The 144179-nt window shown below is 38.4% G+C and overlaps 1 protein-coding gene across 2 annotated transcripts; it reads left to right on the forward strand.

The window, feature by feature from the left end:
- The first annotated feature begins 40886 nt into the window (after positions 1–40886).
- dag1 (dystroglycan 1) lies at positions 40887–111878 on the forward strand. 2 transcript variants are annotated; one of them, XM_055010441.1, is made up of 5 exons: positions 40887–41242; positions 71984–72040; positions 86168–86676; positions 104250–104711; positions 107227–111878. In XM_055010441.1, exons 3-5 carry the CDS (start codon positions 86326–86328, stop codon positions 109051–109053), a joined length of 2640 nt encoding a protein of 879 aa, XP_054866416.1. In that variant the 5' UTR covers positions 40887–41242; positions 71984–72040; positions 86168–86325; the 3' UTR covers positions 109054–111878. The 2 variants fall into 2 exon arrangements, with proteins under 2 accessions (XP_054866416.1, XP_035812632.1); XM_035956739.2 differs by lacking the exons at positions 40887–41242; positions 71984–72040 and adding an exon at positions 81836–82383.
- The last annotated feature ends 32301 nt before the right edge of the window (positions 111879–144179 follow it).

Below are 144179 nucleotides of genomic sequence, written 5' to 3' on the forward strand. Positions count from 1 at the left end.
GTGAAGCTGCAATTACTGATTTTTGTGACGTGACTTTGTAATCACGCTATAACGATCGACATCTCGGTGTAGAATTTACCGCAGGTATCGTTTACCAATCAGACGGTTATTTTCTAATTGCTCTGACAACACAAACATCAGGAAATGTAAATGAGAACTACCAAAGCGTGACTTGTGATGCTCGTTAGCAGATGGGGAGGAGGGATTTCTGCTGTTTTCTTCATGTTTCAGTTGATTTATTGGACACAGGTTCATCTTTTCTGTCTGATTATTTTCTGAAGTTCTTCTCGAGCCTCTCGGACGTCGTCCTTCGACTCATTAACTCCCAACATCTACTGTTCTGGTGGATAATTCAGCGTGTGGTCCATTTATCCGTGACGTAAATATGTGTATGTGTCATCCATGTGCATATTAATGCTAATGCGTCTATCTATAGATCGCTGAGGCTCTGCAGCGCTCATTTCCAGGACGTCCTTTCAAGTTCATCGATCTTCATCCCTATTATCAATATTTATAGGCTGCATAAGTCCCTGTATCCCTTGTGTATTAATGGTATCGTCAAGTCCTCTCTCCTTCTTGTGTCTTAGTTTGGATAACAAACGTGAAATCCTGCAGATTGGCTCAACTTTCATGCATCAGCTGCTGGTCTGTGCTTGAGAACACTTAAGTCCAGGTCTGCTCGCAATGAATGAACAGATGGGACGAGGTTTGTAGCAGCTCCATCTTTGTGGATTTGTGTGAGAGTGAAACACAAATTATAGCGAAATATGACATTTGTAGTGCAATTTTACCACCATTTACCGAAGCACAGATGAACAGTGTGCAGCAAAAGTGAGTGCAATCCTGTGCAATATCGCTAAAATGTCAAGTAATTCTAAATTTTACCACCTCTCAATAATTTATACATTAAACACTTAAGTATTTCCTCTCATGGGCAATCAATAGAAAATACTTGAGATAGACCACATTAAAAATGCTTCTAACCTGAGTCCACCTGTGGTTCTAACATGAGCTGTGAGCAGCAGAACTTTCTCTGTTCAGGACCGATGGACTGTCTGTGTCTGCACCATGGCTTGACATGGAAAAGAACTGGACAGAGGAAGTGAAAAATCTGACTGTGAGACTTCACAAAGATGGGAAAAGATCCAAGAAGATCAACTAAAAATCAGTTGCAACAGTAATCAAGAGGTATAGAAAGAGCCATAGTGTCACTAATTATGGCTGCAAGTACAGAAGGAGTCATAGTACCACTAATTATTGCTGCAGGTATAGAAGGAGTCATAGTACCACTAATTATGACTGCAGGTATAGAAGGAGTCATAGTACCACTAATCAGAGCTGTGGTGACATCGTCCTGATAGTGAGGCATGGGGTGACATACTGACCTAGAAGATGTTGATTAGTACCAATAATCAGAGCTGCACATAGGAAGAAGCCTGATGGATGTTAGAGAACATTCTTTAGTCAGATGAAGATAAATTATTTGGGCTCAGATGGAGTCCAGCATGTTGGGTATGAACCTGACCAGGACTACCACAGTGAATGCATAGTCCTGACAGTGAAGCACAGAGGTGGGAGTATGATGATATGAGGCTGCATTTGTGCAAAAGGAGTTGATGACATTTATAGATGAATCTATGTGAAAATACTGTCTGACAAGATGACTGTCAGTTTGCAGAAGCTGGAAGAAGATGATTATCCCAGTGTGAAATGAAGAAAAAAAAAGAAAAATGCGACGTGTGGCCTGACTTGAATTCAATAGAACACATGTGGGGTATTTATTATAGTAGTATTAGTATATTTAGTACATCTCTGCAGTAATTTGATATCCTTAATGCTGAGGAGGATTGATTCCATCATCAAAAATAGAGGTGAACGTGTGAAATATTGAAAAAAGGAAAGATTTTTCGTCTCTGTAATGAAAGGTGGACTGATTAGTGTTGCCTTCAGTTCCTACTGTGGGGCCTGAATTTTAAATATGCTCTAATTTTTCACCAGAATGAATGCTCCACTGTTCAGCTTAGAAATGGTCTAATTACTGCGGCCTTCAGATGGACTATTGTGTACCGTGGAAATAACAAAGCACAGACATAAAAAGGGTATCTTAGTCGGAAACCCGTTCAACAAACAAAACCCAAATTTAAATTCCAATTAATCCTCCTGCTTCATTTTCAGATTAAAATAATAGAATGTAATTTTCCATTTCTGAAGCAGCTGCTCCCAGAACAGATTTTATTAATTGTCGGGCCAAAAAAAAAAAAAAAAAAAAAGACACGCGATGCAAATATGCCATTATCGGTTATGCAGATTGCACTGATTAGCCGCTGAGATGGTGGAGAGAGGGTTAATCGTGTCTGGGTGGTTTAAATGTCAGCGCAACCTGGTGTAGATCCGTCGTCTCCTTGGCGACGTGGGCGATAGTAATGAAGCAGACGAGGTCGAGGGCGGGTTAAGAAGGGCTGCCGTTTAAATGAGGTTCCTCATCGCTTCTCGTTTTTAAAGCCGCGTTCCCGGCGGCCGGTTGTAAAAAGTTACCCGTCATGCCCTGGGCCAGCTGAGCCGGCTAATCAATTACAACCAGGTGACCAATCAGGACGCAGGTACGCCAATTAAGGCGGGACGGGGGTCCTGGGAATTCCAATTAGGAGGAACGATTTGGCTCTAATGTGGAACAGCTGCTGCCGAGCACTCTGGGTGACGGCGAGTATTCCCCCTCTGTAGGACCGGCGTGGCTGCAGCTCACACGTGCACGCTCACATGCACTCTTCCCTCCACTCGTGCACCAGCATTGTCGGAACTGGTGCACATTGTCGATGTCAATGTTTGAGTCCTTTTGGAAGAAGTTTGACCCATTTTGATCAAAGTTTGGGTCATTCTGGACACACTTTGAATCATTTTGACACCATTTTAGCCATTATAGACAACGTCTCAGTCATTTTGGACAACTTTTGAATCATTTTGACTAATGTTTGAGTTATTTTGGGCCAAGTTTGAGTCGTTTTAGAGTTTTGTGTCACTTTAGAGAAGTTTAAGTCATTGTGGATAAAGTTTTAGCCATTTTAGACAACTTTTAATCATTTTTGACATCATTTGATAGACAATAATTCATGTCATGTGCACTTCTGCAGGGTGAACACTCACGTGCATGCTCACATGCACGCTCTGTGGGATAATAATCTGGACTATTTGCTCAGAGTGCTGATGTGGAACCTCTCTGAGCTCCTCTTCAGCGGTCGTTCGTCGTCTGTTCTCCGCTTCGCTCTGCAGATTTTCTCTTTTTCAGCCGACTATTAGACCTCCGAACGACTCACCGTGCACAGTCTCGTGCACGTGACGTTTAATATTTAAAGACAGAGCCGACTGAAAAAGGTTTTATTTATCACCTCGATGACAAACATCCCTCCACGTCGAACCAGATTTGGACTCGGCTGAAGAAATGGGTTTTATTTCGTACCTTGTTTAGATTAGCGTTGAAAAAATGGTGTAAATTAGGCGTCAAAAGATATTTTTATCAATAGCAATAAGAAAACTGGTGGATAAAAAGATGGATTACATGCATCAGATGCAAAAAGTCCAAGCGAGCAGCCAGTTGTATCCTTAAAAATGATCAAAAACTACATTTATCGACTGAATAAATGGTTTAAAAAAGGATTAAAAACAGTAAAAAAATATGGTGGAATACTAAAATAGTTCAAATAGTGTTGGTTCCGTCTTGAAAATGGTGAAAAACAGACGTACGCAAGTTTCTTTACTGTGTATTTATTAGTTATTGCATATTTTATTAATATTCATTTACCTCCGAGCTGCTTTAATTATTTAATGTGGATCAAGGTCGAATCTTTGTTTTATTTTTATTCAAGTGCATGAATTATTTTTTAGTGTTTTACGTCATTTAATAAAGTTATTATCTGTGTAGCTTGATAAATATTGACATTAAACCCTTATTTTCTGCTGGTCTTAATTAATAATAGGGCACTAAAATTATCAGCTTTATTGCTCTCATGGATTTCTAGTTGATTCTGTTTGAATATCTATGATTATAGAGATAATTGGTCCTGCTGTGAACAACCATAGGGGGAGAATTTGATATGTAAATGCACTTCTTTTTAATAAAGAGTGTATTAAACATTACAAAAGCAACTACATCAATGTAAAAATGCATCATAAAGTGGCAGGAGTGTTGCACAAATGTCGACCAAACTGTCAAAAATGAATCCTGTTTTTATTTTTTAAATGTTTCGATGCAAGTTTTAAATTTAATTCTGGATAATGTCTCACAAATGTAAAATTTATGACAAAAATTCATGCACGTATTGAAAATATCGGACTATATTTATCTAAAACTCATTTTTATTTACATTAAGATGTGAAAAAAGCCCATTTTTGAACTTATTTGTACCTAATTGTTCTGTTCTAAACACAATGATTTTGTTTTATTCCTCCTTTTCAGACCATTTTTAGATATTTTATCATCTTTTATTCCTTGTTTTTTGTCCAGTTACGCCACTATTTCCTGCATTTGTGGATCGTTTGTAAATCAAAGCTGGACCTCTGATTTCTTGGTAGATCTTGGTAGAACATCTGCAGCCTAAAATTGAAGTTATTTTTGATTCTAACACAAATCAGCTGTTTCTTGAGGCCTTTACAGACTTTATCAGCTGCTCCAGAAAACCTCCATCGGTCTGATTCCTAACAGACAAAATCCAGAAACACCGATGACTTCTTGGACGTCTGTGTTTGTTTTCAGCAGTTTTTGGGTCTTTCTCAGTTGTTTTGTCTCAGTTTGCACTGATTTTAAATCCGTTTGTGTCCATTTTGCATATTTTTTGGTTGGTTTTGCGTCTCTTTGCAGCCATTTTTGATCTAGTCGTTGGTTTATGTGTCCTAGATTTGGTTTTTATCTCAGTTACCACTAAATCAGCATCTGTTTCTTCATTTTTCAACTCTTTATATTTGGTTGTGTGTATATGTGGACGATTTCCTGTTTTTTGGTGGTAATATTTTGTTATTTTGTCATGTATTTTGGCCTTTTTGAGGCGATTTTGACTCTAACTAGTGATTTTATATCTTTTCATGGTGATTTTGCATTTTTTCGTGGTGATATTTCGTCTTTTAATGTTGCAGTTGTGTGTCTTTATGGTGATTTCCTGTTTTTTGGTGGTGATATTTAGTTTTTTTGTCGTGTATTTTTTTCTTTTTGATGTGATTTTGACTCTAAGTCATGATTTTGTGTCTCTTCATGGGGATATTTTGGTCTTTATTGAGGTGTTTTTGACTCTTTGTGGTGGATTAACATCTTTTAATGATGTGTTTGTGTTTATTTTTCATCTTTTCGTGGTGATTTCCTGTTTTTTGTTGGTAATTTTATGTCTTTTGTGGTGTTTTTTTTGAGGTGATTTTTTTTCTTTGTTTAGTAATTTAGTATGTCTTTATGGTGATTTTTTGGTCTTTTTCAGGTGATTTTGACTTCTTGTGGTGATTATGCATGTTTTGATGTCGATATCGTGTCTATTGGGATTTCCTGTTTTTTGGTGGTGATTTCGTTTTTTGTTGTGTATTTTTATCTTTTTGGGAAATTTTGACTCTAAGTAGTAATTTAGTGTCTCTTTGAGGTGATTTTTTTTGGTGTTTTTGATGCGATTTTGACTCTGGTGGTTTTGCATCTTTTAATGGTGTGTTTGCATTTTTTTGTGGTGATTATTTGTTATTTAGTGGTGATATTTTGGTTTTTGTTGTGTTTTTTTCCTCTTTGAGGCAATTTTGACTGGGGTGGTTTTACGTCTTTTGAGCTGAGCAGCTGCACATATTCATATGATTTCTGTAAATATATCAGCTTGTACACTATATATGAGTATATATATAATATATAATTTACTATAATACTATAATATGATATACTACTATGAATTAAGTTAAAACTGCCTCCGTATTTGCGGCATAAACCAATAATTTCAGTAAATTAGCATCAAATTCTGTGCTTTAGCTTCAGTAAAATGTCGGTTGCTCTCATATCCAGCTAACTGGATCTACAGACTTCATCTGAAGACGTCTGTTTGGGTTAATAAATGCATCGCTGTGTTCACACCATGAGTTAGTCGCCTGTTAACCTCACACCACCGATATGTTCCATCAGGCTGCTTCCTGCTTATCTACTGCTCTGCTCACCAACACTCAGCGATAAGTCGGCCGGCCGCCTCCAAACACCTCCGATAATCAGAGGACAGATAATCCTGCAGGAGCCTTTATTAGCCGCGACACCAACAATACGACCTTTCTGTCCACAAACACGTCTCATTTAGAGGCAGCAGCTTTTATATCCGTCCTCACCGTTGTTGTTCTGAGCTGAAGCCGTGTGGGAGGAAACACTCTGATTTCAGACACAGGAGCCGTTATTACTGCAGAGTTCCTCCAGGTTTCAGCTCTGCGATGGTGGAGCGAGGCGCCGACGCTGCCGAGGCCACAGGTTCGATTCCCAGCTGAGAATCTGAGATGTAAAGATGCTGCAGAAACCTCCAGGAAACAGAGCAGCTCCTCCTTCTTCCTCCTCTTATTACACCTTTAATGCACTCTGTTTGCTAAATAATCTGTTGGAGTTTTAGGATTTGTAGCTCAAATAAGATTCTTTAAAGTGAATCATTTTTAGAACTTGTTTAAAACAACTAAAGTCTACTCAAGGTGCTTTCATTTGACATAAAGAGGAGTTTCTTTTGTGTCTTTTGCAAGATGTGATCAAAGACTTTGTAGCTACAAAAAACAAAACCACTCTGAAAAAAATGACAAAATGAGAACAAAGACCTGCAAAATGAACACGAGACACAAATATGACACATAATGACAACAAAATGGTGACAAGTGATCAAAAAGTGATGCAAAACAAACGAGAAGGCATCAACACGACCACGAAAAGATAGAAAGTGGCAACAAAGACCCGCAAAGAGAACAAAATGAGACACAAAATGACACAAATTTGAAACAAAAATGACAAAATGGTGTAAACTGATCAAAAAGTGATGCAAAAAACACCTAAAACATGACCACAAAATAACAAAATAATGACAAAGTCATGCAAAATGAACAATTTTGGATCTTTTTGTGTCTCATTTTGTTCATTTTGCATGAAGTCATTTTTTGTCAGTCTGTGGTCATGTTGTCTTGTTTTGGGTCTTTTTGCGTCACTTTTTGATCATTTTACACCATTTTGTTGTCTATGTGTCATATTTGCGTGTCATTTTGTTCATTTTGCAGGTCTTTGTTCTTATTTTCTGTTATTTTTTAGTCATGTAAACACTTTCTAGTTGGTTTTGTGTCACTTTTTGACAATTTTTTGCTAAAAACACCTGTGATCAGGTGATAGCCCTGAAATAATTTTATTAGAAGATGTCTGAACTAAAAAGATTCATGCAGACTGTTGGTGGCTTTGAATCTGGAACGTTTCCCAGCAGCTCTGAGGCTCTGAGATGTTTGCATGTAAAGTAGAAGAAAGAAACCAGAAGTGTTGGAGGCCGTTTAGTGAACCTGAAAATCAACTCTGTGTTCGTCGGTTTCCACTCGTCACTCACAGCTGGAACCATCTGACAGAATTCCTGCAGAGAAACACCAAATAAATTCTAAATAAAAGCTCCTGTTGTCGTGTTTCCAGTCGGCAGGCAGGAAGTCAAAGGTCCCATGATGCCGTTCTGCTTCTTCACGGGTCGACGGAGGGCACAAAATGGCCACCTGGGTTGTTTTTTTAATTTTTTGTTTTTAAAGGATTCTCCCATGTTATCCGGTAAACGAGTTCATTATCCGTGAAGGTGACACCGCCGAGGAGATAATCAGCTTCCATTCTCCTCTCCCGTTTCTAATCTGTCGGTTTACGGCGACACCTCCTGAACCCGGCTGACACACAATGGCCGCCTAACGAGGGCCGCTGATTGGAGAGGCTCGACGAGGAGCTGATTAGGCCTCACCTGGACCCGCAATCACAGCCAGAAACAAAACGAAGCAGCAGAGTTCTCCTCACAATTAACCAGTCCAATTAAAGGGGAGGAATAATGAAGGAATGAACTGATTATTATGTTTAAAAAAGCATAAAAAGTGGATTTATTAGGATGTAAATATGAACAGAGATTTAAAGTAGCAGCTTGTGAATATTACAGAATAATACAGACACTGTACAGAGATTTCTATATAAAATATATATAAAATAAAGTATTTTTGGTTGTTTTGTGTCACTTTTGTGTTATATTTTGGTCATGTTCCATGCCTTTGTTGTCATTTTATGTCATTTTGTGGTAATGTTGTCACATTTTAGATTATTTTACCTGTTTGTGATACTGATCCGTCACTTTTGTGTCATATTTGGGTAATTTTGTGTCTCATTTAGTTAATTTTGCATGATTTTGTTGTTACTTTGTCTTTTTTTTTTTAGTCATGTTGACAATTTCACCATGCTGAATGGATCTCAATTTTTTTTTTCTCCAACAACTTCCTCCTCTGTTCACTGTTTCTGAGCCATGCTGACTTTATTTATTCATCCAGTAGCTTTGATTTTATTTTTTTCCATATCATGATCATTTTCTAAATTTTTTTTTTTTTTCCATTTTGGCAAAATTTGAAGCCATTTTTTTCTGTCAGTTTTGGCAAGATTAATGCCGTTTTAGACGATTATTACAATTCTTTGTTGAAATCAAGTGATTTTTAATATCTTTTTCAATTATGTTGAACACATTTTTCAGCTTTGAATATGAATATTTAAATTTTTACAGCTTCTACAAATGTTTATGTTTGGATTTTATTACAGTTTTTTTTACCTGTCCATATATCAGGTGTTGGTCTTCATACTTTAATCTTCGGCAGTGACGAGTCGAAGGCCCTGGTTTTATTGTCTTGCTGACTTCCTGCTGATTACTTTTCACTTTTTTTTTGGAATGACATTTCATTATTGTCGTCTGCTGTCGTTCTTGATTCAGGCTCAATCCCATTTGGGTTTTGGGGGCGCTCCAGGAAGTGGGATTTGCAAATTAGCAGCATCTGTTAACTCAAATGAAAAAAAACACAAAGTGATTTTTCTGTTGCAAGAAACTGAGATCAGAAAAAGTCTGAATCAAAGAGTCGATTCAAGCAGCAGCAGGATTCACGTTGACGTTTGTCCAGATTTCACCCTTTAAATCCATCTTTAAATCCTCACTAAAGCAGCATCTTTCAGGTAGTGTTTACAGTCCTGTTTATGTTTCTGTGATGTGAGATTTAATTAAACACTATTAAGAGGCTACACATGTCTATTTTCTCCCGACGTGTGGATCAATATACACCACGTCGAGCTAATATATGCAGATTCCTTTGCTATTCTTAATCAATTGTGTGTGTGTGTGTGTGTGTGTGTGTGTGTGTGTGTGTGTGTTTGTGTGTGTGTGTTTGTGTGTGTGTGTGTGTTTGTGTTTGTGTGTTGACGGCAAACAGGCCTCCTACACAGGCAGAATTTAATGAGCATTGATTGATGATTATATAAATATCTGCACCGGTCGGATTTATCATGAGAGGCGACATCTTCGGCGTACGTCAATATCAGAGGAAGATGACGAGAACCGATGCGGCTATTAGCTGATCGCTAACACACAGCTGCTTCTAATTACATAATTCTATTTATTGATCCATCAGTCTGGTGTCATTTATCAATGTTTTGTATGATTATTTATCGAGGCCTCGGCAGGATTACAATCAGGATTTTTTGTTATTTCTACCTTTTTGTGGTAATGTCAGGCTTTAGGTCTTTCTGCGTCACTTTTTCATAGTTTTACATGTTTTTGTGATTGTTTTGTGTAATTTTTTTGTCTTGTTTTGTTCACTTTGCAATTCTTTTTTGCAACTTTTTGTCTTTTCATGGTCATGTTGTCACTTTTTAGTTTGCTTTGTGTCATCTTTTGATCATTTTACACTTTTTGTTGTCATGTTTTGTGGCATTTGTGATGAGAACCGATGTCGCTATTAGCTGGTCGCTAACTCGCAGCTGCTTCCAATTACATTATTCTATTTATTGATCCATCAGTCTGGTGTCATTCATCAATGTTTTATGTTATTACTATATGAGTCCTCAGCAGGATTAGAATGGGGACTTTGTGTTGTTTCTACCTTTTAGAAGGCAGAAAATGTCTCCAACGACTTTTGAGGAATCCCACATTTTCAGGCGAATGCAGAGAAATCATTCAGGTTATTGGATTTTGAAACACATCTTTTTTTTTGTAGTTTGAGAGGAATCTCTGGAGCCTCACGGGAAGCTCCAAGTCTCTCCGGTACATGATCTGCTGGCTAATAGCCGGTGGCCAGCTGCCTCCTCAAAGAAACCCGCGACAGCAGCAGGAAGCTGAACAAACCCTTTTCTGACCTGAACATGTTGAAGCTTTGACCAGCAACAGGAAGGATGTCACTGGCTGTGGGTATTTTTTTAATAATTTGACCAGAAAACACAGCTGATGTGTTTAAGTTGGATATTCCGTTGTTGTGGAAGACATCCTATCTGCTTTTACAATTTGAGCGTTTTATTTTATCTAATTTCACTTCCATGTAGATGGCTATCTATTTCTTCGAAGCACTGCCATCAGAAGAGTCTGACTTGCACTTGGGAGCCATAATGAAGGACAAAAAGTTAGTGAATGCAGCACAATCCAAGGTGGCGTACAACCGGAGAATGGAAACAAAGCTGTCTTATAGCGCCACATGACGACGTATTCATCCGCTCTGCTCACCAACTAGTTCCATGTAGCCAGTTCTGATGTAACAATGAAATGCCGTAGGTCGAGGACGTTGTAAACCGAGGACCCCCTGCATACCTAGCAACATAGACAAGCCAGAAGAAGTCGTCCGATTCATGTACTTTCATTTCCCCAGGTTTTAATCTTCAGGCTTCAGTACAAATCAACTAAACTTCTGTTTTTGGTTCTTGAAAATGTTTCACCTTCATCTCAACAGCTTCGTGTTTAGAAACAAACTCGAGATTTAGCAGAAGTCAAATCATGTCCTTGTATTTATTGTTTTTACTGACTTCATTTATTATCTGACACTGACAGACTTTTAGGTTTTGTATTGTTTTCTGTAGTGTATTCATTGCTGTGTGGTTGTTCTCTTTTTCTGTACCTGTTCAGGGACAACAGATGGTAATTAGCCGATAGCTAACTCTACGTTTAATCTTGCACTGTCCCTGCAAAAATACACAAATAAAATAAACTGAACAGGTTTCTTTAGTTCTAATTGACTCATGGGGAAGTCCACTTTGTTTATTCTCTTTAAAGAGCCAAGACTTGCATGGATGAAGGTGTGCATGGTTTAAAAACTACCTGGTGAGGAACTTCAGGACTGAATTATAAGTACCGGATAAGTGAACTGAACACAGGAGAACTTTGACTCTAGGACTTTTTATCTTGGACATCTTCCACCCTCTACTGAGTGTTCACGTTCATCATAGGAGTGAAATTTAGTTGTTCAATTACTGATTTTAAGGAACTATGCTATGTTAGATATGCAGCTCCTCTTATTTATATACTGACAGTGTACAAATGTTTTCATACACCTCAAACTTGTATGTACTTTTTGCACAATCCATTACGTTTTCATAAACGTTGAGCAATGTGCAATATTGCTACTGTTATACCATTCCTAATACACCAAATAATAATGTTTTTAGGACCGTGCAATGACGGATAAGGAGAAATGCCCAAACAGGTTCCTTGCCAGGATCATTCAAGTTCTTTAAAGTCGACTAGCATTCTTCTTGTCTGTAACGTTTCCATCAGCACCATAAAAGTTGATTTCCACCATAAGAACTTGCAGCAGGAATCAGGTGGGGCAAAAGTTTCTGAGAACGACCCCCTACTTAGGCCTTAAAGCCGTTTAGTTTCCATCAATCCAACAGCTTTAACCACAACATTGACTCTGGATGGACCAAACCAACAACAAATACAAATTACATCCAGGAACTCCAGTTTCATGAGCATGTAGGTTATTAAACAAAGGAGTTTTACGTTTGCCTCCAAGTTGAATTTGTCATTGTTGATGACGATGTTAGAGAGAAGAAGACTACTACTAAACTTCTTATTGTTCTTTTGATTTTATTGTCATCTGTGAGTTTATCCAATCAGTGTTGAGACCAAAACACTGAAGCTCCATGGATTACCATGACTGACTTAGATGACTGAGAATCTACACAGATATAATTTAAATTAGAGCTTTTCTGTAGTTTTTTGTGTGAATCTGGATTTACGTTCTGTGGTTGGTTGGAAGAAAACCTCCGAAACTACTCTCAGACGTTGGATCGAAGGCGTCTTTGTTAGTTTTTGTTAAGCTGTTTGTGTAACTGGATCTTTATTTTGGGGACTAAAGCTGCACAGTGAGTTAAAATTTGATAAAATATGAATTAAGTTGAGCCTGTGTGAAGTTTTGTTTCCCAAAACACACAAGAACGAAAGAAATATAAGATTTTTGCACATGTTCAGGTTAACTAATCATGGCTAACGCTAACAACAAAGCTAACAGGAGGCTAACAGTCAGATCTTTTTTGCTGTAGGAAGTATTTATGCAATTTTTTTTTTTCAGAAGGCCCTGCCCTCAAGTAGGTACTGGAAAGGGTTCTAACATAGCAGTTCCTGTTGTCTAAATACACAAAAATGTCGCTAGAATGGCTGCAAGTTCCTGCAGTACAAAACAGCCATTTGGCCAACAAAACAAACCTCCAATGTTCTATTTTCTAGTAGCGTATGAACGTGGAGTTGAGTCCAGTGACTATCAGTTGGTATTTTTGGTGCAATTGGAGTTGAATCCCACACCGAAATGGAAACAGGAAGTCAGAAAAGGGTTGTTCCTGTTAATGTTACTGCATTGGAAAGTTGCCTATTGTTAATCATAGTGGCATCACATTTGGTTCCTCGGGGGCCTTGAATGTCTGAGTCCAGCCAGTCATTTCAACTGAGCCTGAATCGTATGACTTTGACTGAGTCCAGGTCACCAAATCACCACTCACTGGCCGCTAATTACATTTTTACGTGTCCAGCGTTAGAATTTTCAAGGCCGACAACTGCACTGAGATGCTCCTTTCTTACACCTGCTGATGAATCCTCGTTACGTTTCCGGCCAAATGTCGTATGTCGTTGACTGTGGTTGTAAGAATCTCTGAGAACTGACCTCAGATCGAGGAAAAGAAGCGATTTCATTCCCATGTTTGCACACAGTAATCCTACAGATCACATTTCCGAGTGCAGTCTGAGGCAGATAAACACTCGCCGGTGCCAGATTACATTCTGAGCGTAACCTTGCCAGCGCTGCTGCCGATGGGAGCTGCGACTCGTCTCTCCTGTAAACAAGAGGACTTAAAAGGGATTGTGGTTATCCAGATTAGCTGTAGCCTCCCTCTCACACGGTGTGCAGCTCAGATTTAGCAACTGGTGGTGTGTTGCACACTCGCTTGATTCAGTTTATTTAATTTATCTGCCACCAAAGACTCTTAACTTTTAAACATCCCACCCTGTGATAAGGCAAACAGTGGCGATGAAGTTTAAAGGCTGAGCTCAGTTGGCTGGATGTCGTTTAGCAGCAGATTATTGAGCTGTTACAGTTGACTTTTTTTGTTATTTTCACAACAGTCTTGGTTTGGTTTTCATTCACATGTAGCCACCTAGAAATGACTTTAAAACCAGTCTGATTAGTCCAATGACGCCAAAGTGGTTTTTAAATCCAAAAATACTCTGCTGTGGAGATAAGTCCATGCAGAGCTGTGAATGTGCACTGAAACTCAAGGTATTTACTGATGATCGACTCTTTCATCTGCTGTTTGGTCACAGAATGAACAATAGTTGTGTTTATATCAATATATCTTTGAAATATTGCATTAAAAGTTCATGGAAACAACAACATTTAAACATCCCCAGTTTTGCAAAGAGAAATCGATTGTTCCTTTTATGTTTTTACTTTTCGTAGAGGCTGGAAACACTTTTTCTGAAGTGGTTTTAATGTAGCAAAGGTTTAAATCAATACTATTCAGCTGTTTCTACATCTCAAGACGAACAACGTTTGGTTTGTTTTCTTCATCTTCTTCAAGGTTTTTTAGCAGCAGGCAAACAACTGGTTTTGTTTCTGTCTTCTTCTACTTAGACATAGACTATTTGCTCCAAAGCAGTTAATAGAAAGAAGCCTAATTCAAATCTTCATTCACTTTTTTGCACCATTTGAAAAATGAATCTCAAATTTGCCTCAAATACGGAATCACAGTCTCCATGGCAACCTTTAATACATCGTTGTGTAATATGACACCGAATCTGACAATTTCCTAATCCTTTTTGGACATATATTCAATTATAAACATTACAAGGGCAATATATTTCATGTTTTACTTCACCTCTACTTTAATAATCTCTGTATAGATATGCTTATTCTGAATTTGATGCCAGCAACGCCTTTCAAAAAAGCTGGGATAGGTTTAACAAAAGACCTGGAAAGCTGAGGAATGCTCAAAAAACAATGAAGTCGATCAGTTTCAACATTATATATCTTGGTTTTTTGTTTTTTGTTTTTTTTTACACTCTACATTTGTATATAAACCGAAAAGGAATTGCAAATCATTGTATTCTTTTAGCGTCCCAACTTTTTAGGAATCAGAGTTTGTATAAAAACCCCAAACAGTACCTGATTTTCTCATTGGCTGGTTTCCCATTAAACCTAGTCATCTAGTGCAGCGATACACAGCTCCAGGTGTTCCAGATACATTAGAAACACTCTATTAAAGTCCTGCTCTGGACAATTTCAGATTCCGTGATTTCACCATGGACCTCAAACTGGTGTCAAAGTGCCCTCATGTTGAGGATCAGAGGCTAATCTCTGGACTTAACTCTTTGTCTTCAATTAGCTGTTTTAACAATGGAAAAGGTGAAACCTTTTAGTCTCTAAGTCCAAGACTAAAGAAGGCATGTCAGGGCACTAGGACACCAGGACTTCTGTCCATTTTCCTCTTTTAGATCACCAAAGCTTGTTTCATCTTTGTGTCTTTTGGCGATTAGCAAACTGCATTTTCTGGCTTTATCTGCTTGATTTATTACAATAAAATGTAAAGTGTCTGATAACGCCACCTTCTGATGACATTAATTAACCAAATTCACCTTAGTCGCATTTTCGTTTTTCTCATAACATTTTTAAAAATTTGCTTTGAATTTGTTTGACAATTTTACATACACCAGGTCTGTAACTTCCTGTCACATTCTTGAAGGTATAGGTGGAGACCTGATACTTCCTGTTGTGGATTTAACTCAGGTCTTTGTTCCTATTTGTGTTTAAGTCTGAATAAGTCATAAGTTAATTATACAAAAACAACAGAATACTTATTTATATGTTAAATATGAAGTGTTTTGTAGCTCCAAGAGGAGAAATATGAAAACGTCAACTTCCTGTATGTTGTGTATGTTCCTCGGTCAAAATCAAACCTAGTACATGTTTAATTTGCTATTGGACTGATGTAGAGTGTTTGGTTGGGTCTTGGCTGCAAAGTGGCATTTAAAGAACCTTCCGTAAAATGTATGAAGTTGATGGTTTTACTCCATAGTGGCTGCTAGAATTAGTTTTTAAGGAGGCTGCAAATATACTTGTAATAACTAGACATCAGGATGTAAAGTAAATATGTTTGACGCCCCCTCTGTTTACCCAAAGTTCTCACCTCTTCACCTTTTACCAACTTTCTGGAACTCTGAATGTATTACCAGAATGTAAATTTGTGCTTTAGGTGATGATGGCTAGTGTAATGTGATGCTGAGAATCATTTTTATGGAGTTATATGTTGTATTCTCTCTCGTGATCTGCAGATTGAAAGCAGTTTTTAAAAAAAGGTGAAGCCGCAAACCTTCATTTCAAAGTGTTGAAATTAATTTGAACAAAGATGGATTTTCGCTGCTGTTGCCTTTTCACAATTTAATAATTCATATCCTTCCCGGAGCCTTTAGCTGCTGCCGGCCAAAACTGCAGCGTTGGAAGCAATGCAATAAAAAGCAGAGAGATGGATGTGAAACCAAACACCGTAATTAGCCTGTGGACTGAAACAATGGCAGAGGCGATGGTGGCATTGTTCGCTGGGAGGCAGCTTCATGCAGAGCGGTTCAGGCTTAAGCAGTCAAGCTGCTAAATGGGGATTGGAGGGGGGGGGGTTGTAAGAGGATTGGCTGTAAGTGACCTCCAGATCACTGCTTTTGGTCTGAACTGAGCTGCAGCTACAGCAAGCCTTAGTTCACGATGAGAGACCAACACAAGTTGTAATTTTTCTCATTTCGGCAAGTTCGCAAGATGTATGTACACACTATGCTATAATGCTAATGCGCGAAGCTACAAGTCTAACATTATCTATGACTAGAATACATAGATACAGCCTACTGAACATGTATGGAACAGAGTGATCCAAGCGGCCCAGAAAGCAGTAAAACAACAACGTCAACGGGTGTTAACAGCTGTCCATGTGTCCATATGGGAGTAAAATTAAGATTTACCTTATTTAACACTTACTAGATGTTTACTCAGCTTCAAACTGAGAAGTCATCGCATTGCACGCTTAAAAGTAGAATACAAACTTTGAAAACAGCAGATAGGACCCAAAACGGCCGCCAAGTGGTGAAAGATTTCTGTTAGGTCTTCGGGTTGAAGTACTCTTTGTGTGTTTTGGGGTCCACAAGTTGTACATTTTCTCAGTTTAGCAAATTCTCATGATGTATGTACATACTATGCTATAATGCTATGCGCTATGCTACAATGCTAACAGTGGGCATGACTGGAATACATAGAACAGAGTGGTCCAAACGGGCTAGAAAATAGTAAAACAACGTCAACGGTCAAAAAAAGTGGAGTTTAAACTTCACTAGCAACAGTTTGTGAATCAGCAGCTCAACAACCAACATGGAGATCGTCTATAAACAGCAGCTAACCGGTCTGTGTTGTAGTTTTAGTAGTTTTTGTTGTAGATTTCAGTCCACCGGGTGATTCTTTGTCTGTATTGCCTCCAGTATTAAAGCAAACATGAAGCTATAAAGGAGGATCAGCCGTTTCAAATAGCTGTGTTTCTACTTTAGTATTCAGTCGGCCGTGCACACGTACGTCGTCGAGTCTGAAATAACAATGGAAGCCAACCTGAGTGTGTGTGGGCTCAGATTCCTAACGCTGTGAGGACATGAAGCCGTTTATACTCTCACACTGTGGGGAACCACTCAGTTTAAACAAGATCTGCCAACACAAACCGCTGAGTTTCAGGTTGGAGATGGGGTTTGGGTGAGTGGTCGCTATGGTTACGGTCGGTTTAAGTGTCCAGGAAATGAATGTGAGTCAATGCGGTGTCCTCAGAAGTGGAGTAAAGCGAGCGTGTGTGCATTCCTGGTGGCTCGGCGCCAATCACTCCTCACTTTGCAATTACAAGGAGCAGAGGGCTGCAGGTAATCACCATTGATCAACTCACACACACACGCACACGCACACGCACACACACACACACAGCATTGATCCGGTGTGTGTGACAGCGAATGGAGACACAATAGAGACACAAACAGACAGAGAAGCAGTGATGTTCTGAAGAATAGAAGAAACAGACGAGGTGTGGACACTAAAGTTCCAACAGCAGGCTTCTGTTTTTAGAAAATACGGTTGAAAAATGTAAAATCCGAGCTTTTGTTGGAGTTGGAAGGCTTCTGATGGGGGGAAACTGAAGGAGAAAATGGACACAAATGACACAAACAAGTCACAAAATGACCGACATAAAATGAGACACAAAACGACAGAACCTGAGACGAAAAACAACATAAAACTGACACAAAAAGACAAAAAAAACATCCAAAAACACTAGACAAAACATCAAAAGCAAGGTACAAAAAGGCACAAACCAACACAAACAAGACGCAAAAAGTCAAAAATGAGAGACAAAAATGTAAAACAAAGACACACAAAAGGACATGGACAAGCCACATAACAATGAGGCACAATATGACAGAAAGTGCGACAGATAACGAGAAACAATGTGACAAAAAAATCTGACAAAACCACACAAGCGAGACGCAAAATGACAAAAACAAGAAACATTACTAAAACACACAAAACAAATATGAGACACATAAAGTCAGAAATGTGGCACAAAATGTCAAATATGGGCAACTACATTTTAAAAAAGAGACACAAAAGGACCACACAAACCATAGAAGAAAAATGAGACACAAAAGGACATAAATAAGACACAAAACAACAGAAAGGAGAAAAAAGAAAAGAAAAATGCAAAACAAAAGAAAAATGAGACACAAAAGAGACAAAAACATCATAAAATGACAAAAATGCGACACAAAATGCCGATTGACAAAAAAATGTCAAAAACCAGAAACAGAAGAACACAAATGAGACACCAAATGTCAAAAATGAGACTCAATAGGATAAAAATGACACACAAAACAACACAAACGAGACACAAAATGACACAAAAAGAGAAAACAAACCAAAAATGAGGTACAAATGAGACAAAGCAACAAAAACAAGACTTAAAATGACACAAAATGTCAAAATTGAAACAAAAAACAATGAAATTCATACATAAAATGACAAAAACGTGACACAAAATGCAAACATTGAAACAAAGAAATGTCAAAAACCAGAAACAGAAGAACACAAACGAGACACAAAATGTCAAAAACGAGACAAAAAACTCATTCTGTCGATACACAAAGACGACTTCTACGAGTATATGCATCTTTTTATTGGTCGTCCATCAACTTGTGCTTCTATAATCACGTTGAAACGGCAATAAAAAACGTGTCCAAGTGAAGAAACGGCCTCCAGAGAAGCAGCGTGAGAACTTACTTGAGTAATTATAGCGGGTTTAATTAAATCTCTGGAAATCTTACAGATACCATCTCGTGGCGGTGAGTCACAGAAGCTGTTTCTGCGCTCTGCAGGTTGAATCATGACCAGGTTTAAGCTCCTGTTTGCTTCTGCGGAGCAACAACGGCTCATTTCGCCTCCTTACAGCAGGAAAGTCCCACTGCTAGTGTGACGGAGCTGCTGTGCAAATAATCCCTTTATTCACTGCATTCTGCCGTGCATTAAATTGAATACTTGGAGCCATCTAAAGGTTTTTCTTGTGCCAATGCATTTCTAGTAAATATTATTTGCATTAGAGAGTCATTCCGCCTCAACAGCTCAATACATTTGTTCTTCTTATTTTGATGTTTAAAACTGAAACATTGAAGTGTCCCTTAACCCTCGTGTCGTCCTGTGGGTCAAAATTGACCCATTTTAAAGTTTGAAAATGTGGAAAATTTTCACAGTGAAACCTCTGATGTCCACATTTTCAACATTTTTGTGAAACAAAACAACAAAAACACAAGGCAAATGACAACAAAAGACAAAAACCCCCCCAAGACAAAACATGACAAAAATGAGACAAAATGACAAAAACGAGACAAAGAATGACAAAAAACTAAAAAATTGACAAAAATAACAAACAGGGCAAAAATGAGACACAAAATGAAAAAAAAATCAGACAAACGACACGAAACAAAAGAGACACATTTTTGAACATTTTTTGGTGGGAAAAAGTTTTTAAAAAATGTTTCTTTAAGAACATTTACAAAAACATCAACTAAAATCCAGCGAATTTTGCTGGATTTTGGTTGATTTTTTTCTGAATGTTCTTAAAGAAAATATTACAAGTTTTACTGATATGTATGTAATCACTTTAGATATTTTTAGGATTTTTTGGGGAGATTTTTACTCATTTTTTGAAAATATTTTCAAGAATTTTCTTGCCAAATTTGGGGGATTTTTTAAAAAAAATAAAACTTTTAAGGGAAACTTTTAAGGAATTATTGGAATTTTGTTCCTGAAGGTTTTGCAAATTTTCAGAAATTTGGGGAATTTTTCAGCTGAATTTTTGGATTTTTTTCAGACATGGAACAATATTTTTTGGTGCCTGTAAATGAGGACAACAGGAGGGTTAAACAGGTGAATGGGTAAGTTGGCTTCATGAAGCTTGTTGTTCTTCTGTGCTTTCGGTGGATATTCTTATCTAAAAACACCAGCAGTGTTTAGTGCCTGCAGCGAAGCATCCAGACTGTGTTATTGTCTGTCTTCATGGTAACTGGGTCACCAGTTATTAGTTTCTATGTGAACCCGGTGCTTCAGGCTCTACGAGGCCACAAAAGGTTTTCCAAGCCTTCGATCGCAGAGTCCAGTTGTAGACCGGTGGACTGGCTGGTCAATAATCTATGAATTTATCATCTACAATGAAAATATTGACTCATGAAGTGAGTTTACCAGATTATTTTGGTTCAATAAAACCAATTTTTGCAGGAATGCAGGAATTTTGTGCTATGGAACTAATCCAAGGCCTGTTCCACTAAGAAAAGTTCAATATCTTCAATAAATTTAATAAGTTAAATATCTGACTTGAATGAAGCTAACACCTCAGTAGGGGCTACACCGGTTCATGAAAGTGTATAAACGTTAATTGAAGTTTATGGAATCAGGCTACTTTGATACAGGTCTGAGCAGTCGACATAGTATTTTTCAGTTTATTTTCTATAAACCTGAGTTTTTAAACTATGGTTTGTGACAAAATTCTCAACAGTTAAGCAAAACAGTAATACATGATGAACGTAATCACTCCAAAAAGTGAGTTTACCAAATAATTCAGGTTTATTTCAATTAGCCCTACTTATTGTTATGTTATTTTGGTTCTATTAAGCAAATTCATGCCGGAAACTAAAGCCATGAAACCAACCCAAGGCCTGTTCCACTAAGAAACGTAGGAAATCAAGTCTTATATCTGACTTGAATCAAGCTAACACATCAGTAGGGCCTAAACTGGTTCATAAAAGTGCATAAAACAAAGAAAAATTCATGTTAGCAGGCTAATTTCAGACATGAGTTAACGGACTAATCCAGGCTTATTTCAGTTAGTCTGACTTCCTGTCAGGTCATTTTGGCTCCATAAAGCCAATTCTTACTGGAAATGTAATCTAGATACAACTAATCTGGGGTCTGTTGTATAAAGCGAGCTAAGAAAAGTGGAATTTAACCTCCAATATCTGACTTAAATTAACCAAACAAACCAGTCGGGGCTAAACTGGTTCCATAAAGTTCAGACTGACTTGATAGAGGTCAAAGCATTCGAGATCACTGCATGCTATTCTTAAGTTGATTTGGTTGGTTAATGTTTTCTAATCTGAGCACATTCTCAACAATTACACAAAAAATAAAGTAAGTTTCCCAACTAATCCAAGTTTATTTAGTTAGTCTGACTTCCTGTCAGGTCATTTTAGTCCCATAAAACAGATTCATGCTCCAAACTAATGCTGGGAAAAGAACCCAAGGCCTGTTCCCTAAAGCGCACTAAGAAAAGTCTGAATTAAGTCCGACACCTGAGTGGAATGAAGCTCTGATGAGGCTGTGAAAGGTTTTTCCAAACCACCGACTGACCCTTCTTTAGTCTTAGAGTCTAGACGGGTGGATTAGTTGGTTTACAGGCTCTCGTCCCACCAAATTCTCCACAATTAAGTGGGACAACATTCAACAATAACCAAACAAGTCAGGCTTATTTAGGTAGTCTGACTTCCTGTCTGGTTTTCTTGGTTGCAATAAATCTAAGTCATGCTGGAAACTTATGGTGGGGAAGCTAATTTGGGTTCTGTTCTGGACGAAATATGGGAATTCAAGTCCAAGAAACGAAAAACTAATTAACCTGTCAGGGCTAAACTGGTTCCCTGAGTTCAAGTTTATGTAGTAATCTGATAATGGTCCAAGCAGTCGAGGTTCTTGAGCAGTATCATCAATTTATGTAGTTCTGTTTTCAGAAATCATTAAAAATATGTCTGTTGTTGTGATTTCAGCATTAAAAGATTTAATTTTCTGAGACTACGGGCTGTTTATGTAGCTGTAGAGTTCATTGAAGCTAATAATGCTAACAGACAACCTGCGGATCGATTGGTTAAAGAGTCGTAATGATTTCTTTGGTTTTCCACAGCCCTGCTCCTTTTCACTCTCATTTGTTTCTGCTTTTTACCATCTGTAAATGAATAAAAACCGACGCCATGATGCGGTGACCCGTAGCTTCCACTAAAACATCCAGTAATTAATTAAAACCGGCATCCAGAGAACTTCTCTTTCCACTCAGTTCCTTTCTCTGTTTCTGCAGATCTGAGGAAGTTTTCTGTTTAGAAAGTTGCAGCACCTCACCCCTCGGGGCTTCACCTAATTAACTTTAAACGCTAAAAGACAACACTAAATTGCAAACATTCGGCTTCATTACTGAACCCTTTCTGCCTTTTTTTAGTTGTTGTTATTAAAGCGCATCCTGTTGACTCAGTTTCAGACATTAAAAATGCAAAGTCTGTCGAATTGGCCACCTCTTAGTTCCCATTTTCTCACATTTGGCAAATCATTTCTGCTGCCAGTTTGTCTCGAGCTTTTTCATTTTCTCACAAACACGGAGAGAGTTTGGCGTCTTCAAAGCCTGAAAAAATGGAGATAAAATCAGATCTCTGCTCGACGCCACACCCCGTCAAGAATCTCACCTCATTAACTTCAGCACTTAATGACGGAGTTAAGATCAGTGACGTTATTTTCCCACAGAACTGATCAATGAGCCGCCGACTGCCGAAGCAGACGTCTTCTGTTTTCACATTCCTGCAGCCGACGGCGCCTCCAGGGCCCGATTACAGACAGGACGCTCCTCAGCTGCAGGTAAACGATGAAAGGAATCATTCCAGGAAGAGAGTTTATCAAATAATCTGGTTTTATTTCATGTAGTTTGACTTATTGTCTGGTTATTTTGGCTCCAAACTTGTGCTATGAAACTATTCTAGTGTCTGTTCCTCTAAGAAAAGTGGGAATTAAAGTCTAATATCTGATTTGAATGAAGGTAACACCTCCGTAGGGGCTAAACCGGTTCATAAAAGTGCATAAAATAAAGAACAGTTCATTTAATCAGGCTAATTTGATGCAGGTCTGAGCGGTCCAGATAATATTTTTCAGTTTATTTTCTGTAAATTTCAGTTTTTAAACTGTGGTTTCTGACAAAATTCCCAACAATTAAGCAATACAGTAGTAAATGTTGAAAGTAATCTCTCCATGAAGTGAGTTTACCAAATAATCCAGGCTTATTTCAGTTAGTTTGACTTCCTGTCAGGTTGTTTTGACTTCATCAGGCCAATTATTACTGGAAATGTAATCAAGACAGAACTAAGCTGAATTAAAGTCTAAGATCTGACTTGGATGAGGCTAACACCTCAGTAGAAGATCCAGCTTGGACGCTCCACAGATCGATGACGTGTCTTTCCATGTTCCTCAGCGACTCATTGATACCTGCAGACCCAGTATAGATCCTCACGTGTACGTTCATTATGTGCACAAATACAGAACGAGGATGAAGCAGCTTCTCTGCAGGCTGTAATTAGGTTGGGGATCTGGGAGCCTGTAGCATCTACAAACGGTTATTGATCAAGCAACAGGTGGTGAAAAAACACCAGAGTGAGTTCAGGAATGCTTCTGTTGTGTCTGGTGGGGCTTTAACCGGCGACATTTACAGCTATTGTCTCATCCGTCAAACCTCCGCTTGATCTCCGGCTCTTTAATTTGCTAATTAGATCCCTGTTTGTTTCCACAGGCCGCTATCGAGATGCTTATCTGTTTTTATAAGATGATTCCCCAGCAGGGTGTGAACACTGGAAAAAATGCCCCTATAAAAACAAGAAAGAAAAAATTATTTCAAAGAACATTTACCTTGAAATAAATGAAAAAATCTGCCAATAGAACAAGTGAAAAATGGCTTGGTAAGATTTCTTGAAATAAAATATGATATTTAGAATATTGAGATCTTAAAATTAGCTGGGAAAACTTATTTTAAGCTCTATTTTACCAGGATTGTCAAGCTTAGGTGTCTTTAAATAAGCCAGATATGCTAAAAAAAAAAATGATAGTAGTTTTTCACTCAAAAATAGATTTTTGCTTTCATGTAACCTCCTAATTTGAGATGTATTAAACTTATTTCAGGTTTTCTTATAAAATTCAACTCAAAACAAGACAATTTCAAGATTGTTTGACTTAACAAGATATTTAAGATGCATTGTCTTAACCCTCGTGTTGTCCTCATTTACAGGCACCAAGAAATATTGTTTCCTTGTCTGAAAAAATCCCAAAAATCAGCAAAAAAATTCCCTAAATTTGTGAAAATTTGCAAAACCTTCAGGAAGAAAATTCCAATAATTCCTTAAAAGTTTCCCTTAAAAGTTTTTTTTTTTTTTTTTTTAAATCCCCCAAATTTGGCCAGAAAATTCTTGTAAATTTTTTCAAAAAACAAGTAAAAATCTTCCCAAAAAATCCTACAAATATCTAAAGTAATTACATGTATATCAGCAAAACTTCTAATATTCTCTTCAAGAACATTCACATAAAAATCAAACAAAATCCAGCGAATTTCACTGGATTTTGGTTGATTTTTTTTTGTGAATGTTCTTAAGAACCTTTTTTAAAACATTTTTTTCCATCAAAAAATGTTCAAAGATTCCCCAAAAGTGTTGAAAATGTGGACATCAGAAGTTTCACTGTGAAAATATTTTTCCCCCACATTTTCAAACTTTAAAATGGGTCAGTTTTGACCTGCAGTACGACATGAGGGTTAAAACAAGTCCCTCCATCTGCTGAAATGTCTCTTGTTTAGTGAATTTATCTTAAATCCAGTGGGAAGAGACATTTTGACTGAAAATAAGACAAATAGACTTGGTAAGATTGAGAGTTTTTGCAGTGAAGTCGTGCGTCAGCGTGTTTTTCTTTTCTTTTTATTTTACAGGTCTGAGTGGTTTATTTTCAGTCTCAGAGCATTTTCAGCTTCTTTTACCTGTAAAAATACACTAAAGATACTCCCACATGCAGGTATTTGTGCTGCTGGCGTCAGTGTAAGGACACAAACTGGAATATTACAGATTCACTCAGTTGCCGACAAGCGAGGACAAGTTTACTGTTTACCGCCGTGACTCACCTGCTTCTAGGAATCCCACCTGGAAAATATGACAAAGAACACCGAGGATCTGCAGGACAAGTGCTGCAATTATAGTAACCTTTAGAGCCCATGTGGATTTTAAAATCCTCCATTAGTGTTGTTCCACAATAACTTTATAGTCTTTGATTCATTCGTAGAAATCAATGGAAGCTGAGTTTAGCGGAAGGAAATGGGCGTGAATCATTTAGTGTTTTCAGTCAAAGGAAAAAGAAAAATTAGCCATCTGCAAAGGACATTTTGAAAGGATATATATATATATATATATATATATATATATATATATATATATATATATATATATAGACAGATTTGTCCTCTTTTGGTAAACTACAGATAACTGCAGTAATCAGGGAAAACACCTTTGTTAGAATCACAGGAATAAAAATAAAACCAACAACTTAAAACATCTGGTTGGTCTTGTATAAAAGGATAAAAGAGATTGGAGGCGTTTTTTCTGCCACGGCGACCCGACAGCATTACCATGTAAGAGAGCAGCTTGAGAGTGAAATAAGAGGAATGAAAGGAGAGAAAGGACTCACTAAGTTCCAGATAAGAGCGTATTATAGCCGGTTGGAGGCAGATATGAGGGGAAGTGGTTCAGGAGGGACACCGGCTCTCCAGGAGGAGATGAGTTTCCAGCCGGTGGTAGAAGATAAGTCTGATGTTCAGCCCGGAGGTATCGGCCTCTGAAATACCGCCGCCATCTCTCAGGTCATTAAACTCATCGACAGTCCTGCAGGGCGGCGGTGGCATCATCATCATCACGGCCCGCCATTAGCTCGTCACGCAAAAAGACGTGACGGAAGGCGGTTAAATTCATTATTTTAGCTTGATGGAGATGACTAACGAGCGGCGGAGCCCAGACTTCAGAGGGAATCGGCTCCGTTTTATAGCTGCGATACCATTATTCTCCGGAAACTAATAGTCCTGAGCAGCCGTCACGCTGAAAATTACACTCAGATACTCGAAAAGTCTTTAAAACGTAGCAGCGAGCAGCATTTTTTCATGTTTTTTAAAGCTTGTAGCACACATATTTAAAAAACAAACATCTATGGTTCATTTTGAGCTACAAATTTCTAATAAACACCTAAATTTAAATGAAGTATTTGTAATATAAAGTGGTATTTGATAGCAACTTAACAATTAACTGTTTTTGTTACATTACAGAACATAAGTAAAATCACAGAAAAAAGTATTCATTTATGTATGTTGATTCATTATTTTTTATATTTATATAATGTCCACATCAAAAATCTGTATTCTTATTTTTAACAGTGATTGGACCACTTGTCACACTAATGGCAATTTGTTGTTTCACAATTTGAGTGTTTTTAAAAATATATATCAAAAAGATTTTAAAATACAATTTTTTAACATATTTTCAAATATTTTCAGCGTGATTTTCTTTTTTTTTTAACATTACTGTAATTAAACAAAACTGGGGAAATGTGTCTTTTTTAATTATTTACAATTTTTCAACCTTTATTTACATAATTTTTCTTTCAAATAAATGCATTTTTATTATTTAATTTTTAAAAATTTTATAAATTTTCCAGCAGATAAGAACAGTAGATGTGCTCGTTAATTTTATTACTTTAATGTTTGTTCTTAGAGACGCCACAGACTAAATAAATGTTTAAAATGCTGCTTTCTGCTCCAGTTTCAGAGACTTTTAGAGGCTCAGACTGAACCTTAGACCTTGAAAATATAGAACTAGTGATTTATTAATCTGGTTTTCATCTAAATAACTTCAGAATTCCCTCCTGCGGTGGAAAAGGTTCATCGATTCATCAAATCGGAGTTAACTGTTCACATTCCCAGACAGCGACTGGTCACCGGGGTCGTCGCCATAGAAACTGTTGTCAGTGACCTAAATGTGGTCCTGAAGCTGAAGACGATCTTCTGTTGATTCTGGAGGATTTTAAATCGATCCTGAATAAATCCTGAATCTGTAAACATCTCTTAAATCATTGTAATCTGGAGATTTTCTACTGGAATAATAAAAACAACCTGAGACCAGAGCAGCTGCAGACACTCACAGAATTTATGAAAATACTAAACTGGTCATTCCAGATGTTTACTTTTTCCACCAACAGCTTCTATGACATGATTTCACACATTTTGGTTGGTGATTTGTGCCTTTTTATGATGATTTTGCATCGTGAGTTTTGTGGCGATATTGCATCTTTTGTGGTATTTTTGTATTATTTTGTTTCTTTTTTATGGTGATTTTATATCTGTGTGGCGATTTTGCTTCTTTTTGTCGTGATTTTGTGTCATTTAATGGTGATTTTGCTTTTTGTGATGATTTTGCTCCTATTTGTGGTGATTTTGCTTCTTTTTGTGGTGATTTTTCTCTTTTTGTTGTGATTTTGCTTCTTTTTGTGATGATTTTGCTTCTTTTTGTGATGATTTTACTTCTTTTTGTTGTGATTTTGTCTGTTTATGTGAAAATTCCTTGTGATGATTTTGTTGTGATGAAAACTGTGGTTTTTAGCCCTGGTGCGATTGGTCAGCGTTCAGCTGGTGGGTTGGCGTCCATCACATGTTCAGTAACTTTAATATGACCCGGTTAGAGCCTGAAGCCTCTATATATATCTTTACTGTACATGTGCAGAGCGACTGACGGCGCCGAGCGTTTATTATCCAGCAGCAACACGACCCACAAAGAATAGACGTTCTGCACACAAACACAAATCAATAAAAATAACCAGCCACCAACATAAAGATCCTCACGTCCTTAGAGTCTTACATTAGCCTCCTCTGCCCCACTTCTTCCTGCCAGCGCCGGCATGAAATATTAACGAGGAGGACGACACCCTAACCCACATACTGGATGCTCCCATCTAACCGGCAGGGAAAAAAAACACTTTGGTTTGGTTTGGATGCAACACAACCCATACAGAACACACTCCTCGTCCATATATCCCCCCCAAAAAGACAAAATAAATCACAACACATGAAGGAAATCACAAGGAGAGACAACAAACAAACCTCAGGGACGCACTTAGAAATAAAAAATGACAACAGCAACCGGGAGGAGACCGGATTTAACATGATCATGCAGTCATTCTGCTTCTTTTTGTGGTGATTTTGTGTGTTTTTGTGCTGAATCTGCATCTTTTTGTGGTGATTTTGTGTGTTTTGTGGCAAGTTTGCATCCATTTTGTAGTAATTTTGTGTCTTTTTATGGTGATTTCGGGTAATTTTGTGGTAATTTCGCTTGTTTTTGTGTGTTTTGTGGCAAGTTTTTATCCATTTTGCAGAAATTTTGTGTCTTTATGGTGATTTTGTGGTGATTTTGCATCTTTATGGTGATTTTGTATCTTTCTGTGCTGATTTGGTAACTTTTTCTGGTGATTTTGCTTTGTTATGTCGTGATTTTAAATCATTTTGTGGTAATTTTGCACCTTTTGAGGTAATTTTGTGTTATTTTGTGGTAATTTTGTCTTTGTATGGTGATTCTGCATCTTTTTGGGATCATTTTGCATTCATTTTGTGCCTTTTAGTGGTAATTTTTGTCTTTCTGTGCTGATTTGGTATCTTTTTATGGTGATTTTGTGATGATTTTGCATCTTGTGGTGATTTCAGGTCATTTTGTGGTGATTTTGTGCGGTTTTTGCTTCTTTTTGTGGTGATTTTGCATTCTTTTGGAATAATTTTGTGTCTTTTTATGGTGACTTTGTGGTGGTTTTGCACATTTTTGTGGTGATTTATTGTGTTTTTGTGTAATTTTGTGTGATTTTGTGATGATTTTGTCTTTGTATGGTGATTCTGCATCTTTTTGTGGTCATTTAGTATCATTTTGTGCTGATTTGGTATCTTTTTATGGTGATTTTGTGGTGATGTTGCTTCTTTTTATGGTTATTTTGCTTTTTTTGTGTGTTTTGGGGCAAATTTGTCTCCATTTTGTAGAAATTTTGTGTCTTTAATGGTGATTTTGTATCATTTTGTGGTGATTTTGTGGTTTTTGTGGTAATTTTCTGTGATTTTTGTGGTGATTTTGTCTTTGTATGGTGATTCTGCATCTTTTTGTGATAATTTTGTGTCTTACTGTGGTGATTCTGTTTCTTTTTGTGCTGATTTTGTGCATTTTTGTGGTGACTTATCATCCATTTTGTAGTGATTTTGCACCGTTTAGTGACTGAGATCAGGCCAGCTGCACATGTTCATATAATGTCTGAAAACAGAATCATATCATTTGATGATTTCGTGTGTTTTAAAACCTAAAAATCTTCCCTAAATGCTCCCGCTGCTCTCAGTCAAAGCAGAAGCTATTTCGCTCCATCGACTTCCAAAAGCCAGAGAGTCGCCTTATCGGAGTGGCGCTTTTATCTCCCTTGTTAGATTGATGGAGTACAGTGTGAAGTTTTCCTATCACACACTCATCAGCTAATGTGACGCGCTCCGAATACCTGCCATTCAATAATCAATTTATCTCTGCAGCGATCAGCACCCGGCTTTCTCCTCCACTCCCAACAGCTGCCATTCAGCCGCATTATTACGCATTTAAAACTCCATCTTCTCTGCTCTCCCTGGGGCACAATTACAATATTTAAAATATAATAAGGCTATGTTGGCAGCACATTTTCCCAGAGAGTGGGGAGCTTCTCATTAGAGGAGTGAGAGCAGAGAGCGGTGGCGGTGGTGGTGGTGGTGGGGCAAGCAAATAGGATTTGAAGCCTAGCAAAACAGGAAGGCTCTCCGGGAGAAGGGAGTTGTCACTTTTCATTAGATACAGTCGCAGGGATGAGGCCCGGCTCGCCTGACGCCTTCCCCTGCATTCACACTGTGCAGCTACACAGATTTACCTCCTTTTTCCCCCCCTCCTCTGCTCTGTGTTGGTGTTTTTTGCATCTGTATGCCTGTGTTATTTTAACGCCACATGCCCTACATCTGTCTGCAGTGCCGCACAACCTGCCTTTGGTCTTTCAGTCTGCAGAGATGCACCAGGAGCAGCGCTTATTTGGGGGAAAATAAGTCGTTTTGTGGTGACGTTTGGAGCATCAAGGTACGAGCACACGAGTTAATTGGTAAATATCGGATTAGTGGGCTTGAAATTCAGTTTTTTGACGCCATTTTGCTGCAAATGATGCATCCTGTATGTCGTGAGGTCGCAGTTCTGCTGCAGAGTTCAACCGTGTCTGAAGGCAAAAAAGTGTTTAGCTTCTCTGAAAGGAAGTGGAGTGAAAAGCGAGAAGGAAGAGGCGGCAGCAGCTTAAATATATAGAAAACACCACATGTTTATATCAGATTTTTACTGGAACGAATTCAGGTGTTCCAATTTTTAAAAGAGGTAGGTGAAGTAGGTACGATTTTCCAAATATTAAAGAAATTGCAATGCAGAAAAACAAGCAACTGCAATGAAGTAACTGGCAAGTTTAGGGTGTGGATGTTGGGGTGGTGGACAGGCATATCAAACTCACATGGAAAATACCAGTCGACAAGAAAAAAGTTTAGAAAACACCTGAAAGGCATTTAAATTTTACACAGAATAAGAAAAGATTGCACAGCTAACTAATCATATTTTGAAGTAGGTAGAATTTTCCAAATATTACAGAAATTAGAATGAATAAACAGGCACTAAAGTGACTGTTATTAAGCGTGTGGATGTTGGGGTGGTGGACGGGTGTTTTTAGTTTCTCTGAAAGGCTGAACTTGAAGGTGGAATGAAAAAAGAGACAGGAGAAGTGGTACTAGCATAATATGTGGAAAACATTGCACATTTTCAGACTGTTTTTTACTGGAAGGCAGTAAAGTAACTGGCAAATTCATTGTGTGGATGTTGGGGTGGTGGATGGGCATATCGAACTCACAGTGAAAACACCGGTCAGAAAGTGTGGAAAGCACTGCACATTTTTAGACTGTTACTTACTGGAAGGCATTCAAGCTTCATAAAGAATAACAAAATATGGCACAACTAACCAACTGCTGTTTGAAGTGGGTGTGATGTTCCAAATATAACAGAAATTGCAGTGAAGAAACATGAAATAAAGTGACTGTAATTAATCGTGTGGATGTTGGGGTGGTGGACTGGCTTATTTAGCTCCTCTGAAAGGCCGAACTTGAAGGTACAACGAAAAGAGAGACGGGAGAAATGGTACTAGCATAAATATGTGGAAAACGCTGCATATTCTCAGGCAGTTTTTTTCTTGGAAGGTAGTAAAGTGACTAATTAGCAAAATAAGCGCGTGGATGTTGGGGTGGTAGATGGGCGTATCGAACTCACATTGAAAACACCAGTCAACAAGTCAAAAAGTTTAGAAATCTTACCACATTTTTTGACTTTTTGGACTGGAAGGCATTTAAAATTTTTGTGAAGAATAAGAAAAGATGCCACAGCGAAACAATCGTTGTTTGAAATAGGTGCGATTAGGATGACGTGGATAGCAGAAAATCCAGATTGGACATCCGGACAATCAGAAGGAACCAGTTGAGGTGGTCCAGCATCTCATCAGGATGCCTACAGCATTGTAAGTAACAAAAATTGGATTCCTCCTTAGGGTTTCAGGGCTTAGTTTTAGAGACTAGCTTGAACATCCAGAGAGTTGCTGCTCCTTTGCGTCGAAAGAAGCTAGCTAAGGTGGTTCAACATCTGATTAGGACACCCCCAAGTTTCCTCCTTGGGGTTTCAGGGTTCAAACTTAGTGATTATGGTGAGGTGCTTGGACATCCGAAGAGTTGCCGATCTTTGGTATTGAAATAAGCCAGCTGACATGGTCCAACATCTGATTAGGATTCCTTAAGGGTTGCAAGGAGCCAAAATGGGTTTCCTCCTTAAGGTTGAAGGGGTTAGTCTTATAGGTAGGGTGACATCCAGATCAGATATCTGGATTACCAAAAGGAAAGGAAAAGTTGAGGTGGTCCAACATCTGATCAGGGTGCCTTCGGGACTCCTCTTAGAGACAGGATGAGGAACTGGGACATCCAAAGAGTCGCTGCTCCTTTGCATCTTAAGGAGCCAGTTGAGGTGATCCAACATCTGGTTAGGCAGACTACAGGATTCCTCTTTGGGGTTTCTGGGTTCAGTTATGGTATAATGTGAGGAATTTGGACATCCAGAGTCGCTGCTCCTTTGCTTCTTAATGAGCCAGCTGAGGTGATCCAACGTCTGATTAGGATGCTGTCTGGCCGTCTTCCTTTAGAGGTTTTCCTGACAACTGGGAGGAGACCCTGGGGTTGACCCTCAACTCTCTGGAGGGATTATAAATCGATTCTCATCTAGGAATGCCTCAAGATCTCCTAAGAGGAACAGGAAAGTGTTGTGGAACCATGAACCAACTGGATAAGCAAAAAAAGGGATGGATGTATTTTTAACTGTACCCCAAACGCTAATCACGTATTAGTTTCCCATCCCTAGCCATACCTTATTTTATCAAGATATTTCCCCAACCATGCTGTATTCCTGAAGCTAGAGGGGCAGTACAAACAGAAAAAGACTATTTACACTGAGGACTGCAAAGAACACCATCTAAACAAAGATGAAACTGGACTTGTGTTGGTAAAATCTGTTGTTTGATGCTCTGTACATGTAGGAGTAATACAGTTCATCCCCGTCTCCTCTGGCAGGTCACAGTATTATCCTCCCTTCCTTCTCGGCTTGAATTCTTTTCCCTATTTGTCAGCCTCGATATCCACTTCTGCAGTCTCCCTCCACGGCGTCGGTTTACTCCGACTTCCCGTCTCATCGACGCCGCTGTCGTGTACCGTCATGAATATTGAAACGCCACCCCCCTCGGTAAGGCCCGGCCTGTCTCAAGACGTTAGCGGGAACGAATGCCCTCCTCCAGCAGCCGGGCTTTCTGCTCTGATGCCTGAGTGGAGCAGTGAGCGTGGAATGGGCTGGTAGTCCATTATGTTAGGTACAGCTGGAGTTCACAGGCAATCTGCTGACCCTCCTGTCAAAGCCTATAAAGCCTGAGAGCTTCAGAGGGAGGCCAGCAGATACTGGACGTCCACTTTTATCTGTGTGACCACCGCTGCTGCTGCTACAACGCTCATCCTTTACTCTAGAGTCTTTGGGTTTTTGTCTTTTTTTTTTTTTTTTTTCAAATTTCAGTCGAGAGTTCAAAGGTAAAAACTGTCAAACACCTTGTACAGATGTGGCATGATGGATACACAAACTCCAGGACGCATGGTGTGTAGGATTGTACATGAAAGTTGTCATGGACCACTGAGTTAAGATAAGTGATCCATCTCTGGAGAACATCGCAAAAAAGGACAAAAACAAATAAAAATAACATTAATAATAGATTGTGTACACCTATCACATGTATAGATAAGCCATAATGGATGTTGCACCAAGATTGTTGTGCATAATTGTACATAAATGTTATTAAAATGAAGATGATGAATGAATAAATAACTTACAAATGTACTAAAAGGTGAGAAGTTTGCACCATTTTCACAATAATAAATATTAAAAGCCAAAATATTTAAATCTTTGAGCCCCAAAACCTGGTGGGTGGGTTTGTGAGGCATGATACCTTATAAAAAGCACCCATATTACACCATTTATCAGCAAGAAACTGTAAAAGCCGAAAAATTCTGAATATTTTCATCTTTGTGACCGCACTTGAATCCTCTATGACGTGATGTACTGTTCTATCAAAAAAGAGCCAAATCTGAGCTTAAAATTGTGATATTTCATCAAAATCTGTTCATAATTCGCCAAAAAAAAGCTTTCAGTTGAACTAATTATGTGGGACTTCCAGTTTCATTGGCAAAAAGAGCCAAATCTAACCTAAAAAATTGTGGTATTTCTTCAAAAACACTTTGTCTCGTTTGAGAATGTGCCAAAAATACACCGCTTGAAGTAGATCCTGCCATTGGGTCAAATTTAAAATTGCACTGAAAGTCCTCAAAAATTCACCAAAAATAAACAGTCTATCCAGATTCTGTAAAAAACTAAAATTTCTGCACTCTTCAATACAACCAGGAAACTATTAGAGACTCAAATCTTACTAAGAGTCACAAGACAAAAACGTAGAGTTCAGTTGAATTAATTATGTGGGGCTTTCAGTTTTATCAGCAAAAACAACCAAATCCAAGCTAAAAATCACAATATTTCATCGAAAACACTTTGTCTCATTTGAACATTTGCCAAAAATAAACTGCTTGAACTGAATCTTGTCATTCTGTCAAAGCCCTAAAAAATTCACCAAAAATAAAAGTTTAGTCTATCCAGATTCTGTAAAAAACAAAAAATTCTGCGTTCCTCACCAAAACTGTGAAGCCATTAGCATCTTAACTGCCACTGAGTCACAAGTCAGAGAGTTTTCACCTGAAAGAATTGATAGTTCAGGATGTATTTCAGTATTAAAACCTATTTACCTGAATTCCTGCTCAGTAGATTTAACCCTTGATGGTTTGTTCTCCTCACTTTTGCTTTTGAGGAGGTTTAGAGGAGACACTGTTCAGCTTTCACTGCGAATGCTAACAATCCAAGTCAACCTCTATTTTTAGCCATGCTAGCAGCATGACTGTATCGATAGCTATGCGGCTCAGTCTGACTGTCTGTCTGACTGTCTGCTGGTCGGAAAACCTCATTGGTCCAGACCAAAATATCTCAGCAGTTACTGGATAAACTGCCAGGAAATAAGATACAGACATTTATAGCGTACAGACGATGAAGTGTGAAGACTTTGGCGTTTCATCATCATCTGCGTTTAGCACGAATTAACAAATGTTAGCATGCTGACATGCTAAACTAAGCACAGTTCATATCTTATCTACCCTTACTTGACCCACCACAGTAGACTTTGGATGCTTTTTCTACACATTTCATGTAGATTTCGCTTCCACTTTCATCATCTGCATGTAACTGTGGGTTTAGATGGTGCAGGAAGGCATTCCTGCGTGGTTGTTTCGGTGATAAATTACACGTTTTCCTGACAGTGCTCACACCCATCACTATTTTGTAGGGGCATCGTCACTACATCCTGGGCTGAACACCGTCCAAGACCATTGTGATTGGTTTCACGAAATTAAATCAAAACAGAACTTTTTTCTCAGTAGTGCATGATGGTGCATAATGAGGTGCAGTCAAACCATTCTTCAGGACTCTCAGCACTGTGGAGATTGATCTGGCCATGCAAGACTGGATCTACCTAAAAAATACCAGTGTGTTTTTATAGTGTGAGCCCTGTAGTGGACATAAAAGACTAACATGGTGACTTATACTACTAGTTTTGTCTTCTTGTTTTCTTTGTTGTATGTAGGCTGCTGAACATTTGAATTTCCCTCAGGATTAATAAAGTCCCGACCGACCAACCAACCGACCAACCAACCTACTTACCGACCTAACAACCGACCAACCAACCTACCTAATTACCAACCAACCTTCCAACCAAACAAACTACCAACCTAATAACCTACCAACCAACCAACCTACCAACCAACCAACCTACCAGCCTAATAACCTACCAACCAACCAACCAACCAACCAACCAACCAACCAAGCTACTTACCTACCTAACAACCGACCAACCAACCTACCTAACTACCAACCAACCTACCGACCGACTGACCAACCTACAAATCAACCTAATAACCTACCTACCAACCACCGACTTGTGACATCAACAATTGGTTTGTGGATTAAGATTTTGAAGCCTCAAGTTTGAAATTCAGTGGCTATCATTTTGTTTTTTAGAACCCAGTGATGGATCTGACTGAGAACTTAAAGACAAACCGGCAATCACGAGGTTGTGTCAACGAAATCAGATAAATGGACATTTATGTCAGATACAAGGAACCTTTGACAGACCTTTTGACTCTCAGGAAACCACATTTAGATAAACTTATGGGCCTAAAGAATGAAGAACTCTCTAACATTGTGAAATTAAACATACAGGCAGCGTAACATTTGATTCTGTACTCAGTTATCGTTGACTATTGTGAACAAATTTATCACTGTTGAACCTTAGAAAGAAGCCACAACTCAACAGTGTATGTGCTTCAAAGGTGAGCTCTGGTATTTAAACGAACAGCACAACATTTTAATTCTCATTAAAATCCTGTTTATTATGTGCAGGAAGAAGCAGAAGAAGTGTTTGTATCTTTGAGGGTTTATTTTGACCAGTGAAAATGGAGCAGATGTCAAACCAGATGTGCAGACTTAAGCTAGTTGTGGATGAATACTTTGCATATTTGTTGCAGCAAAGTCCAGATCATTTCCACTTTATCAGTAACAAGCGGAAACTTTGCCCTCCTGTTAGATTTGCTTTGCTTTTAGCTTGTTTATCTTTGTAGCTTCATTTGTCGACTCATTCCTTCTGGTTGTGCTGAAATCTGGGACCTGCAATTTACTTTTTCCAACCTGCAGCAAAGTTAAAATTACTCTCGATTCGGATTTCAACACAGTCGTCTGCAGGAGACTTTTCAGTTTCATGTTAGAAATGTCAGCGTTTGCATGTTAGCATCCGGAAGTTAGCATTTAGCTCAAGGCGTCACTGTGCAACCATGTAGTCACTAGTTTTTACAGGGTAAAGTTAGCATTTAGTTCCAAGCACTACTGTGCAGCCACGCAGACTCGCTAGCTGTAAAGCTAAATGCTAACTTTATTGATTGCTAGCAGCTAAAGTGTCACTCATTTCTGGCGTTTTTTCACCTGCACAGTTAATTTGCAGGAACATATATCTCTAGTTTTGATTTATTTTTCATAAATTACATGTTTTATTGATGTGCTCCATAAAATATCAGCCTCTTTGCATGTTGGGTTATTAATTTCAAGAGCATCTTTCATCTGTTTTTGCTAATAAATTGCACATATTCCTGCACATCCAGCCTTATGTAGCTCCACCTGCAGCATCACTCCACCTGCAGCACGTTCCACCTCCTTCCTCCCTCATCATCTCACCAACCTGAGCTGCCATCACACTCTAAGCTAACCCTCAGTCTGTCGCTCCGCCTCCCTCCAGCTGATCCAGACTCCCTGTGGCGTCGTCCGGCTCAGACTCCCTCCTGCAGAGCGTTTTTTCTCCCAGGATCGGCTCTGGAGTCGGACCGCATGAGGTGAGACCAACCGCCGAGTCAGAACACTCGATAGAACAGATTTACACCTTAGTCACGGCCGCTGCACCGTCTTCTTCTAGACTGTACACTTCTAGGATAAAAAGTATATTCAGCCGACTGTGATGGAGTATTACACCAGCTCGAGGACTTTTGTTTGTGGCCCAGAACATTCCAAAAAAGCACAAATAGACACACAAACACAATAAAGATGACAAAATAAGACGAGACGAGGCAGACTTTATTGATCCTTGAGCATGAAAAATTCACACGTTATAGCAGCAACATACAAATGAAGCTAAATAAACAAAAAGCAAAGCACAATAGAGATCAAAATAAGGCTAATAATAGACTGTGTAGACCTTTCACATGTACAGATACAACATGAATGATTGTACCCAAACATGTTGTGCATAGTTGTACATCCAACCAATTCATTATATCTGTGCAGATTCTTCAGTAGAAATTCCTCTTGTAGGTTCTTGAAGACGTTTCACCTCCCATCCAGTTAACGTTATGGTTAGCGTTGCATAAGATGTGGCTTTACCTGAGAAATTTACAAAGTAGTGACTTAAACAACAAAAATGTAGTGAGTTAGTTGATAATGACCACAATGAGTCCAGCATGTTTGGTATGAGCCTGACCTGGACTAACCACAGGGAATGTATAGTCCTGGCAGTGAAGCATGGAGGCATTTTGTGGGTCTGGGTGGTAGTTCCTTGTCACTTGTGGTTATTTTATGTCTCTTTGTGTAAGTATGAAACCCTGTAGTGTCTTTTAAGATGTGACTTTACCTGAGAAATTTCCACAGTAATGACTTAAACAACAAAAATATAGTGAAGGTATTATTAAAAGTCACTTTTCTGCCAACATGTGGGCGTAATGTGGCAAAATTTCCCATTAAAATTAGGCGTATAAATTCCATAAAGAAGCGCATGTGTGTGGACAATATTAAAGGTACTTTATGAACATCTGGGCTGGATTTGTTTGCGACCAGTTGAAACTTGAAGCCCATTTTAAATTTTCAAGAAATAATGAAATTTATCTGTCGTCTATCCACGACAGTCCCACACAAATTTGGCTTTTTTATTCTCTAAAGTTGCAGATTAAGTGGTTAGTTATTATTGACCACAAAGAGTCCAACATGTTTGGTGTGAACCTGACCAGGAAATCTTTGAACATTTTTTGGTGGAAAAAAATAAATGTTAACAAGGTTTCTTTAAGAACATTCAGAAAAAAATCAACCAAAATCCAGCGAATTTCACTGGATTTTGGTTGTTTTTTTTCTGAATGTTCTTAAAGAAAGTTTTACTGATATATATGGAATCACTTTAGATATTTTTAGGATTTTTTTGGGAAGATTTTGGCTAATTTTCTTGCCAAATTTGGGGGATTTTTTTTTTTTTTTAAATAAAACTTTTAAGAGAAACTTTTAAGGAATTATTGTAATTTTCTTCCTGAAGGTTTTTCAAATTTTCACAAATTTGAGGATTTTTTTGCTGAATTTTTGGATTTTTTTCAGACAGGGAAACAATATTTTTTGGTGCCTGTAAATGAAGACAACAGGAGGGTTAAAGCTCATCTATAACAATCATAAGAAGTGTTAGACAATCGCGCTTTCATTTATAATTCGCACCAAACTGCACATGAACACCTGCTAATTTTTTAGAAAACTGTGAAGCAAACTGCCTTGAAATTAGCTGGAACACATTGGATTTGTCGGATGAAGTGTTTGCGGTTTGGTTTTCAGGGAACGTTCAGCGGCTGATGAGCAGGTCGGCGCCTCTTCGCCTCTACTAAATCGCTGTTTGTGTTCTGGATAAATGCGAGACACCTTAAAGTACTTTGAAGAGCTCTTGTCCAAATGCAGTCCATTTAGCGTTGATCGTCAGCCGGCTTCACGTCGCCACATATTGTGTGTTCACATGTCTCTGCCCTCACAACAATCGCGTGTTAAGTGCTCTGCTCGCCGGGTGTTTTTCATTCACTGTTCGGGATCGAGTCTGAGATTTGGGCCACTGATTCCAGTCAGAACTCTGATTTCACACGGTTTTATTGTGAAGAAGTGGTTTTAAAAAAAAAACACTCCTGGTCACAAATCAAAGGTCTGTTTGTTTTCATCTGGAGGCCTGCAGCGGGAGGTTATAACCTCTTCACTGGAGACTTTCACCACACATAGAAAAGCACTATTTTATGAATTCTTAGAGCTTTTAAACCCAATCAGGCCTTTATTTCACATTGAACACATTTAAATCCACTGCAGGCGCCATCATTGTGTCCAAACAGTCAGTACGAGCTTTTAACCCAACAAAGATCCATATCTGAAAGGTTCTCTTTGTGCTGATAAAAAAATAATAAATTGCTTTTTAAAAAATGAGCTGAATAACTTGGAATTTGGTCAAAGTTCACTGTCCGGGTAGTCATTTTAGCAGGACGACCACTGCAGCCATGATTAGTGGTACTATGACTCCTTCTATACTTGCAGCCATAATTAGTGGTACTGTGACTCCTTCTATACCTTCTGATTGGTGGTACTATGACTCCTTATAGAATAGAATAGAATAGAATAGAATAGAATAGAATAGAATAGAATAGCCACTTTATTGTCAACCAGAACATACACTAATTGGTGCACATCAGACTATACTTGCAGCTTTGATTAGTGGTATTATGACTCTTTCTATACCTCCTGATTGGTGGTACTATGACTCCTATACTTGCAGCCATAATTAGTGGTACTATGACTCCTGCTATATTTGCAGCCATAATTAGGGGTACTATGACTCCTTCGATACCTCCTGATTACTGGTACTACGACTCTTTTATACTTGCAGCCATAATTAGTGGTACTATGGTTCCTTCTATACATGCAGCCGTGATCAGTGGTACTATGACTCCTACTATACCTCCTGATTAGTGGTACTATGACTCCTATACTTGCAGCCATAATTAGTGGTTTTATGACTCCTTCTATACCTGCAGCCATAATTAGTGGTACTATGACTCCTTCTATACTTGCAGCCATAATTAGTGGTACTATGACTCCTTCTGTACCTCCTGATTAGTGGTACTATGACTCCTATACTTGCAGCCATAATTAGTGGTTTTATGACTCCTTCTATACCTGCAGCCATAATTAGTGGTACTATGACTCCTTCTATACTTGCAGCCATAATTAGTGGTACTATGACTCCTTCTGTACCTCCTGATTAGTGGTACTATGACTCCTATACTTGCAGCCATAATTAGTGGTTTTATGACTCCTTCTATACCTGCAGCCATAATTAGTGGTACTATGGCTTATTGTCTATGTCATTTTTGTCAAGTCTCACAGTCAGATTTTTCAGCTCCTGTGTTCGATTATTTTCCACATGGAGCCATGATGCATACATAGACAGTCCATAGGTTCTGAACTGACCAGTAGAATCATTTTCATGCAGCTTGAGTGTTTCTCGAGACAATTTTCGGTTAAATTATAAACTGAACAAGAACAAATGTAAATGTCAAACATGTTATCCCTGATGAATGCACGTTTCCCTCGGAGCCAATCAGATCTCACTTCACCACCTATGAGAATCACGGCAGTGCTCAGGTATGGATGTCAGCCGCGCGGATCGATGGCATCATCATAACTCCATCTGAGCGAACGCGATCGATTAATCGGCGGGTGATCGGGGAGCGTGGCTGCGGGGACAGGAGAGGAGCGGGTGGGAGATGAGAAGAAGCGAGGATCCAGGAGAGTGAATGAAAGCGGTGGAGGGAGTGTAGGGGGAGGCGGTTTGGGGGAGGAGTAATTCAGAGAATGCAAGGCTGCTCCCTCCTCCTCCTCCGACTGGAGATTCATCCTTCAGCTCGGCAGCGGACATTTGCGTGGAGGACCTCGGCCGAGCGGGACGTGTGGAGCCGCGGAGGTCCGACAGCAGCAGCCTGAGAGCGGCTGCAGAGCTCCGATTATCCTCCTTTTCTATTTTCACCGCCGCAGATCCGCTTTTTTACGCACCAGGATTCTCCACTAGCTGCATCTTCTAATTCTTCTTCTGGTGTTTTTCCTCATAAAACATTTTCCACCGGAGAGTTCCACCCTCCTCTGGCTCTAACTTTGGAGGAGATCCGACACCGAGCCTATATTTGGGAGAAGGAAAGCAGGAAAACCGATCCGCCGCCACCGAGGATTTACCGACAGGATATAAACCGGAGGAGCTGACGGTCAGTTTGCTCTCTTTAAATCTCGCCTCTGTTGTTTGTGCTTTTGTTTGCTGGATCCGCGGCTTCATTTTCCGCCGCAGCTGCTGTGGAAACGCGCATTCCAACTGTCGGTCCGCGGATTGTTGTGCTTCTCAGCCCCGACGTGAAATCCGGTGCGTTCGGTGACGCATCGCCGGGTTTTGGAGACGCCGCGGCGGCGCAGCTCTCCGCGGTGACTCGGGGATATTTTTAGGTGTTATTAGCTGCTCGCTGCGTGGCTGCTCGCCCCGGCGTCCTGTCTCCTTCCCTCCTCGCCTCCTCGCCTCCTTCCTCCTCTCCTCTCCTCTCCGTTCTCCGGACAGCTGGAGCCGCACCGGGGCTCGTTCCTCCGGCCCCGACACCGAACAGGTGCATTTTACAGCCCAAACAGTCCCTCGGGGACCTCCTTAGAAAGAGTGTTTATTTTTGGCACCCCGGAGCCCCGGTGTGCTGCTGCGTCCTCTGCCCGGCCAGCGGAGCTCTCTGCTCGGCTGGAAGTTGGTTAAAGTGCCGCTGGAGGTGGACTGGGACCGGGGGCGGACCCGGAGCTCGTTAGGGGCTCCTCCGGGCTGTGATGAGCCGCAGGAGGTTTGGAGGTGACGGAGGTGAAGCTCCGGAGGCTCCGCGTCGTGATTCCGCTCACGTCCGCGGTGCCATGGAGACGTTTGACGGCTGCCGCGGTGCGTCTCCTCCGGCCGGGAAGAGTTGATCCGAGCCCCGGTGAGGAGCTCCAGAAGGAGGCAGGAGCAGCAGGAGGCAGGGTTCCAGAGAGATGGAAACATTTACAGGCTAATAAATGAGGTGATCCGAGGATTTCCATGAATATTTAGTGGGTTTTTAGAGTAAAACAAGAAGCTTGAATCATCAGCTGGTGTTTTTGGTCATTATAGTGGCGGAATTTACTATTTTCAAGCAAAGATGAAACATTTACAGCTTAAATCAGATTAAATGTGATGATTCGATGCTTTTCTTTGTCATATTTTACTCTAAACTGGATGTTTTAGGTGTTTTGGACTGTTCCATCTTCTAGTTTGAGCACTATTTTAAACCATTTTAAGTATAAATTGAACAGTTACAGGCTAATAAATGGGGTGATCTGAGGATTTCCATGAATATTTAGTGGGTTTTTAGAGTAAAACAAGAAGCAAATGACCAGCTGGTAGTTTGGTCCATTACAGTGGTGGATTTTACTGGTTTTGGTCATTTTGTGAAGGGATTTTCAAGCAAAGACCGCACATTTACGGGTTAAAACTCCTCAGATGTGATGATTTGATGCTTTTCTTTGTCATATCTAACTAAAAAGTGAGTATTTAGGGTGTTTTGGACTGTTCCATCTGGTATTTTGGGCAGTTATAGTGACTGATTTCACTATTTTCTGACATTTTATTGCCACATTTTCAAGCTTTTCTTCATCATATCTGACAGAAAACTGTGTATTTTGGAGTTTTGGTCCATTACAGTGGCTGGTTTTACTATATTTAGTAATTTTGTTGAGGAATTTTCAGGCAAAGATGGAACTTTTACTGGTTAAAACTCCTCAGATGTGATGATTTGATGCTTTTCTTTGTCATATTTTACTCAAAACTCAGTATTTTGGGTGTTTTGGGCTGTAATTTGGACAGTTATAGTGGCTGATTTCACTATTTCCATCATTTTGTGGAGGGATTTTCAAGCTAAGATTAAACATTTACAGGTTAAATCTCGTCAGATGTGATAATTTGATGCTTTTCTTTGTCAAATCTGACTGAAATCTGGATATTTAATGTGTTTTTGAGAGGAAAATAAGCAGTTTGAATGACCAGCTGGTATTTTGGGCGGTTATAGTGGCTGCTTTTACTATTTTCTGACACTTTATTGATATATTTTCAAGCAAAGATCAAACATTTACAGATTGAAGCTCCTCAGATGTGATGATTTCACCATTATCTGCCATTCAGAAATTAAATATTTGGTGCTTGTCTTGGTCATATCCAAATTAAAATGGATTATATTATAGTTTTGGACGGTACAACAAGCTCTTTGATGGATAATCATGGAGTTTGGGAAGTTATTGTGGCAGTTTTTACTATTTTCTGTCATTTTATTGATGTATTTACAAGCACAGATTGGGCATTTGCAGGTTATCAGGTTAAATCTCCTCAAACGTGATGATTTGATGCTTTTTTTGGTCACATTTTACTCAAAAATGAATATTTAGTGTGTTTTCGACTGTTATATCTTTTATTTTGGCCTATTAAAGAGCCTGATTTCACTATTTTCTGCCATTTTATTGGCATATTTTCAATTAAAAACTAAATATTTGGTGCTTGTCTTGGTCATATCCAACTGAAAACTGATTATTGTGTAGTTTTGGATGGTAAAACAAACTCTTCGATGCTTATATCTTGTATTTTGGGCAGTTACTGTGGCTGTTTTCTCTATTTTGTTGCCACATTTTCAAAGATTGCATATTTACAGGTTAAAGCTCCTCAAACGAGATGATTTGATGCTTTTCTTTGTCACATCTGATTGAAAACTGAATATTTTGGGTGTTTTGAACTTTAAAACACGCTATTTGATGCATCATCTTGTGATTTGGTGAAGAATACTGGACTATTTTCATGATTTTTCTACTGAAAACTGGATTTTTTGGCTTCTGAGGTGTAAAACAATCTTTCCGAATCTGTCATCCTGTAATTTGTGGCTGTTTTCACTATTTTGGAACCTTTTATGGCCCAATTATTAAATTAGAGACTAAACATTTACAAGCTGAAGTTCATAACAGGCTACTTTAACACGCCATGCTGTAATTTGAGGAATTATAGCGACTCTTTTACCATTTTATTGACATGTTTTCAATCAGTAACTGAACATTTAGAGGTTGAACCTGCTCAGAAGTCATGATTTGATGCTTTTCTTGGTCATATTTGACTTAAAACTAAATATTTTTGCCTCCTGAACTGTTAAACAAGCAATTTAAATGCGTCATCTTGTACTCTTGGGGGAAAAACAGGACATTTTCACTGTTTTCTTATATTTTATTGACAGATTTTCAATCAGAAACTAAACATTTACAGGTTAAAGCGCTTCAGATGTGCTGATTTGATGCTTTTCTTTGTCGTATTTGACTTAAAAATGAAATATTTTAGGGTTTTTGACTGATTCGTCTTGTAATTTTAGCAGTTATAGCAGCTGTTTTCACTTTTTCTGGGAATTTATTGTCAACTTTTCAAGCAGAGACTGGACAAAACAATTATTTTGAGCTTTAGAGGACCTTTTTTACACCATTTACACCAGAATAGTCATGTCATTCTGGTTTTCTCTGTTAAATGTGACTCAGAATTGGATGTTTTCCTGTTCTTAACTGTTAAAGAAGCCATTTGAATGCAGCATCTTGACATTTTTAAGCAGCAGCAAGAACTTTCTGCTATTTTCTGACTGTTTATTGACACATTTTCTATCAAAAACTCATCATTTTCCAGTCAAAGCTCCACAGATGTGATGATTTTGATGCTTTTCTTTGTCACAAACTGAATATTTTGGGGTTCTCGCCTGTAATTGAAGCTATTTTAATGCCTCATCTTGTTATTTGGGGATTTTAGTGGCTGTTTTCTTCTAATTTAAAACACAAGCGTTGGTCTCCTCCAATAAAAACCCTAAAAGCTGGTGTAAAATTACTCCTATAGATGCAGAAATACAGGAGCTGCAACAAATAGTTGATTAGTTAGCACAGAGTTTGATGATCAGTCAGTTTGAATGCTTAAATGTGAATATTTTTCTGTCATTTTTGGCCTTTAGAGGACCTTTATTCACCATTTTCTGACCAAACAGCTAATCCATTAACCCAGAAAATAATCAATATTTGCAGCTTTTTTGGAGACAAGGCACAAATTGGTGCTTACCAATTCGATTAGTTGGTATTTAATTTGATAATCAGTCCAAATTCTGTGATTGCAGCTCCATAAATGTGAATATTGTTCTGGTTTCTTTCTTCCTCAACAACACATTTTCAGCTTTTTTCACCATTTTCTGACATTTTCACATTGTCGTGCTGCTGGAGCTTTTCCAAGCTTCTCGTGGCGTTTCTTAGCTGAAGCCGAGCTGGAAGCTTGGGGTCACGGTTCTTCAGGTTCCAGAGGTGTTTTCTGTAAATGTCATCGGCCCCACAGATAAATTAAAGGACTGTGCCGCTGGGTAATGGGCTATTTGGAGGTTCGGAGTGATCCCATGGGTGCTATTATTCTCTGTCTGAGGCCCGGAGAGCAGCCGGTGTCCAGCTCCACTTGCTTTCCCATCAGATCGATGCCTCCTCAGAGCTCCACCGTGGATCAGCCGACATGTAGACGACTTTAATGTGAGCACAGAACGCAATTAGTTTCCCTCCAATCAGGACGCCGTGTTTCTGCTCCTCGCTGTTCTTTCATTCTCTGTGATTCAGGCGTTAAAACGTGTTCGAGATGCTCAGAAAGCACTGATTACTGTAGAAACCAGCTGCAGCTGCTGATTGTTTTCATTATTTGTGGCTTTAAAAGTTTCAAACAAAGTCGTACCAACTGGAAAAACTGCATTTATAAGGAAAATTTCGATGCAAGATGAGAGTTTTTGAAATGTTCTCCCTCTGCTTTTGGTGGTTTTGTGTCTTTTTTGTGATTTTGTGTGTCTTTTTTGTGCTTTAGTGTCTCGTTTTTGTGATTTTGTGTCTTTTTTTGTGATTTTGTCTCTTTTTTGTGCTTTAGTGTCTCGTTTTTGTGATTTTTCTGTCTTGTTTTTGCAGTTTTGTGTCTTGTTTTGCTGATCTTGTTCCTAGCTTTTGTCATCTGTTTTTGTGACAGTTTTGTCTGTTTGTTGTCATGTTACCTCCACACACTACAGATATTTATCTATCTCCATGTTTCCAGACTTTTCCTCTCTACTCTGCTCATCATCAGTAGAAAGATGTTTCACCATGCTGAATGTATCTTTAAGCTGTTTGACTACATCTTTTAGTCTTTTGGGGAATTAAAGTGGCTGTTTTCACTACTTTCTGACATTTTATTGACAAATTTCCAATCAGAGACTAAACATTTTCAGGCTAAACCTCGTCAAATGTTATAATTTGACGTTTTTCTTTGTCATATGTGACAAAAAAAATCTATATTTTGGACTTTTGGAGTGTTGAATAAAATATTTGATGACATAGTTTTCCTATTTTGAGACATTGAAGTAGCTGTTTTTGATGTTTTCTGACATTTTATTGACCGTTTCTGAACATTTTCAGGCTAAACCTCCTCAGATGTTATAATTAGATGCTTTTCTTGGCCAGATCTGACTAAACTGAAGCGTCTTCTTCGTTGGTGTTTGGGGGAAAGTTGCCTGTTTTGGACACGAGTTGCTGTTTTAACGTGTCAGTTTTGCTTCTGCACGAGTTAAAATTGTGTGGAGTGGATTTAAAAGCAGATCAGTACAGCTGCAGTAAATAACTCGTCTGTTTGAGGCTTTAACTGGACGTTCTGCATCGTTTCTACAGAACTGGTCCTTTTAGGGTTCCAGAAACGCCGGTACTTTGTGTGTTTCCGTCTCTGAAAGCCTCCTCAGCCTGGCTAAAAGGTGCGTTTGGAGGCTGGAGAGGTTTTATATTCCCTTCCAGTCATGAGTCGATGTTCTGCGGTTCCTGGAGGAAACCCTGGAATCCTACGGTGGTTTTTGTCTCGTAGTTTTACATAATCCGGGAAGTGCTGAGCAACCGCTGACCCAACATGGCCCCGAAGAGGAAAGAGCTGCACAGATTTATCAATTAGTTATCGATTATTGATGGATTTAAAGGAAGAAGCTGAACGTTTGCAGGTTTAAGGTAGAAAATGTGACGATTGTTTTTCTTTGTCATATGTGACTGAAAACTCAACATTTTGTGGTTTTAAACTGTAAAACAAGCTATTTTGAATGCTGTTTTCACTATTTTCTGTCAATTTATTGACAAATTGTCAAACAAGGACTAAACATTTGCAGGATAAACCTCCTCAGATGTTGTGATTTGATGCTTTTCTTTGCCATATTCAACTCAAAACTGAATATTTTGGTGAACAATTTTGACTCCATTCACTATTTTCTGTCAATTTATTGACAAATTTCCAATCCAAGACTAAATATTTACATGTTCAAGCTCTTTAGATGTGATGATTCGATGCTTTTCTTTGTCATATCTGATAGAATACAGAATATTTTGGAGTTTAGAACCACAAAACAAGCAATTTGAATGGATCATCTTATAATCTGTGTAATTAAAGTGGCTGTTTTTATTATTTTCTGGCAATTTATTGATAAATTTCCAATCAGAGATGAAACATTTAAATGTTAAAGCTCTTTAGATGACATGATTTGATGCTTTTCTTTGTCAAATTTAATTGAAAATTGAATATTTTGGAGTTTTGAACAGTAAAATGAGCTATTTGACTACATCTTTTAGTACTTTCAGAGTTATAGCAGCTGTTTGTCACCATTTTCTAGCCATTTATTGACACATTTTGAATCAAAAACTGACCATTTGTCGGCTAAATGTGATGATTTGATACTTTTCTCTGTCACATCTGTCTGAAAACTGAATATTCTTGAGTTAAGAACCAAAAAACAAGCAATTTGAATGGATCATCTCCTAGTTTGTGGAATTAAAGTGGCTGTTTTTTATTATTTTATGGCAATTTTTTGACAAATTTCCAATCAGAGACGAAACATTTACAGGTTAAAGCTCTTTAGATGACACGATTTGCCGACTTTTTTTGTCAAATTTAAATGAAAATTTAGTATTTTGGAATTTTGACCCATAAAACAAGCTTTGGGGACTTACAGTGGCTGTTCGTCACCATTTTCAGGCAGTTGACACATTTTGAACCAAAAACTGAACATTTGAAGGATAAATGTGATGATTTGATGCTTTTCTTTGTCATTTTTGACTGAAAACTGAATATTTTGAAATTCTGCACCATAAAAATATGCAGTTTGAATGGATATTCTCCTAATTTGGGGAATTATAGTGGCTGTTTTTTCTCTGTAAATCCAACAAGGCTTTCAGTTTCATCACGAGATTTTCATGGAAACCCAGCAGCAGACTGTAGACCCTCATGTTCCTCCTCTTCCTCTCTAAGCTACTCCTAAATCGACATCGTCCTAAACAGGATGGAGTCTTCGTGTCGTAGAAACTCCTTCTCACTACTCAGATGTCAGGACAGATAAATATATTTTCTTTTGTCTTTGAGAGGAGTCGTGGAGTGAAATCCTGCTCTACGTCTCTGGTAGGTGAGGTTTAGATCCGTCTCCTGGAGGGTTTGTGGGCTCAAACCGGGGCTGAAGCATCTCCAGCGTTGGCTCTGGTTCCGTCTCCGTGAGTCACCGAACGGTCGGCTCTTCAGAAGGTGTGGGACGGCGGCTATTCTTAGTCCGGCTTCAGCTCTGGCTGCTGACGGGAAGCAGGAGGTCTGAGAGCGTTTTGGGATGGAGAGCTGCTCAAGTTTTTGTTGCCGTTGTCATGGTTTCAGCGTGCTTTAAAATAGAGGCCAATAAGAACGTAGAATTGAACACTGAACCCCGCAGAGCCTCCAAGCTGCACAACTTCCACGTTTTGGTCCAGTTGAAAGCTCCGTACGGTTTCCTGCTGTTCCTCCAGAGTTCGGTTTGGAGTCAAACATTTGTAATTTTGGTTGGTTGTGAACGATCGACTGGAGCCACGTCAACACCTGTCCACTGAAAATAAGCACTACATCCTAAAAAATATACAGGATTTTGGAGTTCTGAACCGTAAAACAAGCTGTTTGAACACGTCTTCTTGTAATTTGGTGGATTATAGTGGCTGTTTTTGATCTTTTCTGGCGTTTTCTTGACAAATTTGTGATTCTAAACAAAACATTTGCAAGCTAAATCCCCTTTTAGATGTGGTGATTTGATGCTTTTCTTTAATACTTTGGACTTTTGGAGTGTTAAATAAGACATTTGACCGGTATTAATGCGGCTGTTTTCACTATTTTCTGACATTTTGTTGGCATATTTTCTATTCTAAACTAAACATTTGCATCCTAAACTTCCTCAGATGTGATGATGTGTTGGTTTTCTTTGTCATATCTGAGTAAAACTTGAATATTTTGAACTGTAAAACACTATTTGAATACGTCTTCTTGTAATTTTGTTGGATTATAGTGGCTGTTTTTAATGTTTTCTGACATTTACTTGACAAAATTTCAATCACAAACATTTTTAAGTTAAAGCTTGTCTGATGTGATGATTTGTTGGTTTTCTTTATCATATCTGACTGAAAATTGAGTATTTTACAGAGAAAGGCTGTAAAACACGCTGTTTGACTACATCTTGTAGAGCTTTGGGAGATTAAAGTGGCAGTTTTCACTATTTTCTGACATTCATTGACAATTTCTCAACATAAACATTTTCAGGCTAAACCTCCTCAGATGTGATGATTTGTTGGTTTTCTTTGTCATATCTGACTGAAACTGAATACTTGAATGCATCTTCTTGTAATTTGGTGGATAATTGTGGCTGTTTTCATGTTTCCTTTCATTTTACTGACATTTTTAATCAAAGATGAAACATTTACAGGCTAAATTTCGTCAAATGTGATGATTTGATGCTTTGTCGTATCTGGTTGAAAATTGAATATCTTACAGATTTAGGCTGTAAAACACACTATTTGACTACATATTTTTGTAATTTTTGAGATTAAAGCGGCTGTTTTCACTATTTTCTGACATTTATTGACTGTTTCTCAAGATAAACTAAACATTTACAAGCTTTTCTTTGTTATATGTGACAGAAACTGAATATTTTTGGCCTTTCGAACTGTAAAACGCGATTTGACTTTATCATTTTGCACTTTGGGGAGTTATAGCGGCTGTTTTCACTATTTTCTGACTTTTATTGACAAATTTCCAATCAAAGACTAAACATTTGCAGGCTAAACCTTCTCAAATGTTATGATTTGATGCATTTCTTTGTCATATGTGACTGAAAACTGAATATTCTTGACTTTTGGACTGTAAAACCAACAAATGTTGAAGTATAAACTAAACATTTCCAAGTTAAAGCTCCTTAGATAAGATTAATTGATGCTTTTCTTTGTCATATCTGACTGAAAACTGAATATTTTAGAGATTTAAACAGTAAAACCAGCTGTCTGGATGCATCATCTTGTCATATTTTGAAGAATATTGGGCCATTTTTACTATTTTCTGATGTTTTATTGATAGATTTTAAGTTCAGAGACTGAGGATCCTTTCAGAGCAGAAGCTTCGGCTTGAGTTCCTCGTTCTACCAGCTGCAGTAAACACCGGCGTGTGAAGGAACTCTGGCTGGACATGTGTTTTCTCTTCCACTGCGAGCTCAGCTGTGCTCGCTGACAAATGTGAAGCGTGATCTAAGCCGTGGGTGGATTCTTACGGTGACTCACTGTGCCGCCCGGCAACAGGAATAACCCTCCTGAATTTATATCTCTCATATCCGCTTCCATTTTTCACCTGACAAGCTGTTACCCCGCTGCGTCTGGCCTTTACTTTGGATTTTATAATAATAGGTTTATGTATGTCGCTCTGTGTTTTGACTGATGAAGCAAAAACAAGGTTCCTCAACGACAGCGTAGCGACAAGAAGCCAGACAGGAAGGCGAAATGGTGAAATGATGGTAGCGTTAAAATAAGAAAACAAAAGACACAAAAACAGAAAACACAACATACACTACATTGCCAAAAGTATTCGCTCACCTGCCTTGATTCGCATATGAACATAAGTGACATCCCATTCCTAATCCATAGGGTTCAACATGACGTCTGTCCACCCTTTGCAGCTAGAACAGCTTCAACTCTTCTGGGAAGGCTGTCCACAAGGTTTAGGAGTGTGTTTATGGGAATTTTTGACCATTCTTCCAGAAGCACATTTGTGAGGTCACACACTGATGTTGGACCAGAAGGTCTGGCTCTCAGTCTCTGCTCTAATTCATCCCAAAGGTGTTCTATTGGGTTGAGGTCAGGACTCTGTGCAGGCCAGTCAAGTTCATCCACACCAGACTCTGTCATCCATGTCTTTATGGACCTTGCTTTGTGCACTGGTGCACAGTCATGTTGGAAGAGGAAGGACCAGCTCCAAACTGTTCCCACAAAGTTGGGAGCATGGAATTGTCCAAAATGTCTTGGTCTGCTGAAGCATTCAGAGTTCCTTTCACTGGAACTAAGGGTCCAAGCCCAGCTCCTGAAAAACAAGCCCACACCATAATCCCCCCTCCACCAAACTTTACACTTGGCACAATGCAGTCCCACAAGTATGGTTCTCCTGACAACCACCAAACCCAGACTGGTCCATCAGATTGCCAGATGGAGAAGCGTGATTGGTCACTCCAGAGAAGGCGTCTCCACTGCTCTAGAGTCCAGTGGTGGCTGCTTTACACCACTGCATCCCACGCTTTGCATTGCACTTGGTGATGTATGGCTTGGATGCAGCTGCTGGGCCATGGAAACCCATTCCATGAAGCTCTCTGCTGAAGCACTGTTCTGGAGCTAATCTGAAGGCCACATGAAGTTTGAAGGTCTGTAGTGATTGACTCTGCAGAAAGTTGGCCACCTCTTGGCACTATGCTCCTCAGCATCCATCAGTTTACGTGTCCTACCACTTGGTGGCTGAGTTGCTGTCGTTCCCACACACTTCCACTTTCTTATAATACAGCTGACAGTTGACTGTGGAATATTTAGGAGCCAGGAAATGTCACGACTGGATTTGTTGCGCATGCAGGTGGCATCCTATCACAGTTCCATGCTGGAATTTACTGAGCTCCTGAGAGTGAGTCATTCTTTCACAAATGTTTGTAAAAGCAGTCTGCAGCCTAGGTGCTGGATTTTATACACCTGTGGACATGGAAGTGATTGGAACACCTGATTCTGATTATTTGGATGGATGAGCAAATACTTTTGGTAATATAGTGTAGATACCATAATTAAAAACAACATGAACATAATTAAGCAATGGGGTTGTTAATGATTAACTGATTAAAAAAAGAAGAAGGTCGTGCATGTTGGAAAACATCCTGTAGATCAGCTGTGGTATCTTTGGTGCTCAAAGGAGGCATGAATGGGAAAAGACACAAAACTATTGCAAGAACACACAAAACTAATGCAAAAACACACAAAAATACTGCAAAATAACAAAAAATGACTGCAAACACTGCAGCTAAAGTGTTGCTCTGGGAGACGGAGGAGGAATCCGGCCAGCCCATAATGAGCGATCAGCGCTGCTAACCGCCCAGGCCTGCATGTCGCTGATAGGAATGTTCTCGTTCCGACGCTGTCATCTCCACCTTCGGACTGGAGGACGGTGCTTCTGAAGCAGCTGTTAGCCGAACCGTCTGCTGTTCCTGTCCAGATGAAGCTCATATCTCCACCCGGTGTGTGTGTGAGTGTGTGTCGGTGCAGTAATTAGTTCTGGGGCATTAGCTACTTATCAGCGGACGGTTTTATTAGCCCCCTTGTTTTGACTGGTTAGCCTCCTGGACACGGAGCCAAACGGCACTCCGGGTCGCCCGGTCGACCGTGGAGGAATTTCCACCGCCGCGGCAGAACTTCGACTCCGGGAGAACGGCTGATTGTATGATGTGGCTTTATTAGCCCTCAAATGCTCCCCTTTATGCCCTGAACGTTGCAGAAACGTGGAGGAATTTCACCCGGTTGGCTGCAGTTTGCAGCACATTTTTCTGCTTGTGTTTATTCCGCTAGTAGTTCTGTGGTTTTCCATTCCCAGCAGCAGCAACGATGTTAAAAGAAAAGAAGAAAAAAGCCTCGACACATGCTGAAAGCGAGTTTCCTTCCTCAAATATTTGCAGGCTAAACCTCCTCAGATGTGATGAGTCGATGCTTTTCTGTGTCGTTTCTGACTGAAAGCTCATTATGTTTGAGTTTTAAACTGTCAAATAAGCGATTTGAATGCTTCGTTTTAAGATTTGGGGAATTAAAGTGGCTGTTCATGCTATTTTCTGACGATTTACTGACAAAATTTCAATCAGAAATTAAATATTTACAGGTTAAAAGCCCTTCAGATGTGATGATTTGATGCTTTTCTTTGTCTTATGTGTCTGAAAACTGTATGTTTTCAAGTTTTGAGCTGTTAAACATCAATTTGTTTGCGTCATTTTGCCATTTTTAATGTAGCAGCAGGACGTTTTTGCTGTTTTCCAATGATTTATTGACAAATTTCCAGCTGGAGACTCAATATTTACAGGTAAAACCTCCTGAAATGTTATAGTTTGCTTCACATCTAATGGAAAACCAAATATATTTGAGTTTTCAACACTAAAACATGTGATTTGAAAGCCTCATTTTGAAATTTGGGGAATTATAGCGGCCGTTTTCTCTGTTTTCTGACATTTTAATGCCAAATTTCCAATCAGAGACTAAAAATTTACAGGTTAAACCTCCTTAAATGTTATGATTTGACGCTTTTCTTTTTCACTTCTAATGGAAAACCAAACACTTCTGAGTTTTCAACTCTAAAACAAGCTGTTTGAATGCCTCATTTTGTAATTTTGGGGAATTATAGCGACAGTTTTCACTATTTTATGAACAAATTTTCAATCACAAACTTCATATTTCCAGTTTGAAACCCTTCATATGTGATGATTTGATGCTTTTCTTTGCCGTATCTGACTGAAAACTGAATATTTTAGAGATTTTGAATGCGTCGTCTTGTAATTCGGTGAACAGTAACGAACCTCTTTTCACTCGTTCAAAGAAAGAAGGAAAAAAAACCTTGACACATGCAGAAAGCGAATTTCCATCCTCAGATTTCCGTTTCCTGATGTTCCCTTTTGAAGCGCTGGAGACGCATGTGGAGGCGAGTTGAAGGAATTCAGCTTCACTACAAACAATGTGAAGGCATGCTGCCGCCGTAACCATGGAGACGGGCCTGGCTTCGCCTCCTCGCCCAGCATTTTTAGAGGCTCACAAAAGAGGACATTTATATGATGTTTGTTATAGAAGTAAAATACTGGATTGTTCATCGCTCTTTTGTCTCTTTTTGTTTTGTGTCATTTGTCTGATTCTTTTTGTCATTTTTTCCTTGCTTTTGTCGTTTTGTGTCTCATTTTCAGAATATTTTGTCGTTTTTATTGTTTTTTTGTCTGTTTTTTGTCTGACTTGTTTGTGTCTGATTTTCGTTGTTTTGCTTCTCGTTTTTGTGGTTCTGTTTCTTGTTTTTGTTGTTTTACTTCTTGTTTTTGTCGTTTTGTGTCTCATTTTTGTAATATTTTGTCTTATTTTTGTTGTATCTGTCAGTTGTAATGTGTAAATGATAAACTGAGGCTGAATGTTGTTGAAATTAAATTTTTTTCTTCATAAATTTCAGATTGTTAATGATATTTTGTAAAAAGATAATTCCTTAAATGTGAACTTCTTTGCACTAAAACAGAGGAACCATTAGTAGTTGTGGTTATTTCCAGGTTATTATGCTTTGATTTTACTGGTCTGAATGTGGAACCTGATCTAAAATGAGTTTGACAGTGCTGGTTTATGGTGTTTCGTGCCACTTTTCTCCTCTGCTGCGTTACAAATATCCCTCTTTTCCCCACTGTGTTCATCTGACAGCTTTATAAATGAATATCTGCCACAAAATAGGTGGTAATTCTGTTAAAATCTCACTATCTGAGCTGAAAAAAGAACCAGGCTGCCAAATATTTCATGCTTCCAGCCATTTTCTGCTTTTTCCTTTCAAATGTTTTTAATTTCTTACATTATTTTGTGGTCGTTTTGAAGTTTGGACTGTTGGTTGGATTGTGTGTAGGCGTCACATTGGAGAGATTATCGAACAAATACTTACAGCTCCACGAAATGTTTACAAATGATCCACTTCAGCGAGTTTCAGCAGCAAAATCTATTACATCAGTCGTGATTTTTAAGCTTTTATACTTTAAATGTCCAATATTGTGCCTCTTTTACAGCAAATTACTGAAAGTCTTGCACATCTCAGCATGTTTCACCTTAAAACATCACAGAGATGATTGATTTCACCATTAATATAGAACTCCTGTTTTAGTGTCTGTAGCTTTAATTTTAGGAAGAAGACTCTGCATCTGCGATTGACAGATGAGAGCAAAACAGTTGATCTTTGGACACAATATGAATCCTGTTGGACTAATTTTCAAGTTGTTTTAGGCAAATTTGAATGCATGAAGACTCAGCAGCTTGTTTTAGAGTCATTTTCAACTCATTTTTGACAATTTTGACTATTTTTTTTGTCATTTTGGACAAATTTTGAGTTATTTTGTACACATTTTAATGGATTTAGGACCAGTTTTGAGTTCTTCTGGACAGTTGTCAAGTCATTTTGGACCATTTTCACTTAGTTTTTTGTCATTGTGGACAAATTTTGAGTCATTTTGTACACATTTTAATTAATATTAGAATAGTTTCAACTAATTTTGGGCGGGTTTGAGTCCATGAAGCCTCAGCAGTTTGTATTCAAGTTATTTTAGACTAATTTTGGACTATTTGGACACATTTTCTAAGTCATTTCAGACACATTTTGAGTCCTTGTGGACAGATTTGGAGTCATTTTGGACACATTTTTGTTAATTTTGGACCAGTTTTGGGTCCTTCTGAACAATTTTCAAGTCAGTTTGGCCAGGTTCGAGTGCATGAAGGCTCTTGTGTTCACTCTTACAGAACATTTGGTGAGTTTTGTTCGTGTTTCAGACATTTTAGAGTTAACAGAAGCAGCTGTAGAAGGTAAATTGACCTGCTGAACTGATAGATATCTGCTCGCTCTGACTGGTTCACCTGGAAGTAGCGAGGAGGCGGGGCTATACAGAGCTGGCCTGCTATTGGTTCCCCAGTTTCTAGATTGAAAATCATAAAAATCTTACTGGCTTGTAAAGCTGGGATTATTGTCACTGTTTTTATTTTACACCTACAAGTTTTTAATGCCAACGAACAAAATAAAAGTGTATTTTCTCCTTTAAATATGAGGCCTTTACTGCTGTTTTCATGGCAGGAGTGTTTTTCCGGCAAGGTTTTCGTCCTTCTGTTTGACTTCAGGACCTCAAACTGTTTGTCTCCATTTCAAAAGGCCACAGTGTGTGTCGGTGTGTGTCGGTGTGTGTCGGTGTGTGTCGGTGTGTGGTGTTGACTCAGGCAAACAGCCCAACCTCCACCTGGTCAGCAGCTTTTCACAAATACAACAGCCGGCTGAGGAAACGAGACCTGAGAGAGGCAGACGTGTTAAATCTAACCGTCAAACGCCAGTGTGTGTGTTTGTGTGTTATAGTGTCTGTGTTATAGTGTGTGTGTGTGTGTGTGTGTGTGTGTGTGTGTGTGTGTGTGTGTGTGTGTGTGTGTGTGTGTGTGTGTTATTTGCGTTTTCTCAATGGGCGACATTGTTCAGAGGGCCGTACATCAGTCAAGTCACCTTTATTTATACATAACACGTTTAAGAAAACACAAGTGATTCCATTTGAGGCGTTGACACACAAACACACACACAACCACACACACAAACACATGCTACACAACTCAGCGTTGAATGCTTCACACTCTGCAGGTCCAGACTGGCAAACAGTGACACATTCCAGCAGCAGGATGGAGTCAGAATCAGAAGGTTTTACTGCAGTTTAGCAGCTTTCCACAGACGAGGAATAAGACTTGGTGTGTTACGAACCCAAGCAGCAGCAAAATATAGAAGCCTTTTGATGCATTAGCGCAAATAAAATCCCAAAAATGATTAGAAATAGCACATTTTAGCTGTTTTTTTTGTCATGTGCTCATACAGTCTGTGCAATGAGGCCTTATTAAAAGAGAATAACTCTTTAAAAACAGTAGAAAAATGACAGATTTTCATACAAGTGTTGGATGTAAATTTAACTTCATGCAAATCAATGACTGGAGTGAAAGTTTTTTTTAAATTTTAAATTAAATAGTCGATTTTTGCTTCTCTTTTTGTCTTCTCTGGTAGCAGCGTGACCAAATCTTTGGTTTAGGACCATTGGTTGGACTTTACAAAGCATTAATGTAAAGTTAGCGTTGTTCTTTGCCATATATTGAGTCAATTTGTTGAGCTAATCAAATATTTTTCTGTTTTCTGATCTACAGTCCAGCATGTCTAGTTCACGGTGACAGAAAACAAAGAAAAGCTGCAGTTTATTCCCATTAGAGAAGCTGAAACTGGTGAATTATGGCCTTCTTTAAGTTGATTTTACTTCTTTTTTTGTCTTAAATCTTTGGTTTTGGACCATTGGTTGGGTTTTATGAAGTACTAATGTCAAGTTATTGTTATTTTCTGCCATGTACTTATTTAATTTGTTTAATAATTCAATATTTTTCTTTTTTTCTGACCTACAATCAAACAAATCTAGCTCACAGTGACAGAAAACAGGGAAAAGTTGCACTTTTTCCCCAACAGAGCAGCTGAAACCAGTGAATTATGGCCTTCTTTTCTTGATAATTGGCCATTTAAGTTGATTTACTTCTTTTCTGTCTTTTCTGGTAGCAAATCTTTGATTTTGGATCATCAGTTGAACTTTACAAAGCATTAATGTGAAGTTATTGTTGTTCTTTGCCATGTAATGAGTCAGTTTGTTTAGATAATCAAATATTCTGAGCTATAGTCCAACATATTCAGTTCACAGTGACAGAAAACAGAAAAGCTGCAGTTTTTCCCACTAGAGCAGCTGAAACCAGTGAATTATGGCCTTCTTTTCTTGATAATTACCTTAATGATTTTTCCCTTATCAATAATATTGACCGCTCTAATTGCTTTAGCGTTAAAATGAATTGCTTTCTCTGTCGGCTCCAGCATGTATGGATTTTTTATCCTGCACATCTTTATCTTCCCACGAGCGAAATTTCACTGGTTGTAATGGAACCAGATGTTCTCCTGTTGGGTTTAAAAAAAACAACAAAACTTTGCAGCGAAATAAACCGACGAATCCTCCGTAGGAAGTAAACACTCGGGGCGGGGGAGGGCATGAATGCTCATCTCCGAGCCTATTTGCAGATTTGTGTAACGGATCAGGATGTCGTGAGTCACCCATTCATCCGGTTATTCACCCAGCCATTTATCCCCCTATTCATCCACCCACCACACTCTCATCCAGCCATCAGGATGGTTATTCACCCCGCCCATTCATCCGTCAGTCTGCCTTTTATGACGGCCAGTCATTCAGGGGGACGAGCAGATGATTCACGTCCTGGAGACGCCGTCGGTGTGTTCGAGTCGCTGTGCAGCAAAATACAGAAGCCTTTTGATGCATTAGCTCAAATAAAACTCAAAAAATGATTAGAAATAGCACACTTTAGCTGTTGTATTTGCTCATACAATCTGTGCAATGAGACATTATAAAAAGAATAACTTTAAAAACAGCAGAAAAATTACAGATTTTCATGCTAAAGTGTTGGAGGTAAATTTAGCTTCCTGCAAATCGATGACTGGAGTGAAAGTTTTGGAAATTTGCATCAATTTTGACAATTAAATAGTTGATTTTTGCTTCTCTTTTTGTCTTCTCTGGTGGCAAAGTGACCAAATCTTTGGTTTTGGACCATCGGTTGGATTTAATTAAGCATTAATGTCAAGTTATTGTTATTCTTTGCCATATAATGAGTCAGTTTGTTTAAATAATTAAATATATCTGCTTTTGTTTGGCCTTCTTTTCTTGATATTTAGTCATTTAAGTTGATTTTGCTTCTTTTTTGTCTTAAATCTTTGGTTTGGACAATTTGTTGGACTTTATAAAACATTAGTATCAAGTTATTGTTGTTTTCTTCCAATTAATTTACCATTTTGCTGAGATAATTGAATGTATCTAACACTGATATGTTATATTTTTCTTTGTCTTTGACCTACAGTCCAACATATTCAGGTCACAGTGACAGAAAACAGAGAAAAGCTGCGGTTTCTTCCCACTAGAGCAGCTGAAACCAACTAATTAAGGCGTTCTTTTCTTGATAATTAGTCAATTTTACTTATTTTGTGGTCTTAAATCTTTGGGTTTGGACCATTTGTTGGACTATACAATAATGTGAAGTTATTGTTATTCTTTGCCGTGTAATGAGTCAATTTGTTTAGATAATCAAATGTCAATCAATGTGTTGGTGTCGTTTTGTTGGTGTCGGTGTGTTGGTGGTCATTGTGTTGGTGTTGGTGTGTTCATGGTCGGTGTGTTGTCAGGCCGCCGAGGACTGAGCAGGGATCCCGGAGCGACGTTGGATGTAGTAATGGGATGTGTTGATTGATAGGACTGCAGAAATACGGTGGAAAGGGAATAACAGCAGCAGCAGGAGATAGAGAGAAACAGGGTTAATGGAAAGCAGGGGAGTGAAAGCTGCAGAGAAAATGAGGATGGCTGAGGAGGAAGGACAGATGAGGACGTCCTGCAGACCTCAGGAGGAGAGTCGGGGTTGTTTGTTACACAGTCCTGAACTAAAGTTTACATCCACTAGTAAAGACCAAGTTTATCATGACAGTCTTGGTTTCCAAAGACTCCTAGAAAGCTGAGTTTGCTATGACGGAACACATGAATCTTTACCATAAAAAACAATCATGCATTTTAGATCTTTCATAGATTTATTAAATGTCTTCTAGAACTATGACAAAATCTGTTGGGTCATAAATATCCACACAGAAATGATAATATTTGGTTAAATTTGTCCATTTTTGTTTCCATCCACAATCTTCTGGTTTGTCTTTGACTCCTCTGGACAAAATTGGTTCAGTTCAACTACATTTGTCATCTTTCTGGCTCAGACTTGTTTCTTCATCATTCTACAGGTTCTAGATGGGTTTACCTCAGGACTTCGGGGAGACCCGTCTAGAACCTTCATTCTAGCCTGATGGAACCATTTCTTTACCTTGTTGAAACATCCGTGTCCAAGATCAACCTTCTGCTGATGGTTTTAGGTTTTCCTGAAGAATGTGGAGGTGATCCTCCTTCTTCATTACTCCATTTACTTTGTGTAAAGCTCCAGTTCCACAGAGCATGATACTGCCTCCACCATGCTTGATGGTAGGTTTGGTGTTCTTGGGGTTAGAAAAAGACAGTCTGAAACCAGTCCTAAGCTAGTTCTTAACCAGGACCAACATCAAACCTAAACCAGTCCAAAAAGACTGTACCAGTCAGAAAACCGCCTGAAACCAGTCCACAATCCGAAACCAACTTCAAATCACATCCAAAACCAGGAGAACCAAGACTGAAAAGAAGCATAAACCAGTCCCAAGAAAGTCCAAAACCAGTTCAACATACAGTTTGAAACCAGTCCAGAAGCTCTTCTAGAAAGCCCCAGAGCATGATACTGCCACCACCATGCTTGATGATAGGCTTGGTGTTCTTGGGGTTAAAGGTCTTACCTTCAGTTTTTCTTTCATCTGATCACAGAACTTTCCTCCAGAAGGTCTTTTCTTTGTCCATGTGATCAGCAGTAGATTTGAGTGGCACTTTAAGGTTCTGATTCTTTAGAAAAACATGCATTTCATCCTTAATTTTGATGATTTTGGGATCTGAAGCTGCTTTGAAATGGCTCCAAGTGACTTTCTTGACCTGTTCAAGTCAATGATTTGCTTTTTCAGATCTTTGCTGAGCTCCTCAGACTTCCCCACTGTAGTGTTTGAGTCTAATGAGTGGATCTAATGGGTTCTATTTAAACTGGATCAGAGAAGTCAGCAGCTGTAGTCGACTGTAATCACTCAGGATAAGTTAAGAGACCATCTAATTAAGAACATTTGCTTAACACAGCTTCCTACATCATTAAAACTGATAATTCAATAACTGCACGTTTATTTTTGACCCAGGAGATTTTGTCATATTTCCAGAAGATCTTTAATAAATCTGTAAAAGAACCAAAATGCAGATTGTTTTTTTGTGATGTGTGTTTCAATGATTCCTTCACGGAAAATTCAGAGTTAAAGGAGTCATTGGAAGCTGCAGAACTGCCCTGATAAATATAGCCTTTACAAGTGGATGGAAAATTTAGCTCATGAGTATAGATGGTTAGATGGTGCTTTAGAGAGCGTTGAGAGTTTTTAAAGGCGATAATGTTGAAGGGCAAATGAACTGTGATGTGGCAAAACACCCGAATCCCCGCTGCTCATATCTCAGACCGGCTGCAGCTTGTTTCCACAGTTTCAAGCTGTTTATCACAACCAGGAATCATCTGAAGTTAAATTTAGACCGCTTCAAATATAGCTCCATTCTGTTGTTCTTATCGAGCTCCAGCATGTTCGATGGTCTCCAGCAGCTGGACGGACACATTACAGTCGCAGTTTTACTGATCTGACGTCACGTTTGGCTGTTTTTCAAGCTTGTCAATGGTAAAAACAGTGTTGTAGCTTCAGTCATTGAGAGGTTTGAATTCTCTGAAATGTGTTGTGACAGCAGATTGAGGGAAAACTGACAGCCTTTACGCCTCTTATTGAAAGTTTTTTGAAGATGTAATTGCAAGATTACCAATAATGGAGTCATTTACAACTCATTAGCGATTGACTTTTTAACCCTCTGAGCTGAATGATTCTTTGCTCCAGTCACATTTTTGACACAGTTACAGTGACATAAATCAGAAAAAAATTATTTTTTAAATTATTTATTTCACAGAAATGGCACAAACTCGGATGTAGAACCTTTATTTTACATATTATAGATATTTTAGTACTACCAGGTCACTGGATTTTAGTGATGTAACTGTTGGTTGCAGCTGAGTCACTGATGGATTCACAATTCTGCTGAGGAATGCAGAATTTTTAAATTTTTTACAGAATCCAGTTTGATCAAGCTGCTTATTTTTAAAAATGAGACGTATAGAATAATGCGATTTTGATGAAATCACAATTTGAAGCTTAGATTTGGTTCATTTTCTCAAGGACTATCAGTTTACAGTTTGAGTGATATATGGTGAAATTTTGCATTTTAAAGAAAAAACAGACAGGTTAATATAGTTTTCACACCTGCTGGTTGTGTTAAAACAGCAGCTAAACATATAAACAATACAGATGTTCATTAGTTCAGTAGATTTCTGTCTTGTTTCTTTTATTTTTTTGCGTTATGAGATATAATAAAGCGACTACCTCATCCTTGTAAATCCCCATGTGGGTCACCCACTACTGCTGTGACTTCTTTAATACCATTAATGTGTTTTAGTTTGGCTGTACGATAAAATTAAATTTGATTTGATGAGTTTAGCGTCTCTGCAGGACGATAAATGTTCTCCACGCTGCTGGATTTCACCTCGTGTGCTTCACCTCCTTCATAAATGTATTTTTAGATTGCTTCTCCGTGTGTTTAAATCAGTAGTTTATGTGTATTTGTGTTTGTAAATTGCCCCTCGAGGCTTGGATGAAGCCGTTTGAATGGAGCGGAGCTGAGAACAGTCGGAGTCCCTTTATTAAAAGGATAAAACCTCATTTCTTAACTGTAGGTGACGGCTGCCTGCAGTCTGGAGAAAACAGGCGATGAAACGACGTCGTACAACAACAGCGTCAGTGCAGGTTTCATTCAGTGTTACTGAGCTGCAAACTAAAGAGACAAAACTACAACAAAGACACGCAAAACGACTACAGTGAGAAACAAAGGGACAATAACAAGACACAAAATGGCAAAAGATACAGAGTGACCCAAACAAGACACAAAAAGGGACATGTAAAATCACCAAAATGAGACAGAAAAGGACCAACATTTGAGACAACGGGACCAAATTTAGAAAACGAGATGCAAAACCACTACAATGCTGAACAGAAGGACGCAAACAGCAACACAAAATCACCAAAATAAGAGCGCAAACAACCTAAATGTGACACAAAATAAAGAGACGCCAGTGACCAAAAAAGATGCAAAAAGACCAAGAAAATTACCAAACATTTTGGACTTTGGGAATCACTAATGGACATTTTTCACCATTTTTTCCAATCTCCAGTTAGCTCCGATGCTAACATGCTAACCTTTGGCTGGACTGCTGAACTCTAACATCCATATTTTCTCCTCATCTTCCTCCATCCTTCACTCCATCTGCTTCTCTAATGACTGACAGTGGGACTAACGAGTCTTTCTTCCTGTTTGAGGACTCTGAGGTGCGATTTAAATTACGTTAAACAATCATTTACTTTCCTTATTTAGCCCCGGTTTGTACAAATATGCTGCCTGTGACTCCCAGTGAAAAGACAACATGCTTCAGGTGGATATAGTGCAGAAATGTGTCCAATAAACCTCCAAAAACAGCAGCGGCGGCCTCACAGAAGAACGTTTTCTTAACCTTCGGAGTGAGTTATGCGTCGGCATGTTGGGAGAAATGAAAGAGCGTCTCGGCCTGAAGGCGTTATGGTCCGGAGACGTCTCTTGAAGTTTCACCTCGAACCAGGTGTTCTCCGCTCGGCCTGTAATCAGCTGTACTCGGCTGGAATCATCTGAATGCCGTTTGAAGCCTCGCCGTCCCACGCTACAGAACATCTGATGTTGTTGTTGCATAAAAACAGACATGGAAGATGTTTAAGAAGTCCTCGTGGATGTGAAGTGAGTTTCTTATTCTGACCTGAAGACTCTCTGAGGTCTTTAGTAGAGGAAAGCTGTTGGAGATGTCATTACAGCTGCTTTGAATTGCTCACCAGCACATGATTGCTGGTTAGTTTTTGCTCATTTTGTTCCATTTTATGAAAATGCACTGTTTGAATGAAAACTGAAAGAACAGAATTGAATTTAGTGAATTTTACAGCAGAAATGTTGCCAAAAATAACTGCAATAATGCAGGAGGAGATGGTCATAAGACACAAAAGAACCAAACTGAGACATTAAAGAACCAAAATGAGATGCCAAGGACGAGATTGACAGACAAAATGACAAGAAAAAATGGAAAATGACCAAAATGACGCACACCTCACCCTAGCGCTGCAGATCAGATGTTGTTCCTGAATTTTTTAATCCGGAATTGTCAGATGAAAGAGAAAAAAACAAATCATTGTTTTTTCCTCTTAATTCCATAGACAAAAGACGAGCTGCTGTTTGAAGCCCAGTAAGTCTTGGTTGTCATTCTGCAGACCTGCTAGCGGTCTGGTCAGCTGTTAGCTAGCTGCTATCAGACATTCAGGATGCTCTTCTACCTGCTGGTGGATATCTCTGGCTGCAGAGTGTTCAGGTGATGCTAACGTTATCCGGAGGCCTGCAGGACATCTGCCCACGCTTTCAGTCCCTTCAGGTTCCCTCCTGCTGCTGCAGATTAACGCCGTCACGTTTCCTTCCCTCAGAGCTGCTCTTTCCTCCGTTATCAGCGGCTCGATTGTGTTTCTGCCTCCAACACTGAAATCATTGCAGTCTGGACGTTTCTTCACGGTTTGGGTCCATCGTCGGCCGGTTAATACGAGGTGTCGCCTCCCGCTAATCAGACAGACAAGAAAGGATTCTGAAATGGGAATATTTTCTGCTTTCTGTCCTCCTATGTGACAGTAAACTGAATATTTCTGCACAAAACAAGACAAAGAAATGCAACAAAATGCCAACACAGGGATACAGAACGACAACTAAGACATACTAAAGGACCAAAATGAACACAAAATGACCAAAATAAAGAAATAAAAATGACAACAGAGAGAGAAAATGACTAAAGGCAGAGAAAGACCAAAGTGAAACACACAGGGATGCAGCAAGACGACAAACAGTGGCAAATTGAGATGAAAAGAACAAAACAAAATGACAATAAAGAGTTGTAATGACCAACAAGAGGCACAAAATGACCAGAATCAAACAAAAAATGACAAGAGGGATGCAAAAGAACAAGAAAGACGTAAAATAGCCAAAATGAGATACAAAGTGAACAAAAAACCCACAAAATGGCCAAAACAGAAAAGCACCAGAAACCAACACAACAAAGAGATGGAAAATGGACAAGTAAGACTAAAAGAACAAAAAAAAGAACACAAATGGCAATTATTAGCTGTACTGACCAAACGAGACACAAAATGACCAGAATCAAACACAACTTAGCCAAAAAGACTCAACGTGACTAAAATAAACACAAAACGACAGTAAAGAGATGCAGAAAAACCCCCAAATGAGACATGAAGACATGACATGATCTAAACAGACAACAAATGATGAAACTGGGACACAAAACAACTAAAATTAGACAAAATAGATGCAAACAACCAAACAAAAGACCAAAAAGTCAACTTTTTCTCACTATTTTCTTCCATTTTATCGACCAAACAGCTGATTTATTAACCCAGATAATAACCCATAATCGAATCCCTCCTCAGTTAGCTCCAATGCTAACATGCTAATTGCTTGTTTTGGCTGCACCCCTCCCATATTTTCATATCTTTTCCCAGCTCGGACTATTAATTTAACTCTAAAATCTTTATTTTCTGACTTTTCCAGCCTCTAATGTCTGATTCCAGTTTGGTTTGTTGTGCAGATTCTTCCCTCTTACCGTTTTCTGCGTTATTTTTTTCTCACATTATTCCGTCTGTTTTCTAGCTTCCCTTTGACTCGTGCTCTGAAATAAAAGCAGCTCCGTGAAGGAAATCAGGCTTTAATTGACTGATTAGCATCAAAGCATCTCTGTGCTCCTCACAAACCCAGAAACATGTGACGGCTGAAGGAAATCGGCTTCTTTTTGTGTCAAACTTCGCTCATTAAAGGTTCCTCTGCTTTTGTGTTCAATCATTTCTTTTTATTTCCTCCGGTAATAATAGACGTTTTATTCCGTTTATTCGTCCGTAACACCGACTCTCTCATGTTTTTATTTGCAACACTTTGGAGGTTTGATTCGGTGTGACATTTCTCTCGCTCTGCTGGACGCTGATAGATTCAGCAGATCAGAGGAATCTTCAGGTCACTTTGGTTGTTTATTATCTTCTAGAGGCTGGATTCTGGTTTAAACACTGAGTGGACGACAGGAGATGAGATTTACTGTCTGGATCAGAGACGCTACAACCTGCTGGACTCAGGAGTCACTCTGATTGGCTGATTGGCTGATTGATTGATTGATTGATTGATTGATTGATTGATTGATTGATTGATTCAGTTAATAAGCTGCTGACAAACTGGATAATTGGTTGAAGACATTGGAAGCTGATTTAAGGACCTTAAAGACTAAAATAGCACGAAAACATCCTAGATTTTTATTATTATTATTGTTAGTATTATTATTATTGGTATTTTTTTCATTTATTTTCAGGATTTTAGTCTTTAAATGTCAGTTTGCTTCCACGATGCGGCTGTTGTTTTAAACTAAAAGTGTTTTTTTTCCTCCACATAGTAAATGCTAACAGGATTTTTCATTGATTTCAGACCTTAAGGACAAAAATATCTTCACCAAAACACAGCCATAAAAATATATATTAAAGCTGTCATCTACAGTATTTAAGTACAAAAAATATCAGTGTCAATAATTCCATTTTATTATTATTATTATTATTATTATTATTATTATTATTATTATTATTATTATATAGTAGTACATATTGTTTTATATTTTTTCTTTTATTTTCAAGATTTTAACCTTTAAAAATTCCAAGTTGCTGACAAGCTTTTAAATGAAAATAAATTATTTTCCATATATTAAATGCTAACATGATTTTTTTGTTGATTAAAAATGAAAATAAATAAGAATATCGTCACCAAAAACACAGTAATTAAAATCTATATTAAAAGACTGTGATCCACAGTATTTAAGGAAGAAAAAAACATCATTTTCAAAACTGCCGTTATCATTATTGTTATTAGTAGTAGTAATGGTATTAGTCGTAGCAGCAAGATGAGATAAGATAGTCCTTTATTTCTCCCCACACCAGGGGAAATTCACATTGTTATAGCAGCTTATGTAGCCATAAACATAGTTATAGCACCAAAATAATAATAAAATAGTATATATTGTACAGTAGCATATATTGTTGTATTTTTTTCATTTATTTTTAGGATTGCTGCCCTTTAAATGCCAGTTTGATTGCAAGATTTGAAATAAAAACTAATTATTTTCCATATACTACATGCTAACAGGATTTTTCATTGATTTTGGACCTTAAAGACAAAAATATCTGCACCAAAAACACATCTATTAAAATATATTAAAATCTGTGATCGACAGTATTTAAGGACAAAAATATCGTTGTCAGAACTGCCATTAAAATATTATTAATATTACATATTGTTTCTTTTATTTTTAGGATTGTAACCCTTTTAATGCCCATTTGTTTACATGGTGCCACTGTGTTTTTGTTTTCTTTTAAATTAAGTTAGATTTCCTTATGCTAAATTCTAACGTGTTTTTCTTGATTTTCACAAAAAAGTGATTTCACCCTTTTAAATATCTGCATTTTTCCATTATTGTCCACAAAACTTGGTAAATTTGACACGTAAATGTGTATTTTGGATGTTTTCTTTCTCATCTAGTCAGAAAAAAGGTGTGTCATTCAAGTAAAATATCTCAAATTTATTTATATTCATTAATGTATATTCCCCATCGTGAAAATTTAAAAAAACAAGCCTTTTAGCATTTGTATGTGAAAAATATTTTCAAAATAAAAACAACAGTGATATCATGTTGGCAAAATAGCATTTAAAGGGTTAATATGTTGAAAATTAATAAATACTTGATAGTCATGATTAGAACTGATGTTTTAATAATTTACTCAGCGGAAATGGAAAATAATAGTCATATATATTATATTTTTATAATATTTTTGTCCTTAAGGTTCTTGGGGACTATTTATTTTGAAAAATCAGCTCAAAAATTAATAATACATCGCCTTAAATGGTGTAGTCCTCTAATTAGAAGATCAATGATTAGTGGATTATTGATTAGTTATCCACTATTAAATTAATCTCTGGCTGTTTTGTTAGTTTACTAATTAGTTTTGAGTAATTTTTAAAATGAAAACTGTAAATTCTCTGATTGCAGCTTCTTAAATGTGAATATTTTCTGATTTCTTTGCAGTAAAATGAATATATTTGGACTAATCAGTTAATCGAGACAGTAATTAGCAGAATAACTGTAATGAGATTAACTTTTACATTCAGTTTCATGGCACGACTGACTGGAACAGCTTTTATTGGAAATACTATTTGACACCCTTGGTTAATCACGCATGCAGCTGAATGTAAATAAATAAAATATAAGAACCGAATAAAACCAGACGCAGGTATCTTGTCGGTTGGTGTATTTATAACTTGACGGTGGAGACCGGACAGGACGGAGATGAGAATTGATGACTTGCATCACTGTGGGATGGCGGGAGATGTCTATCACCGCAACACAACACAGTAACACAACAACACAACACACTGATGCATGCAGACAAACCCGTGATGCGAACATCCGTGGTGAGGACAGCGTGCTGCAGCCTCGTATCCAGGTCACTGCGGTACGACAGAGCTATATTATCGGTGTACCTGCACACAGCTGACCCAGATTAGGCCTGTTTATCTTAGAGGAGGCGAGGAGCTAAATGAAGCCGGCAGGGAGCTGAATCAAACTCCGGAGGCCTCGCGGACCAGATTTCAGCTGCTGTTCTGGGCTTTGCAGCTCCTCAGTGGACCAGAAAGTCTCTTTTTTTACTGTTAAATGTGTTGCTACAGCTGATGACAACTACTCGACATGTCATATGATGGTTGTTTGCAAATGAACCTACAGTAAATTTTTTTTTTTTCTGAAGGATTTTGATGACTGAAAGTAGTTTTTGGTCGTTTTTCTTCAGTCGGCTCATTTTTCAATCCTGTACCTCTATAGAAACAGCACAACCATGATTAGAAGTAGACTAAAATAAAAGAATGTCTGTTTATTTGTTACTAGAAGGGACACAACACGTCATAAGAAACTGTTTTTTTTTTGTTGTTGTTGTAAAATAAATGTTTACATCATCTGCATATAGGGTGATTTTTATTATTAATGGACCCGACACTTTTTTTAGACAAATAATGTCATCTGTAGGTCCAAAAAATGTCAGAATATAGTGAAAATGTCCGTCACAGTTTTTTTTTTTCTGGATGTTTTTCCTCACTGTGGGCTCATTTTTCAGTCCTGCACCTCTATAGAAACAACACAACCATTAATAGAAGTAGTGAGAAATCAGAAACGATAAGCTATTTGTGTATGAAAACACTGAAGGTACCCAACACTACACAGGAAATGAATGTAGTTGTTATTTTTGCAAAGTAAATGCTTCTATCATCTGCATATAGAAGGATTTTTACTATTAATAAACCCGTCTCTTATTTTATAGACAAACTATGTCAGCTGTAGGTGGAGTATACAGACTTTTGGTGTTGATGTTTCTCCATGCTAAATGTATCTCCAACCACTCCTCTGTTCTCTGTTTCTGAGCCATGCTGCATTTATTTTCTTCATCCAGTAGCTTTGATTTTACTCTCAGTTCAACCTGAAAAATTTTTCGCTGTTGGTCACAACTGAGTCAGTCATGAAGGATGTGTTTGTTTTTAACAGGGTCTTATTTGAGCAAACAGTTTGTTTTTCCTAAATATTTAAATGAAACATGTAGAATTACCTGATTGAGTTTAGATTTGGTTGATTTTACCGACTATATGTGGAATGGCATGTGGAAGAACCGTCTTGAAGTTTAAAAACTGCAGATTTTTTGTGTTTTTGCAGTTTCTTTTGCTGATAAATAATATCAATTTGGCCTTTTTGAAAAATGAAAATGTACCCTTTTCAGTGCAGTGCTGAATTTTGGGGTTCAGAAGTTTATCGGTTGCAGCTTTATAGTGTTTTAAATGTGTTAATCTGTCAAATACGAGGCAGGATAAAAAAAAATCTGCCACCCAGTAGCAGCAGAAGAAGAATAAAGTGTTTAATCTATAACGAGACGCTGGTAAACTCCCACTCCGACACCTAGCACTGCTGTAAACTGATTCACAGCCCAGAAATAAACTGGAGCTTCACTCATGCACTAAAATAACTGAGCAGTCGATTGTGTTTCCAAACAGGAGAGCGAAGGTCAGACAGGTTGTCCTCAATATCGCAGCGTTTTTTCTAAATGTTGGCACTGAGAGGACCTCTAAAAATAGTGACTGTGGGGTTGTTTGCTGCCGCCGGAGGGAGAGAAAGTCGACACATTCAGGAGGAATTTGGAGGGAAAGTTGAGGGACCGAAGCTTCGGATTAACGAGCTCCGATTGGCTGAAGGTTGAGGGTTAAGAAGGAGGTTCAGGAGGCCACGTGTTGGGCCCGGCTGTCGCTTTCCGTCTCGGCGGTAACCGAAGCAGCTGTCAGCCCATTAACCAGCTGCCCCCAGCTGTCAGCAGTTCTCAAGTCTTGGCTGGTGGTCCCTGGAGGGGCCGGGGTCACCGCCGTCCTGACAGACCCTGAATTCAGCTCCTCTCCGCTGGTGTTAGAATGAGATCTTCAGACAGCTGAGATCAGTCAAAGTTCAAAAGAAGAAGCTCCGTTTCTGTGATTCTGGAGGAACGTTTAGCTTCAACAGAACAGCTTCTATAGAAACTAAAGTACGTTTCTATAGAACTAAACTTTATTCTCAGAGGTTCCTGTCCCGTGATGGATGAAGGATCGTCAGTCTGAGACTTGAGTTTCTGTCCATGTTTAGTTTCAGTTTTTAGTTATTTTTTGGTTTAATCCTTAAAATGCCAGTTGGAAAACTAAATTCAAAAGATCATTGTTGTAGGTTCTCACAGTCTGGGAAAAATCAATCATTAGCAACAACATTCTTCTACTTTGTATTTTCTCTCTTCTTGTCCACCTTCTTCTTCTTTCTCTCCAACTTTTTCTTTTTGTTCTTCTCAAACTTCTTCTTGTCCTTTTTCATCTCTAACTTCTATGTTCTTCTTTTTCCTTCCTCTCCATCTTATTCTTTTCCAACCTTTACTTCTTCTTTTTCTTCTCCAAGTCCTCCTCCTTCTCCAGATTCTTCTTCTTCCTTCCAACTTTTTCTTCTACTTCTCCTTAAACTTCTTCTTCCTCTCAACTTCTTCCTTCCAGTTTCTTCTTCTTTTTCTTCTTCCTCTTCTCCTCCTCTCTTGTTCTTGTTCTTCTTCTCCCCCAAGTCCTCTTTCTTTTTCTTTTTTTGTCTTTTCCTTCTTCTGGTTCTCCTCCTCCTCTTCCTTCTTCTTGTCCAACTTCTTCTTCTTCCTCTCCAACTTTTTCTTGTTGTTCTTCTCAAACTTCTTCTCGTCCTTTTTCTTCTGCAACTTCTTTCTTCTTCTTTTTCTTCTCCTTCCTCTCCACCTTCTTCATCTCCAACCTTTACTTCTTCTTCTTAGTCCTCCTCTTTCTTCTTCTCCAACTTCTTCTTCTCCTTCTTCCTTCCAACTTTTTCTTTTTCTTCTGCCTCTCCTCTTCTTCTTCCTTCTTTTTCTTCTTCTCTGTCTTCTTCCTCTTCTCCTCCAGCTGCTCCACCTTCTTGTTGTTCTTCTTCTTCTCGTCCAAGTCCTCCTTCTTCTTCTTCAATTTCTTCTTCATTTTTTCCTTCTTCTGTTTCTCCTCCTCCTCTTCCTTTTTCTTGTCCAACTATTTCTTCTTCCTCTCCAACTTTTTCTGTCTCCAAGTCATCGTTAGTTGTCCGGTTCAGTTTCAGGAGCATTTTTTGGTCGACAGTTTTACGTGTCAGAAGTTTGTTTGGTCTCCTCCATTTCTTGGGTTACCACGGCGACATGTCCATCTCTTATCTGATTGGTTGGCTGAAGAAAAGTGACAGATAAATGGAAAATAGACTTTGATTAGAAGCTGAAAATGCAGTTGTTGACTGAGTTGTCAAGTTATTGTCGATCAGTCTGAGTAACTTTCTTTGTTTCTCTTTGACAGATTCGGCGTTCCATCACCAGGATTTCTTTTCCCAGACGGACGCCAGCAGAGCATGAGGTGAGCAGACGTTCAGTGACTCTGACAGGAAGTGTGTTGGATTAGAATGTGTCCCTTTAAGTAGCTCTGAGGTTGTTAAAATCAGCTTAATTCTGCTGCTGAGGCCGGATCACCTGCTTTATGTTCATTAAGTCTGGATGCTGCAGGATTCAGGTCTCAGATGAATTAGATAGAAGACGACTTTTCTGTTTTCTCGAGTTTTAGGAAACGAACTTCATACTGCAACTTTTACAGATTCTGTTTTTAGCTTTTCCTTTGTTATTTGAAACATTTAAATTTGAAGTTCAACAACCGACCATCAGTAAAGATCAGCACCTCGTCAGATTTTCAAGCAATTTTTATTTTTATTTTTAAGCAATTTACTGCCATTTTACAGATTTTCCCTGTTTTGTGAAATTACTCATATCTGGTGAAAAAATAAATATTTACATGTTAACTATAAACAAAAGGTCCACACCAATCCTCTATATTTATATATTTTAAAAAAAAAGACATTTTTAATGATGCTGCACATATTTGCAGTTATTTGAAAGAAAAAGAAATCTGTATATTACATACTGAAAAGTTCAAATTTATTTTTACAGATTTTTCTTGTCCTGTTAAATTTAAAATAAAATCTCATAAAGTCAGAGAAAAAAGGTTTAATTTTTGTTTTAAAAAAGCAAACAAAACCCCACAACAATCGACCAAAATTGTAAATAATGTCCACATCAAAAATCTGTATTGCTAGTAATAGTATTTCGTTTTTCTAGAACTTTTGACTGTAAAATTACACAATTTTTACTGTAATAAATCACAAAAAATATCATTATTTTACAGATACTTGCCATAATTTGACAGAAGATTTATGTACATTAACTGTGAATTATTTTCTGAATGTTATTTTACAGATCTTTCCAGTTTTGACAAATTTAATATATTATTATTAATAATAATAATAATAATAATAATAATAATAATAATAATAATAATAATAATAATAATAATTATTATTATTATTATTATTATTATTATTATTATTATCATTATTGTTATATTATTGTTATTAATGATTATAATAATAACAAAAAACATACTACAATTATTTATTACAGTTTTCTGTATTATTATAATGATTATTACTTACAATAATAATAATAATAATAATAATAATAATGCTATTTCTTTTTTGTTTTTGACAGACTACCATAAATGTAAATTAATACTTTTATTCTGTGATTTTAATCTGTAAATCTGTAAAATAATCCCTAAAAAAATTTACCATTTTCCAATCCCTAATTTATGTTGTTTTATCTCTGAAATATAATTTAAATGATGTAATTTTTGCTACTGTAATTATATCTTTACAGTCAATTGTTGAAAAAGAACAAATTACCAATTTATAACATTTTTTTCTGTTTGTTTTTTCATCATATTCCTCTAAGCTGTAAATTTTTCAGTGATTTTTGAGTACTTCTTTTATTTAATCTAACAAAGCAGCCAAAAAACTGTCAAAAGCAGTTAAAGAAAACAGCTTTCATTTAATATTTTGCCTTTAGTATTTCATTTTTTACATATAATCGTGACAGTTTTCCTGATTTATCTCAATATGCTGAAATCTGAACCTTTGTTTCGTCACGTTTTTGACTCTAAACTCTCCAGAACAAACAGAGTCGACCTTGAAGCGCTGATCTGTGAATGTTAGACTGCAGTTAATAAAAAAAACAAAAAAAAAACAGTTCAGTAGTGAAATGAAACCTGAGTTTCTTTAGCGGTAATAATCACACCATGTTGTTTCTGCTGCGTCCACTCCGACTCTTCCTTCTTTCATGTTCTATTTGTGCCGCCGCTGCACCGTTCTAATTATCCTCCGACACACACTTCCTGCTAAAAGCTCCAGAAACGCTGACGCCTGAACACAGCTTTAATCAAAGCGGACCTGCCGTGTTTGGCTGCATCTGCAAAAGAACCTCGACTCCCACCATCCCGCCCCGCCGCTTTCATTCTCGCTTTACTTATTTATCACTTTTTTTTAAGAGCCTCGCCTTAAATTAAATCCTCGTTCTGAGGAGCTTAAAGCCCCGCAGGAAACAGAAACCTTCCACCTGAACTGGAGGCAGCGGAGTGTTTTCAGACGGCAGGATGTTCTGTTTTTATCTCCGAAGGTCACAACGTGCTTTGATTTACTCCCTAAAGTCACAGCAGAAAACAGGACGAGGCTCATGTTTGGGTGAAACGCTGACTGGGTGGACGATTAAAGGATTATCTGCAGTTTTTTGGAAGAAAATGTCTCAATAATAAGGACTGAAAAATGGTGTTATTTTAAAGATTTTCTCTGGGTTGTTAAACTACCAATAATATCTGGTAAAATCACAGAAAAATGTCTTCATTTACATGTTGATTGTGGGAGAAAAATAGATTATTTTTTAAAGATACACAATGTTTTTAAAGCAGTTTTATTTATTTTCATTTTATTTATCTTACAGATTTTATGTTTTTTTAAAAATTCGACATCAAATATAGCAAAATAAATGAATAAATATATATATAATTTTACAAAAAAACCCAAAGTGTAGTTTACGTCTGCATCACAACTCAGTACTTTTACAAATAGTATTTTGTTTTTTTTGACAATTTTACTTTATTTAAAGCTACTGGAAATATCATTATTATACAGATATTTGCCAATATTTTCACTTTTTTCCCCCAAAAAATCACTTAATCCCACCTCTTTTTAGTGTAGTTTTTGATTGGTTGGTTGGTTGGTTGGTGGGTTGGTTGGTTGATTGATTAAAGTACAGCTCTGCAGTTTAATTCTGTCTGAACTCCAAATAGTTTGTGGTAGTAGTGTAAAAAAAAAAGTGTAAAACTAGAATAAACTGCTATTAAAGTGAAGCTATAAGTGAATAAAATGTTTCATCATCTGCATATGTGATGATTCTTATTACTAATGGACCGGTTTTTTAGTTTGAGATGAAATATTTCATCTATAGGTTGAGAAAATGTCAGAAAATGGTGGAAAAATTCGCAACTTAAAGTTGAAAATTTAACCAAAATAAATATTTGGCAATTATATTCAGAACTGATGGCGATTTAGTGTAGCGATAAGCAAATAAAACATTTCATCATCATAATAATAATAATAATAATAATGGATTAGATTTATATAGCGCTTTTCAAGGCACTCAAAGCGCTTCACAATGAATCCATTATTCATTCACTCACACATTCTCACTCGGTGGTGGTAAACTACATTTGTAGCCACAGCTGCCCTGGGGCAGACTGACGGAAGCGTGGCTGACAATCTGCACCTACGGCCCCTCCGACCACCACCAACATTCACACGCATTCATACTCCAGTGTGAGTAGCAGCACTGGAGGCAAGGTGGGTAAAGTGTCTTGCCCAAGGACACAACAGCACATGACTAGGACAGAGCGGGAATCGAACCGCCGACCCTTCGATCATTGGACGACCCGCTCTACTACCTGAGCCACAGCCGCCCCATCTGCATCATCTGCATATATGATGATTTTTATTATTATTTAACCTGTTTCTTACTTTTTAAAATGAAATGTGTCATCTGTAAATTGAGAAAATGTCAGAAAATAGTGCAAATGTCACAGTCTTCCACAGTCCAGTCTTCAAATTCCCTCTTTTGCTGACAGTTTTTCATCATTTAAAGTTATGTCTTTATGCTCTAAACTATAAGGAGTTTCTAAAAAAAAATGTCAGTTCATTTGTGTATGGAAACACTGAAGGGACACAATACTACACATGAAATGAAGTTAGTTGTTGTTGTGCGTCATTATTTTATGTGAAATTAGAGTGTAGCTATAAGTGTTTCGGAAATGTTTCATCATCTGCATATATGATGATTTTTATTATGATTGATTGATTATCATAGTCATATATAAAAAGAATTCTTTCAAAAATGGCAAATATCCATTCAATAATAACATTTTATGCTAATGTAACTACTTTTTTTTAAATAAAGTATTTTTTGGTCAATTGTGATTAAAAAAAACTTTAACAGATGTGTAAAAACAGATTTTTAGCATATTTCACTAAAGCATGGATCTGAACAGTGTTTTCAGACGGCGGGAGGCCGATGTTACTGCTTTTATCTCTGAAGGTCACATTGTGCTTTGATTTATTCCTCTAATGTCACAGTTGAAACAACAGAAAACAGGACGAGTCTAATGTTCGTGTTTTCTCCTCAGGATTATTTGATAGATGAAAATCTTGTTTTTGGATAATAAATGTCGCAGCGGGTCGTCCGTCTGTTGAACTTCACAACACAAACCTTCCCTTCGGTGTGTTTTTGGAAAAGCTGGGTGGTCCGGAAGAGCAAATCCAGAACATTTCTTCTGTTTTCTGCTCTTTAGGTGTGGCAGCAGCAGGAACAAGGCAGGAAAAGTGATCGGGTTTGATGCGTTTAGGAGTTAAAAGCCACGAACGCAGCGCAACTTTTAGCTCTTTTTACCGGCTCAGGTTTCTGAAACATCTGTGCAGCGACCTCTGATGTTCCTCGTGGATGGTATTTACTCTGACTCTGATGTTTCCCCTCAGAACTCTTTGTTTTATGAGGCAGGTTCACATCTGCTTCCATCACAGTTTTTCAGAAACTCCGATATCAAAAGCGAGGAGCGGCCGGAAGTTTCCGCCGGGAGCTGTTATTCCTGCCAGCTGGATCCGTGGTTGTTGTTCACGGAACTTCTCAGAAATCTGTTTTTATTTGATCAGTCGTGTCTGTTGTTGGAGCTCCGACTCCCACAGATCTGCTCTGTGAACGACCTGTCGTCACGGCCCAGGACTTTATTTGTCTTTTTTAGTAGAAATAATGAGCAAATGAAGGAGTGTGCTGTACTTATAACCTCAAAAGTTGAAGAAAAACAACACGTATCCTTACAAATCTGCTTAGATGCAACAAATGTGCAGCAGCAAATAGAATTAAACGGAGATTAGATCAATAATCAGCAAAAAAACCGCAGGAATCGATGCAACACATTGGAACATTTCGTGTTTTTTCTTGTCTTCTGTCACAATAAACTGAAAAATTAAGGTTTGAGATATTTATTAAACAAAACAAGATGTAATAAAAGACTTGTGAGAGATTTTCAAGCGATTAATTGATTAGTCAAGGACAGTTGAGGAGAAAATAAAGTTCCATTGTTTATTTAAACCACTTCTTTTTGCAGTTTCCCTCATATATAACTAATATGCAACAGCAAACGCATTTTAATGGAGACAAAACTGCAACAAAAATGTAAGAATTGTTCCAACAAATAGGAATATTATCCATTTTTGTTTATTTTTTGAAATAAAAAAAAATTAAGAAAATAAGATGTATCACAGGACTAGGAACTTTCATTGAGCGTTTGTTTTCTGCGATTAGTTGATTAATCGAGGAAAAAGATGCGCAAATAATCAATTGTTAATCACACAAACGTGATCAGCTGTGTCCATGTAGATGAAATTAAATGAAATCACTAAATTAAGTGAAAAGGGAAACGATTTTGCACCAAAATATGAACATGTGATCTTCATTCCCACAATTGGGATTGAAATTGTGACTTATTTGCCCCAAAACATCACATCTCTACTCTTTTGAATGCAAATTTAACACCGTCCATCAACCCCAACCTCCTCCCAATGGGTTCTGTGAATAAAACTTCCTATAAATCCACACTAGATGCCAACAAACATCCCCAGTGCACCATAAGTGGTAAAAGAACTCAGTAAATTCTCTCCTGCTCCTCATAACTCAGTGATTTCCAGGCCGGCTGCTCGGTTCGGTGTTGGCAGGCCTCCGTTCTCGCCTCATCGCCTTATGTTCCCAACATATGGCCCCTCGCTTGCCTTAGCAGCAGCTAACGGAGTTGTAGCCTGATGGTGGATTTGCATGGTGATTGATTGCGTTTCTGGGCCTGTATTGTATTATGGGAGGAGCTAATTCCAAATGTAATTATGAGGGGGGGAAATGCAGATTAATTCCAACAGAGGTGGCGCAGATTGCCGAGGTCACAGTTCTGCTCTTGATGCTGCCGCGTCTGAAATTCGTCCATAAGTATCCAATAATGAGGTCTAAATTATCCCACAGACTCTGTTGTGTTTTCTTTCCTTCTTTCTTTCTCCCACATAGACGCTATAAAAGACAATGCTCTTCCATCCTCCACCGGAAGAGTAAATCTCTGTTTACAGGCTGCAGATCAGCGCCGGCTAAACACCTAAAATGTGCCTAATCTCCGTGTTAAATATCTAAATCTTATTGTAAAGGTAAATCACGGTGTAATCCGGAGTTTTGCTGCAGCTTCTGGTCGGGAGGGGAAACCTGCTGCTGCTTCGGGTTTGAATAGTGCTAATATTTGTGCTAATTTTTGTGCCCTGCTCGGCGTCGGTGTCACCTGTCAGTCTGGAGCTTCCATTCTTAGAAACCTTCCCCCTTCCTGCCGTTTCTGGGGCCAATAATAGAGCCTCGGCCAGGACTGGAAGGCGACTCGGTGGAGGACGGAGGGAGGAGCCGCCACTGAAGTGCTAATGTTTGGAGATGCTATCTATGTGATTAGCTGCCTTTCTTTTTTTTGGGGGGGGGGGATTTCTTTGCTTTAATGGCCTCTGAGCTGCGTTTTCTGGGTCCTCGTTGGTCGCTGAGGGGAATTCCAGCGGAGGAATTTCCTCACAGGTTCAGACAGGATCTTCTAGACTCTGCTGCTTGTTTATGTGGAAACACTGAAGGGACACAGAGCTGCAGGAAATCAAGTTAGTTCTTGTAAAAGTGGGATAATAAGTGAAGAAAAGTTTTAATCATATGAAAATATGTTTTTTTATTATTAAATAACCTGTCTTCAATGTTCTAGATTAACAGTTTTGCACAGTCCAGTCCTTAAATGTCCAGTTTTAAAGGACAGCTTCACAGTTTTTTTAAAAAAATTCTGTCTGAATTCCAAATAGTTTCTGGGAATTTTTCACATTTTTCCTCACTGTTGGTTAGTCCTGCACCTCTATGGAAACAAAAACAACCATGAAAAAAGAGACATCAAAAAATTATATATTTTTTGTGTTTTGAAACAATGAAGGGACTGAAAACTACACAGGAAATGAAAGTAGTTGTTGTTGTGCATCATTATCTGATGTGAAACTAGGATAAATTGCGATTAAAGTGTAGCTTGAAGGGGATAAAGCATTTCATCATCTGCATATATGATGATTTTTAATGTTTAATCTGTCTCTTACTTTTTAAAATGAAATATGTCACCTGTAAGTTGACAAAAAGGACAGAAAATGTCGGTTTCGCACAGTTCTCTCCTTAAATACTCTGTTTTGCCAAGAGTTTTAAAGGACAGATTCGCAGTTTTTTTTTTTTTTTTTAATTCTGTTTGAAGTCCAAGTAGTTTCTGGGAGTTTTTCACACTTTTTTCCACTGTGGTTCATCATAAAAAGTTCTGCACTTCTATGGAAACCAAACAGCTATGGTTAGATAGAGACAGATCTTTAAAAAAAAAAAAAAAAAAAGTCAGTTTATTAATGTATGGAAACACTGAAGGTGCACAACAATACCAAGGAAATGAAGTTGAGTGTCGATGTACATCATTATTTTATGTAAAACTAGGATAAATTAAAGTGTAGCTATAAGCAAATAAAACGTTTCATCATCTGCATATATGAGGATTTTTATTAATTATTAATATGTCTTACTTTTTTAAATGAATTATATCATCTGTAGGTTGATAAAAGGTGAGAAATTGTCACTTTTGCACAGTTCAATCCTTAAATATCCTGTTCTGCCAACAGTTTTAAAGGACAGATTTGCAGTCTTTTTAAATTCTGTCTGAACTCCAAATAGTTTCTCAGCGTTTTTGCTAATTTTTCCTCACTGAATGTTAGTCCTGCACCTACACAGGAAGTGAAGTTGATTGTTGATGTACATCATTATTTTATGTAATACTAAGACAAACTGTCATTAAAGTGTAGTTACAAACAAATAAAACATTTCATCATCTGCGTATAAGGTGATTTTTAAAAATAATTAACCTGTGTCTTACTTTTTAAAATGAAATATTTCCTCTGTAGTTTGGTAAAAGTACAAAAAGTACCCATTTTGCACAGTTCAATCCTTAACTGTTCTGTTTTGGCAACATTTTTAAAGGACAGCTTCACAGTTTTTTAGTTTGTTGCAACCGTGCAGTTAATTAGCTGGTGGGAAGATGTCACTTTTTGGAATTAGTTCTTTATATTTGAGTTTAAATTATGTACAATATTAAGCCGGCGCAGCATAATTATGTCAATGCAACTCATCAAAAATAAAGTTTGTAAGTCAAAATTAGAGTTTTTTGAGGAACAAGTCCTATAAAATTAGTTTTTACAGTGTACAGAACAATTTGCTGCCACAGCATTTTTAATTCAGAGGTGAAAAAAACATCTGCAAGAACGCAGACTAAATGTTTTGACTCTTGGTAATGTAGAAAGAAAGCTCCAGATTCTGTGTTTTCTGGATCTGAGCGTTTTTTTAATTCCAGGACACGATCAACGTGTTAAAGTCGCCCATCCTCTGGCAGTAAATCCAGTCAGTTCAGTAACTGCAGGAACTTAACAAAGGTGTCGCCGTGACGACCGGTCAGCTGGTTCCAGACAGCCCCAGTAAATCCAAACTGGGAATCTGTTGGCTGGAGCCGGACACAAACAAACCTCTTCATCTAGTGTGTCTCAGTGAGATTATTGTCCTTATTCCAAGCCGGGGCGTTTTTCTTTCCTCCTGTCTCACTTTTCCTCACTGTGGTTCATTTTTAACTACAATATAAAGTCCTGCAGCTACAACCACGACTAGATGGAGAGAGATCTTAAAAAAATGTAGTTTATTAATGTATGGAAACACTGAAGGGACACAATGCTACACAGGAAATTAAGTTAGTTGTGAATAAAACATTTTATCATCTGCATATATGATGATTTTTAGGATTATTTAACCTGTCTCTTACTTTTTAAAACAAATATGCCATCTGTAGGTTGATAAAAGGACAGAAAATATAAGTTTTACACAGTTCAATCCTTAAATGTTCTATTATGCCGACAGTTTTACTGGACAGATTCACAGTTTTTTAAAATTCTATCTAAAGTCCAAGTACTTTCTGGGCGTTTTTCACATTTTTCTTCACTGTAGTTCATTTTTCACTGAAATAAAAAGTCATGCACCTCTGTGGAAACCGAACAACTATAATGGGATAGTGACAGATCGGGGAAAAAAGTCAGTCTTCCTTTTTTAACATGCACCTATAGATATTTTGTTTGAATTATTTTTTTCTCAGATTAGTGGAAACAAAAACATCAAAAAATTTAATTCAGATCCTGAAAATGAATAAATCTTTAGTAATTCTGATCAGAAAGGATGGAGGGCTAAAAATATATACAGTAAAAGTCAAAAATGATAATTTTTTTTAGTTTATGGTGCAGATATTTTTGTCTTTAAGGTCCTTAATGAGGATTTTTAAAAATGTATCTTTCATTTTACAAAACAATATGCATCAGAATAACTAATTAATAATTAACATTTATCAGACTGTGACAATAAAAAAAAAGTAAATGGAAAATATCTATTTTTATCTTTTTTCCATGCAGTTTCGTGCAATTTAGAGACATTTTGCAGTAAAAGTGGCAAATGATCTCTTTGAGGGGGCAATATTTCTGTCTTTAAGGTCCTGATTGATGATTCTTTTAAAAAATCTTACACTTAAAAAAATGCATCAGCATCAATATTTGTGTTAATCATTGACATTTCCCAGATGGCAAACATCCAAAAATAAGGTTTAAATCCAGAAAAAGAATGACTATTTGGTAGAAAATAATAAAAAGGAATGTTTTGATGGCGTTTCATGTTGGGTGTTTGTTAACTCTGGGACTAATCAAATATCAAAACAGTCGCCTAGTTTCCACTTTATTTATATCTTGAATCTTTCAGGTTTTATTTGGAGACGCTTGAAGCAGAAATTGCCGGTTTCTTCTGGTGTGTGTTTCCGTAGTGGGCGGAGCTTGTGTTTCAGTAATAACGGCTCTCTGAGTGGGAGGTTGTTCACCACTTCGTCTGATCGCGTCGCTTCTTTCAGCAGCTTTGACAGCGTCTCTTTATCCTTCATTCCTCCTCCGTCCTCTCATTGTCCCGCCGTAAATAGACGAGCCGAGCTTCTGGTAGGTGAGGCTGAAAAAAACAAAAAAAAAAAACAAAAAACAAACTGCCTTGACGGAGGGGGAAGGTGTTCGAAGCTCAAACCTCTGGAGAAGAAAGCCAGCAGCGAAAGAAAAGAGAAGCTCGTGGCAGATGGAACAACAGAGGAGGGAAGGAGGAACGTTGCCGAGGGCGACGCCGTTGAAGGTATCCGACATGAAAGCAGGGAGTTTTATCCACGTTGGACTAGTTTTAAAAGTTTCCACTCGGAAATGATCTCAAAGCGACTTCAATGGAGACGACGACTTTCAGGAAAACAAAAAGGTTCCAATGAAACTTTGTTAGTTTATGTAAAACTACTATAAATTGCTATTAAAGTGTAATTAAGCCTATAAAATGTTTCATCGTCTGCATATATGAAGACTTTTATTATTAGTGAAATAATTTTTTTCACTAAAAGTTTCCACACAGAAATGATCTCAAAGCGGCTTCGATGGAGACGTTTTGACTTTCACAAAATCAAAAAAGCTCCAACGAAACTTCTATAAAAGATCGACTTTAATTGGAAATTTGCCCGTTACAGGTTAACCCTCATGTCGTCCTGCGGGCCAAAACTGATCCGTTTTAAAGTTTGAAAATGTGGGGAAAAAAATATATTTTCATAGTGAAACTTCTGATGTCCACATTTTCAACATTTTTGGGAAATCTTTGAACATTTTTTGGTGGAAAAAAGAAATGCTGAATATGTTTATTAAGAACATTCACATACAGTTTTTTAGGTGAATGTTCTTAAGAAAATATTAGAAGTTTTACTGATATATATGGAATCACTTTAGATGTTTTTAGGATTTTTTTTGGAAGATTTTTACTCATTTTTTGAAAATATTTACAAGAATTTTCTTGCCAAATTTGGAGGATTTTTAAAAAATATAACCTTTAAGGGAAACTTTTAAGGAATTATTGGAATTTTCTTCCTGAATGTTTTGCAAATTTTCTGAAATTTGGGGAATTTTTTTGCAGATTTTTTGGATTTTTTTCAGACAAGGAAACAATATTTTTTGGTGCCTGTAAATGTGGACAACAGGAGGGTTAAAAATAAAGAAAACAAAAGAAAGGATGAGTTTACATTGAAACATGATCTGCAAACCTGTTTTTGGTCAAAAGCATCCTTTGCATAGCTGAAATAATTCCAGAAAACAATTTATTTGTTTATTTTTCTGCAACAAAATCTTGCTTTTTCAGTGTTTTTCTGCAGTTCTTGACTCATTTTGCTCAAGAAAACTGACGAAAAGCCCTAAAATTAGAGTAAATGATAGTTTATCAGACAGAATTCTCTTGTAGATAAACAGATATTTTATTCATCATTGGGGGAATTCATGGTTTTCAGTAGATTGCAGTTATGTTTAAGAAAAATTGAGAAAATAAGGTGCATTGACATGCTCGTTATTTATAATAATGAAGAGTATTAACTTTTCTTAATGTATCAAGCAGGAAAACTAGTTGTTTCATGATGTTTTTGAGTTTTTTTGCTGAACTGAGTCTCAGTTTTCCTCCTAAACATGATCTGAAAACCCATTTTTGGTCAAAAGCATCCTTTGCGTAGCTGAAATAATTCCATAAAACTGTTTTTTTTTGGTTTTTTCTGCAACCAAATTCTCATTTTTCAGTGTTTCTCTGCAGTTCTTGACTCATTTTGCTCAAGAAAATTTTTTTACATAATTTTTTTTTAAAAAGACTATTAACTTCCACAATGACTCAAAGGTTGATTTCCACAAATTTCTGATGAGTATTTTCTAGTGTTAAGACATCTTGTCTTTTGCCAAAAATCTGTCCAAAATCACTAAAATTAGTTCAAGGTAAACATTTTGACTTGTTTTGGACATGTTTTTGTTATTTTGGACAATTTTTGAGTCATTTCTTTTTGCCATTTTTGTGTAATTTTTGAAAAGTTTGTGTCATTTCTGATATATAATTTTCATTTTGTATACATTTTTAGTCAATTTGGGCAAATTTTGTGTCATTTCATTTGGATTTTTTTTCATTTTAAAAGATTTTTAAGTGATTTTTGACAACTTTTTTTGTAACTTTGAACAAATTGTAATCATTAGAGAATAGAATAATTCCATTACACAGATTTTATAGTTATTTTTTGCAACCAAATTCTCCTTTTTCAATGTTTCTCTGCAGTTCTTGACTCATTTTGCTGCAGATGTGAAGCCAAACTGAGCCTGAAAGCCGTTTATTCCAACAGTAGAGGTGTTTTTTTTTCTTTTTGCTGAACTTGAAAACATTTCTCTCGTCCTCCTGAAGTCGACTCCGGTGATAAAAGCTTCGCCAGCGGGAAACTCCGGCGTGATTAAAAACAGAGTTGTGTCCAAAAGGTGAGGCGAGCGGCTGAACGCTACCTGGGAGGCCGGCTGCTGCTGTTGCCGGGGGAGTCCTGCCATGATTCCACTTTCTCCGACGGCCTTCTGCTCCGGGGCCTCGGCAGGGGGCCTCGGTTCGGTTCCCCTCCTCTCCTTTCTTTCTTTCTGCTCAAAAAGCCCCAGAGGGGGGGAAATGGTTTGTGCTGTCTCAGGAGGGGATCCTCTCCTCCATGAAAGAGCCGCATGAATAACAAACGGAGGTTCATCCGTCCAGCTTCAGCCTCGGGTTGACCTCGTCCACAAAGGAGGAGGCTGCATTCATCAGCGGCTCCCAGCAGCTATTGTTGGATAATCCAGGGTCCCACCGTGGATCACCTCCTCTTTCCATCTCTGAAAACAGGCACTATCTACAGTCTAAATAACACGTTATATTTTATATTTCCTATTCCCTGAGCTGCAGCTTCTCCTGATTATTTTGTTGTTTTTTCCCAGTTCTATTGGTGGTTCTGGTTGCTGTTGGTTTCCAGATCGTAACCCTCGAGTCGTCCTGTGGGTCAAAATTGACCTGTTTTAAAGTTTGAAAATGTGGAGAGAAAAAAACAATTCACAGTGAAACTTCTGATGTCCACATTTTCAATATTTTTGGGAAACAAAACAACGAAAACACGAGACAAATGACAAAAAAAGACAAAAAAACAAGACAAAACATGACAAAAATCAGACAAAAAATGCCAATAACACGACAAAAAAATGACAAAAAACACAAAAAACTGACAAAAAACAGACAAAAAACAAGCAAGACAAAAAGAAAACACAAAATGACAAAAACAGAAATGACATAAGTCAGACAAAAAAAAAACAACAAAAATGAGACACAAAATTACAAAAATCAGACAAACCACACGAAACAAAACAAGAGACACATTTTTGAACATTTTTTCACTTATTTCGGGCTCATTTATAGTTACAACATATTTTATAGTGACTCAAATTGGCCAAAATGACTAAAAATATGTCTGACATGACACAAAAATTGTTCAAAGTAAAAGAAACTTTTTCCTAAATGACTCAAATCTTGTCCAATCGATAAAAAGACTTAAAGCATATCCAAAAGTGACTCAAAACATGTTTTAAATGACTAAAATCTGTTCAAAATTACAAAAAAGGTTGTCAAAATCACTTAAAAATGGTCTAAAATGACAAAAAAAAAACCCAAATGAAATGACACAAAGCTTGCCCAAGGCGACTAAAATCTTTCCGAAATGACTCAAAACATGTTCAAAATGGGGGGAAAATGTCAGAAATGACTCAAAACTTGTCTGAAATAACAAAAAATGTGTCCAAAAGCACTCAATATGTGTTCAACAAGACTCAAAAAAATGGTCCAAAGATGAACTCAGTAGAGGACTGGTTGCATTTCCACAGATTTTTTACAACTGTTTTCTACTGTGAAGTTATTTTCATGTATTATTTTTAGTAAAACCCTCAGTATTAGATGAATTTACCTCGATGAGTGAGTTTAAAGCAGCAGAGAGCCAGAAGTGTAAGATTTAATCAAATTACTGCTGCTTCCTGAACCGTCGGAGGATTGACTCGAGTGTTTTAACTTCTTCCGTCTCCTGCAGATCACAATGAGGCTCTGAGCACAAAAGGCCGTGAGGAAGGAGGACAAAGACGAAGGATTCCTGAGGAGGAGAAGGAGGCGGCTTCAAAGGAGGGATTTGTATGCTCCCCTCCACCACTCGGACATCCTCCTTTTTTATTTTCCACCGCTGACAGAAGAATGCCGGGTGAAGTGAGGCTGCCCAGGACTAGAGCGCTGCTGCTGGGGCTGCTGCTGGCGGTGGCGGCTTGCGGCGGCGTGAAGGTGGACCTGCTGGGCGACATGGTGTTCGTGGAGGCCGACGACCGGCTGGGCGGAGAGCTGGAGGCCTCCATGACCTCCTCGCTGCTCGGGGAGTTCCAGGAGGCGTCCGACGGGATCCGGCCGATGGAGCCGGCCGACGTGGCAGCAACCCAGCAGAACCCGTCGACGCCGACCACCTTCCCGGACTCCTCGGCGGTGGTGGGGAGGATCTTCCAGATGAAGGTGCCCAACAAGATGGAAGACATTCTGCTGGGCGACATCGTCAAGGTGAGTTGGCTGTTGGAGTTGTTTGAAACTTGGAAATATTCACTTTTTTGTTTATAAACTGTCTTCTCAACTTAAGGAACTTTGGATGATTGAGGCGGTTTGTTGGCAAGAACCAAAGCTGGAACCTCCGTTTACATCCGTCACCAAACTGCTTGGCAATATGAGCTACTTGGAGGTCATTAAGCATCACAGACGTCTATGTCATGGTGTCTGTTGCTAACTAAACTCCCAAAATGCTCTTTGCTGACCATCGTGGCCTAGTTGGAGGTCTTTAATAACCACAGAAGTCTTTGTCATGGTGCCCATTGCTAGCTAACCCCCAGAATGTTCTCAGCTTGCCATCATGAAATAGTTGAAAGTCATCAATCGCCACAGAAGTCTTTGTCATGGTGTCCCTTTTCTAGCTAAACCTTCAAAATGCTCCCTGCTTACCAACTTGACCTAGTTGGAGGTCATTAGTCACTACAGAATTCTTTTTCATGGCGCCCATTGCTGTCTAAACCCTGACAATGCTCTCCGTTTGCCCTCATGAACTAGCTGGAGGTCTTTAATCGCCACAGAAGTCTTTGTTATGGTGCCCCTTTACCAGCTAAACCCCTACAATGCTCTCTCAATCAGTTATTATTATCAATCAATATTTGTCTATTATTTCATCCTACATATAATCTTGGTAATGTTGGAGTCAAGAACTTTTTTGTTCCATCAGAGTTTTGAGGAAACGTCACCGTTGTGAAGCTGAAATCTAGACAGTTCTTTGTGTTTTTTACAGTTTATGGCTGATAAACGTCATTTTGCTGATTTTGAAAGTCGTATTCTGTCGGTTTAAAGATCTCCGTCCTCCAGGAAAAACCAGAGAGGAGCCATTTTCCTTAAAAATCCGTCGGTTTAAATGATTCCAGTCGGAAGTTTCCCCGAGGTGACGATCTCTCCGAGCCGCCGCTGAAATCTGACCTTTTTTAATTGCAGCGCATTTTCCACAGCTGCCAATTTACTGTAATATACGGGTGATATATATGGATGTGATCTATGGATGTGAGATACGTGGCCTCCTGGAGCTTCTTCCACCTCCATGTTTCAGGTTTCCTTCTCCATCTTCTGAAAATTATTCCAAAAACTCTCTTCATATTTCCTCCTTCTTCCTTCGTCTTAATTCAACTTTTAAACGTCTCGCTGCAGCTTCTATTAGGGGCAACAGTTTGGACAAAATAAACCTAAAAACTGGGCGAAGGCGGCGTCAGTATATCAAAGGTCACAGATTAGATCTCTGATTGGTCGACCTCGTTCTCCTCCTGGTTTCTGATTCCAGACTTCGTCCCCTCAGGTGCAGCGAAGGTCGACCTCAAGGTTTCTTAGAGAAAAGAAAAGGCCAAATCAATTTGTTGCTCCGCCGTCGCCTCGCTAAGGCCGCCTCCTTATGAAAATCTGCCAGCAGATCTGACAGACGCTCACCTTTCAGCCGTTTATCCATTCAGACGACGTCCAGAAGCAGCTCCTCGGCATTTAGAGAGACGAGGAAGTAGACGGAGGATACAGTAGGAGGACTCACAGGTCCAACATCCAATGTCTGTAGGACGATCTTACACAGGAGGGCAGGAAAAGTTCATGTTTTATCAAAAATAATGCTGGAATATTAGATTTTTAGGTCAGATTTGCTGCACTTCTTTTCATCTTTCTTTAAAAATGTTCTACTTGTCAGTGTTTAATGTGATAATAAGCCAAATTCCTTGTACGTAAAAACCTATTTAGCAATGAATATTTGCTCACTTCAGTCTGTTCCAAACTAACAACACATCAAGAAGCGATAAAACAACAGCAGTAAAACGTCTTAAAACAGCTGAACAGAGATACCAAGAGCCACAACATGGTGACAAAGACACAGAACGAGGCCAGAAAGAAGCAAATGAACCACGGAGAGACAGAACCAAAGACAAAGAGATGCTAAATGAACCCAAACAGATGCTAACAGTGTAAACACAGATAAAAACCACCTCTTTGACACGCAAAAGAATGACTAGTAGAAGCAAAGTGGTTTCAAAGATGAACGAAATGACCCGAAAGGGATTAAAAATGACTAAAAAGATACAAAACAAAGATAAATGGGTCGACGATGCAAAAGAAGAGAAAATGGCCATAAAGACACACAAAGTGACCAAAATGACATTAAAACTGACTAAAAGAGAGGCAAAATAAACACAAACAACATGTTATTTAGATGAGATAAAAATGGCTTGTAAATTACCCAAAAAATACTGTCTAATTATGGTATTTTAAGTCATTAGCTGCAGCTTTAGCATTATGCTAGCGACAAAGAGAGAGAATTTTGTGGTACAAATCTCTAGATGGAGTGAAAAATGAAACGACAGTGATTTAAAAACGTGTGATTTTAGAGGAGATGCGTCTCCAACTTGTTGCTAAAGGAGGTTTTTTGTCATTCCTGATGCATTTTCTGGACGTTTGTTTGGTTTTCCTGCAGCAGAATGAATCTGATGGAACAGAAAAACGTTGTTCTCTGACTGTGCTGCATGTTTGTGTCAGAGTTACAGTCGCTGAAAGCAGACAGTGGCTGGCGTTGTAAAGGCCTGATTCCCCCTTGGGGGCGTTTTGGTGGGAAAAGTAACTTTCTTCTGCTCCCCGCTGAGTCTTTCCTCTCAGCTCTTTATCAGCTGAAGCCTTTTCTCTGCTTTCAGCTGCACCAACAACTATTCTTCTGTCTTTCTCTGGAAGTCGGACACTTTCCTTCCATGTTTTCTGTCCGACGGCCTCTAAAACCATCAGCCATCATTCCATTATTTCTTTCCATTTGTTTTGTGTAAATGTTTCGTTTTAACCGTCTGTAAGCAAAGAAGTTTCTGGACGTTTTTTGTCACATTTTTACTCAGCGGTCGAACATTTCTGACGCAGAAAACAAAAATCTCATTTTTAAGCTTAAATTTGGTTCATTTTCATGAAGGAAGCAAAAATCACGCATGCTGAGCTTACAGACCACTAAATAGCTGAAAATCTGATAATTTTTTTGTTTTTTTTCAGTTTGAGGATCTGATAAAAGATGTCATTTTGGTGATTTTTAAAAAAATAGATAACATCTGGTTAGTGAATTTACAAAATAAATGATGCAGAATTATGCCATTTTGTGGAAAAGTCTTGTTTTTAAGCTTAAATTTGGTTAATTTCCCAAAGAAATCCCAAAGAAACCAATAATCTTACATCCTCAGCCCTCAAACCACCAGATAGCTAAAAACTTGATTAATTGTTTAGTTTTTTTACAGTTTCTGGCTCTGATAAATGGTGTCATTTTGGTGATTTTTAAAATATACATAACATCTGGTTAGTGAATTTGTAAAATGAAGCTTGCAGAATGAAGCAATTTTGTTGAAAAGTCTTATTTTTAAGCTTATATTTGCAAAATTTTTCTGAGGAAACCAAAAATCACTGATGATAGGCTGACAGAGACTAACAAAATAGCTGAAAATCTGATTAATTTTTCAGTTTTTTCAATTTCTGTCTCTAATCAAAGGTCATTTTGGTAATTTAAAAAAAAAAAAAACGCCTGGTTAGCGAATTTATAAAATGAAAGCTGTAGAATGAAGTGGTTTTGATGACAGATCTTGATTTTAGGCTTAAATTTGGTTAGTTTTCCCAACAGAAGCGAAAATCTCTCATGCTAAGCTCACAGACCAGCACATAGCTGAAAATGTGATTTTTCAGTTTTTTCAGTTTCTTGTTCTGGTAAAAGGTGATATTTTGATGATTTAAAAAACAAAACAAGCCGCTGACTGGGTTTGGGGTCCAAATCAGTTAAAACTGCAGCCGTCATCCTGTTATTAGAGCCTCTCGTCTCTCCATTTATTTCTATACTTTAATTTTAAAAAAATACTTTTCATCTTTATCCTCAGTTGTGCAAATATGTGCAGAATTTTTTTTATTTTTTACAGAATCTGGTTCAAGCAAACGCTTAATTTTTGGGTAAATTTGTCAAATGAAACAGCAATTTTTGGTGAAAAATCTTGTATTTAGGCTTAAATTTGGTTAATTTTCCCTAAGGAAGGAAAACTCTCATAATAAGCTCAAAGACCAACAGATAGCTGAAAACCTGATAAATTTTGCAGTTTTTTCCGTTTCTGTCTTTGATAAAAGAAGTCATTTTGGTGATTTTTTAAATATAGATAACATCTGGTTTTGAAATTTCTAAAATGCAACGTATAGAATGGAGCAATTCAGTTGACAAAGCTTGTTTTTAACCTTAAATTTGGTTAATTTTCCTGAAGAAACCAAAGATCTCACACTCTCAGCCCTCAAACCACCAGATAGCTGAAAACCTGATACATTTTTCAGTTTTTTCCATTTCTGTCTCTGATAAAAGGTGTCATTTTGGTGATTTTTTTTCTACCAGCATTCTTTTAAAACCTGCTGGCTGGTTTAACTCCTGTCATTAGAGCCTCTTCTCTCTAAATTTAAATAAAAAACAAACTTTTCCTGCTGCTTCTCGAGGCTCTTCTTTCTTAATGTCACTCTTTGTCGTCTCTCTGAGTCCCGTCCTGCATGTTAGAGCTTCTGGAGCTGCTGGCAGCGACTCTGTGGAAACCTGGAAGATGAAACCTCCAGAACATATGAGTCACGCTGGTGCTGCTGTGTAATTAAACGTAGAGCGGGTGAGGCTTTTGGCTTCATGAGTTCCAGATCAGATTCATTCATACTCTGCTGCTGAGAACAAGTTAAAAAAAAAAGATTTCAAGGCGTAATTTCCATCTGACCTCCATAATTACAGCCTCACAGAGACGAGAGGAGATCCTTCGGCTTCCACAACTTTTAGTGGAGTGTTGTTGTCCTCTGGTCGCCTAGCAACCCGTTTGTCATCCAGGTTTATATTTAGACGCTGCGGTTTTAAATCGGACTCGTAAAGAAGCGCCGCAGAACGACGTTTCTGCTCCAATAAACTCCATTTTCAGGTTTATTTTTAAAGGAAAACGTAATCTTGTCTTGCTTTTGCTGTTTTTTGTCTTTTTTGTCTGACTTTTGTAGTTTGTCTCACATTTTTGTCATTTTGTTTCTCACTTTAATTTTGTGTCTCATTTTTGTCATTTCTCTTCTTGTTTTTGTCGTCTTTTTTCTCGTTTAGATAAACTGTAACGTGTAAATTTATCTTTCTGCTGGTTTAGTTACTGTTAATCACGACTAAATGAGCGACAGGAGACTTTATGAAGTTATTTTCTTGTTTTTAGTCATCATAAATTCCGAGCCTAGAGGAGTTAATCTGAGTTTTTAGCCTCGACTGACTGAATAAAAACACTCAATTAATGCTGCGAACATCCCATAATGCATCACTTCCTGCAGCAGGTTGTTACTCAGAGACTCTCCCCAACTGAAGTCCCCAAATATCTACTTTTTCAGGCTTAATTCCAGGAACAAAAAGCTAAATATTGGTCTGTTTTTCACTGGTTCGTCCTCAGATCTTCCTGTTTTTTATTTTTTTCTTTCCTCGAGTGTCCGTCTCGTCTTCAGGCCACTTCCAATGGCCTCTCATTCTCCTCGTCTCTCATTATCCCCCAGCGATGTGTTTAAGATTTAATGGTTTGTGTCGCCGCTGCAGCTCATTAGAGGATAAAGATAGTTGATGTTTTATTCACGCCGCATCAGAGGAGAGGGAGGAAAAAAAAGAGAAAGTGGATAATTGCTGACCTGGGGACAGCGGAGGGCTTCGGTTGTTCATCAGGAGGACGGATGATCCTTTAAAGAGGAGCAGCGAGTCTGTTTAAGTGTCCCAACAGGAAGAAAATACACTGCATTCAAAGTAAAAATGCAGTTTAGTTGTCCAAGAATGTGATCCGTTTCATGTAAACGGTTTATTTTTAGTGAATTTTTAAATGAAACATGCAGAATTAAGAGATTTTATTGGGGGGAAAAAGCTTAAATTTGGTTAATTTTTCAAAAGAAACCAAAAATCTCTCATGCTAAACTCACACGTTGTTTGAAAGCTAAATATATGAGGATTTTTTTCTGCTTCTAGGTTTGTTTTTTCGCACAATCTGGTTCATGCAAACTGTTTTTTGTAGCAAATTTGTGAACTTAAACATGTAGAATAGAGCGATTTTGTTGAAAAATCTTGTTTTTATGCTTAAATTTTGCTTAATTCTCCAGATGAATCCAAAAATCACACATGCTAAGCTCACAGACCATCAAATGCAGAATGTTTGCTGTTTGTTTTTTTTAAAATCTCAGACATATTTCCTTGTGTTGGTGGATGGAGAGACTCCTGTGGATGCTTAGATTAAAGTAGTTTAGCAGAAATTGTTGTTAAATTTGTCCTAAACACCTCTGGTGCACAGAGAAGCTTCTAGTCTCCACCAGCAGCTCAGACAGATTTATGGACTAAAATTACTCTGGAAAAAAGCTTAGAAAATGGTAAAAAGATGTATTTTAGTCACACAGACAGACTAGGCCGATGGAAATGTTTAAATGCGGCTGACAGATCGGAGCCCTGTGCAATATTTCGGAGACATTTTGCAAAGAAATCACAGCATTAGAAGCAGAAAAGAGAATCCTAACTTTGCTTCTCACTTTTAGAGGACGACTTCAGAGAGATGAGGCGGGAAATTTAGGGCAGCGTTTATTCTGAGGAAGCTGTATTTGTGTGGCAACGCCGGCTCTGCTGCTGCAAATTTTTTAAAAAGGTGTGGGTCTGTAGGTACACACCAGAGTAAAGACGTAGTAGAACATTTTCTGCTGTGAACAGTGAGTAATACTGGTGGGGCTGCAGCATTAGTCAGAGTCTGCAAAAAAAAACCAAGAAACGAGATAACACACAAGCAGAGATACACAGCAGCAGAGATACACAGCAGCAGCACGTAGGGATGGATATCTAACATGGAGAGTGTGTGTGTGTGCAGTCGTTCACTTTATTGTTTGCCCTTGCAGCTCAAACACACATCTGTCTCAGCGGGACTTTGTTTACACTCGGCTTTATTTTCCCTGCTTCCGGTGTCCAGCGTGGCACGGCGGGAAGCGAAGCGCCGTCGCGTTTGCCGAATCCGGACGAGCTCGCCGGACGCTTGGCCGCCAGCTGTGCGCTCATCTCCTTGCTCGCCTTCCAGTCGTCCTTGTCGTAGCAAAACACACACATGTGCGGCTTCTTGCTTCGCGCTTTCTCAGCTGGAATCAGGCGGCTTCTGTTTGCTGGGCTCGTGGTTGTAACCTGCAGCAGGAAAAAGAGACGTGGTTTAGCGCAGAGAGGAGCTTTATGGGTTTGCTGCAGGCCTTGGCAGCCGTCTCTGCCGTGGGGTTTGTGTTTGTTCGCTTCAGCGCAGGTTTTTACGGCTAAGAGGCCTCTCCATCATCGGGCTTTAATGACTGCATAATAGGGGTTGTGTTTGCGGTTACGAGCGTGCACGTGAATTAATGCGCGTGCGTCATTCGGCTTCCCCTGCAAACTTCTGCAGTCGCAAACATTTTTTACTTAATGACTTTTTTCAAACTCCCGCAGCCCGTAATGTCTTCCTGATGGCTGCTTCTCCGTCCTGCAGCAGAACCTATTAATAGAAAGAGAAATATGTTTTTCCTGGAACGTTTTTCATCTCTGGGAACCTTTTATTGCGATCAAATGGAAATCTCAGGTTCCACCGCTGTGCTCTTTATTTCTGGGCTTGAACTGGAAGCGTGCGGAGCTTTGGATCTGCGTTGTTGGTTTAATGTTTAAGGATCCATTAATGCGTAATTACAGCGATGCTTTACAGTGTCGGTATTTTATAAGTGCAGGTTTTATTGAAGATTAAGGATCATATCAGATTCCTTAAAGCTTCAGTAGAAGGACTTTTTTTGGTTCTTGAAAGTGTTTCATCCAAGAGGCTTCCTCAGTTTTAACCTGAATGTAGAAAGTCCAAATGACACAAGAATACAACCCCTAAACACAAGCTGAGTAATGCACAGTGCACAGTCTGATATATAGAGGACACTAAACGACCAGCAAGACTCAGGAGTCCACCTGCACCTTCAGAAAGAAGGACAGATATGAACCTGGAACAGCATCTCCTCCAAAGATAACTTCAAAATGGCTAAGATAAGACACGTTAAAAAAAAACAAACTCAAAATGACCAAAGATACACTCAGAATGACTAAAATAAGGCACAAAATATCCAAACAGAACTGCAAAATGACCCAAACTAGACACAAAATGTCAAAAATGAAATACAAAATGACCAAAAGTAATGCAACATGACCAAATCTAGACACAAAATTACCAAGATACACTTAAAATAACTAAAATAAAGTACAAAATGCCCAAAAAGACATGCAAAATTGGAAAAGCAAGATGCAAAATGACCAAAAAGACACCCAAAATGACCAAACCCAGGCACAAAATGTCCAAAATGAAATGCAAAGGGACCATAACGAGTGCCAAAATCACAATTTTCTCATGACTTAAGATAAGTGCTCTTGTTGGAGGTCATTAACCACAACAAAATCGTTGTCATGGTGCCCGTTTGCTCTCTAAACTCCCTCAGTGCTCTCTGCCTCCTCTGGTCGCTGTAGGATTGAAAACTAAGAGGTACGACCGCTAATTTATGGTACTTTAGGTGTGTATTATCTAAAAAAAATTATTTTATATTTTAGATGTTAAATAATAAAGGACTGATTGGATCTTGATGTGAACTTCTCTGATTTTAAAGCAACGTTCCAGTTTTCCTGCCTTTTATTCTTGGAGCTGCACTCAGATAGGAGGAGTTTTCCACTTTCAAACAAAAAGCTGCTTGTTTTTCTTTGCAAACACGGTGACATTTCAGATCCTGCAGCTCGTATATTTCCCCTCCTGGATCGCCGCGAGGCCGTGGACCGCCGCCACCAATAAATTTTTTAACGGCAGAAAATAGGCTGAGATGGATTTCCCCTCGTAAACGTCCACCTGTAAATAGTCCCCTTCAGCTCTCAGTCTATATCCATCCATCCATCATCCATCCATCCTGTCATCCATCCATCCATTCATCCATCTACCCTGTCATCCATCCATCCATCATCCATCCATCCTGTCATCCATCCATCCATCCATTCATCCATCCATTCATCCATCTACCCTGTCATCCATCCATCCATCTTCCATCCATCCTATCATCCATCCATCCATTCATCCATCCATCCATTCATCCATCCACCCTGTCATCCATCCATTCATCCATCCACCCTGTCATCCATCCATTCATCCATCCATCCTATCATCCATCCATTCATCTTTTCATCCATCCATCCATCCATCCATCCATTATCATCCATCCATCCTGTCATCCATCCATCTATCCATCTTTTCATCCATCCATCCATCCATCATCTGTCCATCCATCATTATCATCCATCCATCCTGTCATCCATCATCCATCCATCCATTATCAACCATCCATCATCCATCCATCCATCCTTTCATCCATCCATCCATTCACCCATCCACCCTGTCATCCATCCATCCATCCTGTCATCCATCCATCCATCTTTTCATCCATCCATCCTGTCATCCATCCATCCTGTCATCCATCCATCCATCCATTATCATCCACCCATCCATCCTTCCATCCATTCAACCATCCATTCATTCATCCATCCATCATTATCAACCATCCGTCCGTCCATCCATCCATCCATCCATCCATCCATTATCAACCATCCATCCGTCCATCCATCCTTTCCTCCATCCATCCATCCATCCATCCATCCTTCTATCATCCATCCATCATTCCTTCCTTCCTTCTTTCCTTCCTTCTTTACTTCTTTTCCTTCCATCCATCCATCCATCATTCCTTCCTTCCTTCCTTCCTTCCATCCATCCATCCATGCATCCATCCATCCATCCATCATCCATCCATCCATTCACCCATCTGTCCATCCATCCGTTCCTCCATCCATCTATTATCAACCATCCATCCATCATCAACCATCCATCATCATCCATCCATCCATCATTCCTTCCTTCCTTCCTTCCTTCCTTCCATCCATCCATCCATCCATCCTTTCCTCCAATTTGGCCTCAGATTTTCCACTGGAAACACCAGAGGACTCCAGCAGCACCTCCTCTCTTTCTGTAGGACTTTTTCTCACCTCATGCTGGCTTTCTCTTCTCATTTTTCTGTTCACCTCTGTGTCATTTCACCCCAAGTCATCATATCTGAGCGCTGAGCACCTCCTCTTCATCCTCCTCCTCGTCCTTCCTCTAGAATATGAGTGTTATCGGAGGCTGTCAGTCGAGTCATCGTCAACAATGGCCTCCTTTCTCCACGTTCTCCTCTCGCCACCACAATGAGACACTTTATTTCCGCCGACGCCTCCTCCTAATATATATCTCATTCTGTTTTTCCCTCTCATTCTTCTTGCTTGACCTCCCTCTTTCTTTTCCTTCCATCTCCCTCTCCATGGATCTAAATCCCACTCTTTGAACTCTGTGATTGCACGCCTCTCCGGATAATAAAGGAATGTTTTTTTTTTTTCCTGCTGATAAAGCCAACACTGTACAGAAACAGGAAATAAAAGCAAAGACAGCATCGGGTGGAACAGATTCTCGCCATGCAGGATCCTCTCCAGGTTGCATTTTACTTCCAGCTGCTCTTCACTCATTTGTTTTAATAAGCAGATGCTCTAATTGTTGCTATCTGGGTTTGTTATTTGTGTGCCGACGTCCTTTATTGTCCTGCTCGGTTGCATTGCAAACGAGGCCATCAAGTCTTGATGTACTGAGTTTAAATGAAGGTTGAGCAAGTGAATCATTGCTGCAAATGTTCAAAAAGAAATGAAAGATGGCCAAAGCAATGAAAAATGGATAAAAAGGCACTAAGAATGTCCAAAAATAAAGCACAAAATGACCAAAACCAGACACAAAATTAATAAAGATAGAATCAAAATGACTAAAACAAGACACAAAATGTCCAAAAGGCAATGCAAAGTGGTCAAAACCAGATGCAAAATGACTAAAAACGCAGAGTATGACCAAAACCAGACACAAAATGTAAGGATATGCAAAATGACTGAAACAAACAAAATGACAAAAAAAGGGGCCCAGAATGTTCAAATTAATGCACAAAATGAGTGAAACCAGACACATGTCCAAAAAGCAGTGCAAAGTGGACACAACGAGATGCAAAATGCCTAAAAATGCAATGAGAATGTCCAAAATAATGCACACAGTGACCAAAAAGAACTGCAAAATGACTGAAACAAGAGGCAAAATGTTTCCAAGAAACTCATCCTGTGCCACGTCTACTACTTCTGGTGGTGATTATCTATTTTTTATGCTCATGAAGAGTAGAATTGTTGTTTTTCTCTTCTGGAATTCAGTGAGGTCAAAGTACTTCATAAACTGCACTGACAGTATCCTTCAAAAAGCTTTCAAATGGGATTTTACAGGATGAAAAACGCTTCTTCCACTCAGACCCTGAACTCACCGTCTATAACGTGACCCATCGGCACTGCGGCTGCTTTTCTGGACTTTTTCTGACTTCAAGCTCTAAACAAAGCAGCTGAGGAGGAAGCGATGCAGGAAAATAAGGATGATGCCGGCGATACGCGATAACGTCTGGCAGCGTTTCATGCCCGTCGCTCATGTCGGCTTCAAATGCGTTTGTCGCCGTGGCTCACGGAGCTGATAGTCACGGTGGCTTTATGTGTCAGTGGAGGAAGAAAAGAGGATGAAACAAGCCCTAACTTTGATGAGATTATCGTTTATTTGGTTTTAATTAGCAGCCTTTTGAGTCGAGGTTCTGCACTGGAGACGCTTCTGACAGCCAGAACTCTAAAGACAAGACTTCCTCTTTCAGGCTCCCATAATGCCGCCGTCTCAGAGTGGCCGTTTGAAGTCGCCGTGTTCATCCTTGAAAGTTTGATTTCAGAGGTGAATAAGGCACGGTTCCTGCTTCACTGTGAAGTCCTTGAGCAAGGCATTTAACTGCTGCTCTGGGAGCTCATCAAACCGCTCAGAGGAAATTAACTTTGATTGTTGCGTCTGAACGTTATGTCTTCGCCCTGAGTCACCCTTGCCAATAGATAACCTCAAAATGACTAAAGCGAGACACAACATTCCCACAAAGAAATGCAAAATGGTCAAAACAAGATGCAAAATGACTAAAAAGGCACTCAAAATTACGAAAACAAGACACAAAATGCCTAAAATTAACTGTAAAATGGCTCAGACAAGATGCAAAAATGACCCAAAAGAAATGTAAAATGACCAAAACTAGAGTCAAAATGACTATGGATACACTAAAATAAGGTACAAAATGTCCAAAATTAAATGCAAAATGACTAAAACCGGACAAAAAATTACAGCAAGAAATGTAAAATGACCAAAACTAGACACAAAATGACTAAAGATACACTCAAAATGACTAAAATAAGACACAAAATGCCTTAAATGAAATGTAAAATGGCCCAAGCAAGATGTAAAATGGCTAAAAGGCACTCAAAATGTCTAAAAAAAAATGCTAAATAACCAAAACTAGGCACAAAGTGACCAAAGATACACTTAAATGACTAAAATAAGATACAAAATGTCCAAAAAGAACTGCAAAATGGTCCAAACAAGATGCAAAATGACTAAAAAGGCACTCAGAATTTCCAAAATTAGCTATAAAGTCCTTGAGCAAGGCATTTAAGTGCTGCTCTGGGAGGAGATTAACTTTGATTGTTGCGTCTGAACGTTATGTCTTCGTCCCGAGTCGCCCCGAGTCGCCCCGAGTCGTCCTGAGTCGCCCTTGCCGCCACCGCCTCTAATGGCTTCCCGGGAAAGCAGTGGGTTCTCAATAAATCCTCCAAAAGGCGGCGTTTCCCGGCTGTTTTCGGAGGGCTCAGAGGCCGTAACCTTGCCAGCGGTGTGCGGAGGCGAAGGGAAGCTGGAGGAGTCTGTGAGAGCACTCGATAACCTTTAGGGCCAAACATCAAGCTCAGGGAGGAGATATGAAATGTTTTCCTTGACATTTTGGGGGGATTTGATGTATTTTCATGTTTTTTTAGGGAGGCAGGAAGCTCGACTGAGGGGTTGTGCTTTTAACGCTTTCTCAGCCGCCAGCGTCGAGGCTTCAGGGAAACGCATCGTGGCTGGAAACTGAGCTGTTGTTTTCTTGTTTGTTGTATCTGCATACATTTTCTTGCTTGTTTTTCTGTTCTCACAGCTTTTACAACTCGTGTATGCGGTGTAATCCAGAGGCGTTTTTTGTTCAACTTGTCAGCGATCAATAAAGTAAATACTCTGCTATCAGTAAAAAGACTAAAACAAGACACAAAATGACTGAAGATACATTCGAAACGACTAATACCAGACACAAAAAGTCCAAAAAGAAATGCAAAATGACCCAAACAAGATGAAACATGACTAAAAACACAAAGTCCAAAATACGGCACAAAATATCCAAAAAGAACTGCCAAATGACTAAAACGAGACACAACATGACCAAAGATGCACTTAAAATGACTAAAACAAGATACAAAATGTCCAAAAAGAAATGGAAAATGACCAAAATGAGACATACAATGACTGAAGATACGCTTAAAATGACCAAAATAAGGTACACAATTTCCAAAAAGAAATACAAAATGACTACACCCAGACACAAAATGTCTAAAAAATCTAATCAAATTGCCCAAATTTCAGACAAAAAAGACTTTCTAATCTAAAACCAGACACAATTTGACTAAAGATGTGCTCGGAACAACTAAAACAAGACACAAAATGTCCCAAAAGAACTGTAAAGTGGCTGAATGACTCTTTCTATAATTGCAGCCATGATTAGTGGTACTACGGCTCCTCCTATACCTCCCGATTCCTGCTGCTTTGACTGATTTTTAGTTGATCTTCCTGGATCCTTTTTCCATTTTGTTTTTGATTGTTCGTAGGGGCAAAATCTCGACTGTTCAGTTCAGAAATAACCTAATTTTGGCTCAGTGATTGAACTTTTTATCATTTGACAGTTTATTTGCTCCTCATCTGACCTGATGAATGTAATCGTCATGTATTTTTTCCCTCCATATTTAATCTGCAGCTCCGAGTGCTCGGGACACAAATTTACTAATTTTCAGACCAATTATGACAGTGATGACGATGATTACTGCCTGACAGATCACTCGTCCTTCATTGTCTCTCCGTGATTTAATTTGTCACGAGGCGCTCGGTTTGAAGTTCGGACGCTGGCCGACAAATTAAATGAAACTCAGCTGGAGGAGCCTCCGTCTGAACACACGTTTCTGCTTTTTGATGTTCTGTGCAGCCCTGGTAGTGGATAACAGACACGAGGGGCAATGCTGTTGTTTTCTTGTTCGTTGTGTCCGCATACATTTTCTTGCTTGTTTTTCTGTTCTCACAGCTTTTAAAACCCATGTAACCCTAAACAACACTGGTCCATAATACGTGCAATATATGCAACTGCCACTACCTCATGTGCAATATCCAATTTTCATCCTGTCTATACGAACTACAGTTTCTCTCTTAATTTAAATCCATCTTGTCATTTTGTGTTTTTTGTTCTTATTATTACAAAGCTCTTATATATATATATATATATATATATATTTATATATATATATATATATATATATATATATATATATATATATATATATATATGTATATATATATATATGTATATATATATATATATGTATATATATATATATATATATATATATATATATATATATATATATATATATATATATATATATTGTACTTTGCACTGTATGGCCTGCACCTTACCTTTCGTTGCACTTGTTGCAATGACAATAAAGTGAATCTGAATCTGAATATGTATGTGGTGTAATCCAGAGGTGATGTCAGCGATCACTAAATTAAATACTCTGCAGTCGGTAAAAAGACTAAAACAAGACACAAAATGACTAAAGATACACTCGAAACGACCAAAACAACAGACAAAATGTCCAAAAAGAAATGCAAAATGACCAAAACCAGACATAAAATCACCGAAGATGCACTTAAAATGACCAAAATAAGGTACAATATGTCCAAAAGAAGCGCAAAATGGCCAAAACAACATGCAAAATGACAAAAAAGGCACTCACAATGTCCAAAATAAGGCACAAAATATCCAAAAATAACTGAAAAATGACTAAAACCAGATATAAAATGTCCAAAAAGAAACGCAAAATGACCAAAACCAGAGGCGACAGATGAAACCAACCTCAGCTGGAGGAGCCTCCATCTGCACATCGTTGTTGTTGCTTTTGAAGGTGTGATTATCCAGGTGGGCCGACGTGTAAATAATTCCTCCTGCAACAGGTTTGAGTTTGAAATCGTGACATCTCGCCCCAGAAATGAGCTTTTATCTGGCAGTGAAAAGAGACCGTCGGCTTCTGATGATGACATTTTGGAAATAACGACAGCAGAGAGAGAAGGGGAGGAAACAGAGGTGTCGGGAGAAGAAAAAGGGAAACAGAGTTTTGAAGGTTTTGAGGAGGTTTCTGAGGCCGTGTGATTGTTGTGATCCTCGTGTTGTCGGTTTTTGTTGCCTGGTTGTGTGTTTACGAGTGTGTGTTTTCCCCCTGCGCTGCCTGTGTGCTGGTTAGAGCATTAATGATGTGTCTGGGGAGCGCTGCCTCTACATAATTTATCAACCACAGAATTAACTTGTAGGGGGCCGGAGAGCGCGAAGCATTTGTTCTTGTTTTTGGATTTATGTGTGCGGATCCATTTCTTTCCATCGGCCTCCCGCCGACATGGGGAAGAACCCGGCAGGATAACTGGCCGAGACATGAGACAAACGACAAAATTCTGACAGAAAAGACGAAGGACAGGAAAAACTAGACAAAATATTACAAAAATTAGACAAAAAATGTTGAAAAAGAAAAACAAAACGACACAAAACAAAATAAAAAAAGAGACAAAAAATTAGACAAAAAAGTTACAAAGCGACAAAAAAATCGAGAAATGACAAAAGCAAGACAAAATATTATAAAAATGAGGCACGAAGCGACAAAAACTAGAAACAAAATGACAAAAGACACAAATCAAAACAAAAAAGAGACAAAAAATTTGACAAAAACGTTACAAAGCAACAAAAAAATGGACAAACGACAAAAACGAGACAAGAAATGACAAAGCGAGAAAAAACAACAAAAAATAAGACAAAAAACACAAGCAAGACAATAAGGGAACACAAAACAACAAAAACATGAGACAAAAGACAGACAAAAAAAGACAGAAGCAACAAAAAGAAGTCAAAATATTACAAAAATGAAACACAAAACAACAAAAGAACAATCTAGTATTTTACTTTTTAGTATTTTAAAAAGCTGAAAAAAGCGGTTTTCTAATCTGATGACATTCAGATCTGGGTTTGCATTTGTCGAACGCAGATTAAATTTTTCTGCAATATGGAAAATATAGAGGGATTTAAAGATATTTAGAAAACGTTAATCATTCTGCAAAGATCAAGGTGACTTCACAGTCTATGTAGAAAATAATGCAAATATGTATTTTTTTTTTGCTTGAGGTGATGTTCAGATCTGATCTTTGTGGTGTAACTATTGAACTTTTCTGCCATACAGAAAATGATGCTGTAATTTAAATTGTACAAGCTAATCATTCTAGAAAGACTGGGATGTTTGTAGTGAAGTGCATCTGCTTAAAAAAATAAAAATATATTTTAAAAAAGCAGTTTTGACCCTTGCTAATCTGGTATAATGCTGAAAATGACATTCAAAATGTTCTTTTTTTTTTTTTTGCTTCAGTTGAAATTGTGTTTCAGTCTGGCTTTTCACTTGTCCTATGGAGCACTTTGGTGCAAGATTTCATTTTTTGCTAAATGGAAAAAAATACAGGAATTTGAAACCGTTTTTAGGGGGAGTGCACCTACATAGAAGATGAAAAATCACAGTTAATCACTGTAGAAACATTACAGTGATTTTTCAGAGTGCATCTGTGTAAAAACTAAAAAAAATGCAATAGCAGTTTAGAACCTTTCTCATCTGGTTTAATAAATGAATTATGTTTTGTTTTTTGGTTTATATAACATTCAGATCTGGTTTTTCATTTGTCATATAGTGTAGTATTTATTTTTTGCCATATACAGGAATTTAAAACTTTTTTTTTAAAGATTTGGGTGATTTTGTGTGTGTGTGTGTGTTTAGGGGGAGCGCACCTACGTAGAAGATGAAAATGTATTTCAAAAGCTGAGTAATAGCAGTTTGGGGTGTGTTTAATGTGGTGTAACTCTGGCAAAGTAATCAAAAATTCAGATCTGACTTTGCATTTGTCATACAGAGCTTTGTGGTGCAATATTTCAATATTTAAAATTTCTGCAATATGAAAAAAATACAGGAATTTGAAACTCTAAATCTTTGTAAAAAAAAAAAAAGAATGCCAAAAAGCAGTTTAGAACTTTTCTCATCCAGTGTAGCTCTGAGAAACTCATCACAGCAGCACAAAAACACCACCGCTAACAGCTATTTGGTTGGTGTAGCTGTGAGAATAAATGCTAACAAAAGAGCAGATTTAATGCAGATGAGCTCTAACGTGTTCCCAGGTGTGTTTCATGGCCAGAGTTTCCCTCTGTCTCAGCATTGCTTAATTGCCTCCATGTCTGTGCTGTTTGTGTTCCAGATCACGGAGATGGGGAAGGACTCCCTCCCCTCCTGGCTCCACTGGGACGCCGGCAGCCGGATCCTTCAGGGCCTCCCCCTGGACGAGGACAAGGGCGTCCACTACATCTCCGTCTCCATCTCCAACCACACCAAGTCCTCGTCCTCCTCGGAGGTCTTCTCCATCGAGGTGCACCCCGAGGACCACCCGGACGTGGACTCGGCCCAGACGGCGTCCAACCAGGCCTCGGCCGAGGACGACGTCCAGCCCTTCATGTGCGCCAACGAGGAGCCGGTGACGGTGCTGACAGTGATCCTGGACGCCGACCTGACCAAGATGAGCTCCGAGCAGCGAGTGGAGCTGCTGGACAACATGAGGAGCTTCTCCGGCGTCGAGCTGCAGCACATGAAGATCCTCCCGGTGGTCAACAACCGGCTGTTCGACATGTCTGCCTTCATGGCCGGGCCTGGGAACGCCAAGAAGGTGGGCAACGGGACTGAATACCAATGAGGGCCTTTAGCATTTAATCAGTGGCGCTGAGCAGTAATTTAATTAACCCTTTGATGCACAACAAGGGTCAAGAGATACGCATTCTCCATTCAATAAGGGTCACTTTTGACCCACGTTGTGCATCAAAGGGTTAAGGACAGCGAGTATACATACCAACAGCTGCTCCATGGTGTGTTCATAATGTCACTTTGACTGGTAGGAAGTCCAAATAAAGATATCTACAATTAATTTCTCACTAGTTTAAATTTAATTTCTGCAAATCAACAATTAATTTCTTGCTAGTAAAACTGTTCCATGCCAGTGTCTGTAATTTAATTAGATCTTTTACCATTTACTTCCAGTCAAATTCAGTTACATCTTCTTATGGTTCAATCTGATTTCTAACAACTCAATTTTCAACACCGCTGTAGCTAGTTAATATTATATTCCCTCTATTAACTAAGTTATATTTAATATATATGTACATAATTTTCATTTTTGTTTTTAGTCAGAACTAACATTTTGGAATCAAAAACAGCAATTTCTCGTGAGTCAGAATATTAATTCTTAACATCAACAATTAATTCCTTGCTAATAAAAATGTTTGTTGTTGATATCTGTAATGTAATTCGAGCTAGTCAGCTGTTACCATTGACTTCTACTCAAATTTAGTTTCATATATCTGTAATTCAATTTCAAGTCGACATGTCCATAACATCATTTTGACTACTTCTAATAATTTTTTTCACTAAAGGTGTAACTAGTAAGAATTTAGTTTCAGATCTCTGAAATTTAACAGCATCTAGTTCAAAATTACATTTGCAGTAGTAACAGTTATATTGAAGATATCTGCTTTATTGTTTGTTTTATTTAGTCCGACATAACATTTTGGCATCAAAAACAGGAATTTCCCAGTATTCAAAGTGTTCATTGCTGACATCCCTAATAAGAACCAGTCAAAATGAACAATTTCTCTTATTAAAATAATATCTACAGCTCAAGTAATGACAGCTCAAAATGTAATTATTATATATGTAAGTTCAGATATCAGAATGAGTGAAAAATGCATGAATACACATCAAATCTGACTGATTAAAACAGGAATTGTAGTTTCCAATAAGTCAGATGTCCTTGTAGATATCTTCAGTGACATATCTGAAATTAATATGGTAATTAGGCTGAGATTCAGAATGGTTTGTTTATACATTTTATTGTGTATGACATTACAATATTAATGATCTATAATGGCGTAATGTGGATTTAAGATGTCTGTAAAACAATTTTGACACATTTCAAAGTAGAAATTGATCACAAAACTGAGTTATGGACATCTTTAATTTCATTAAATTAAAGATCATTTTATTATCAGTAATTTCCTTTCACACTAGTAAAATTACAGATATCTGCAGCTGAATTTCCACACGTTGCATTTCCGATACGTCTGACACATTAATGTAATTTCTTCTTTGTTTGTTTTTCATCATTTGATTGTAATTAGTTTTCATCTGTGACTTTTTAGTCTCATTTCTTTAAATTTTTATATTATATTCGCACTTGAGGCCACAGATGTACCCATGTTTGTATACGGTTGCCATGGTGACGTGTTTTTCTGGTCCGTGGTGGGGTTAGAAAACATTAACACAGTTATGCAAAGTGATTCTACTATCCAGGAGCTGCAGCTCATTAAAAAAAACAAAACTATTATGCACATTAAGACACTCGTTAGTTCATGAAAAAATGTTTAGTTTTACTTCATTGATTAATGAATCGTCAGTTTAGTTTTTGTTTTGTCTTCGTCGTAAAAAATGGGTCGTCAGCTGATACTTTTCAATATAGTTTTTCACTGATGAAGTTAACTCTGTGACATATTTACATTTGGGATATGTCGGACTAATTGCTGTATTATTTTCAGATATGTCACTGAAGATATTTTAAGGCTTTTGTCTGATAAAAATTACAGTTCATATAAATAAATAGGCTGCATTGATGTGTAGTTATCAGAATAGAGATATCTGAAATAGTTTGAATAGAAGTCCGTGGCAAAAGTTGGCGAGTTACAATTAAACTGCAGACATGAATAATAACATTTATACTAGCAAGGAATTAATTGTTGATATCAAGAATTAACATTAACATTTTGAGTTAGTGAAAACTAATTAGTTGCTATCATTAGTTAGAATTGCAGGTAGTCAAAATTACATTGTGAATGTGCTGACTTCAAATTCTAATACGTCACAAATTGATTTAAAGGAATTTGAGTCTACAGTAAAAGCTTTAGTTCTAGTACTAGTTTTTTGATTTGGTAATTTATTGTTGATATCAAGAGTTCATGTTTGGACTAGTGAGAAATTAATTGTAAATACCTTTAGTTAGAATTCCAACTATTAAAAATGCAGTAGTTGATATCTACAATCACTTATTAGATATTAAAGAGGATCACCATAGTACCTGTTTTTGTGGACAATTATTGGCTGTATAATCAAATGAATGATGTCCGTTGTCTGTCCAGGTGGTGGAGAACGGTGCTCTGTTGTCCTGGAAACTCGGCTGCTCGCTGGACCAAAGCACAGTCCCAAACATCAACAGCGTCCAGGGTCCTGCGAAGGAAGGCACCATGTCGGCCATGCTGGGATACCCGGTGGTGGGCTGGCACATTGCTAACAAGAAACCCCACGTCCCGAAGCGGGTCAGACGGCAGTTAAACAACACCCCGACGCCTGTTCTGGCGGTGCTTCCTCCAACAACCGTGGTGGAGCCACCGGTGAGGATTATCCCGACCCTCTCCTCACCTTCTATTGCTGCACCCACCGAAAGCTCTGCTCCCCCTGTACGAGGCCCGGTACCTCTTCCAGGCAAGCCTACCATCAGAGTTCGGGACCCGATTGCCCACACCCCAACCCTGGGACCTCCTCAGCCAACAAGGGTGTTGGAGAGCACCAGCACCCTTCCCATCCAGCCCACCATGACCAGGCCAACGTATGTGGAAGCCACCGCCACGCCACCCTCACCGACCAGAAGGCCCACCAAGAAGCCCAAGAGGCCCAAAACTACACCGGTGTCCAGAGAACCAAAGACTTCCACAGCCAAGCCGCCGAGGCGCACAACACCAGCACCTGGTGTGGTACCAGATCCGTACAACGAGAAGCCTGTCCTGAGGAATCCCATTGATCAGGTCAACGCGCTGGTGGGAACTTATTTCGAAGTCAAGATCCCATCGGATACCTTCTTTGATAAGGAGGATGGAACTACAGATAAGCTGCGTCTGACTCTGAGACAGAACCACAATGAGGTGGTTGGAGAGGGCTCGTGGATCCAGTTCAACACCACCAGCCAGCTCCTCTACGGCCTGCCTGATGTCCAGCATGTTGGGAAACACGAATACTTCATGCAGGCGACCGACAAAGGTGGCCTGAATGTATTTGATGCTATCGAGGTCCATGTGAACCGCTGGCCAGCAAATGACAAAACCCCTGTGATATTCACAGCCCGGTTTGACGGCGAGCCACGTTCGGTTACAAACGACATCCACAAGAAGATCCTCCTGGTGAAGAAGCTGGCATACGCTCTGGGCGACCGCAACAGCAGCACGGTGAGCCTACGCAACATCACCAAAGGGTCTATTGTGGTTGAGTGGACCAACACCAGCCTCCCGCAACATCCGTGTCCGAAGGAACAGCTGCAAATTATGAGCAGGACACTCGCAGATGCTGATGGAAGACCTTCTCAGACCTTCAGGTACTCCATGGAGCCTGAGTTCAGGCCACTGGATGTCAATGTGAAGGGTCGGGCGAGCTGCAGAGCATATTCCTTCGTCCCACCACGGGAGATCGACATACCAGAACCTCCGGCGGTCACTCCGGGTCTGGGATCGAGCCGACACAGCACTGATGATGTCTACCTCCACACGGTGATACCTGCCGTGGTGGTGGCGGCGATCCTGTTAATAGCAGGAATCATCGCAATGATCTGCTACAGAAAGAAACGAAAGGGCAAGCTGACCATCGAGGACCAGGCCACCTTCATCAAGAAGGGCGTGCCAATTATCTTTGCAGATGAACTTGATGACTCGAAGCCGCCTCCTTCCAGCAGCATGCCCCTGATTCTGCAGGAAGAGAAACCCCCTCTTCCACCTCCAGAGTACCCCAATATGGCCACGCCGGAGACCACCCCCCTCAACCAGGAGCTGCTGGGGGAGTACACGGCCCTACGAGACGAGGATCCTAACGCGCCTCCCTACCAGCCGCCGCCTCCCTTCACGACTCCCATGGAGGGCAAAGGCTCCCGTCCCAAGAACATGACTCCCTACAGATCTCCACCCCCCTACGTGCCACCCTAAGACTTGTTTACCCCTCTGCTGGTTGGGCGGAGGGTGAGGACGCCTGAGGAACTGTTTCCATTCTGGTGTTTTGTCTGTCTGGACATTTAAAGGGAGCGACGACGAGGTGCTAAAGTACAACACAGTTACAGGGGACTTTGGTTTGGGATGGGGAGTCGTGAGTTGGGATGGGATGATTGATCAACACAGCTGGGAGGGACTACTGTTTCAGCGGTAGCCCAGCGACTACAGTGGCCTAAGACAAACAAATTCTCGTCACATTGGCTTTTGGTTCGGCCGGTTGGTCAGAAGCGGCAGTTGGGAGACGAGCTCTCCTTTCCCAGCATTTCATTTTTCTCTCAGTTGATTTGGATTTTTTTTGTTTCGTCTTTTCCGTCTTTACCCCGAGATTTTTTAGGTTTTTTTCCATTTTTCTCTGGACTGAAAGCCTAACAACTCTTCTTCTGTCTTGCTTTTGAATAATCCAGTGAACTGTCATCAGACCACTGCAGGCAGCAGTTTTTAAAAGTGAGATCCCTTCGAATACAAGAAAAAGCTACTATCTCCAATCACCCCTGCAGACGACACAAGAGAATGGGCGGTGGAGTTGTGTGAATGAGTGAGTGTGTTTATTCAGATTCAATACGGTTTGCCTTTTAACACTAGTTGTCTGTTTCTATCCTTATTCACAATGTCTAGTAAAGCTGAGAATAACAAGGTAGCCTAAAAAAAAAGATTTAGAGATGAATAATAAATAATTTGTTTGTTTCATTGGTTTTAAAATTCACTGTATATCTGGATGACGTTCTGATAGATTGTTATATTTTTTTGGTGGTGGAAGAAATGGGGGGGAGAAAGGGACTGCCTCGCTAAAATAACCTGCGGGAGGTTTTTATTCCTGTTTTACATAAACATTAAATCACAGCACGTAGGATGGATCTTCTGTTACATCAGTAGACACAAGCAGCAAGAAAACTACTGTTTTTATTACCAGACAATGTTTGATTTGGATGCAAAATGTATAGTTTAGATGAATTTCAGTTCATTTGATTTGACTTCGGTGTGGATGGTTGTTTGCAGTTCACACAACTACAGTAAAAAACCAGGTTTCTACACGCACATGGCAAGAAGAACACTCCTGCAGTTTATTTTGGACCAGGGATAATTATTTTTTTATGTAACGAGGCAGTTTGTCTCTCCAGTCTGAAACATCGTGTGCCATGGAGACTGTATGTACAGATGTTCACATTTTAGAGGTCACAGAGGAGAGGATTGCGGCTGAGATGGCGGCAGAGATTCGGATGGAAAAAACGAATTTCCAATAATTACAGTGTACGACAGAATTCAGGAGATCTCTGTGCAATATCACTGAAGTGTTAAATGATCCAAAATCCTCAATTGTTTCACTGTCAGGACTATACCTTCACTGTGGTAGTCCTGACTAGGAGAGACACAAAATTACCACAAAGAGACAAAAAATTACCACAAAGAGACAAAAAATTATCATAAAGAGACAAGAAACTACCACCGAGACCAAAAACAGCCCTCCGTACTTCACTGCCAGGACTACACATCCACTGTGGTAGTCCTGGTCCAGTTAATGGTGGGCTCCGTCTGAGTCCAACTAATTTATCTTCATCTGACCAACTAGTGTACTTCTAATCTTCATCAGGGATTTCATTTTGCAGTTTTGTGCCAAAGGAGAAGCAAAGGTTTTGTTTCTTGTCCTCCGTCCACAGAGGTTGATGTTCTGAAATGTCCTGAGCTTCACACTAACTCTGGTTTCCATTGAGAACCCCTGAACCAAGTCTGAAGCAGCTGCTGTCTGCTTTTACAGCTGGATGGAGAAAGTAGTTCACTGTCTGTGGAGTCATTTTAGGAGGACGACCACTGCAGCCCTGATTAGTGGAACTATGGTTCCTTCTGTACCTCCTGATTACTGCTGTAACTCTGGTTCATCACTGTTTTGTAGTTCCTGGATCCTTTCCCATCTTTGTGAAGTCTTGCAGAGTTTTAACTTCCTCTGTTCAATTCTTTTCCACATGGAGCCATGATGTAGGCATAGATAGTCCATAGGTCCAAAACTAAGTTCTGCTGTTCAGAACTCATTTTAGAACCATGTTCATGCAGTTATTTATGCAGGTGAACTCACTTTTGTTGCATAAAATTTCCATTTTGGGGTCTGATTTTCAATATAGTCTTTCTAAAGTTTGTGTTTTGATTGTTTATGAGAGCAAATAATCTACTCTTCAAATGCAAAATCATGCAGTTGTTTTACAGACGATACATGTTTGAATCATTAAATATTAAAGTGACATTGCACCGGGATGTTCTCACTTCTGCTGTATATTGTAGCTCGATGAAAATCTCCTTCTAATTTTTTTACAAAGTTTTTGATACAGCCTCAAATTGTTTATTACAATAAAACACGATTAATGATTAGTCTTCTGTGATTTGTAAAATTTTAGCCTAGATTATGATTCAATTATGTATTCTTTTTGTTTTTTTTCTGTTTGTCATGGGTCACATATTTCCAGTGTTTTATTTTACTGTGTGTGTGTTTGCATTTACAAATGTATCTCCCACTATACAAAGATGGAACGACCCATATTTTATGTAATCACAAATTTTATTTTCATGTCCTTTTACATTTGCTGATGAGTTTCAACTTGGAAGTGACCCTTTGCAATAATAATGTAACGGCGCAGTCCACTCAGCGACTGGCCGATGCAGGCTCAAGCGAGTGACTCGTATTGTCATAATATTGTTGGTTTTTGCAGGATGCCAAGGCTTTTTTTGCTTATCGAGTGTGCATTGTAATAATAAAACCAACTGGTACCTTAAAACGGAAGAACCCCCATCCCGTCTTCATTCATGTCTGATTTGACTTCCTGGTTCCGCTGGGAGTTCCCTCATCCTGTCATAGTTACGGATCAAACCCCGGCTGATGTTTATGGATGAGGGTTTTGGTCACTGTCTCTTTTCTACTGCTCCCACTTAGCCTTCAATTGATAAATCAATCTGTCTGAGGTCCACGAGAGGTTTTACCTCCGCTGACGGCTTGCTGCCTAGCAACCGTCTCCGGTCTCCTTTGGAACGGTTGCACTGCTGTCCTTTCTGTACTAAATTATTCTGCTTTTGAATGACTAGTTGGACGATTCAGTTTGAAAGCTCTGCCCATTAAAAAGGCTACGCTGTGGAAATACTCTCTCAGCTCGGTCTGTCTTTCCGCACCATGCATGCAGATAATTTGCATTGATTGCTTAGACTATTGATTAGATGTAAACAATTTGCCGGCTCTGTTGCACCTCCATGATAATTCACGACAGGGTTTAATTTGGAGGCATGGGAGCCGATGATGGATGCTTTCCCGGGACGTCGCCAGTTGCTAAAACGGATAAGCGGATCACGGCAATGACGAAGATTAATAGAGGATTGATCTGGGTTTGACTGAGGCGACTTGCCGACGATATGACACGACTCTCTGCTTCCAAATGAAAACCAGCAGCACACTGATAGGGGTTGAACCAACACGTTGAAAACCAACGGCAGGTTTAACAAAGAAACATAAAAGTAATGTCCCATTTTTTTTTTTTGGCCTTTTTGTCGGCTTTATTGGATAGATACAGTGAGAGAGAGAGAGACAGGAAACAGGGGAGAAGAGTCGGGGGAAGACATGCAGCAAAGGGCCGCGAGCGGTAATCGAACACGGGCCAGCTGCATCGGGGACCAGCCCCTGTACATGGGTCGCCCGCTCAACGCGTTGAGCTATACGGGCACCCTGGTTATCAGCAAGTGTAGAGCCAAACGACAAGAAGATTCTCAGAGGGCGGAGCCAGAGAGCAGTGACTGGTCAGACTGACTGAGAGCCAGAGAGCAGTGATTGGTCAGGCCATAGAAATACATAGAAGACAGCGCGCTAGCGGATCTAGTCTGCTATATATCTATGGTCGGAACGTCTGGTAGCGTCTCTGGCTGCTTTTGACCCTGTTTTTGGAGTACAACACGGTAAGAAGATAAATACTTCTAACCAGTAGCGTTGTTTTGTTGTACGTTAAGTCAGCGACTTGTGAAGAGTTGTGTTTTGTCGTGTTTGAGCAGTTGGTCCGGACGCGTTAGCTAGCTAAGCGGCTAAGTTAGCTAGCTAAGCGGCTAAGTTAGCTAGCTAAGCGGCTAAGTTAGCTAGCTAAGCGGCTAAGTTAGCTAGCGGGCTAATTAACACAGGTGGCTAACTTACCGCTGAACACCTGTGTTAGTTGCTGCCGCATATACCTGTTATCTCTGACTGAGGCTTTAGTTTTTGTTGAGCCGATTTACACATAGAAACTTTATTCAGGAAGATTTGTCAGTAGCTCAGAGGACAGGCTGCTTTTTACACAACCTTGTAAGAGAATGTCTGTCAATGCTTTCAGCAGAATTTAGAAACACAACACTTTCTAAACAGATATTCTGAGGCTGTGAGGTTGAACGTTTGAGAGTCTATCAGTGTGTTTGTTTGTGGTCTTTGTGTTTCTAGGTGGAAGCTGAATTAGTGAGGATGACTCCTGCTCCTGTCATCTCTAAGCTCCTCACACATCTTTACCTGCACATGAGGAAAATCACTCCTGTAGAATGCAGGTATGTTTGTCATTATTATAAAAAGATGTTGCCTGGTGACCTGTTAGAAACCCATTATACAGAGTCAGGCAAAATAATGTTTACACACATCAGGAAAAGAAAAACTTACATAAATATTTCAATACCAAATTTATTCAGACATCACGAGATTAATAAAAGTTATCTTTGGCCTCTACAATTACAAGAGGTGCTCAAAGTGGTGGCCACTGGCTTCCAGACATTTCTTTTGTATTGTAGACGTCACTTGTTGATGCTCCATTCATGAGGGTAGCGCCATCTGTTGGGAAAACATCGTACAACAGATCAAAGAGTTATCATGATTTGATCAAACTTAGAAAGAGGAATCTATATGTGTAGAAGTACTTATACAAATGAAATATTTGTAAAAGTTTTTCTTTTCCTGGTGTGTCTACATTATTTTGGCTGACTCTGAACTTAATGAGAACAAAACTGTCATTTAATTGTTGCTCTGAAAGCTTCTTTAGTGAAAACCGGCTGGTGTTCTGCTTTGAAACAAACTGCTGTTGAGGTCTGTGTTTTTAGGTTTAACCCCACAGTTTCTGAATGAACTGATGGTTGTTCTTTTTTTCCTGATCAATGTGGATGTTATAATTGATGGTAACATTTACTGATCATATAATCAGCATGACAATATAACAGTAGAACATTCTGACCACCTGACTAATACTGTGTTGGTCCCTTTATGCTGCTAAAACTCCTCTGACCCAGTGGTTCATCAGAACCTCTGGGGATGTCCTGTGGATTCTGTGGATCCTGTGGGTTGCAGGGTGGGTCCTACCTAGACCAGGCTGATCCTGGACCATCCCACAGATGCTCCATCAGATGTGGATGTGGGGAGTGTGGAACCCAGGTGAACAGCTTAGCTCTGTCGTGTTCCTCGGACCACTCCTGAGTAGTTTCAGTTTGTCCTGCTGAGGGAGGCAGCTGGCATCAAGGACTGCTGTTGCCATGGAGACCAGGGGGTTGTTTGTCCTGCAGTGTTTAGGTGGTGGTACATGTCAAACATCCACATGAATGTCAAGGTTTCCCAGCAGAACGTTGCATTAGAACAAGATGATGGATGTTGTTCTCTTCAGCTGTCAGTGGTCAGAATGTTGTGGCTGATTGGTGGATCTGTCTGCCTTTTCTCTGACATCCAGAGTTATACAAAAGTGTAGTATGTGTGCAGTGCAGAAGAGATTTTATTGTATGCAGTTTTAGTGGTTCCATCAGAGAAAATCATATCCATATACAGATTTTTATTAATTCCAGGGCTGGTTCAGTAAAGATTATAATAATAACTACATCAGATAATTCTTTGTTGCAGTTGGAATTTTGCAGACTGAGAGATGGTTGAGAAGGTTTCAGTCCTTGTTTCAGCAAAATATGTTATAATAGAAGATCTTTATTGTTATTGTACATGAAATTATCTGCAAACCAGCAAAGTGCATCAGTCTGAGGTATCTAAAAATAAATAAGTAAAGAAAAATGCTTCTAAAGCCAATAATAAACAGAATATGTTGAGGGAATATTCTAAAAAGGAAAGAAAAGCTCCATTCTCACTCCTCTCAGGATAAACTGTCATTAAAATTGACTTTAAATTTAGCTTCAACACGAGATAAAAACATTTACTTTCATTACTGATATTGTCAAGTTTTAGTAAAGTTCATGCTACTTTTATAAAATGATGAACGTGAATAAATTGTATTTCTGTGTTTGATTTCTGTCTTTTCTCCTGTCATCCAGATGTTCAGAGGGAGATGATGCCACATCTGGTCCAGCTGATGGAAGGTCTTGAAGTTCTCTGACTGGCCTCGACTGAAGATGGTCGTCTCACTGGATTTAAGGTTCAGATGCTCAGTAACAAACTCCACCAATGAGCCAACAGGGAAGCTGTAGGTTTATTAAATGTTGCTATGAAGGTTTCGCTGTTTTTCTTTGTGAATGCAATGTGCTCCAACTGAAACTTGAATTAGAACTTAGAAGTAAATCCTTCCATCTGAAAGGATTTAGTTGCATTAATAACTTCATAACATTTTAATTTTTATTCCAGTCTTGGTTGGAAATAGAATCTCTGTATTGATTCAGGTAAAAACTGAACTTCACAGCATGTTGGAGCAAAACAACCAGATGAAAACTGTGATGGTGTTGGATTGTCAGACCGTAATGTTGCAGCTCAAAGCAGCTTTTCTATCTCAGTTCATTCTGACATTCAGCTATGAATCAACACAGCAGATGGTGATCCATGCTGTGGAAGTCTCACATCTCCTGATTTAATGGAGCTGCTTTGCACTTTTTACACTGTTTATTCACCAACACTTTATTTAATAAAAGTCCCATCTAGTTTTTATGAGGAATGTGATGTTTTAATTTCTCTGTGAATAACTGCAGTCTAATGGAACAGCTGGAGTTGTAACATCTGTCCTGATATTGATCATGAAGTATTGATCAGAATACTTACGGTCAGCAGTCATCCCTGAAGTTTTACATTAAAATCTTTACTTGTGTTGTGAACTTTGGTAAGAAGCAGAAACTTTAGCATTGCCATGGATACATGGGTGTTAAATTCTGTCCATGTTTCCATTTTGGGAAATTCAGTCCAGCAGATGAGTTTGTTTTTACTGCCAGCTACCATTCAGTCTGAGATATTAAGAATAAATAAATGTGCATAATGTGGAAATGAACAGATTTTATTTTTATTTATTCCTACAGCAGCTGCAGATAAAGTTCCAGAATGTGGAGGAATTTAGTCTCATAATCACAGACAAATATTATCTGAAAGTTGGGTTATTGTTGTTTATCAGCACAATACAAAAAGATTCATGTTAGACATATTCCAGTTAATTCATTGGATATATCCAATGAATTATCCACTCATTTGGATATATTTAAGTGAAACTCTACAATATTATTTATGACACAAATCTATCTAAATCAACATTTTAATCATTTCTTACTCCAAACATTTACTGGACTGATTTAAATATCAAAATCATTCCTTTCTAATCCTCTGCTGTACGTTCAAACCTGAGGCCTTAAATAGAAACACACAAGTATCTGATTGAAGGAACTTCTGCAGAGTCCTGGTTCCAGAACATGATGATAGAATTATAGACAAACTTTAACAAAAGCTGCCTGAGAGTTTACAGCTTTTTATGTTAGATTTCTTCAGTAATTTAATGAGAGTTATCAGCAAAAATCAAGTGTTCATTTAATGAACTTCATTTCCTAAAACATCCAGAATTGGAGCTCATATCTTTGGCAGCTGTAAAGTTTCTGCTCCTTCAAAGTTCACAACACAATGAATGAATTCCTAAAACACTCTCAATGCTGGAGAGTGTTTGTGATGCTGAAGCAATGACCAGTTTTTCTGTTTCTTCTCTGGAGATGCACAATGAGGGACGTCTGCAGCGACTGAGAAAGAGTCTCACCACATCCTGACATGAGGAAAAAGACTTTATTGAAGACTACAATGAGAAAAACTATCAGACAGCAGACGGCTGCATTCAAGGTGAGCTCTGAACATTTGATCTGGAACAGGAATTCAATAACGGCAGCATGAGCTTCATTTCAGTCTGTAGCTGCTGAATTCATGGATGAATCATCTGGCACGAGAGAGGAAGACCATCAAACATCCACGTCAGCTGATGGAGGTCCAAGAGTCTCACTGAACAAACAACCTACAGAGTGAAGACCTCGAATCTGATTGGACGGCCTCCTATTCAGCCTCGTGTGAACAAATGCCTCTAAGCTGATTTGTTTTCTAAAATAAATCCAGTTTGTGTCCTAATCTATGCCTGTGTGTTTGCTTCTTTACACCGCTGTTAACAGTTTAGGCTGTTAGATTGTTCCAGATAAGACAAGTACAAGATTCTTCAGAGCCGTTCTACCACGAGCCTGACAGGAAGAACTCCAACAGCTACTGAATGTTCCTGTGGTTCCCTCAAGGCTACAGGAGGAGCCCTACGAGGACGAGCCGGTCCACCTGATGGTGGCCAGTCGCTGCGGTTCAAAGCCAACACCGACTACGTGGACTTCTACTGGACCACACGGAGGCCTTCAAACCGGACCAACAAGTTCAGCGACTCCCCGACTCATGGGTCTGAGGACGCCGCCGAGCCTCTGTCCAGCCGGCCTCCTGTCTGTGGGTGTTTGAGTGCTGAGAGGTTTGTGGATGCATGTGAGCGTTCTGTGTTGAAACAGCAGCTTTGGACTCAGTAACACCGGGAAAAACCAAGAGCTCCTTTATTTGTGACTTCCACTAAAAAACTGATGAAAATAAGTTTGCCAGGGTTCTGACTGATAACAGATTATTAAATAATGAAAATAATCCTTTAAATATTCCTTTAAACAATCCTTTTAGGTCTACGTTTCCTTTGGTGGAATACCAAAGATTTAGAGTATTTAGAGTAGAATATTACTCCAAACCATCCTTTAGGTCTACATTTAAGGTGGAATACTCCTTAACACCAAGATTTTTTTGGTCTACATCGAAGGACTTTAGGTTGAATATTCCTTTGAACAAACTTTTTAAGTTAATGTTCCAGGATGTTGGGTGGAAAATACCATCAGACCAACCTCCAAGGTCTACAGTAGTGCATTTTAGGTGGAATATACCATTAAACTCACCTTTTAGGTCTACATTGGAGGATTTTAGATGGAATTTTCTTCCAAACCGTCTTTTAGTCTACATGTAAGGATGTTTAGGATGGTATATTCTTCCAAACCAACTTCTCAGGTCTACATTTCAGGTGGATTCCTCCATACTAACTTTTTTGGTCTACATTGAAGGATTTTTTTCTAAACCACCCTTTGGGGTCTATATTTGAGGTTTTAGGTGGAATATTCCTTTTAACCAGCCCCTCAGGTCTCTTTGAGGATTTTGGATGGAATACTTGGTTAAACCAACATTTTAGGTGCATGTCTAAGGATTTTTGGTGGAATGTTCCTTTAAGGTGGATGTGTGAGGACCTTGTAGGTGGAATACTTCCTGAAACCAACCTTTTAGGTCAACATTCAAAGATTTAAGGAGGAATATTCCTTTAAACCAACCTAAATTTCATGTTTTCATCATTATCAAGTGAGAAACTTCAATCCAGACTCCTCATAATGACATTTGAGATTTATGCTGCTGTTATTTGTTTAGTCCAGACTAAATGACAGAAATCCACAACTGTAATTTTATTTCAGGACTCGGTTATTAAATGTCAAAACAATCCATGTGACTCTGAAAACTCAACAGCTTTACAAACTCTAAGATTAAACTCTCCACAAGGATCCAAAATAAGTTGGATTTCTACATGAGAGCTTTAATTATTCTTCATCTACTTCCTGAAAAGTTTGGTCAATAAAAAAGACAAAAACTAATATTTTCAGCTGAACTAAAGACAGACTTTGTGATTTTTCTGCTCACATGTTGTGTTGTTGTAAACTTCCTCTTTCAAATAAATATCCTCCTAACCCCCTGGAAACCAGCGTTTGTCTTGTTTTTGTGTTGCTCCTCAGTGACCCTAGACAGCCAGGTCATAATGTTTTTTGAGCAACACACCATACTATGACGTTTTTACAATGATGGTTCTACTATGGAACCAGTTTGACATGTTCAGGTGTTCTTTGTGTGAAAACTCAGAGATTTCAGGTATCAGAAGGTGGTTTTCAACTTTTTTTGTTAACTTTCTGCTTCAACTTTAAATTAAATTTCCTTCACTAAGCCAGCCCTCTGGACTTCCAGGAAGCTGTGTTCCTATTGGCTGTCCAGGTGGCTGCTTGGTGTTATCAGGAACACCTGAGCAGCTCAGTATCTTCCTGCTTTATTTAGCTGCAGACAAACATTTCCTCTGTTTCTCTTCACCAGTGAACCGGGTTTGGTTCCGTTGCTTGAGTTTGTTCTTTAGGCATTTGCTTGCAGCTTCCAGCAGTAAAATCATCTTTAATGTGTTTCTTGGTGTGTTTTAGGGCTTTGTACTGGATAGTTGTCTTGGTAAATGTGGTTCTTTAGCCACAGTTAGCACATGGTGCTGATGTGTGCAGTGATTAGTGGATTTGCTGCAGCTGAGTTGTGTCTTCATCTTGGCTGTAGTGAGTCTTTAGAGGTTTCTGGTCAGACACATTATGTATTCTTGTTTGTGAACCAGCGTTGGTTGTCCAGAAGGTAAGGGTTCCTGTCCTGATTCTCTGTTCTCAGAGGTTCTCTGGTAGGCTGCAGGAGACTTTAGTGTTTGGGTTGTGCTAGTTTAGTTTTTGTATGGTTTCATTTGGACGACTATCTTGAGGCCCCTCCATGTGGTTTAGTGAGGTTTTCTGGAACAGTTCTACAAAGCAACCTGCAGCAGAAGAGACTTTGAGAGTTTTTAGGAAGTTCTGGAGACCAGACTTTAGAGCAGCAGAAACATTTGTCAGCAGTTTGAGCAGGAGAAGGTGAGCTTCAGAGTAGAAATGAGACGGAAACCTTCTTGACCTGTGTGGTGAGGTCCTGTACCAAGAGTTTGAGCAGGTTGTGAAGAGTCTGTAGTTCTTTGGTCTGAAAGCACAAGAAGAGTCGACTCATTAAAGGAGAAAACAGGAGATATTGTTGGTTCTTCTGTCGCTCTGCAGTTTCCAGTTTCCTTAGACTGAATATCAAGTTTATATTTTAAATGATTTCCCATGTGAGCCCAAGAAGACTTCAATAAACTCCCTCCATCCCCTGGACACAACATATTTTATTACCATGTTAAATATTTCTTTTTTTAAATATGTTTTTGAGTTTTAATCATAGTTTTAGCATAGTTTTTTCTCTTTGCTTGTTTAGTTTTGTCATCTGTGTAAAAGGTGCTAAACAAATAAAGTTGAATTGATAAACTGAATAATTGACTAACTCATGATTGTGACAACAGAAGTATTTTCATTGCGATTTAAGTGTTTGTTTCATTTTTCAGGTTGAGGTTAAAATCTTGAATGCAAAACAGATTAAAGAAATAAGCTACATTAAAAAAGCAATTAAGTCAAAGGGAAAAAGGAATTAATACAATAAAACTTTTATAAAGAAAATTAAACATTAAAAACAATTAAATTATATTAAACAGACAAAATATTTAATTAAATAATTAAAGAGAAGATGCAAAACATGTAATTCTGAAAATAAAATTTTTCAAACAAAAATATTAAACATTAAAAATGAAATATTTTAGAAAATTAAACATGTAATCAATACAATTAAACAAGAAGAATATTACACATTTTAAAAAATACAAAACATTTAATTAAAACATTAAATGTTTAATTAGAAAATTCAATCTTAAAGACAACAAAACTTTAAATAGGAATTAAACAGAAAATAAAATGAAGCATTTAAAAAGAAAATTAAACATTAAAAGGTGATAAAAACGTTTAAAAAGAAAAACCTTAAAGATTTAATCGAAAAATTAAACATTGGGAAAGAAAAGGAAATTTTTCAAACAAGCCGATAAAACATTTGAAAAAACAATTAAACATTAAAATGACAAAACATTTTGAAATCAAATCAGACATTAGAAAAGAATAAAAGGTGAGAAAAGAGCAAAACTGAACATTTAAGAAGAATCAAACTAAAGAAAACATTTGAAAAGACACCAGTTAGACTTTAGAAGATCAAATTAAACAGATGAGACAATAAAACGATCAAAAAGAGCAAAAACAGATAAAGGTCTGAAAGCGTTTACTAGTCTGAAATGAAAACATCAAGTTGTTTCTTCAAACATTTCCTCTTTCTATGTTCTTGGTTTGATTGTGGACAGATTTACTAAGAACTCATTTCAGAAAACTACTTTCCAGATAAAGTCTACTAGTAGTTGAAGGCATTGATCAAACTAATGTTACCTTCTGATCTCCACAAACTTTACTGTTCAGTGAAGAGAATCAAAGTTTGTTGAGGATTTCTAAAAAACCCACAGGTGAAGGTCTGAGAAGAACTCAGATGGATGGTCTAAATGTGAAATCAAGACTCATGGTCACAAGTTTTAAGGCTTCTGTTAACCAGAAAGTTCAAACTAACAGAGAAGTACTGAGAAACTTTTAAAACTTCAGCCCTCAGACTGTCTGAAGGTTCAAACTAACAGAGAAGTACTGAGAAACTTGTAAAATTTCAGTCCTCAGACTGTCTGAAGGTTCAAACTAACAGAGAAGTACTGAGAAACTTGTAAAATTTCAGTCCTCAGACTGTCTGAAGGTTCAAACTAACATAGAACTACTCAGGAACTTCGAAGATATCAGTCCTTGGACTGTGTGAAAGTTCAATCTAACAGAGAACTACTGTGGGACTTAGAAAATTTCAGCCCTCAGACTGTGTGAATGCTCAGGTCCTGAGGACTCGGGAGGTGTGGAGGCTTTGGAAAGTCTTGGAACTGAGGGTTCCACCCTCCAGCACAAAGGCTGAAGTCCAACCTCCTGAGAAAAACGGGCGAGACGAGACTCGAGTTAAAAAAAAAGTCGAAAACGACAAAAAATAGATGATAAATGCGCAAAAAAAAGAAGATTTAGTATCTGAGCGAGTAGCTCAGGAGGATAAGAAGAGGACTACCAAGTGGAAGGTCGCAGGTTCAAGACCCGCCACCGGCCTTTTTCATTCTTTGTCTTTGTCAGGATTTTGAGAAAATTTAAGAAGTGTCTGGTCTTGAACCAGCGACCTGCAGCTCCATAGGCAAATCCTTAACTCACTGAGCTACAGATCAGATAAAAAAACATAATTTCGTCGTCCCTTTGTCATCGTAGTGTCTGAAGTCACCACATGGGCAGGGCCAAGGCGGAGCCTGGGTGGAGTCAGGGCGGAGAGTAGGCGGGGAGGTGGGTGGCGGCCTCCCCCCTCTACTCCCCCACCTTCCCCCACCACCCACCACACCTTCCCCCGCCTGACGAGTTCTTCGAGTCTCCACGAGTTCTTCGAGTCTCCACAGGTTTTCCCCAGTTTCTGGAGTTTCCACCAGGTCAGAGGCAGAACAAGTTGTCATGAAGAGGTGTTGAAGTCAGCCAGGATGGACTGACTTTTTACAGCGACTAGAAGGAAGACCACTAGAAGAGCAGGTCTTTAACCACCATCCATAAAATCCATGGAGTCGCTCCAGAGAAATGAAGGGAGGTCAACTTTTATCAACCTCCATCCAGATGTTCAACTTCATATCTTTACTTGGAGATTTTTAGCACCACAAACCTTTAGCATCACACTTTATTATCATTTATTAGGACTTTAATGGAATCCACCAGCAGATTTAGTTTTTGTTGAGACACTGCAGTATTTAAAACTCTTCCTTCTATTTGACCTCATGTTTATTAGTTTTAGTGGAGAAACTTATTTTAATTGTCCATTAGTCTCTTAAAAACCAAATAATAAATTGGATTAGTCAAGAGCTTTAAATTTCTTACTTTGTCATATTTTTAAAAAATACAAAAAAATATAAAAATAAAGCATCTTGAGACAATTTGACCTGTAATTGGTGTTATATAAATAAAATTGAATCAAAACTGTATGTATCTTGTAATGTTGGAGTAATTCAGCCATATATGTTGGAAAACACATTTTCATTTTCTTTGTCCATTAATCTGTTGATTGTTTTCTCCACTAATTCATTTCTTGTTTTGGTTTATAAAATGTCAAACCCAAATATATTCAGTTTACTGTCATAAAAACCAAAGAGATTTACATTCATGATGCAGGAATCAGGAAGTTTTTTACTTTTTATCTTAGTTTAGTCAGAAAGATAGTTGATAATGTGTGAATTGTTGCAGCTTGTGAGCCGTAAAAGGTTTTAATCTTTGGGGCCGAGTGTCGGAAAACATTTAGAAACCAACATCAACAAAACACTCAACAAAGATTTGAACATCATTAAAGGGAAATCCAACTTTTGCATGACAATGTCAAATTAAAGGACATTTATTTCCAACGTAAATGTGTGATGTTCATCCTCTGGAGCTTTCTCTTCACATCGTCTTCCACCTGGACTGGTTTGGTCGGGAGGATGTGCAACAAACATTTGAAAAACTGCACTTTAACATCAATGAATGACACTGAAGTTTAATCTCTACATAAATGAGACTGAGTCTGAATGTGCTGCTCTGTCATTAACTCCTAAGTTTAGGGAAAGTTCAAACAAAAGAGGACAGTTCAGATCAGACTTGAGAATGAGCTGATTTTGAACAAACATCTCAGACTTTCTGAGCTTCAGCACCTCCAGCAAGATATTTTAACAACAAGCAACTCAAGAGATCCAGAAGTTGGAGAGAGTTAGCATTAGCTGAGCCAAAGAACATGTGGGACGCTAACCTAGCAAACATTTCAGACTTTTCTCTGTGAATTCTGAGAAATAATTTCCTATTTAATGACAGAGCTACACATCTTAACTCAGTCTCATTAAAACAGACTCTAATTCAGTGTCATCCATCCATATTAAAGTGCAGTTACCCAAAATGTTTGTTGCATGAGCTCCAACAAAACCTGTCCAGGTAGAAGGCCACTTTGACAAACAGGAAGTGGAAGATTCCAAGCAGATTTATAGAAGGGGGAACCGGACTGTACTAAGTGTGGTCCAGTATAGAGGGGTGTTTTGTGGGTTTTTAAGGCTGATAATGATTATTAGTGAGACATTTGGAGTAGATATTCATTTGCAGTAAATGAAAGTATTTAAAATCTTGGAGTTAAACTTAGAACACAAACTCTAACAGAAAACTTTGTTGATACGTTTTTGTTTTGTTTACAGATGTTAAGTTAAAGGAGTTTTATTCGTGACGTATAACCAATCAAATCACTCCAGAAGACAGAGCGACCACAGGTAGATAAAGGTTCAGAGCCAAAGTAGCACCATTTTTAAATGTATTTATTACCGTAAATCAGTAAAAAATAAAATACTGATAATCAGTAAATCAGTCAGCCCACAATTACTACAATTCTACAATGTATGTCTCTTTCCTTTGACTTGTTATTTCTACAATCTACGATGTATATGATGGTGTTTTTTCATACCAAAGGCTCTACTATGATGTTTTCTAAGAGACATAATGTGCTTCTCTGTTTATTCTGGCTCTGGGCTGCTGCACTCCTCCTCTGTTGTTTTCTGGATTGTACTCAGCTTCATGCCTTCGTCCACCCAGCCTCCGTTGACTCGTCCCGCCTGCCGTCTCTGGAGCTGAAGCTGGATTGGAACAGACCAAAGTACAGTCCAATCACGATGCCAGCTGCCTCTCAAAAGGCTCCTTCATCTGGCAGGTGGCAGCACTTCTTCTGAGGGGAAGCTGAGCTGGCCCGGCAGAACTTTGGAGATGTGTTCCAGTGGTTGGTGGATGTGTGGGGAGATAGAGAGGGACCTTTGAATTGTTCACAAAGGAAAACAGGGAACCCATTGGTAGTTTTAGTTTAGGCTGCTACTGAGGTGTGTTTTTGGGTTTTAAGAGGTGAACAGGAAGAGTTTTTTTTTTTTTTTTAGTATTGATTATCTTTTACTTTGTTCTGGTTGGAATGCCCATCAATGTCAACATGAAGTTCACTTTTAGTTCTGTTTATTTTTTTTTTTTACGAAGACCCATTTGCTTTTAAGCCCCTCACATGTTGTGTTGTTGTAAATTTACTCTTTCAAATAAATACTCGTCTAACCCTCTGGAAACCAGCGTTTGGACTGTTTTTGTGTTTCTCCTCACCTACTTCAGACAGCCGGGACATGACAACGTTTTGTGGACCAAAGGCTTTTCTGTGACGTTTTTAGAGTGACATGCTAAACTATGACGTTTGTTGGATGACATGCTATACTATGACGTTTTTAGAGCGACATGCTATACTCTGTTTTTAAAGTGACATGCTATACTATGACGTTTTTAGAGCGACATGCTATACTCTGTTTTTAAAGTGACATGCTAAACTATGACGTTTTTAGAGCGACATGCTATACTATGACGTTTTTAGAGCGACATGCTATACTCTGTTTTTAAAGTGACATGCTAAACTATGACGTTTTTAGAGCGACATGCTATACTCTGTTTTTAAAGTGACATGCTAAACTATGATGTTTTTAGAGCAAATGCTAAACTATGATGTTTTTTGGACCAAAGGCTAAACGATGACGTTGTTAGAGCGACATGCTATACTATGACGTTTTTAAAGTGACATGCTATACTATGACGTTTGTTGGATGACATGCTATACTATGATGTTTTTAGAGCCACATGCTATACTATGACATTTTTAGAGCGGCATGCTATACTATAATGTTTTTAGAGCGACATGCTATACTATGACCTTTTTAGAGTGACATGCTATTCTATGACGTTTTTAGAGCGACATGCTATACTATGACATTTTTAGAGCGGCATGCTATACTATAATGTTTTTAGAGCGACATGCTATACTATGACATTTTTAGAGCGGCATGCTATACTATGACGTTTTTAGAGCGACATGCTATACGATGACGTTTTTAGAGCGACATGCTATACTCTATTTTTAAAGTGACATGCTATACTATGACGTTTTTAGAGCGACATGCTATACTCTGTTTTTAAAGTGACATGCTAAACTATGACGTTTTTAGAGCGAAATGCTATACTCTGTTTTTAAAGTGACATGCCATACTATGACGTTTTTAGAGCGACATGCTATACTCTGTTTTTAAAGTGACATGCTAAACTATGATGTTTTTAGAGCAACATGCTAAACTATGATGTTTTTTGGACCAAAGGCTAAACGATGACGTTGTTAGAGCGACATGCTATACTATGACGTTTTTAAAGTGACATGCTATACTATGACGTTTGTTGGATGACATGCTATACTATGATGTTTTTAGAGCCACATGCTATACTATGACATTTTTAGAGCGGCATGCTATACTATAATGTTTTTAGAGCGACATGCTATTCTATGATGTTTTTAGAGCGACATGCTATACTATGACGTTTTTAAGTGACATGCTATACTATGACGTTTGTTGGATGACATGCTATACTATGACGTTTTCAGAGCGACATGCTATACTATGACATTTTCAGAGCGACATGCTATACTATGACGTTTTTAGTGACATGCTAAACTATGACGTTTTTAGAGTGACATGCTATTCTATGACGTTTTTAGAGTGACATGCTATTCTATGACGTTTTTAGAGCGACATGCTATACTATGACGTTTTTAGAGTGACATGCTATACTATGACGTTTTTAGAGCGACATGCTATTCTATGACATTTTTAGAGCGACATGCTACACTATGAAGTTTTTTGGATGACATGCTATACTATGACGTTTTTAGAGTGACATGCGATACTGTTTTTAGAGCGACATGCTATTCTATGACATTTTTAGAGCGACATGCTATACTATGACGTTTTTAAAGCGACATGCTAAACTATGATGTTTTTAGAGCAACATGCTACACTATGATTTTTTTTGGATGACATGCTATACTATGATGTTTTTAGAGTGACATGCGATACTATGTTTTTAGAGCAACATGCTATACTATGATGTTTTTTGGATGACATGCTATACTATGACGTTTTTAGAGTGACATGCTATACTATAATGTTTTTAGAGTGACATGCTAAACTATGACATTTGTTGGATGACATGCTATACTATGATGTTTTCAGAGTGACATGCTATACTGTGACGTTTTTAAAGTGACATGCTATACTATGACGTTTGTTGGATGACATGCTATACTATGATGTTTTTAGAGCCACATGCTATACTATGACATTTTTAGAGCGGCATGCTATACTATAATGTTTTTAGAGCGACATGCTATACTATGACCTTTTTAGAGCGACATGCTAAAGTATGACATTTTTAGAGCGACATGCTATACTATGACGTTTTCAGAGCGACATGCTATACTATGACATTTTCAGAGCGACATGCTATACTATGACGTTTTTAGTCACATGCTAAACTATGATGTTTTTAGAGTGACATGCTATACTATGATGTTTTTTGGACCAAAGGCTATACTATCATGGTTTTAGAGCGACATGCTATACTATGACGTTTTTAGAGCGACATGCTATATTATGATGTTTGTTGGACGACATGCTATATTATGACGTTTTTAGAGCGACATGCTATACTATAACGTTTTTAAAGCGACATGCTATACTATGATGTTTTTAGAGCGACATGCTAAGCTATGATGTTTTTAGAGCAACATGCTATACCATGACGTTTTTTGGATGACATGCTATACTATGATGTTGTTTGGATGACATGCTATACTATGACGTTTTTAGAGCGACATGCTATACTGTGACTTTTTTAGAGCGACATGCTACACTATGATGTTTTTAGAGCAACATGCTATACTAAAACGTTTTTAAAGCGACATGCTATACTATGACATTTTTAGAGCGACATTGTAAACTATAATGTTTTTAGAGAAACATGCTATACTATGACGTTTTTTGGATGACATGCTATACTCTGACGTTTTTAGAGCGACATGCTATACCATGATGTTTTTAGAGCGACACGCTATACTATGACATTTTTTGGACCAAAGGCTAACCTATGACGTTTTTAGAGCGACATGCTATACTATGACGTTTTGAGAGCGACACGCTATACTAGAACGTTTTTAAAGCGACATGCTATACTATGATGTTTTTAGAGCGACATGCTAAGCTATGATGTTTTTAGAGCAACATGCTATACTATGACGTTTTTTGGATGACATGCTATACTATGATGTTGTTTGGATGACATGCTATACTATGACGTTTTTAGAGCGACATGCTATACTGTGACTTTTTTAGAGCGACATGCTACACTATGATGTTTTTAGAGCAACATGCTATACTAAAACGTTTTTAAAGCGACATGCTATACTATGACATTTTTAGAGCGACATTGTAAACTATAATGTTTTTAGAGAAACATGCTATACTATGACGTTTTTTGGATGACATGCTATACTCTGACGTTTTTAGAGCGACATGCTATACCATGATGTTTTTAGAGCGACACGCTATACTATGACATTTTTTGGACCAAAGGCTAACCTATGACGTTTTTAGAGCGACATGCTATACTATGACGTTTTGAGAGCGACACGCTATACTAGAACGTTTTTAAAGCGACATGCTATACTATGACGTTTTTAGAGCGACATGCCATACTATGACGTTTTTAGAGCGACATGCCATACTGTGACGTTTTTAGAGCAACATGCTATACTACAGCGTTTTTTGGATGACATGGTATACTATGACGTTGCTTGGATGACATGCTTTACTATGACGTTTTTAGAGCGACATGCTATGACTTTTTTAGAGCGACATGCTACATTATGATGTTTTTCGAGCAACATGCTAAACTATGATGTTTTTTGGACCAAAGGCTAAACTATGACGTCTTTAAAGCGACATGCTATACTACGATGTTTTTTGGACCAAAGGCTATACTATGACGTTTTTAGGGTGACATGCTACACTATGTTTTTAGAGCGACATACTATACTATGACGTTTTTAGAGCGACATGCTATACTATGACGTTTTTAGAGGGACATGCTATACTATGATGTTTGTAGAGCAACATGCTATACTATGACGTTTTTTGGACCAAAGGCTAAACTATGACGTTTTTAAAGAGGCATGCTATATTATGACGTTGTTTGGACCAAAGGCTAAACTATGACGATTTTAGAGCGACATGCTATACTATGACGTTTTTCAAGTGACATGCTATACTATGACGTTTTTAGAGTGACACGCTATACTACAACGTATTTAAAGCGACATGCTATACTATGACGTTTTTAGAGCGACATGCCATACTGTGACTTTTTTAGAGCAACATGCTATACTATAACGTTTTTTGGATGACATGGTATACTATGACGTTGCTTGGATGACATGCTATACTATGACGTTTTTAGAGCGACATGCTATGACTTTTTTAGAGCGACATGCTACACTATGATGTTTTTCGAGCAACATGCTAAACTATGATGTTTTTTGGACAAAAGGCTAAACTATGACGTCTTTAAAGCGACATGCTATACTACGATGTTTTTTGGACCAAAGGCTATACTATGACGTTTTTAGAGTGACATGCTACTCTATGTATTTAGAGCGACATACTATACTATGACATTTTTAGAGCGACATGCTATACTATGACATTTTTAAAGCGACATGCAAAACTATGACATTTTTAGAGCGACATGCTAAACTATGATGTTTTTACAGCAACATGCTAAACTATGATGTTTTTTGGACCAAAGGCTAAACTATGACGTTTTCAGAGCGACATGCTATACTATGACGTTTTTAGAGCGACATGCTATACTATGACGTTTTTAGAGCAACATGCTATACTTTGACGTTTTTAGAGCAACATGCTATACTATGATGTTTTTAGAGCGACATGCTATACTATGACGTTTTTAGAGCGACATGCTAAACTATGACATTTTTAAAGCGACATGCTATACTATGACGTTTTTAGAGCGACATGCTATACTATGACGTTTTTAGAGTGACATGCTATGCTATAATGTTTTTAGAGCGACATGCTATACTATGACGTTTTTAGAGCAACACGCTATAGTATAACGTTTTTTGGATGACATGCTATGGTATAATGTTTTTAGAGCGACATGCTATACTATGACGTTTTTAGAGCAACACGCTATAGTATAACGTTTTTTGGATGACATGCTATACTATGACGTTTTTAGAGTGACATGCTATACTATGATATTTTTAGAGCGACATGCTATTCTATGACGTTTTTTGGATGACATGCTATACTATGATGTTTTTAGAGCGACATGCTATACTATAATGTTTTTAGAGCGACATGCTATACTCTATTTTTAAAGTGACATGCTATACTATGACGTTTTTAGAGCGACATGCTATACTCTGTTTTTAAAGTGACATGCTAAACTATGACGTTTTTAGAGCGAAATGCTATACTCTGTTTTTAAAGTGACATGCCATACTATGACGTTTTTAGAGCGACATGCTATACTCTGTTTTTAAAGTGACATGCTAAACTATGATGTTTTTAGAGCAACATGCTAAACTATGATGTTTTTTGGACCAAAGGCTAAACGATGACGTTGTTAGAGCGACATGCTATACTATGACGTTTTTAAAGTGACATGCTATACTATGACGTTTGTTGGATGACATGCTATACTATGATGTTTTTAGAGCCACATGCTATACTATGACATTTTTAGAGCGGCATGCTATACTATAATGTTTTTAGAGCGACATGCTATTCTATGATGTTTTTAGAGCGACATGCTATACTATGACGTTTTTAAGTGACATGCTATACTATGACGTTTGTTGGATGACATGCTATACTATGACGTTTTCAGAGCGACATGCTATACTATGACATTTTCAGAGCGACATGCTATACTATGACGTTTTTAGTGACATGCTAAACTATGACGTTTTTAGAGTGACATGCTATTCTATGACGTTTTTAGAGCGACATGCTATACTATGACGTTTTTAGAGCGACATGCTATACTATGATGTTTTTTGGATGACATGCTATACTATGACGTTTTTAGAGTGACATGCTATACTATGATATTTTTAGAGCGACATGCTATTCTATGACGTTTTTTGGATGACATGCTATACTATGATGTTTTTAGAGCGACATGCTATACTATGATGTTTTTAGAGCAACATGCTATACTATGATGTTTTTAGAGCAACATGCTATACTATGATGTTTGTTGGATGACATGCTAAACTATGACGTTTTTAGAGCGACATGCTATACTATGACGTTTTTTGGACCAAAGGCTAAACTATGACATTTTTAGAGCGACATGCTATACTATGACGTTTTTTGGATGACATGCTACACTATGACGTTTATTGGATGACATGCTATACTATGACATTTTTAGAGTGACATGCTATACTATAATGTTTTTAGAGCGACATGCTATACTATGACGTTTTTAGAGCGACATGCTATTCTATGACGTTTTTAGAGCGACATGCTATTCTATGACGTTTTTAGAGCGACATGCTATACTATGACGTTTTTAGAGTGACATGCTCTACTATGATGTTTTTAGAGCAACATGCTATTCTATGACATTTTTAGAGCGACATGCTATACTATGACGTTTTTAGAGTGACATGCTATTCTATGACGTTTTTAGAGCGACATGCTACACTATGATGTTTTTTGGATGACATGCTATACTATGACGTTTTTAGAGTGACATGCGATACTGTTTTTAGAGCGACATGCTATTCTATGACATTTTTAGAGCGACATGCTATACTATGACGTTTTTAGAGTGACATGCTATACTATGACGTTTTTTAGAGTGACATGCTATTCTATGACATTTTTAGAGTGACATGCTATCCTATGACGTTTTTAGAGCGACATGCTATACTATGACGTTTTTTGGACCAAAGGCTAAACTATGACATTTTTAGAGCGACATGCTATACTATGACGTTTTTTGGATGACATGCTACACTATGACGTTTATTGGATGACATGCTATACTATGACATTTTTAGAGTGACATGCTATACTATAATGTTTTTAGAGCGACATGCTATACTATGACGTTTTTAGAGCGACATGCTATTCTATGACGTTTTTAGAGCGACATGCTATTCTATGACGTTTTTAGAGCGACATGCTATACTATGACGTTTTTAGAGTGACATGCTCTACTATGATGTTTTTAGAGCGACATGCTATTCTATGAAATTTTTAGAGCGACATGCTATACTATGACGTTTTTAGAGTGACATGCTATTCTATGACGTTTTTAGAGCGACATGCTACACTATGATGTTTTTTGGATGACATGCTATACTATGACGTTTTTAGAGTGACATGCGATACTGTTTTTAGAGCGACATGCTATACTATGACGTTTTTAGAGTGACATGCTATACTATGACGTTCTTTAGAGTGACATGCTATTCTATGACATTTTTAGAGTGACATGCTATCCTATGAAATTTTCAGAGCGAAATGCTATACTATGACGTTTTTAGAGCGACATGCTATTCTGACATTTTTAGAGCGACATGCTATTCTATGACATTTTTAGAGTGACGTGCTATACTATGACGTTTTTAGAGCGACATGCTATACTATGACGTTTTTAGAGCGACATGCTACTCTATGACGTTTTTAGAGCGACATGCTACACTATGACGTTTTTAAAGCGACATGCTAAACTGATGTTTTTAGAGCAACATGCTACACTATGATGTTTTTTTGGATGACATGCTATACTATGACGTTTTTAGAGTGACATGCGATACTATGTTTTTAGAACAACATGCTAAACTATGACGTTTTTAGAGCGACATGCTATACTATGATGTTTTTTGGATGACATGCTATACTATGACGTTTTTAGAGTGACATGCTATACTATAATGTTTTTAGAGTGACATGCTAAACTATGACATTTGTTGGATGACATGCTATACTATGATGTTTTCAGAGTGACATGCTATACTGTGACGTTTTTAGAGCGACATCCTATACTATGATGTTTTTTGGACGACATGCTATACTATGATGTTTTTAGAGTGACATGCTATACTATGACGTTTTTTAGAGTGACATGCTATTCTATGACATTTTTAGAGTGACATGCTATCCTATGACGTTTTTAGAGCGACATGCTATACTATGACGTTTTTAGAGCGACATGCTATTCTGACATTTTTAGAGCGACATGCTATTCTATGACATTTTTAGAGTGACATGCTATACTATGACGTTTTTAGAGCGACATGCTATACTATGACGTTTTTAGAGCGACATGCTACTCTATGACGTTTTTAGAGCGACATGCTACACTATGACGTTTTTAAAGCGACATGCTAAACTATGATGTTTTTAGAGCGACATGCTATACTATGATGTTTTTTGGATGACATGCTATACTATAACGTTTCTAGAGTGACATGCGATACTGTTTTTAGAGCAACATGCTAAACTACGACGTTTTTAGAGCGACATGCTATACTATGACGTTTTTAGAGTGACATGCTATTCTATGACGTTTTTAGAGCGACATGCTATACTATGATGTTTTTAGAGCGACATGCTATTCTATGACATTTTTAGAGCGACATGCCATTCTATGACGTTTTTAGAGCGACATGCTACACTATGACATTTTTAAAGCGACATGCTAAACTATGATGTTTTTAGAGCAACATGCTATACTATGATGTTTTTTGGATGACATGCTATACTATGACGTTTTTAGAGTGACATGCGATACTATGTTTTTAGAGCAACATGCTAAACTATGACGTTTTTAGAGCAACATGCTATACTATGATGTGTTTAGAGCGACATGCTATACTATGACATTTTTTGGACCAAAGGCTATACTATGACGTTTTTAGAGTGACATGCTATACTATAATGTTTTTAGAGTGACATGCTAAACTATGACATTTGTTGGATGACATGCTATACTATGACGTTTTTAGAGTGACATGCTATACTATGATGTTTTTAGAGCGACATGCTATACTGTGACGTTTTTAGAGCGACATGCTATACTGTGACGTTTTAAGAGCGACATGCTATACTGTGACGTTTTTAGAGCGACATCCTATACTATGATGTTTTTTGGACGACATGCTATACTATGATGTTTTTAGAGCGACATGCTATACAGAACCCATATGCCTGACCCCCAGAGCAAGCCAAAAGGCGACAGTGGTGAGGAAAACACCCTTTGAACAGGGAAAAAAACCTCGAGCAGAACCCGGCTCTAATGTGGGGGGACCCATCTGCCTGCTGGCCGGGCGGGTTGAGAGGGACAGAAGAGGTAGAGAGGTAGAGATAGAGGGATAGAGATAGAGGGGTAGAGGGATATAGGTCGAGGGTTACAGTTGGTGGGAGAACAACCACACATCTGAAGCATCCAGCTCTGGGACCAGGGACACTCGGAGAAAGGACACAGAAAGAAACAGAGTGAATGTAATGCAATAATGGTATATATAGTAAATACATAGGTAGTTAGAGAAGGGCTCAGTGCATCCAGAGAGGTCCCCCAGCAGCCTAGGCCTATAGCAGCATAACTAGGGGCAAACTAAAGGGACGTCAAGAGGGGAAGTCAGTTGTGCAAATGAAAACACCAGCTCACCCCATCAGGGTCCCCCAGTCAGCCCTAACTATAAGCTTTGTCAAAAAGGAAGGTTTTAAGCCTAGTCTTAAAAATATAGAGGGTGTCCGCCTCCCAAACCCAAACTGGGAGCGGGTTCCACAAGAGAGGCGCCTGATAACTGAAGGCTCTGCCTCCCATTCTACTTTTAGAGATTCTAGGAACAACAAGTAAGCCTGCAGTCTGAGAGCGAAGAGTTCTGCTCGGATAATATGGTACTATCAGGTCTTTAAGATATGATGGAGACTGGTTGTTAAGAGCTTTATATGTCAGAAGAAGGATTTTGAATTCTATTCTAGATTTAACAGGAAGCCAATGAAGAGAAACCAGTATAGGAGAAATATGATCTCTCTTGCTAACTCCTGTCAGTACTCTGGCTGCAGCATTTTGGATCAACTGTAGATGTCTGAGAGAGCTTTTGGGACAACCTGATAATAAGGAATTACAGTAGTCAAGCCTAGAAGTAACAAATACATAGACTAGTTTTTCTGCATCACTCTGAGACAGAATGTTCCCGATTTTCACAATATTTCTCAGGTGGAAAAAGGAAGTCCTCCAGATTTGTTTTATGTGTGAGTTAAAGGAAATGTCCTGGTCAAAGATAATGCTGAGGTTCCTCACAGTGGTACTGGAGGCCAATGTAATGCCATCCAGAGTAACTGTATGCTTTGAAAGCAATTTTCTAAGATGTTTGGGGCCAAATACAATGACTTCAGTCTTTTCTGAATTTAGTAGTAGGAAATTATAGGTCATCTAGGTCTTTATGTCCTTAAGACAATCTTGCAGTCTGCCTAGCTGATTAGTTTCATCTGGCTTCATAGATAAATACAATTGAGTGTTGTCAGCGTAACAATGGAAATTAATACAGTGCTTCCTAATAATATTGCCTAAGGGAAGCATGTATAATGTAAACAGTATTGGTCCTAAGACAGCACTCTGAGGAACTCCATGATTAACCCTAGTATGCTCAGAAGAGTCACTGTTGACACGCACAAACTGGAACCTGTCTGATAAGTAGGATTTAAACCAGTCCAGTGTTGTCCCTTTAATGCCAATACAGTGTTCTAGTCACTGTAAACATACTATACTATGAAGTTTTTTGGACCAAAGGCTAAACTATGATGTTTTTAGAGTGACATGCTATACTATGATGTTTTTTGGACCAAAGGCTATACTATGATGGTTTTAGAGCGACATGCTATACTATGACGTTTTTAGAGCGACATGCTATATTATGATGTTTGTTGGACGACATGCTATACTATGATGTTTTTAGAGCGACACGCTATACTATAACGTTTTTAAAGCGACATGCTATACTATGATGTTTTTAGAGCGACATGCTAAGCTATGATGTTTTTAGAGCAACATGCTATACTATGACGTTTTTTGGATGACATGCTATACTATGATGTTGTTTGGATGACATGCTATACTATGACGTTTTTAGAGCGACAAGCTATACCATGACTTTTTTAGAGCGACATGCTACACTATGATGTTTTTAGAGCAACATGCTATACTAAAAGGTTTTTAAAGCGACATGCTATACTATGACGTTTTAGAGCGACATTGTAAACTATAATGTTTTTAGAGCAACATGCTATACTATGACGTTTTTTGGATGACATGCTATACTCTGACTTTTTAGAGTGACATGCTATACTATGACGTTTTTAGAGCGACATGCTATACTATGATGTTTTTAGAGCGACACGCTATACTATGACATTTTTTGGACCAAAGGCTAACCTATGACGATTTTAGAGCGACATGCTATACTATGACGTTTTGAGAGCGACACGCTATACTATAACGTTTTTAAAGCGACATGCTATACTATGACGTTTTTAGAGCGACATGCCATACTGTGACGTTTTTAGAGCAACATGCTATACTGTAACGTTTTTTGGATGACATGGTATACTATGACGTTGCTTGGATGACATGCTATACTATGACGTTTTTAGAGCGACATGCTATGACTTTTTTAGAGCGACATGCAACATTATGATGTTTTTCGAGCAACATGCTAAACTATGATGTTTTTTGGACCAAAGGCTAAACTATGACATCTTTAAAGCGACATGCTATACTACGATGTTTTTTGGACCAAAGGCTATACTATGACGTTTTTAGAGTGACATGCTACACTATGTTTTTAGAGCGACATACTATACTATGAGGTTTTTAGAGCGACATGCTATACTATGACGTTTTTAGAGGGACATGCTATACTATGATGTTTGTAGAGCAACATGCTATACTATGACGTTTTTTGGACCAAAGGCTAAACTATGACGTTTTTAAAGCGGCATGCTATATTATGACGTTGTTTGGACCAAAGGCTAAACTATGACGATTTTAGAGCGACATGCTATACTATGACGTTTTTAAAGTGACATGCTATACTATGATGTTTTTAGAGCGACATGCTAAGCTATGATGTTTTTAGAGCAACATGCTATACTATGACGTTTTTTGGATGACATGCTATACTATGATGTTGTTTGGATGACATGCTATACTATGACGTTTTTAGAGCGACAAGCTATACCATGACTTTTTTAGAGCGACATGCTACACTATGATGTTTTTAGAGCAACATGCTATACTAAAAGGTTTTTAAAGCGACATGCTATACTATGACGTTTTAGAGCGACATTGTAAACTATAATGTTTTTAGAGCAACATGCTATACTATGACGTTTTTTGGATGACATGCTATACTCTGACTTTTTAGAGTGACATGCTATACTATGACGTTTTTAGAGCGACATGCTATACTATGATGTTTTTAGAGCGACACGCTATACTATGACATTTTTTGGACCAAAGGCTAACCTATGACGATTTTAGAGCGACATGCTATACTATGACGTTTTGAGAGCGACACGCTATACTATAACGTTTTTAAAGCGACATGCTATACTATGACGTTTTTAGAGCGACATGCCATACTGTGACGTTTTTAGAGCAACATGCTATACTGTAACGTTTTTTGGATGACATGGTATACTATGACGTTGCTTGGATGACATGCTATACTATGACGTTTTTAGAGCGACATGCTATGACTTTTTTAGAGCGACATGCAACATTATGATGTTTTTCGAGCAACATGCTAAACTATGATGTTTTTTGGACCAAAGGCTAAACTATGACATCTTTAAAGCGACATGCTATACTACGATCTTTTTTGGACCAAAGGCTATACTATGACGTTTTTAGAGTGACATGCTACACTATGTTTTTAGAGCGACATACTATACTATGACGTTTTTAGAGCGACATGCTATACTATGACGTTTTTAGAGGGACATGCTATACTATGATGTTTGTAGAGCAACATGCTATACTATGACGTTTTTTGGACCAAAGGCTAAACTATGACGTTTTTAAAGCGGCATGCTATATTATGACGTTGTTTGGACCAAAGGCTAAACTATGACGATTTTAGAGCGACATGCTATACTATGACGTTTTTAAAGTGACATGCTATACTATGACGTTTTTAGAGTGACACGCTATACTACAACGTATTTAAAGCGACATGCTATACTATGACGTTTTTAGAGCGACATGCCATACTGTGACGTTTTTAGAGCAACATGCTATACTATAACGTTTTTTGGATGACATGGTATACTATGACGTGGCTTGGATGACATGCTATACTATGACGTTTTTAGAGCGACATGCTATGACTTTTTTAGAGCGACATGCTACATTATGATGTTTTTCGAGCAACATGCTAAACTATGATGTTTTTTGGACCAAAGGCTAAACTATGATGTCTTTAAAGCGACATGCTATACTACGATGTTTTTTGGACCAAAGGCTATACTATGACGTTTTTAGAGTGACATGCTACACTATGTTTTTAGAGCGACATACTATACTATGACGTTTTTAGAGCGACATGCTATACTATGACGTTTTTTGGATGACATGCTACACTATGACGTTTATTGGATGACATGCTATACTATGACATTTTTAGAGTGACATGCTATACTATAATGTTTTTAGAGCGACATGCTATACTATGACGTTTTTAGAGCGACATGCTATACTATGACGTTTTTAGAGCGACATGCTATTCTATGACGTTTTTAGAGCGACATGCTATTCTATGACGTTTTTAGAGCGACATGCTATACTATGACGTTTTTAGAGCGACATGCTATACTATGACGTTTTTAGAGTGACATGCTATTCTATGACATTTTTAGAGCGACATGCTATACTATGACGTTTTTAAAGTGACATGCTATACTATGACGTTTGTTGGATGACATGCTATACTATGACGTTTCTAAAGTGACACGCTATACTACAACGTATTTAAAGCGACATGCTATACTACGAAGTTTTTAGAGTGACATTCTAAACTATGATGTTTTTAGAGCAACATGTTATACTATGACATTTTTTGGACCAAAGGCTATACTATGACGTTTTTAGAGTGACATGCTATACTATGACGTTTTTAGAGCGACATGCTATACTATGACGTTTTTAGAGTGACATGCTATTCTACGACGTTTTTAGAGCGACATGCTATACTATGACGTTTTTAGAGTGACATGCTATTCTATGACGTTTTTAGAGTGACATGCTATTCTATGATATTTTTAGAGCAACATGCTTTATTATGACATTTGTTGGGCAGCACGCTATACTATAGGCTTTTTTAATTGACATATTACTATGACATTTTTTTAGTTTTAGTTTTTTTTGGTTGTTTTTTAGCAACATATAAAGTGCATTAAAAGCGGCACCGATACGAAAATAAACACCTACATACCGAACTATCAGAGTCCTTTCAGTGTCTGCTGGTAGAATCAGCCAAAGGTAGAAAACTGGTTTAAACAAGCCAACTGGCAGGAAAACTGTCTGTGGAAAAGATTCTGCTGCTTCATTGATAAATACACCAAAAGTTAATATATCAGAATTAATCGAAATGAGGAGAGCAGAGTCTCTGCTGCCTCCTCCATAGGACCTGTCAATCATTCCAGACCAGACTGTCAATCAAGTAGCCCCCCCCCCCCCCGGCTTCGCAAAACTTTAGTGCTCTATAAAATAATCAATATTTATTTATTTTAAGATCAGCCACTTGATCTCTCATTTTGACCATGAAAACTAACGGAAAAAAAAATATATCCAGTCTATGCACCGTACTGTTTGGCTCCACACTTGCTGATGACCACTTCCGGTCTCAGAAAATGAAAAAACTGACCTTTTTTCCTTTCTGTCTCTTACTGATTTTACTTTTTTGCTATTCTAAATATAAAATTAAAATCAAAGCATTTTGAAAGTTTCGTATATCCCGTTTTGATCATGAAAAAGAAAAACGCCTTGTATTTCCATTTTTTCTATTTTAAAACGAAAATCAAATAACCACTCATTTTTTGTTTTTCAATACCCATTTCAGAACGGAAAATCCAATTGCCAAAATATACATGGACCCAAAACAGTCACTGGTACCCTGGGATATGTTTCTGGGTTTTGATAATTCACCAGAGAAAACTTTTTTCTTTTTAAAGTGCATTGTGGGTAAACTTTCAAGGCTCATATCAGCATGTTGATAGGTGGTTGGTCAGATCAAGTTGGAGACAATGAAAGGAGCATTTTTACACACATTTGGTACCAGAATTATCTAATAGACGAGATAGAAGTGGTTGAAAGAAGGGTCCAACCAGACCAAAAAAAACTGATTTAGTGTATAGATTGTGACACCTGGATGGATGTAAAACTGATTTGGTTGCAGTTTTTCCCAGAACTCAAATGTGTTTTTCAGCTCTGAAAATGTTATATTACTACCTGCTGTACTGATGAAGTTCTGAGGCTTAGAAATGATGGAAGACGTCCATCAAAAACACAAAATTCAACGTACTTCAAGGGCCTGTAATTCTGAAAATATTAATATGAAAATAAAACTACACCTATGGATTTTAAACACCTGTGGAGGGAACACCTGAGGATGGGATGAGCAGGAACCAAAGCACAGGTAAGAATTCTGCTCAGAAATGCTTAAATATGTGTTTTGGTTGTGGATAATTCTTTTGTTTTGGGTCAGAACAAAGCTGGGATACGGCTATGTGCTGGAACTGTGCGGTAGCGGTTAGCATAACGGAATTAGCATCGGCGATTAGCGTTAACTGGTAAAAGTGCTCACAGTTATCGCTAGTTAGAGTCACTAAGCGCTGGATAAATGCCCAGTCAATGTTCCACTAACCACTTGTTTTTTACTCTTTAAAGTGTGAGCTGTAAACCGCGTTTTATATGTCTAGCTAGCTGTGTGAGCTAGCCGAGCTAAACCTGTTAGCATGCAGTGGCTAATATGCTGGAACTGTGCGTTAACGGTTAGCATAAATGATTTAGCATCGGCGATTAGCATCAACTGGTGAAAGTGCTGAGGGTCATCACTAGTTAGTCACTAAAAAGGCTCAGTTAACGTTCCAGTATTTTTCCCTTTTTTTCTTTTAACTGTGAGCTGTAAATGGCGTTTTGTATGTCTAGCTCGCTGTGTGAGCTCGCCGACCTGTTAGCCTGCAATGGCTAATATGCTGGAAGTAGGTTTTATATTAGGGATAAGAAGCTAACAGTGCTAATTAAACCACCCAAGTCAAATAGTAAGTCCAGTTAAAGGAGTAATATGAGCTAAATATGAGTTGTTAACTCATAAAAAGGGTTTGCTATAGCCGCGATTCCACAAGTACCTGCTCGGCTCGGCTCGTCTTTGCGAGCGTTTCCATATGGATTAGTACATGGTATCAGGCACAATTTTCCGTACCTTCTCGTCTGAGGTTCCAAGCGAGATGAAGTGAAGCGAGATGTGACGGCTACATAGTGCAGGTCACTGACAGGACAGGGAGTGACGACACACGAGAGCGACTCCAGCACGAAAACAAAACCGGCATTTAAAAAACACTAAACAGTGACGGTGTGCATTGCTCTTCACGGAACTCTCTGTTCTTCATAATTTTAATATGACAGCCAGACCTGTACAGTGGGTGAATGAAGAGGTCGAGACTTTTCTGTCTTTGGTAGTGGACCAAAGAATACAGAGGGAGCTGGACGGAGAAAGTTTATCAGGAGGTTTCTGAGCGGATGGCCGCTCACATATACAGTAGACTAGATAAAGAGGACAGATTCACCAAGGACCACAACGACCGGCGTGGGTCAACCAGGAGGTGTTGGAAGAGGTTTAATGGAAGCTATTTACTGGCACCGCACCGCCAGCAACAGGAGGGAGACTCAGCTGCTGCATTATTGGAGACGTTCGAGGACGGTGAGTGTTTTGTGACTTCAAAAAACTTTTACATCATTTATCCCATTGGTGGCAAGCTCCCTTTAAGCAAACAAGTATATTTAGAAAGTAACGTTGTTGTCTCCTGTAGCAGACAATAAGCTATCTAGTTAGCCATCGGCGCTAGCTAGTTAGCCATCAGCGCTAGCTCCGTGCTCCGCTTGTATTTCGTGCTGCTGTTTCTAACGTTTAGCTCTCAGAAGCTAATACATCAGTCAACATGACGAACTAAGCTAGTGGTCTTAAAGGTTTATTTTTTTCTCACAAGTTACAATGTCGTATTTTTCGTGTACTTGGGGTGAATGTTTATTTCTGTTCAAGAATCCATTTCCACATGCGAAGCCTACTCCACCTCCGTCATGCAGCCCCCAGCTCCCCCGCCTCCTCTCCAGCACCAGCTTCAGCACCAGTACCAACTCGGACACCGACCCTGTCAACATCAACCTCCAGCACGTAACAGCAACGTCTTATCACTGGTAAGACACGGTAAACAGAGAGCATGGTTGATTTTCGCATTATTATTATTACTACAGGTGTAAATGCCTGCAAGCATGATCAGAACAACGAGACCAACGACCAAGAATTCAGGCAGGTGTAAATGCAAACTGTGCAGCATGCCAGCTCAGGAACGCCTGATGAAAGCTACATGTAGCTACAGTGACACATAAACAGAACACATGCAGCTGCATTTATTTTCCATTGACTTAACAAGTACGCCACTCTAATTAATTTACGTTCTGGTGCAGTGTAGTATTGCAACCATTCTTCTTATAGTCACTAGGTAACTGTGAAACTGAATGGAAAATATACATAGAAATAAGAAAACACAGCTGTTCTTAGCAACTCCAAAATGTGCACAGGATGAAATGAAGTTCACACCATGTTGTTTTTAGTTGTGGTGGAGGAGGTACTGCTTGTGCTTTGGTTAAAGCAAAGAGTGCCAGAAGTTTATTAAAGTATCAAAGACATGACCATGATTGAAAATCAATGGACGGGTGGCTAAACACATCACATCATAGCTGTGGAGTCCTTCAAGCTCCTGGGGACTACAGTCTCTCAGGACCTGCAGTGAGAAACGAACATCCACTCCATCCTGAAAAAGGCTCAGCAGAGGATGTATTTCCTATGACAGCTGAGGAGACATGGCCTGCCACAGGAGCTGTTGATCCAGTTCTACACTGCAGTCATCCGATCTGTCCTGTGCACCTCTGGATCAGCCACACAGCAGGACAGAAACAGACTACAGCCTATAGTATGGACTGCAGAAAACATCATCAGAGACCCCACTCACCCTGGACATTAAACTGTCTCCCCCCTCCCCTCTGGCAGGTACTAAAGATCCCTGTACACAAAAATCACCAGACACAAGAACAGTTTCTTCCCCACTGCCATCACTGTAATAAACAGCTAAGCCATTCCTACACACCTGTACAATAGTCAGTATTCCAATGGACATGTACAGTATTTTTTTTTCACCATGAACAGCATTCTCTGCTTTTGCACTACTGTGTTTATAGCAATTATCGTTTTGCTAATGTGTTTATTCCAGTCTAGCTGTAAATTTCTGTATATATTGTTTTATTTAATTTTGCTATTTTTTTCCTCCCTGTTCCTCTTTCTATAGTTTCTTTATTTTTTATTATTCTCTTCCATATTCCTAGTGTGACACCAACAGCCGAAACCAAATTCCTTGTATGTTGTGTACTTACTTGGCCATTAGAGCTGATTCTGATCACTTTTCTGTCTTTGATCTAGGCAAGAGGAAAAGGGGCCACAGAAAATTGGACCTTCCAAGCAAACTATTTTGTGACTTATGTGATTGCATCATAACTTTTCATTTTGTCTGTTAAGACACTGGTAGGAAAAGAGTCAACAGTCTGAACCAAACAATTCTGTATTCCCTAATAATGCATTTATGTTTAATGGGATTTAACATGTTTAAACACAACTCCTTTATGGTTCATAATTCCGGTGACTGAATTATACCAAAGCAATACTGATTTATCAAACTGGAATATTCTTAAAACAGCTGTTTTAATGTTTTGGTGTTTAATTTGTCATGTAATCTTGCTAACCT

Source organism: Amphiprion ocellaris, chromosome 5 (assembly GCF_022539595.1).
Source record: "Amphiprion ocellaris isolate individual 3 ecotype Okinawa chromosome 5, ASM2253959v1, whole genome shotgun sequence".
In the NCBI taxonomy this organism is placed as follows: Eukaryota; Metazoa; Chordata; class Actinopteri; family Pomacentridae; genus Amphiprion; species Amphiprion ocellaris.

Coding starts and splice junctions, on each gene's coding strand:
- dag1 (XM_055010441.1), top strand. CDS start 86,326: ATGCCGGGTGAAGTGAGGCTGCCCAGGACTAGAGCGCTGCTGCTGGGG. Junction 86,677..104,249: donor TGCTGGGCGACATCGTCAAG/GTGAGTTGGCTG, acceptor TTTGTGTTCCAG/ATCACGGAGATGGGGAAGGA. Junction 104,712..107,226: donor GGCCTGGGAACGCCAAGAAG/GTGGGCAACGGG, acceptor TTGTCTGTCCAG/GTGGTGGAGAACGGTGCTCT.